The following is a 144,179-nucleotide window of genomic DNA, read 5'->3' on the forward strand; positions in this document are numbered from 1 at the left end:
TCAGTTTGTACATTGCCCAAAGACCTACGAGTCACCAGGATGTTAGGTCACACACAGAGGCGACAACAAAAGGCTACAGAGGGGGCAGATCTAGCCCTAGGCAATTTATAACGAGGTTCTAGACCTGCAACATCCCAACCTTCCCCCAACTGCTGTATTTCTGACCTGTCGAGCAGCCTTTGGTGAAGGTTGAGCATAAAGTGCAACTTCTTTTCGGGAACCTCCACTCCCATTCTCCTGGGAAAGTATGTATTTAGCTCATCTTTGAGAATTTCTAAAGCGTTAACAGTTGTTCTACTGCACAGATGTCTAAGCTGGAAGTCTGAGACCCCAGCCAAACTTCATTGTAAACCCATGATACAATGGCACAGGGTAAGCATTCCCATTCCAAAAGGGAAGGAGACTGCACTGGAGGGAAGTAGTGAAGGTAAACGAAACTCCAGCTGAGAAAACATGACGTCATACTGGACACTGAGCTGTGAGCTCCAAAAAAGCCTTGCTAATAACTGCAGTCCACGTGACAGCTCCCTTAGGCTGGCTCTGTTCACAGTTGCAGCTTCCTGGGCAGGCACTCCACATTCTGGACGTAAGTTCTTCCATTGCAGCCTTGGCTTCACTCAGTGGAGGCCTCATGCATTGCCCTCCTGCTGGGGGTGGGTGGGCACCACTTGTAGAACTCCTACCAGGCCACACAAGCCTGGCTTTCAGGCTTCCCTTCTGAAATCTCAGTGGAAGCATTCACTGAGGTCATTATCGAGTTCAAGGGCATCCTTCGCTAGGAAGGAAGACCTTGTCTTAAAGTGTGGTGGGGTAGGAAGGGAATTGGCTGGAGAGATAGTTCAGGGATTAAGAGCACTTCCTGTAAAATCGTGAGGACCAGAGTTCAGATCCCAGCAGGGCATCCTACACATGTCCATAACCCCAGTTCCGAGGAGGGGCAGGGAGAGGAGGATTTCTGGGCCTTGCTGGCTTCTAGCTTAGACATATGAATACAAACCTCAGATTCAGACAGACCCTCAAAAGAATAGGCAGAGACTGACAGAGGACATCTGACTTACCCTGGCTTCCATGTGTGCATGAGTGCAAAGCCCAACACATACGTATGCATATACTTACACACATACACACACACAAATAAATGAATAAATCTTTTTAAAAATTGGGAGACGAAACCACAAGTATATACAGTGACCCTATACTTAGTACAGAGGAGGGTGCAGAACAATGCAGAATGAACAAAGACCTGGCAAGGACATTCACAAGTTAAGACCTCGAACTTACTGAATGGCTGGTTTCAACAGCAGACACAGTGTGGCTTTGGTGAACATCTTTATCACTCGGGAAAGACAGAAGGGAGGACTGCTGGTTCAGTCTGAAGAGTTTTATTTGTATTTTGTTTGTCTGTTTTTGTTGTTGTTTTTTCGAGACAGGGTTTCTCTGTGTAGTCCAGATGCTCACTCTGTAAATCACGGTGGCCTCAAACTCAAGAGATTCACCTGCTTCTGCCTCTGCCTCCTGAGTGTTGGGAAGATGTTTTGTGAGTTTTTGTTGTTGTTGTTTTTAATTTTTATTTATTTATTTTGGCTTTTCGAGATGAGATTTCTCTGTGTAACAGTCCTAGCTGTCCTGAAACTAGCTGTTGTAGGCTGGCCTCAAACTCACAGAGATCCCTCTGCCTCCCAAGTGCTGGGATTAAAGGTGGCTGGGAGGATGTTCTATTTATTTATTTTTTGAATATTTATCTATTAATTATGTATACAGTGTTCTGTTTGTCTGCATGCTTGCTGACGAGAAGAGGGCACCTGATCTCATTACTGATGGCTGTGAGACACCGTGTGATTGTTGGGAATTGAACTCAGGACCTCTGGAAGAGCAGCAGTCAGTGCTCTTAACCTCTAAGCCATCTCTCCAGCCCTGGGAGGATGTTTTAAACAGTTGCTTCCTCCTGTGTACTTAGTCTACTACTTACATCAGGATACAGAATTCCCTTAGGATTTTCACTTCAGAAAAATAAACTCAAGTGGATAATGAGGGGTGGTGTATAAATACTACCTCAAGAAGGGAATATGGAAAATAGACAAGGACCACGGAATGGCTCAGTGACTAAAGGCCTTGGCTATACAAGCCTGATAATCCAAGCTTGCTTCTGGGAGCCTTCGAAAAGGTGGACAGAGACCAAACTCTACAAAGTTGTCCTCTGCCCCCATGCAACATTATGCACACACATAATAATAGATAAAAAATTAAAAATATATATCAGATTCTACATTAGACGAGTAATTAAAAATAATTTTTATTTTGACTTACATGATTGAAAGAGTGATGAATACAAATACCACAAAACTAAAAGCACTTCCCCAACCAAAACTAAACATGGAGGTGAATAAAAAGATGGGAAATTAATTATCCATGCAATAGTCAAAGTTTAAAATTCCAAACAAACCAAACAAAATCCCTGTAATAGCTGTGATTTGACTTCCTATAAAAGAGACATTTCAACCATTTAACAAAGACTACAGCCTATACATACTCTAACTGTACAGTTTAAAATGAAGGGTATATGCATATATATATAATATTTACAAATATACAAATATGTACAGCGAAACTTCACAGTTGAAAGAATATGTGGCCAGAAGCCTGGCAAACAACCTTCACTTTAAAATGAAAGGAACCCTTTTCAAAGTCTCACTAGAATGTATGTATTGAAACTATATCTAATTGGTATTTCATAAAACACATCCAGGATACAGTTTAAATTGCACTCACACATTTTGCTGTAATGTCTTGGCATTACCCTCCCCTTCCACACTTAGTAAGCTGCTGAATCTCCACCCTGGTTCTGAGCCATTGTTGAAACTATGGAGCAGTTTCCATCTCTCAAGGCCAGGTGCTACCCAGGCTCCTTGCCACTTCCCGTACCCCACTATTCTACCCAGTTAGGACTCATCCAAAGTCTAGGTTCCTGCCTGAAAGAACAGCACGTCTTTTTGAATCTACACTGCTGGGGTTTGTATCTGTCTTGGGGAAAAAGCACGCATGTGGAACCAGGCCTCGTGGCTTGAGTCTAAAATTCCAGCTCTGGAGGCAGAGGCTAGAGAATTGCTGCAGGTTCAAGGTCAGCCTGGTCTACACATCGAGTTCCAGGCCAGTCAGTACTGCAATAGGGAGACTCTGTCTCAAGATAAAACAAAAACCAAATAACAATTAGAAAAAAAACAAAACAAGAGTGCACTAAAGATGGCTCTTGTTAAAGAACACAAGCCTGAGCTTCAAGGCTTCTGTTTATTCCCAGTACTATAGGTACAATCTTAATGAAGCAGTACTTTTCAATTAATCTTTTAAGCCATACGGATAGATGATGTGGAATTCTCAGGATGGAAAAATGAAACGAATAGTAGGAACTATAAAAAGCTAAGATATACAACTTAGGTTCCACCTCCCCCACATGGCTTGATGTAGCCCAGGTTGTCCTGGAACTCCCTAGGTAGTTGAGGATGACTTTGAACTTCTGATCCTACGTCCTCCACAGTTTTGGAGCACCGAGCCTATGCGGTGCTGGAGATGAGCCCAGGCCCTGTGCATACCGGGCAAGCACTCTGCCAAGGGAGCTACAGCCTCAGCTCCAAACCCTAGCCTCTTAGAACCGATCATTTCGTCAGGCTCTCTAAGAAAACTTTTATCTGAAGAAATTTCTTTTTGTGCTTTGTTTACAAAGTAAAAGTAGGGAGCTCAAGGACCACTGCCCCCTGAGAACACAGCAGAAAAGGGACAAGGCATACGATACTTATCCAAAGAGCGCCTCAAGAGTTCAAGCTTACAGATGAACTTCCAAACAGGGGCAAAGATGGCTGTTTCCAAACCCCACAGTGAAGTCAGACGGACTTTGAAGTGCTGTCAGATACAACGTGATGTGGTCTGGTGAGAAACCCACAGCCCTGTTCTGTGGGCCAAGGAAAAGGAGACGGCACAGTGCAATTGGACTTAGAGGTCTCTACATCGGCAATGGTGGCAGTGCTCTGCAAGTTCCAGGTGCCCTCCGGCCACATCACAGCACCCTCGTGACAAGGGTCAGGCATCAGGACAGCAGTCACTGGTGAATTCACAGCTAACGTGAAATTTAGAAGGCCGTGGCAACTTCAGTTCCATGACGACCTCCGACTTTAACACAGTCTCGAGGGAATTTGTCTAACTGTTCATACGCCAGCCGCCCGTCTTCTCCTGGACAGGGAACAGTAAACATGATTACCGCTTTGAATTTAACCTCTTTATGCATCACACAGGATAACATGGTGGAGCTATGCTATGGCTACAGTTTTTTTCTCAGTTCCTGGGGATTGGACCCAGGGCCTCATGCATATTAGACCAAACACTTTGGCACTGAACTACAACCTCAGCCTTGTATCGATGTCTTAGCTAACTACTATGTGAAGAAAGTGTTGTTTTTTGAGTCTTAATTATGTTATAGATTTCTAAGCAATACTTAGAACAACCAAGGACTTTTCTTTAAAAATTTATTTATTCATTTATTATGTATACAGTGTTCTGTCTGTATGTGCATCTGCAGGCCAGAAGAGGGCACCAGATCTCATTACAGATGGTTGTGGGCCACCATGGGGTTGCTGGGAATTGAACTCAGGACCTCTGGAGGAACAGCCAGTGCTCTTAACCACTGAGCCATCTCTCCAGCCCCAACCAAGGACTTTTGAGTTAACATCAGAGAGCAGATGAAAGGCAAGGCACAAAACAAAGCACGAGTCCTTGCCATCTGCTGCCAATTAATTGCACATGACAGATTAATTTTTGTTTAATGCATTAGGGCTTTCAGTATGACTTATTAAGACCTCTTATCCAGTAAGACCTCAGTGTACTGAACACTACATGTAAGTTGAATACATTCTATATTGCCTTATTACATGATATTATATATACATATTATTACACATTATGTACATCTATATGACTAATGGTAAAAGTTAATTTTTAAAAGTTAGGCTTTCAAGCTTTACACTTTGGTAGTTTGAATGTAATTGTCCCCATAAGCTCATGGGGGAATGGCACTATTGGGAGGTGTGCCTTTGTTGGAGGACGTGTGTCACCGTGAAGGTGGGCTTTGAGGTCTCATATATGTTTGAGCCATACCCAGTGTCTCAATTCACTTCCTGTTGCATTTGGGCCAAGATGCAGAATTCTCAGCTCCTTTTCCAGCACCATGTCTCACCATCCTCCCAGCTGCCATGGTGATAATGGACTAAACCTTGGAAACTGTAAGCTACCCCCTCAATTAAATGTTTTCTTTATAGGAGTTGCCATGATCACGGTGTCTCTTCACAGCAGCAGAAACCCTAAAACAATCCCCTCAACACACAGCGCTCCTCTAGGCAATGGGCCATCCAGTCTTGTTTATAGCCACATCTTCTGTTTATTTACTTATTATGCATGTGGGTGCATGTATGCATGAACATGTGCACCACCATATGCATGTGGAGGTCAGGGACAACATTCTGGAGCTAGGTCTCTCCTTCCACTTTGAGACAAGGTCCCTCTCACTTCTGCTGTGCTGCATACGCCACACTAGCTGGTCTCTGAGCTTCGGAGAGAGTCTCTTGCCCCCACCTCCCCTTCTCACTGGAGGAAGGTCTTGTTATTACAGATGTGTGTCCGCCTAGCTTTTTAAATGGGTTCTGAGGACTAAGCTCATGTTGTCAGAAGGGTGCAGCTAGCATTTTACCTACTGAGCCATCTCTCTGGCCCTCATAGCAACATCCTATAGAGCTAACATTTTGAAAATAAATTTTGTTACTGTTTAAAAAACGGATTACAATATAGGAATATGAGGGCTGGGAATGAGTCAGGGATAATGTTCATGTTACAGAGGAGTCAAAAGACCGCCTTGGCCACATTGAGAGGCTGTCAGAAGAAAATAAATAAAAGTCAGGTGTGGTGGTGTAGGCCTGAAATCCTACCTACACAAGAACCCAAGGCAGGAGGATCACTACCAGTTCAAGCAACTCAATGGAATCCTGTCTCAGATTAAAATTTGTTTGTTTTGTTTTCGAGACAGGGTTTCTCTGTGTAACAGTTTTAGCTATCCTGTAACTAGCTCTTGTAGACCAGGCTGGCCTCGAACTCACAGAGATCCACCTGCTTCTGCCTCCTGAGTGCTGGGATTAAAGGCCTGCGCCACTACCGCCCAGCATCTGGGCATCAATCAAGGTCAAGGAAGAGTCACAGCACTGAGTTTGGGGGTGGGGTCTTCAACTCTACTGAATATTTTAGTCACTCAGAAGGCTTTAAAACCCCAGTGCAGGGGCCCCCTGGAGACCTCAGGGAGCAGCCTTATTGAGTGGGGCAGAGGCACAGTGACAGTAGACTTCCCTGAAGACTTGGGTATGCAGCAAGTGAAGAAACCTGAACCATGATGGTGAGGCGTGGGTGGTGTGAGCAGCATGGAAGGGTGCTGTGAGCAGCGTGGAAAGGGTGGTGTGAGCAGCGTGGAAGGGTGGTGTGAGCAGCGTGGAAAGGGTGGTGTGAGCAGCGTGGAAAGGGTGGTGTGAGCAGCGTGGAAAGGGTGGTGTGAGCAGCGTGGAAAGGGTGGTGTGAGCAGCGTGGAAAGGGTGGTGTGAGCAGTGTGGAAAGGATGGTGTGGGCAGCGTGGAAGGGTGGTGTGAGCAGCGTGGAAAGGGTGGTGTGAGCAGCGTGGAAGGGTGGTGTGAGCAGCGTGGAAAGGGTGGTGTGAGCAGCGTGGAAAGGGTGGTGTGAGCAGCGTGGAAAGGGTGGTGTGAGCAGCGTGGAAGGGTGGTGTGAGCAGCGTGGAAAGGGTGGTGTGAGCAGCGTGGAAAGGGTGGTGTGAGCAGCGTGGAAAGGGTGGTGTGAGCAGCGTGGAAGGGTGGTGTGAGCAGCGTGGAAGGGTGGTGTGGGCAGCGTGGAAAGGGTGGTGTGAGCAGTGTGGAAAGGGTGGTGTGGGCAGCGTGGAAGGGTGGTGTGGGCAGCGTGGAAAGGGTGGTGTGAGCAGCGTGGAAAGGGTGGTAGTGGAACAGAGGTGGTGATCCTTCTTGGAGACTGCTGGGAGTGCTGCTATGTGAGTCTTGGGGCAAAGGCCATGAGGTCCCCCTCCTCAGTTGACCACGGAAAGAGATACCCTGGCTGTGCTTTCCAAATATCTGGCTATTGCTTAGTTTTTCAAACCTTCATTGTTCTTTCAGAAGCCTGAGGGATAAAAGACTTTAAGTCACTAATACCCTGGGTATGTTTTAGAGAATTAAATAACTTCTATATCTAAAACAGCCATACAGAATAACTATTTTATCCTTTAAACAAACACAGGCTTGCTAAGCTTCCTCTGCAAATAATAGTGTGTTCAATGGCAGTGCCAAGTCTTATTAATCTCATACCTGTAAGAAAGAAGGTCTCAGAATAAATGGGATTTTCATGGCAGTTATAATAATCATGAGTCTTCTTCACATGACTAAGATGTATTATCAAGCCAGAGTAGCTTTTCCCCCTGGAGATATTGGCAGTATCTGGCTTAAAGACTTTTAGAGGAACAGTTTTAGACTTTAGAATATGTGACCATAGTAAAGTTTTCTATAATTCTTTGCCCTTCTCCTTCCTTTGTCCTCCTTCTCTCTGTGTGTTTATGTGTAGCTGGGGACTTTGTAGCGCACACTGGCTTGGAACTCAATATGTAGCCCAGCCTAGCCCCAAACTTGTGGCAAGCTTCCTGCCTCAACCCCTAAAATGTTTGGATTACAAGTGTGACCTACCAGCAAAGATTGCCTGTTTTATGCAGCGTTAAGAAAGGTTTTCCTGATGGCTGAGCATGGTGGCTCAGTTGGTAGCTACTGGCCTAACGTGTACAAAATCCTGGATTTGATCAGAGGCTATGTCACGGACCTATAATGCTGGCTCTTGGGAGTGGAGGCAGGAGGATCAGAAGTTCAAGACCATTTTTAGGGTACACCGTGAGTTCATAGTTACATTAATCTGGGATACATAGAACTACCTAGTCTTTAAAATAGGAGAAGCTGGGTGGTGGTGGCACACACCTTTAATCCCAGCACTGGGGAGGCAGAGACAGGCGGATCTCTGTAAATTTGAGGTCAGCCTGGTCTACAGAGCGAGTTCCAAGAGAGGCACCAAAGCTACAGAGAAACCCTGTCTTGATCCCCTCCCCCCCAATAAAGTAAATGAGAAAGAAAAAAGTCTTTGTCACTCTCATCTTCCCAAGTCTACCCAAAGGAACAAAAAAGATACAAACCCGAACAAAGTGAAGCAGGGTAGCGGGGTCGGTGGGGGCGAAGGGGGAGTATACCAGAGTGAAATGACACCAGGTGGGACGAGGACAGCAGGGTGATCAGAGGTCACTGTGAGCCTGGGGTGCCTGGGGTACACAGCATTCCCTGCAGAGTCAGGGACGCCGACTTTGGTGTATCACCCTCACACAGGCAGCCACACTAGGATTTCCAGAGTTCCCATTTGGCTTCTGCGTTCCAGGTTCTAGCAGTTTTGCTTTTATGAGACAGTCTCACTGCGTAACCTAAGCTGTCCTTGAATTTGCGGTGATTCCCCTGCCTCAGCCTCTCCAGTGCTGGGATTACAGGTGTGAGTCATCACTCTCAAAATACAGCCTTGGTTCTAAATAGGGAACGGACTGACGGAATCTTGGAGATAACAGGGAGAAAACGTCTGGTTCTTGTGCAGAGAGCAGGGGGCAGGGCAAGACGTGGACGGGATTGATGACTCCTACTCTAGGGCCAGTGAGCAAACAGCCAAGGGGAATGGGTCCAGAGCAGGGGTAAGAAATTGCCTTTCGGTTCCCAGGAGAATATCAGAAGTAAGCAAACACATAAATAAACAAACAAACTCACCAAGAGACAAGAGGGTTTCCGAGGCCACGTTTCTGATTTCTTCAGTGTCAGACTGGCACAGTGTCACCAGCATTTTAATGCTTTCGGTGGCCTGCCGGAGAAAATAGATTAGTGCCGGACACTTAGACCCCGTCTTCAGGGAGACTAAGCAGCCAGTTCTATAAGTTGTAGCCCTTTGATTCCAACACTGCCCTCATTTTAGAACCCTTGTATTGACACAACACGTTGTGTGAAATTCTTTTCATGAGTTGGGGTTGGTCTGGAAAGAGGACTTCTGTTCCCAGAAGGGAGAAAAGAAACTGAGCAGGGATGTGGTGCTCTCAGCTGGGGATATGCCCGGGCTAAAACCTAAGTCCGGTAGAACCCAACACTTTGTGTGTCTGAAATCTGTGGCAGAGACACTCAGCCATGATGAGTCACGGCACACCAGGAGGGTGCCCAAATAAATACTTAACCAATGGGGACATGTTTTGGGGAGGGGTTGGGTCACTTGAAGGGAATTTTCTGACCAAGTAACAAGGAAGGCAAACTTTCCCACAGTTGTTTTCCTTCACCGGTCATTAACTTTTCCTTTTGTGGCATTAATCCCTTGTTTTCATGTCCCCTCAGGCCTGCCCCTCGTCCCATGTGCCCACCTAAGGTTTTAGTAAGCACTAAGGTGTGGTCCTCTCATTCTTTCTCCTGGGCCCCCCTCCTAATGTTTTTGTGGCAAAGGTGGGTCACACAAGCGATCTGGCCTGTTGAAAGGCAAGGTTCCGTTGGAAGTCTGCAGTCTTGGCTTCCTTGTGTTTGCACTGAGCTCTCTCCCTGCTCACAAGTTCCTCCTCTAGCATCTTACCATCGCTCCCCAGTCAGGGGCACCCAACATGCAGCCTGCAGTCCACGTGCGGCTGAGGCTAACCGTGTAGCTTGACACAAAAATCACAGATTTATGACCATGTATGCTTTTTTTTCCTGTAACTCAACTGTGAGACCTGTAGATGATGACGTCATGTCATGATATCAAAGGCTGACATGCCGCCGGGCGGTGGTGGCGCACGCCTTTAATCCCAGCACTCGGGAGGCAGAGGCAGGCGGATCTCTGTCAGTTCTACAGACTGGTCTACAGACTGGTCTACAGAGCTAGTTCCAGGACAGGCTCCAAAACCACAGAGAAACCCTGTCTCGAAAAAGCAAAAAAAAAAAAAAAAAAAAAAAAAAAGCTGACATGCCTGCAAACTAATTTAAAGAGAAGGGGCTTGGGAACTCAGCGACGAACCGAGCTGAGACACTTCAGCGCAATCTTTATTTTTCTATGCTAATTTATATACAATAAACATTGGGGAAATCACCACATCATCTCATTTGGGGGTTCAGATACTTTTCTACCATTGATCCAGAGTCACGCTGGCTCTTGTGGTCAGTGGTCAACCGCAGTTATTCTCTACTTGGTGACTTTAACAAAACCCTCCGCAGTCATTGCTAAAGGGGAGCGAGGACCCTGATGGTGCAGCTCTGAGGATGAGAGACACTGTTACAAGGGAGGGGGGTTTGAGTATGAAAAGAACCTGTTATGTCATGTGGGGCTTGCCTCTATGCTTAACAGACGAGTTGTTTTAGGGGTGCCACCAGGGATGGGGTCTCTGAATCAGGAGAGGAGTGTGGGCCTCTGTTTGGACAGGGCTGAGTTGGACAAGGCTGATTCTGGAAGTGTGGACTGCTGGGCTATGGGGCTGCTGGGCTATGGGGCTGCTGGGCTATGGGGCTGCTGGGCTATGGGGCTGCTGGGCTATGGGACTGGGCTTTACCTCCAGGCTCTTTAGGGCCAGGCATGCTGCCTTCTGCAGCTGGAGATTGGTCTTTGTCAGTGCTTCACAGTAATAGAGCAAGGCCTGGAAATGAAGGAGAGATACTGTGAGACATTTTGAACTGTGTGTCATCCAAACAGTTTGTAAGACAGGGGAACAAAGGAGGGTAATTGGGGTGGGGAATGTCGAGACCATGTGAGGGGACCAACAGGCAGCATTGGAACTCAAGGAACACTTCTGTCAGAGCTACACCTGAGTGAGCCTTGGAGAGGCATAGCCCCAGGAGGGCTACTGTCCTGAGGGCCTCATGCTGTTATTGAGCACAGGTCTGATTGTTGCCTCCATGGGTCACCACATCCCTCCATAATCTGTGGGTTGTATGAAAACACTCAGGGGGTTTCTAGCCCCTCAATGGGCAGTGTTACTGGTATTTACAATAACGGTGACTGACTTTTTCCAAGCATTGCTGCTGGAGCAGACTAATAATTCAACCACCACCCATATAAAGAATTTAGATATGTAGAATTGTTAGTAAGGTTAGGTTACGATGTTTTGTTAATGACTTTTCGGCAGAAAAAAAATCTTGGGGATAAAAGGTTTAGATAGGCACATAGTTGAGTGAGGGACTGGATGAGGTCAAGAAACAAGAACAATGACAGCCTGGCTAGTGCTGGCTGATGTACCTTTCTTACTAACACTCCTACATATCTAAATTGTGACTCTAGCAACCTCAGTAATATAGTTCGGTGTCTCCATTCCAGACCCACTTTGGACTCTCAGCAATCCTCCTGCTTCAGCCTTCTGGGTGAGTGCCAGGACTAGAGCCCAGCTGTACGTCAACGGCAAATGCCTGTTAAGCCTGTGGCTTGCTAGGCACGATTTAGCATCTCACCTTTTCTCTGAAGTGCTCATTTTTGGAGGCTGCTGCCAAGTAGAGGGTCACAGCCTCGCTGACCTCACTGTCGCCTCTGGTGAGCAGTAGAGCCAGGGTCCTGAGCACTTCCTGTTGGGCAGGGAGGCTGCTGGGTGTGAAGTTGCTCATCGTCTGCAGCAGTTTCTCGTCTCTCAGGGACTGCAGCGTCTGAACCATGGCAACTGGAAAGGGAGGAGCCAGAGCTCACGTTCTGAGAGTGCGGTGGCATGTGTGTGGAGAACACAAGCCTTTCATTTGTGCTTTCCATAAAAACAGACGCATCACGGACCCAAGTGTACAGAAAGCCTTAGTCTATGACAAAGGTCAATAATGAAAATAATTATGATGGGATGAGGGCAAACTGTAGGAAACATGTAAAGTTGAATTTCTGCCCTAAAATGGTGGCAAAAATATACAGAATTTTTTTTTTAAAGATAGAATTTCATATAGCCTAGGCAGCCTTGAACTTTCCATGAAGAGAAAGATGAGCTGACCCTCCTGGTCCTCCTGCTTCTTACTCCCAAATGCTGTGGTTATGGGCATCCATCACCCAGTGCCATACAGACGGGTTAAACAGCCAAATGTAAAAATATACAATGAAGAAAATAAAAAGAAACATTATCTGCCACCTTCTTAATATTCACAGTAAACACTGTCTTTCACTCAAAACCATATACCAAAAATCTAATCCTAGGTGAAGGGTCAGGACTGGAAGGGGAACAATCACTTAGTTTATAGGAAGCTAGAGACAATATGATGAACTATAGGAACCTGAACCATTGGGACACACTGGCTGTATTCTTGATTATGGACTGGAGTCTAATTCCTGAGTAGATACCCAGCAAGGATATCTCTTGGTTTTTAAAACACAATGATGAGATGGTGTCTATTTAGTAACATGGGAAATACATGGAATATAGCTGGGAAAAGAAAAGCCAGGGTTCACCTCTTGTAACAGTCACACCTTTCCCATGGTGAAGAAAGGTGAGAATCATCTACACATTTTTGCTTTAATTTCCTGTTTCCTTCGCTGTGGATTTCTGTTAGTTCCACTGCTTTGTAAATAAGTATGCCAATAAAAATCCCCAAGGGAGTATTAAATAACAGCTAAACAAACAAATCACAGAAGACATTTGACTATATAAATATGCAGGATATATCCAAGTATAAGGGCAATATAAAATTAATAAAATGCTTGGAAATATTTGATTTAACAACATGAAGCATATTAAATTATAAAGAAGAGAAAATATTTTTATAAGGAACAATCACACTGGGGCATTAACTCAGAGTACTGTACTTCTCCAGTATAGGGAATCCTGGGTTTAATCCCCTAGCACTGCAAAAACAAGCAAACACACACAAATAAACCCCAGTCTTAACAAGGCACAATTTTGAAATCTAAAACCATGCATGTTCAAATGAAAGTTAAAAGTTTACAATTAGGGGCAAGAGATTTGAATATATATTTTCTATTTCCCAAACTTTCTGTAATGCAAAAACTATCCATTTTATAATGAAAGATTAAAAAAGACATTTAAAAATAAGGGAAGGGTTGGGGACATAGCCTAGTTGGTAGATCCTCACACGTACAAAGTGAATGGGTTCAATCCCAACATCACATAAACTGGGCATGGTGGCACATACCTGTAATCTTAGAACTCGGGAGATAGAGGCAGGAGGGTGAGAAGTTCAAAACCATTCTTGGCTACATAGTAAATTTGAGGCCAGTCTGGGCTAGAGACCTTCTCTAAAAACAAAAATAAAAACAAAGGGCCTGGGAGCTGACTCAGCGTTTATGAACACAAATTCCTCTTCCATCGGACCAGAGAATTTCATTCCTCAGCACAAGAGGTAGAATGGCTCCCAACCCTTTAAACCCCAGCTTTTGGGGGGTGGGTGCAGCGTCTTCTGGTCTCTATGGGCACTGCACTCACGGGCACAAACCCACTTGACACATTTACGTGTAATTTAAGATAAAAAAAATAAAAGCTTAAGCAAAACAAACCAAAGGCAAAACCAACTGCCCACCCAAACAAAACAAAAACAAAAAAACAAAAAACAACCACGAAATCTCCCAAAGGTCCAGGTCTTCTATGCTGGGCATGCCACCTGCAATGCTCCCATGCTAAGCAGAAATGTCTCCTCCTTCACGATGCCAAACAACACCCATATTGCCTCCAGATTTAACGTTTTGGAAAGAGCAGAGCTAACCTGGATGTGCTCCAGAAAAGAAGCTGCTGTGTGGCGCTGTACCAGATGCTACCCGGTCCCAGAGAACACGCTCCACTCCCTCCTGTCCCTTTAGCCTGGACCACTAAACCTCAATGGCTTTATTGAGCATAGACCTGAGAACCAGAAACAGCCCCTGACCGGTATCTTCTGCTGTCCTGTACAGTGTGGTCCTTTATTCAGATACGATATATACAATATTTGACGTGCCACGTGAAAGGATTGGACTGAGCTTGGCATACCCCTAGTCACCCCCTTCACCCTCCTTGAACGGGCAGCCTCGTTCTTCCTATCTTTTCGCATTCCCCTTCCCATTGGCTCGCTCCAGCCTTCATTTGTCCTTTCTGTCTATTCTGAGTAAGAATGCTACCACAAAAGGCATCTAAAATAGCACTGCCAATAGGCTGAGAAAGGAAGGGGAATAACAGGATGACCAATCTCCTGCCAGTTTCCCGTTTGGTGAGCCCCTGCTGGGGACCAGTGTGCTTAGTGAGATCCTGTTCCAATACCAGGAAGTTTACTCAAGTTGAAGGCCCAGAAGTCATTGGAAAGGCAAGCTCGCCCGTGGAGGCAATCATCACTAATCATCCTGACTAGAAAGACCAGAGCTGACGCCTGTCCAAGACACTATGGCAACAGGACAGGAGAACGCATCCTACCTTGCCTGGCCAGCTGGCTCAGGTAAGTCTCCAGGTCATTCACACCATGGCTGGTAAAGAAGCTGTAATACTGGAACACAGTGATGACTTCCGAGCAGAGGCTGGACGAAAGCAGAGGCTCGGAGCAGTCCAGGATTTGGGACACCAGGGTTCGAAACACTGGGAAGGAAGAGACAAAGTAGCTTAAGGAACACGACCAACTTTCATTCATTCATTCATCCATTAGTTCACTCACCCATTTCTCCATCTTTTATCTTGGTATTTCATGATGAATGAGATAACCACTATCCTACGGCAACTGTGACTATCATAGTACTTATATATTCATTTGTTCATCATGGTACTAATATTGCTTAACCTTTAATCATGGTACTTACATTCATCTTTAACGTGGAACTTGTTATTCATGCATTCGTTTAAACTACTTATTTAGTTTTTTGTGTATGTATGTCTTGCCTGCACATATGTCTGTGTTCTATGTGTGTGCTTGGTGCCCAAGTAGGCCAGGAGAGGGAATTAGATCCCCTGGGATTGGAGTTACAGACATGAGCTGTCAGGTGAGTACTGGGAATTGAACTGGGGTCCTCTGGAAGAGCAGTATGTGATTTTAGCTGCTGAGCCATTGCTCCAACCCCTCATTCACCTTTTATTATGGTACTCAGATCCATTCATTTAGTCGCTCACCTTTTATCACACCTTTCTTGTGAGATTTTCATTTATTATTATCCATATATTATTACCTTTTATCAGAGTAGTATAAAGTGCTTAAAGTGAGCTAACCGGCAGTGTACAGTCAGGTAGTGTCCCCATCTTCCATATCCATATGACGATACCAAGCAAGCCAGGATGTGAAAGATTAGCAGCTTCCCTTCAGGTATTCTGGGGGCCCTTCCTATTGACAGCCACTCAGCCTCCCCAAAAGGGAACAAGTAACCTGAATTCCATTTTTGTTTTTGTTTCTGGGCATCATGTAGCCTGCGTTGATGTCCGGTTTACCAGGCATTCGAGCCTGACTTCAGCCTCCTGATCTTCCTGCCTCCGTCTCCCAAGGGTTACAGTTACAGAAGCTCAGCATCACATCCAGTTTCCTAACCTGAGTTTTATCAATTTAAGTGAGCATTTCCTGTTCTTAACTTTCACGCCAACAGAATAGACGGCATGTACTTTCTATGTCTGGTTCATTCTAATCAACATAGTCCCTATGAGAGCCACCTGTAGAGAGACTATAGCCTGTAACAGCAATAGCATCTCCGAGAAACGCTACGGTATCATTGTGTTATAGAATCTCTATCTCCACATGGCATTTGAGTTGTCACCAAATTCTAGCTGTTGTGATGAAGGCTGTGAATCTTCTTGTGCATGTCTTACACAGACAGGAAAGCTTAGAAAAACCCATTTCTCTTCATGCATTTAAGAGTAGAATTGCTGGCTCATATTGCAGGCACAGACTAGGAGTCCATAGAAACTCCCCATTCTTCAAAAGTCATTGTGCCATAACTGACACTTTTGTACCGGATGGAGTTTTATGGAAAAAGCTTACTTTCAACCCTCTGTGCTTATGGGTCCCACATCTACGAATCTAAGCAACACACCCAGGGAAAAGCACATCTATACTGAACATGTAGAGACTTCTAAATGCAGTCATTCCCCAAGCAATGTAACTTAACAACCATTTGCTTGGGATTTGCCTGTCTAAGCGTTATAAGTCATTCGGAGTATACAGGAGGAGAGGTGGAGGTTATACACAAACCCATACTGGTATAAGCAAGGGATGCAAGCAAATACAGCCTCAGTCATGCATGGCAGGTTCCAGCGCCATTCACCCACAGACATTTGAGCAGCAATACAGACAGGGAGTATTTGTGGACTGAATGTGAAATGCCTCCCACACACTCAAGTGCTACTTGGTCCTCAGGCGGTGGTGCTATCTGGGAGGCTGTGGAAGCATTGCAACCTAGGGGTTAACTGGCTGCCATGGCCATGGGGTGAACCTGCTTCCAATCTGTTACCCGTCACATGCTCCCTTCACTTTGCACCGGCCTGCTTCTGCTGCCATGGTGTCCCTGCCAGGAGGGATGGTGACTCTTGAAATGTGACCAAAACAGACCTCTCCTTTATGAGTAGTTTCTGTCTGGTGTTTTGTCACGGCAGGAAAAAATAATCAATACAGTACTTTAAAAAAAGTCACTGCTGGCATAATGCACGTTCGCTATCTTTTTGTCGTCTAGCTGACTCATTGATCTTTTCCCTGTAGCGTGTGAATTTTTTTTTCCAGAGCTGCCCATCACCACCCAGGTTGTGGGGGAGGAGGAGGTCTTCTTCTGCCATCTGTACCTGCTTCTGCCAGTCCTGGATATTCTTTGTTGACAGTTCTGGCGAAGCTGACTTCCAGCTGCTTGATCACTCGGTCGGCAGAGCTGTGGTAGACCCCGACTGGGCTGCAGCACTTGGTCCAGAAGGACAGTAAGGACAGCTTTTTGTGGAATTCTGGTATGGCTGGAAAAGAATGGGATGTTGATGAAAAGATGAAGATGGTTTCCTGAGTGGGGCGGGCAAGGTGTCCCCAGGGACATTTTAGCATTTCTTTTGTGTTTTTTTATTTTTTAAATATTTTAATTAGGATAATATAATTAATTATCTAAGATTAGGTCTCAAGTAACCAAGTTTGTACCTCAAACAAAGGATAACCTTGAACTCCCAATCTTCTTGTCTACCCCCAGGCAACTCTTCTTTCCTTCTTTCTTTGAGCACGTGGGAGTATGTGAGCGTGCGTGCGTGTGCATGCGTGTGTATGTGTGTGTATGCGTGTGCACCACAGATGCTCTACTACTGGATTATATCTCCAGCCATCATTTTACTATTGACTGAAATAAGGTCTTCTTAGGCTATCCTTTACCTCACTCTATAGCACAGGTTGAGTCCATGCAGTTTCTCTGCCACAGCAGGGTTTGGAAGCACCTCCTCCGTACAACAGCATCTACCATGGGAGTCAGATTTACCGACTCCCACTAGTTAGAACAATCCAGATCACCTGTTCTAAGGGCAGTCTTGGCAACAGGAAATGTCAGAAGTTCTACATGGAGCTGGGTGTCATCTGTGTGTGTGTGTTGTCTGCTGTAGACAGAAAAGGTTATGTGCCTCTGGCTTGACTGAGAAGGCAGCGTCCCTGCTTTCTCAGAGAGCAGGCGCAGGTCGGCGCGCTCTGGTTCCAGGGTCGGCCTGCAGGTGGCGCGCTTACCTTCCACCACAGAGGTGATGTTCCCGAGGTTTTCGTCGCTCACTGCTGCCAGCTTCTCCATCACGAGGACCTGCCTGGATAGCTTCTCCAGGAGACTTCTTGCCACAAAGGGGGTTTTGCTGGAGAAGACGATTTGCTGACCAGACAAATAAAAGCTCTTTCAATGATGTCGAGGGCAGGGACCTTGCCGTTTGCGCCCTTCCCAAAGGGGTTTCCCAGGCTGACCCGTGCAACACTTTTGACCCAGACTGATAATGTTCCTTATTCTCTGCCAGTTCATGAAATCATACCTGTTTTCGTAACTCTTAACCCTTTTCACATATGTATAGGTTCTGAAATTCTCTCAGTGGCAGAGCTTCACGTTATTTTTAAGATATGGTCTACTGTGTGTTTCAGACTGGCCTGAAACTATTAGCTCAGGCTGTCCTCAAATTTATAATCAAAATTGTAATAATAAATACATGTTTTAGCTCCCCCAAGTTCCGGGATTACTGGTCTAAACTCCACGCTCAGCTCTACCCTTCCCTCTAGGTAAATCTCAGTTTCCTATAAGATAGCAGAAGGTTAGGCTGTGTCCTGATGGATAAACAAAAAAAGATTTGCTTTAAAAATGCTTGGGTTTTTTATTGCATGGTTCTATTTCCCTGTCTCCAAACTGAAAATGTAGTCAGAGCTATCCCAGTGTAAGCCAAGAGCACTGTCTGTGTCCCTGGTGCCACTCTGAGCTCTGCCCATGTATTAATCACACGATTTCTCACAATGGCCTAAGGAGCAGACCCCTAGTGACATCTCCATTTTGTGACAGGAAATCCTGAGTGACCGAGGCAAACCGAGGCTATATAACTGGCCTCAGACCACATACACAGGCAATGGTTTCGCTTGTGTGCAGGGCACAAGGAAAATAAGGAAGGACCTAAGTGATATGTTTGGTGACTCTGCTCCTTTGTCGCGTGGGGACCTGTCCAGGTTGCCTGGTAGGCAGAGATGGGGGGCATGGCTCATGGGTGAGGCTAACACTGCCAGGCCATGCTGTCTAGAACACTGAACCCTAAAATAAACGGTATTCTCAAACTTCAGATTCTAGCAGTGAGCCAGGTGTGCTGGTGCTGGAATGAAGAGCGAGTCAGGGTCAGCCTCAACCACACAGGGTAAGTTCAAAAGATGCCAGGACAACAAGACAAAATGAAACAAACGTCTAGCGATTAGACACTAAGGTCTTTCTTGTGAGCAAGTACAGGCCACACATCTCATTTCTACAGTAAAATTATAAAGGACCCACAGGATGCCCAGTTTTAACCCTCCCCGACTATATACCACTGCGATAAGGAAACACCCTGATCATGGAGTGATAGCAAGTGGGAAACAGGGTTTGTAATTCCCTCTCCTTCAGTCCATGTTTGTTTGGGTTTTTTTTTTGTCTTTTGAGATTATATTACATTATTTCCCCCTTCCCTTTTCTCTTTCCAAACTGTCCAAAATATAACCCTCCTTCCTCTCAATTTCATGGCCTCTTTTTTTCATCAATTGTTGCATACATATATGTATATGCATATATGTTCCTAAGTACAACCTGCTCCGCCTGTCTAATACTACATGAATGTATGTTCTCAGTCAGCTGGTGCAGTAGGAACCCCCATTGCTTTCCTAACACAGATCTGCTCCACAGAGAGTTGGATGGTCCCTCATGGCCGTGCCAGAGAGGAACGGTGCACTGACGGCTGCATGCCAATCGGCCTCTGGGAGAAGATTTTCCCCCTCCATGGAAGAGACTTCTCTTAGGTTTCATAAGAGCTACTTTGCTTCTCAAAGGCTGGCTGGTGGTTTGCCTAGTACGTTATCAGAGCCGGGAAGAGCATTATACACTCGTAAGAATTTTATTCGGGTAAATAGCAGCAGCTGGAAAACAGCGAGCAGCTAGAAGGAAACATAAATGAGATAGGCTGCCCTCAAACTTGCAGCAATCCTCCTGTCTCAGCCTCCCAAGTGCAGGCATAAGCACCACATCTGGTTCCTCCATTTACTCAGCAGGGAGAACACGGCCTCTGTGAGGCTGGCTGTCCATGATACAGCTAGGGCCTCAACACTCAACACATCTTCACACAGAGCCCAAGTCTGCCAGGAGCCGGGGGTTTGACAGCCAGCCCATTTCCCACGGCCCACATACATCACCCCTGCACTTCAGTTTCCCCAGCAGGTGGTTCTTTTCTTTGAGGCAGTGTCTTAGCTTTGTAGCCCAGGCTTGTTTTGAACTCTGGATCCTCCTGCATCCATCTCCCCAGTGCTGGGATGACAGGCATGTGCTGGTATGTTCAGAGAGTGTCTTGATTTGTAGTGGGGAATCGTATTCTTCTATGTTTTGTATAAATGAGTGACCGACACTGCTCAGCTGCCAGACTTCCCTCACGCCTCTCCCTGCTGCTTCGTTTTGGCTGGCTCAAGGACACGGCACTCTTCCTTTCCCTTCTGTGGCCTGTCTGCCTGGCTGATTTCTGCAAAGCAGTCATAACAATTGCTTCTGTGTTCTTACCCTGTCCCCCACACACCCAAGCAATCTGGGAGAAGATCAAGGCAGCGAGAGGACAAGCAGCTAGGCAAGGAGGAAATATTTCAATCCACTTTCCTCTGGGAAAGTGTCCTGTTGAGGACAGCTGAAAGCCTTCCTGCTGCAAAAGACGTTCAGAGCATTTGCTTTGGGACGGTAACACCTCAGGCCCTAAACATGTCAATTTCTATTGGCATGAGAAATGAGAAGGAAGGAGGCCCTAGTGTTTCAGAGTGAGAGCTAAGCGGTGAGGAGATGGCCTGGAGGAACGTTTCTTCCCATTGCTCCTAAGAATTACCACTCTGGGGGGCTAGAGAGATGGCTCAGTGGTTAAGAGCATTGCCTGCTCTTCCAAAGGTCCTGAGTTCAATTCCTGACAACCACATGGTGGCTCACAACCATCTGTAGAGAGGTCTGGTGCCCTCTTCTGGCCTGCAGACATACAGACAGAATATTGTATACATAATAAATAAATATAAAAAAAGAAAAAAAATAGAATTACCAGTCTGAGCCAGCCTGCAATCCCAGCACTTGAGAGATAGAGGCAGGATGATTAGGAGTTCAAGACTAGCCTTGGCTATTTGGGGAAACACGACCTGCTTCTAAATACATTGTTCTTAGCGAACTCGATGTTATTTAGTTAACACTGTTTTTTCCAACTCCGCCTGTAGATGGCACCTTTGTCTCCCACTGTCACATCCCTTTCCTTTACAAGTGGGCAGTGAACTGGATGAGAGCATTGACCATATTCTGTCTGGCACCCACTATAGTCTTCAGATCTAGGTTATATTAAAATTGAAAACCCAGGCTTAAGAAAGGGTGAATGAGGATGGTGGTGGTGCACACCTTTAATCCCAGCACTCGGGAGGCGGAGGCAGGCGGATCTCTGTGAGTTCAAGGCCAGCCTGGTCTACAGAGCTAGTTCCAGGACAGTCAAGGCTGTTACACAGAGAAACCATCTTGGACTAATACTAATACTAATACTAATACTAATACTAATACTAATACTAATACTAATACTAATACAGGTTGACAAGCCTGTCAAGTTTTTGACTTGTTCCATTCTCTTACCTCTGAACTGCCATTTCCTCGGCAAAGCTAAAACACATAACATGTGTACCTTCCCGGCATGTCAACGTCCCACTTCCCACACACCACGCACCCTACCTGGACGAGCTGGGTGCAGTACTGTAAATGTTTGACAATGGTGATGTCCAGGCTCTCGTTTCCTGTGGTCAGTGGCAGCGGGCTTCCTGCCACACTGGTCCCCACGCCTGTGTCTTCAGTCAGGGCTTCGCTAAGGTGGCCTCTGGCTTCCGAGTGCACTGACCTGTAACTGTGAAGCAGGAAAGTGGGTGAAACCCGAGCTCTTTCCTTCTGTGCACAAACCACAGGCCAAGTTTACATGGTCCCCACGGAAATCAGTTCACCCCGGTTTGCTCTTCAAAGCAGAGATCCCTTCCGAGAGCAATTTATTTCAGCAACGCTGCCAGTTTGCCAGGTATCAAAAAATGGTGCAAACATAGGCTTTCCAAGCACAACGAGGGCATTGTGACACAGTTTCTCCGGGAAGTCTTTGAACCCGGCCTTCACTCTGCACTCGCCTCACTTGCCCGCTCTGTGTTCAGGGGATCGGCCAGCTTCTCTGCAATTCAACAGTCCTGTGTTTGTGGTTTCTTATGAGTGATTCCATTAAAGAGTGATCTCCCGGGCCTTGACCTGGCCTCACGCCAAGTGCTACTTGAAGACAAGAAGAAGGAAAAACTGCCAAGGGCAGACGTGGGGCTGTGGACAGTCAGATGCTGTCCAGCAGGGGAGTCTGGCTGTGCAGTTCTCAACCCAGTCCTGTTTCTCATGCTCTCCTTAGACCCCCACATCACACTGTCTGAGATTATATCAGGCTGATTTGTGTGTTATCTACTTTTCTTCCTTCCCTTCTCCTTCTGAGACATGGTCTAACATGTGAGGCTTGTCATGTAGCTAAGGCTGGCCCTGCCTTCCTGCTTTGCTGTCTCCACCATCTAAATGCTGGAATTACAGGTGGATTTCACTCTGGCAGTTTATTCTTTTCTCAATGGACATATGTTTTTGTTTTAGTTTATGGATTTTATGTTTACTCATTTCTTTACTTTTGGTTTTTCGAGACAAGGTTTCATTATGTAGCCCTGGCTGTCCTGAATCTCATTCTGTAGACCAGGCTGGCCTCAAACTCACAGAGATTTACCTGCCTCTGCCTCCTGAGGAGGATTAAAGTGCTGAGATTAAAGGTGTGCACTACCATGCCTGGTCATATTTTATGGTTTTTAAGTTTAAAAATAAGTATTATTTTTATCTGGCTTATTTTATAATCTGAATACATAGAATTTTCTTTTTAAAAATGATTTTTTAAAAAACATAAACTTTATTACAAGAATCCTTGTAAATCAAAACCATTACACACCAAAATTAACCAGAACCAAGTCTATGCATCTCAATGAGCTTCTATACAGTTAGAATAGGCGTTCTGAAGCTGTGGACTGTTACACTTACATTACTGAATAGAGCTTTACTATTGAATATATATTTTTTATAACTTATTTATATTTATAATGTGTACAGCATTCCTTCCATGCCAGGTCTCATTATAGATGGTTGTGAGCCACCATGTGGTTACTGGGAATTGAACTCAGAACCTCTGGAAGAGCATTCAGTGCTCTTAACCACTAAACCATTTCTCCAGCCCCTATTGAATATATTTTTATGCTGTTATCCCTCACCCAGACTGAAAAATCAACGAGAGAGTTAGAACAAGAAACACCTGCTGCTTTATTTGTTATAACAAAGAATTGAAACCAAACTAGTTGTTCATCAATAGATGAATGGTTAATAAAAATTTGATGTACATATGTATCTGATATATGTATAAAGTTGGTATATATAGTATCAGATTTAAAGAAAAATATAATCACAAAATTTGCAGTAAGATGGATGGATTTAGAATGTATAATGCTAAACAGGGTCACACAATCTCAGAAAGAAAATAAACTACATGTTCTTCCTCATATGCAGGACCTAGTCAGTGATAGAGACATATATGTAAACAAATACACATGTGGGTATAGTGTAGCATGCAGAAAAGAGGAAAAGAAAGGCTAAATATTAGGGGCCAAAGAAGAACTGACCGCATGTGATGGATGTGAGTTATAAAGGAGGACACAGGACATATAGCTAACTGCTTTTCTGGTCTTGAAAGTGACTTCCTTGAATACTGCTGAAACAACCCACCATGGCTGAAGGGATGAAACTACCAAAATGTGTCTGCCTTTTCAATGTATTCAGTGTTTACTTTAAAAATATCATGATTGGGGGGCTGGAGAGATGGCTCAGAGGTTAAGAGCCTTCCCTGCTCTTCCAAAGGTCCTGAGTTCAATTCCCAGCAACCACATGGTTGCCCACAACCATCTGTAATGAAATCTGGTGCCCTCTTCTGGCCTGCAGACACACACACAGACAGAATATTGTATACATAATAAATAAATAAATATTTAAAAAATATCATGATGGTACTGTAGACATTGTAATTTACAATATGTTCTAATATTCAAAAGGGTGGAATATTTCCCATTTTAAAAAGACAGGAAAAACAAAATTTTGGGGGAAAAGGAACTCAGTTTTATACTTTAGAATCATTTAGTATGCCTCTTCTAGCAACGAATTCTGCTGAAACAAAAAACGTTACTTATTGGTCATTTTGTGTTTATGAGAGGGGGCACGTGTGCTGTGGTGCGTACTTGGAGGTCAGAGGACAACTTGTCCAGCTGGATCTGTCCATCCACGTTTCTGTGCTGGGATCCAACTCAGGTCACCCGGCTTGTGTGGCAGATATCTGGCTGGTGTCTGCTGAAGTTTTGATAGGCATCATGTGAGCCCCAGGAACACCCAGAATCTTTATAATAGCTAACTATCCTTTTCATAATTGTGTCAAAATTTAGCATTTAAATTATTGATATGTCCTGAAGTATTTTTCTGCTTTTTTTTTAAATTTAATTTCTTTAGGTTAGCGTATACAGAAACGGGTTCACCTTGGCATCTCCAAATCTCTGCACCATTGTACCTCGCTCTCATTCATTCCCTCTCCCTGCCTCCTCTCATGTCCCCTAATTTTATTTTTTATATGCTTGGGAGGGAGGGGATGATTGTATCATTTCATGCACGGAAGGCCCCAGTAGCAAGGATGCTGGTGAGAGTACCTGGGCCGTACAGGTACACAGGGGCAGAGTTTTGCTCTTCCACCTCCCACTCTGCCGTGTCCACAGCGGTAACAGAACACACAGAAGCTTAGGAGCTCTGAGTGCTTGCCTTTGTTCACATTTCCACATAAGAATCACGTTCAGTTTACACCCTGGCAGGCAAGGCATATTTAAAACATAAACACAAAGCTGGGCAGTGGGGGCACACGCCTTTAATCCCAGCACTCAGGAGGCAGAGGCAGGAAGATCTTTGTGAGTTCCAGGCCAGCCTGGTCTACAGAGTGAGTTCCAGGACAGTCAAGGACTACACAGAGAAATCCTGTCTCAAAAAAACAAAAAACAGGGGCTGGAGAGACGGCTCAGTGGTCAAGAGCATTGCCTGCTCTTCCAAAGGTCCTGAGTTCAATTCCTTGCAACCACATGGTGGCTCACAACCATCTGTAATGGGGTCTGGTGCCCTCTTCTGGCCTGCAGACATATACACAGACAGAATATTGTATGTATAATAAATAAATATTTTAAAAAAACAAAAAACAACCCCCCCAAAAACCCATAACAAAACAAAATAAACAAAAAACCAAAGTATGTATACAACTCACATATACACGTGCACATAATATAATACACATACACTCTCAGTGCATACTCAGTCACACACTACACAGGCTCGCACAGTCCCTATACACTCCCATACATATGTGCACATACATTCATGAATATACTCTAATGGATGTGCACATTCTTCTACACATATACATATACCTCTTCCTATTGCTTCTGATAACATACAGCAAGACCAATTTGATTAGACAGATTTAAAATCAATGTTCTGTAGAATGTATGAAAGAGGTGATATATTTGTTAAAAATGCTGCAGTTTAGAGCTGTACCTGACATTTTTATACAAGAACAAAAACTAACAGGGGTATAGAAAAGTTTAAGTGAAGGAATATTTTGCAAATTCAGTCAAGCCAAAGAAATTTCAAGGCAGCATGAAGAACTCTAAATTAAATATCACATTTTCCACATGTAATTTCCTTTTATTTTCAGTTTGCTCATATATATGAACAAAAACTTTATATATGTATGATCTTACTTTGGAAAAGAAAACCTCTTGGCAACAACAGAAACCAAAAGCAATAGAGGACACCATCCCTTCCTTTGTTACATGTTGGTGGACCCTTTCCTAGCAGGTAATACCATCCATTAAGTTTCTTTTGCTTAATATGAAATCACAAAGTGGGCCCAGGATCTGGTTCTAAGAACATTGGCTTGACTGTAGGAGGACACCTGACAGAGAAGGTGACACATTTTCTACCTGGGGGGACATAGATCTAATGGGGTGTCAAGCATCCATTCTTACATGATAGGGGAACTTAAGCCTGGCTTTGGGAAGCACACCAGTGATTTCAACCTCTGCAGAGATGAGCTGAAAGGAGAGACAGGATGCTGAGAAAACAGCTCAGCGAACCAAGGCATTGGAAGTCTGCGGCGCAGCAGGGATGGTGGGTCCAGGCCTGGTGCTACCGGCTTGGCTAATTCAGAATGTCCTGCATGTGGCCGTTCTATGCGTGCATGTGTAGACCCTCACCACACACCACACGTCTGTGTGCACAAATTCACATAGACACTTCCTCTGCTAAGAAATAAAAGGGGCCGTGCTCCCTATGTAACCTCCAATTGTCAGTAGAATTTAGAAGCTGCACTTGACAATCAAAAGAAATGCAGGTGTGCCCGACCTTTTGACATTCTGATACAATACCATCATCTATGAAAGTCCACGCTCAAGAACCATGCAATCTAGATACTAAGGAAAGTCACAAAATAATGCCATGATGTCCTACGTAAGTTTATGGTTTTGTGTTGGACTGCACCCAGGGCTGTCCTAGGCCACGTGTGCCTGCCTGTGGCCTGTAAGGTCAAACATGACAGCAAGGACCGTGCCATCCTGGAGCTGCGTACCGGGTTCCTTCTCACGGTAATGAAGGGTGACTGTGTCAGGTGTGATGGGAGAAACGTAAGCACTGGCTGTCTCCACACTCACCTAGGCTTCTCGGTCTCAGTGTCTGAAAACACAGAGTCTGCTCCTCCTCCGATGTGGCAGGCCTCATCCCCGTCCTCGTCCTCTTCATCAAAGTCAGAGGTGTTGAGGAAATCAAAGCTTTCTAACGCACTCTCAACTGTCAGACTTAAGCTGGAGGATCTGCTGCGGCTGCCTGCCGGCTTGCACTGCAAAGGCACAAGGTACCAAGGAGACCATCAACACACCAGGGGGACCGGCAGGACTCGTGGCACCCGTGGGAAACATGACACTTTCTTAGTTTTCCAAGCTTTTATTTTTGGCTGGCATTTAAAGTCTTCATCTTGGGAAACAGAAATACAAGCGCAGAGAAAATGGCACAACAATTGTGATTTGGTCTAAAATAACCCAGAGGGAAGTACACAGGACTGGAGGTCAATTGGTCACTGGGGGTCACTGGGGATTTCAGGGGGGGTCACTGGGTGATTGGCAGATCTACCTCTGTTTGAAGTTGTATTGCTATAATAAACACTTTAAAAAATGATAACCCGAAAGTCTTGGGAGACAGAAGTGATGTGTTCCTTTGGGTGCAGTGCTCATGACCGAATAAAACAGAAGGAGCAAGGCGGCACCACTGCATTCGCCTGAGGCCCCAGGCACTCAGGAGGCTGGCGGAGAGTACCATTTGAGCTCATGCGTTCCAGACCAGCCTAAATACAGTGAGACTGTCTCAATTTTTTTTTTTAAATCAACCCAGCAGACAAATTTTAAAAGCCACTGAGTCATTGCTGACTGTTAACCAGAACAGGCCTCTTCTGCCGAGAGACAGTGTCTGCAGGGTGCCGTGCCTGGAGCTCTGTGTCTACATTATGCTTTAAATAAATGACAAAAAGAATTCAGAAAATGAATCCATCTGCCATGGGCTGACTAGGAAGTAAGCCTTGCATTGATTCACTTGCCCAGGGCTGACTGGGGGGAAGCCCTGCATGACCATGCGCTGTTCAAAGAAGCTTTTATTTTATTTTTTATTTTCATGAGCACTAGGCACAAGGAGGAGCAAATGAGTAACTTGGGCATGATGGGGAAATAACCCTGATTTCCCTAGACATCTGCCTTGAGAGGAACAAGTACCCACACCCCTCTGGTCAGGCCCAGGGACTGTGGGGACAGGTTCCTTCTAGAGCAGGTTGCAGGACAGAAACCGAAGCCCAGCTGGCTGGCAGTGCCAGTAGCTATGGCCTGGAGACAGAAAGAAGCAGATCCACATATTTAAGAGGACTTGAGGTGGGATAAACAGGACAAGTCCTGCAAAGAAGGCGCACTAAATGTCCTCTGTCCAGCTAGGAAGATCCCCTTGCTGACTCTCAGCACAAGGTAGGGAGGGCCTTGCGGGAATCTGTCCCAGACACTTGGGATGGCACAGAAGCACTTGGGACATGTCTTTTCAGTCTTTTAAATCACGGTTGTCTCATTCACCCTCAGGGATCTCCGTCCGGGAAGCAGAATCATTGAGTCTCTGATCCTCAAGATGTTTAGCATCCTAGGAATGTGAAGGAGGAAGAAAAAGAGAGAGCTTTGTCCTGCGGAAGCCACTCGCCCCAAACCTCAGGTCCCAATGATGCTGCTGATCTCAGGGAGAAAGGGGGACTGTTGTGAACCTGGCCTGACTTTCGAGTCTTCTTTCCTAAGCCTGTGTACAAGACGTTGGCTTCAAACCTCAGTCACAGCAAAAAGACAGGTGGATGAGGGTTTCACTAGACAATACGGGAACAGTACCGGACAAGAGCAGGCTCAGCCAGAAAGGACTCTGAGATCACCAAGGTTTTATGGACAGCTAGTGAGCCTGCTGTATCCTGATGAGCTGAGGCTAATCAGTGCCTTAGACTGGGGCTGTCTCTTACCCTTCTCGCTGAAGATGAAACCCCACCACTGTCTTTCTTCAAGGCACCTTCTTTAGTGGGGTCAGTGTGCACCTCCTCTGAAACGAGCACCTCTTGTTTACAAGAGACGCAAGGTGGAGCACCTTCCAGGTGTCCCCCACTCTTGAGTTCTGAGGGTCATTTTTGAGATGAGTCCTACAGAGAGCAGATGCTACGGGCCCGTCCCTGCTTCTCAGAGGTTCTTTCTATAGTGGAACTGCAGTGAAACTGGAGGACCTGGAGTGCCACAGGAGGCCTAAGTTCTTATTCTCATTTGCTCCAGGCATACATCTTGTCTGGAGCTAGGTCGGTATGAGCAAATGGAGAGAAAGAAGATGGTCAGGAATTTTTAAGACCATAGCTCCTGATATTGCAAAGGCCACGTAAAAGCATCTTACAGAGGAACAAGGGAACCTCCTACGCACTGGCTTTCAGTTTGCTGCAGCAAATTTCAAGCTTTTTGTATTTGAGGAATCCTATGTGACCACACAATCGGAGCAGGGAAACAGAGGTTCAACAACTGACCACATAAGCTGTCTTCCTATGCTGCATTTAGAAAGAATGTCCAGCTGCATGTCAGGTGCAGACTCATTCTGATGTAGCTGTGATGCTCGATATTCTGTTTGAGGGGCTATCACCCCCTCCCTCCTGCCTTCACACCTTGTCCCTGCTTCAGCATCAGGGATGGGTGTAAGTGTCTGCTGGAATTTGTGGTTCCCTAGCTCCTAGTATATGAGCAAAGGTGTTAGTGTTACTGATACCTTCGAGATCTCAGCTGGCTGATCTGGGTCAAGTTCAGGAGGGACTACCCTCAACAAGGGACACTGTGAGAAGAGAGGATGGCTCCATACTGTGGGACTAACTTCTCCAGCGTCCCTGGTACCCCTAGAAAGAACCTAACTGGTGGCATCTTTGAGACCACGTTGAGCAAACACCAGTATTTCACATTTGGACTTGGTACACCTGTGGGGACAGTGGAGGATATGAGCACACACACATGAGGGTGTGCATATGTAGGCCAGAGGTCAGCCTCTAGGGTTGTTTTTGAGTTGCCATCTTGTTTTGAGCCAGGGTCTCTGTCACGGAGCTCACTGAGTAGTCTAGACTGGCTGGTTGGCAAAGTGCAGGGGTCCACCTGCTTCTGGGATCGCTGGGATTTCAAGCCCTGCTCAGCTGTTTCCATGTGGGTGTTGGGGATGGAACTTGGTTCCCCCATTTTCATGGCAAACTCTTCACTGTTGGGGGATAGGCGGATCCAAGACTTTCTCTGAGGCCCCGATGTATGAAGAAGAAATATAGTAGTTCCCTGTCTAAGATGAGGAATGTAGTCTGGTAAGGCAATGATGGCCTGGGGCCTGGACCTTAGGGGAACCTGTGACTTCAGATCCTGAGAACCTAACACTTCCCTGCTAAAGGGCTATGGTTATCAGTCCTGAGGCTGTGTGTGATCAGTCTGTGACAGACTTGAGCTATCCTGTGTGGAACATTGCTTGAATAGCTTCCTGTTGACTTTGTCTCATTGTATTGCCATTTTCTGCTGACTCTTGACCCATTTTTTTTCACTGAAATTCATACATGAAACACTGTACTTAATAAACTTGCTTGACATAAGACTGCCTGACCCCAACTTTTCCTGTCCTTCTTTATCCTCTCATTTCCAGGTCCGTCCTCTCATGAACCTGACTCTAAAGAATGACTTGTTGGTCCAGATCCCTTGGCCTTAGCCATTCCTAGACCTTCTTTGGAGTTCTTAAACCAATTCCTAATCATTTTAGCTAGATTATTTGTTGTCAGGAAAATAAAAATGGATAGGTGTGAGTGGAATTAAATACATCACCTCCACCTATGTCCTGGGACAGGGTAAGATTTGCTATCTTAAATACAACGTTGGTTTAGAATGACTTTTCCCAAACCGAATCAGATTTTCCAGATAGGTACTTACTTTGAGGACATCATCCAGGTGTGTGACTTCCTGGTTCAGATCCCGGAACTCTTTGTACTTCTCCTTGTGTGGGTCTAACGCGAGGAAGAGTCCATTGAAGGCATCTTCCAGGCTGCCGTCGAGAAAGGACCGGCCAGCCTCAGACTCACTACCAACAGAGCCTTCAAAGAAAAGCTTCTCCGTGGCTATGGGCCCCTCGGCTGAGGTGAGCCTCTTCACTAGTTGCTTGGTGATGTTTCCTTCAAATGTGTCCAGCTCCACGGGCTTGAGCTCAGAGGCCTCGTCTGATTCCTGCAGGAGAGCCTCGGCAACACTATTTTCCAGGAATAGGCTCTTTGCGTCGGACTCTGCGGCCACACCCGGCTTCCGGGGCTCTACCACCTCACTCTTTGCAGGGGTCTTTGGCTCATGGTCCTCACCCAGGGAATTCCTGGAAGATGAGGAGCTACTGTCCTCTGTGCCCTCATTCTGTGAGGACAGGCTGCCATGGGTGAGCTCAGCAGGGGTGATAGTAATCTCTGGATGGGTTGAGTGTGAACTGGAGGGTGAGGTGGCTGAGCTGGAGGTGAAGACACAGTCTCCGTCCTGCAGGTCACTAAAGCTGAGGGACAGTGGCCTTTTCTCCTCTGCTGCCTTTCCATTTTCAAAGATGTCATCTGGCAGATTTGACTGTGGAAAACGATACAGCATGATTCATCTCCAGACAAGAGAGGAGGTAATTAAGAAGGAAACTCTATAACATTAGCAATTTATTTGATGTGTGTGTGTGTGTGTGTGTGTACAGGCAAAGGAAAAGGAAAACAAGCCATTAAAAACTGTTTCCATTGTTGGATCTAGGTGAAAGTTCATGGTGCTATTCTTAGGTTTGACATTTTTCAAATGTACTTTGTGGGTGAGTGGGGATGTTGCTTGTTTTTATAAATCCCAGGATCTCACAGTACTCTACAGTCATCACTATGAATAGCACTACCCACCTTTCTATTTATTATTTTTGTGTATGTACAGTGTGTGTGTGTGAGAGAGAGAGAAAGAGCCAGAGAGAAAGCGAGAGAATGTGTGTGTGTGTGTGTGTGTGTGTGTGTGTGTGTGTGTGTGTGTGTGAGAGAGAGAGAGAGAGAGAGAGAGAGAGAGAGAGAGAGAGAGAGAGAGAGAGAGAGGGCACACATGTGGAGGATAAAAGACAACTCTGTGGAGTTAGTTCTCTCATTATTTCCCCAGTGACTGATCTAAGGTTGTCAGCCTTGTATGGCGAAACACTTTTACCCACGGAGCACCTCACTGGTCCTTCAGATTGGGCTTTTAAAGAGCAGCCAATCCTCTCTGTATCCATCGATTCTAAGCCTGCAGAGTCAAGCAACAGCAGATGGGAAGTATTTGGAACATGTACAGACCTTTCCTTGCCGTTACTCACTACAGTAGGATAACTCTTTCCCCATCAGTTACACTGATTTGGAGGTCATATGTTAGCTCATAAGGAGATGATTTGAAGTACAGGGGGGGTATACGGAGGGTCTATGTGATCACTCCTTTGATGTAAGGGGCTTGAGCCTCTATGGATTGGGTGTCTTATGGGGTCCTAGTATCAATTCCCTATAGATACTCAAGGATAGCTATACGTAGTCAGTGTTAAGCTAATGTCTGTTTTAATTGCATGTAAAGTCAAGAATTTGCACAGTCATGCCAGGAATGATCCCAGTGAACAAGGACAATGAGCGAACTAATATAAGCAAGATGGCGGCTGTCCTCCTCCGAGCCCGTAGAGGCAGCGGCTCCTGGACACTTCTTCTACCTCTCAAATCCGAGCTCCTCTCTCTACTTTCAAGGTCTGTTACATCCTTACATCTCTAATAAAGGGTAAAGAGAAGGTTTGTGGAACATATGGATGAAGGATCAAAGTCCTGAGTGCTGGGCCTTCTCTGAAAACCCTTTAGGCTCTTTATAAATGCTCGTGTTCTTCATGAGGGCCTGTGCAGCCTCGCCTGGACTTCTGTGCACACACCACTTAGCTGCATCAGGGTGGGAAAGGAAGCTGCTGGCTCTAGCATAGCACTCAGTAGCCAAGGGCAATCTGTACTTCTTTAAGTGGCAAATACTGAATTGTACTAAGTTCAGACGCCTGCTCTCACACACCTTCCAACAGGCACCAAGCAGGAAGGAAACCAAAGTGGAATACTATGGCCTCGGGGCTCTCAAAGTGGCAGGAGGATTTGCGTGCAGCCAAACTCTCCATATCTATCATCTACTTCATGACCTTGCAAACTACCCACACTGTGTTGAAGGAAATTCACTAGGCTATGTAACTGCAAAACTATTCCCCATGCTTCCCAAGAGTGCTCACTCCCTCAAAACAGTTTGGCTTTCATGGCACCAAACACAATTCTCGAGGTGCAGAAGATGTAGCCCTCCTTGAAGCTGGAACTACCAACAGCTACCATCTCCTAACACCTTGCACACTGGGCTCCAGGTAGCATAGTCCTCATAGACAGAGACACAGAATTCCTTCTTGGCTCTTGACTAGATTAATTTTACCTTGGTTGACAAAAGATGCATTGGGAAGAATGTTATAAGATCAACGTCCTAGCGAGGGAAAAGATGGTTCTAGAACCCAGTCATAGACTGGTGCAGCAGAGGCCAGGAGGAAGAGACACAGGAGTTCTGGAAAGAATGTGGGGCATTTGAAGAGCTGTGGAGCATGCAGAAGGGGCAGAGTGGAGAGGGAGAAATGTGTTAGATGGTGTAGTGGGCTGTGGATAGATGTAAATGGTTGCCCCAAGGAGCTTTGTATTTTCCCAAATGCTTTAGTAAGTGACCCAGTGTTTTCTAATCTTGCTTAAACTATGCTGTTCAGCTTCTACCAACTCTCATATGATGGCTGATCGTCATTGTCAACTGGAGTAAACTAGAATCACTGTTGAAACATTTCTTTGGGTATGCCTCTGAGAATGTTTCCAGAAAGGTTTAACTGAGGTGGGGATGAGCCACCCTGAATGTGGGTGGCAACATTCCATGGGACAGAATCTCAGATAGAATAAGAGGAGAGATTGAGTTGAGCATCAGTGTTTATCTGCGCCCTGACTGCTCACACAGTGCGATCAGCTGTATCACCTGCCTGCCGCCATGCCTTCTCCACCATATACCCCTTATACTGTGGGTTCAGACAAACCCTTCCTGCCTTAAGTTGCTGCTTGTCAGGTGTTTGTCACGAGTGCTAGGTAACTTCAACATTCCAGTAGCCCTCCCAGGTATATCACATGGGCATGAATATCTATCATGTCTGTTGTTATGTGTACAAGTGTATCAGCCTATTGATTTTTGGTGTTACTTTTACACATTTCCCAAATGGTCCTTCCTATTCTCCTCTGAAACTCCACGAGCATGTATATTGTCCTTTTCACCTTCATTTTTAGTTCAATGAACTAGATGTAGTTGTTGTTATTCTTATTAGCCAGAAGTCCTTTAATCTCCTCCCAGGATAATTAAATGTGACATTGATTCTTCAGACAAAGAGCAAAATATTCCTCATAGGTATGTGTACCTGTCCATACATTCTCTTAAAAATAATATGTAATTCATAAAATAGATTACCTATGAAGTTTTTATGAATTCCAGGGTTTCCTTTACTAGAGCAGGATGGAATGAACAAAGACTGCACCAACTGCAGACAGCTACACAGAAGCAGCTGTGACAGACAACTGCAGACAGCTACACAGAAGCAGCTATGACAGACAGACAACCGAAGACAGCTACACAGAAGCAGCTATGACGAAGTTGGCTTAAACCCTTTCGAGTCTTTGAGTGCCGGCTTCTGGAAGTCTGGTGCCAGTGGTAAACCAGTTACCTTTGGAAATAACAATTTTTCCCACCCTCATAGGAACTCAGCCTCTGGTACTCAATTCCTAACCTCCCTGCCTCTACTGTCTGAGTGCTGGGATTACAGGTATACCACCATACCTAGTCATGTGGTGCTGCGTTTAGAATCCCGGACTCAAGCGCTCTACGAACCGAGCTACACCGCCAGCCCCAATACAATTGTTTGTTTTTAAAAGTGAGAATCTTGTTACCATATAGAAAAATCACAGCATAAAACCAGGAATTGTTGGAAAAGAAAGGCGACAGAGTTTGCATGCACGACCATGCTTCCCACCCCAAGGACAGGACAGTTATCACCCAGCAAGCAAGACAGATAAGGCCCAAGAGTCATGCTGGGCTGCATGCACAGGCTCCCTGAAGTCAAGCACACCACTCCGGGCAGCCCACACTCACATAGAATTCTAGCAGGGCCTTGGGGTTCAGGCTGAGGGAAGGCAGGTCACCGACAGAGTGGTTGTGGTGCAGCGTGGCAAAGAAAGTGTCTCGCAAGGCACTCAAGACAGACAGCCGCAACCATCTCTTCAGAAGTCAGGGCGAGATGGGGAAGTTAGTGGAAAGAAGCAGGTTACTGGGTTTCCCTTGGTAGTTAGCAGGGCCTGATGACGTCAAGCAGGTGTCATTCGTGTACACGTGAGAAGATTAATGTCAAAGAATGCTTGGAAAAACCTACATGCCATTTCCCAGCCGAAGGGGAAGTAGAGTGAGGGAGAGACAGGCAGAGAAAATCAGCCCTGGACTTGGGGCCAGTGTGTGTCAGAATGTGGGTTCCGTGGTCACTGCGCATTAGGATGACCTGTAGGAATTACTTTCCCTCTTTCCATGTGTTTATGTGTGTGGCTGCATGCGTGTGCTGATGTATGTGCATGTTTACATGCACAGGTGAGGAGTTCCAAGGTTGCTATCAGGAATCTTTCTTGATTACGTCTCACCTTATTCCCCAAGGTGGGTTCTCTCAATCAAACCCGCTCTACGATAAGGCTGGTCTCACAAACCAGCCTGTTCTGGACATTTCCATAGCATCTTTTCCAGGCTGGAATTATAATTGGGCCATCACACCCACCCGGCATCTGTGTATGATTTGGTGATCCAAACTCTAGCCCTCACGCTTGTATAGCAAGCACTTTAACTGCTAAGGCATCTCTCCTATTCTTGAAAGTCTCTGCTGTGAGTGTTACACATTTCACATTCTACCAGAACTCCCCAACCTTATCAGCTCTACGCCAGAAATCACACTGAACTTACGAAGAAGGAGTGGTCTTTGAAGGTAGGAGTCTCTGGGGTGCCCTGGCTGTACATGGACATCCTCCGCTGGAGAGCAGCGGTCTTGTTCCCAGGGCCTGATGACGGGGTTGTGTCCTCCACATCAAAGGGACTGTAAAACAACAGGTTCTCAGGTTAGCATATCTGTTAAAATCACCTATCATCACGGGATGGTGGAAGATGGCTTCTCAACTCAGACCAGTGCGAACAGGGCTGGTCTGGATGGCTCAGACTAGGCTGTCAGAAAATACAAAAAAAACCCAGAAGGTGTAGCAGTTTGGGTGTGGCCACTGCTCCGTGCTGACACCACGGTTTACACATCCTCAGCTGTCTGCACCTGCTTTTCTAGGATGAACGTGAAAAAAGGAACTTACTACCAGGTGATTTCCAGGTTCAGCTTGATGGTACCAAGGTCATTGATGTCAACAGCCACCACCTGGGGGCGGGCTGCAAACAGCTCTTTGGTCTCACAGGTCACACTGCCTACCAGGATGTGAGTCGCCAGTCCTTTGAGTTCTGTGACCTGGTAGAGAAGATGAGAGGAGAAAAGGAGGGATAGTGTTTTCATTTTCCCGGCAGTCAATGAATTCCTTATTTCAGAAACACAGGTATCTGTAAAATGTTACTTTGTTACAGATACTTTGTCTCCTGTCTTTGAGAGATAATCAAGTCTAAGCGGCTTTGCAGTGTGGCATGGAGGGTCCCCACCCAGGGATCATCAGGAAAAACAACAAAAGGCAGAGATGCCACGGTACCTTGATGGAAATGAGCCCGACTATGAGGGGCAAGAAGACTGTTTCTTCTCCATCCCAGCTCTGTTTGCCATTCACTTCTATTTTGCCCTTCAGTTTCCACCTTTGCCGGCCATACTTCATGAAAATCTGGGGTGAAGACATTAGTTAGGCAGCCTCATGTTCCACCACGCTCCACTTTCTCTCCCAGTGGCCAAGATCCAAGGGCCAGGAAATAGGCACCTGCCCTTCATTCCTCTTCCCACCCCTAAGCCTGGGTTCTCAGTGGTGCCCATGAGGGTCTGGAGGAGGCTTAGGGTTTTCAGTGGAGCCCATGAGGGTCTTGGAGGAGGTTTAATTGATTTGTTTATATACTTGAAATAGGGTCTCACTATGTCACTCTGGTTAGCCTGGAACTCACTAAGTAGATCAGGCTCTAAATTCAGAACTCTACCTGTGTCTGACTTTTTTTTTCCTTAAACATTTATTTATTAATTATGTATACAGTGTTCTGCCTGCATGTATGCCTGCAGGCCAAAAAGGGGCACCAGATCTCATTACAGATGGTTGTGAGACACCATGTGGTTGCTGGGAATTGAACTCAGGACCTCCTGACTGTGCTCTTAGCTGCTGAGTCATCTCTCCAGCCCCTGTCTGATTCTTGAGTGGCTGGCTATTTGTTATAGGCATATCGTCAGCACATTTGGCCTAGTCAAGGAGTACATTCTGCTTCTGTAGCTGAGGGTGTGGAAGCTTCTTTAGTAAGACAGCATAGCAACAGCTGGAGAATCTACTCAGTGACTAAGGGCACTCGCTTTTCTTGCAGAGAACTGAGGTTTGGTTCCCAGCACCCACATTATGACTTATAACTACCTTAATTTCAGTTCCAGGGGATCCAACACCCTCCTCTGGTCTCTGCAGGCACCAGGCACACATGTGGTATACAGATATACATGCAGGCAAGCATTCATACACATAAAATAAAAATAAATCTACATAGGTATTTAAAAAAGAGGTCAGGTGTTGGTGGAGAATGCCTTTATTAATAGCACTTGGGAGGCAGAGGCAGGCAGATCTCTGAGTTGAAAAACCAAAAAAGGTCATAGCCCTGTGTTAGTCTGCCCACTCAATGTGAAACTTGTCTTTGTCTATCCTGCATCACCATCTCAGCCATCAGAGCTCCTTGCTGACACCAGCTCTTTTAGAGAGACAAGAACCATCTCCAATTCTATTTGCATCCAGAATGGAGAAATAGAAGTTTCTTCCGCTGAATGAGGGAGGTGACATTGGTAAAGACTGAAACCTTCTGTTCTCCAGCAGAGAAGGAAAGCTGTTGTGGACGACCTTAGAGCCTTTACAAGGAGATGACGAAAGTACTGTGTGCATGCTCTTCTGAAGAAGGAGAGGACACAAGGCCTTTCTGTTTCAAAAAGGTTTTGGTTGCTTTGTTTTTGAGACATGGTCTTATTGTGTGTCTCAGCCTCTCTCTCTTTCTCTCTTGGCTTTCAGAGATAGAGTTTCTCAGTGTAGACCTGGCTCTTCTGGAACTCTCTTTGTAGACTGGACTGGTCTAGAACTCAGAGAGATCCACCTGCCTCTATCTCCCAAGTGCTGAGATTAAAAGCATGCACCATCACCTCCTGGCAAGGTTCAGGCTATCTCAAGCTGACAATCTCTTCAGGTATGAGCTACTGTGTTGTTTATGTTTTTATAAAGAAAACTCTACAGTCAGGTATTGGTCATGTCCAACCTTTGGACACGGTCAGATGATATTGACACACACAAAGCTCACACTCAAGAACTGTGAAACTGAGTTAACAAAAGTTTCCACACACATACAAATTATCTCCTAATGTCTGATGTTTATGATTTTGTGTCAGGCCCATGTTCCTATTCTTGGCTGCAGGCAGTTCACAGGCCATGAGCTGGACATGCCTGGTAGCTGTGTCCCTTTTATAGTCCTAAAACTTTGAATCAATAATGTCCTAGATTAGATCTTGAATCAGGAAGAAAAACTGCTACAGTGTAAAATTTTGGGGCACTTGGGAAACTATGAACATAGACTATCAGATGGCATTTGCTGAAGAGGCAATGCTAAGTTTGGAGGCGTTAAGGATTGTTGGGAGAACTTAGCAATGAAGGGTCGTGGTTGCTGTGAGCAAAGTAGCATCCACATGGTAACGGGGTAAATGGAGCGGTCACGTTCTGTATGCGGGAGTTCTTAGATACCCTCCAAACCTCCTCACTGGCTCAAAGTGTTAAAGATAAATTAATCAAAAATAACTGGTAGTGTGTACCTGACATCCTAGCTGAGGCAGGAGGATTTCAAGTTCAAGGCTAGCCTGAGCAACTTTACGAAATGCTGTTTCAAAACCAAAAAGTAGGAGTGGAGAGATGGCTCAGCTATTAAGAGTACACGCTGCTTTTGCAGAGGACCTGAGCTCAGTTCATAGCACCTGCACCAGGCAGCTCACAACTGCTTGCAACTCAAGCTCTGGTCTCTGCAGGACCTGTACTCCTGTCCACACCCACACAGACAGACAGACAGACAGACACACACACACACACACACACACACAATTTAGTCAAAAAGTAAAACATTGACTGAAGATGCAGCTCAATGGGTAGAGCACTTGCTTAGCAAGCACAAGATCCTGGGTTTAGTTCCTGGTACCAAAACAGCAGAGGCAGCAGCAGCAGCAGCAACAAAAAACAAAACTATAGACAACCCTTGTCCTTCAAGCCCCTATGTCAACATGTAGACCGACATGTTACTTACTTCATATTGATCTCCAGGACAAAGGCGAGCAAAGCCAGCCAGACCTGTAAGCAAGAGATGGTGCTGTGAGTCACAGAACACACGTCCCTCCTTTAGAGGCCCAACTCGTCAATGGTGAAAAACTCAAGTAATATATGAAACTGGAGAAGATTCAGATAACAGATTTGGGACCACCTTAAGCAAACAGCCTTTGCAGGGGATCTAGAGGGACTCCATCCATCAAAGCTGGAGGGGACTTTCCTTGATAGGGTGGCTGGGGGGGATTGCTAGGACTGGAGAGGATGCTGGGTAGTTAGAATTCTGTGTACCTTGGGCAGATTTCAGGATCAGGGCAACAGGACCAGAAAGATCTATTCTTTCACAGACAAAAATATTCTCACGAAAATAAACTGGCCTCTTGTTTTCCCTTCTGTGACACTAAATACTTCCCTTTGGAGTCCTTGTCCTTTTCCCCCACACCCATAACTTGACTGAACACACTTATTGTTCTGGTTTTCTCATCCTTTTTAGACAGCATAACGATGCCACTGTTTATGGTTATGAAATTGCTAGAAATAGACTATAATGTACACAAAACTGGTGATTAAGGAAACAGACCAAGGGGCTGGAGAGATGGCTCAGTGATTGTGAGCACTGATGGCTCTTCCAGAGGACCTAGGTTCAATTCCCAGCACTTACATGGCCGGTCACAAGTGTCTCTGACTCCAGGATCTGACACGCTCACACAGATATACATGCAGGCAAAACACCAATGCACATAAAATAAAAATAAGTAAAAAAACAAACAAACAACAAACCAATCCAACCAACCAACCAATCACCAACAGCTTGCACCCTCAACAGAAGAGGTGTGTCTTAATTAGGGTTATCAATGTTGTGATAAACACCACAAGCAAAACAACCTGGGGAGGAAAGGGTTTATTGGGCTTATGCTTCCACGTCACTGAAAGAAATCAGCGCAGGAACTTGGGGTAAACAGCTGGTGCAGAGGCTCGGGGGGGGGGGTGCTGCTTACTGGCTTGCTCCCTCTGGTTGCTCAGTCTGCTTTCTTATAGCACCCAGGATGGCCCCACCACCAGCCAGGGATGGCCCCGCCCACAATAGCCTGGGCCCTCCCACATCAATCATTAAGAAAACGCTGATGGCGTGGAGGCCTTTTCTCACTCGAGGGTCCCTCCTTTCAGATGACTCTCCCTGTGTCAAGCTACACAGAACTAGCCAGCACAAGGTGGCTTTCCTTTCCCTGTGCCCTCTGTAAGTCATTTTGAAATGAATCGCGCCCCTTGAGGTCTGCTATGCAGCAGTCTGGTTCAGCAGCAAAAGCATCTTGTCAGAAGAGTTGGTCATCGTCTTGGGGCAGCTCGGGAGTCCCACAGCTTTGGTCACCCTTTTTCTTCTTTTTATAGCTATTTACCGAAAGACTACCGCAGAAGGGTGAAAATATTTATATACATTAGAATTTTCTCAGGAAAAAATTTAGGACAAAAATTCCAGTGAAAAATTTGTCACAGATGTTTTTCATTTATAACCTTTGAGCCCTGGAAGGTTATTTCCTGTATTTGAATATGCTTGTGCATGTACACAAGTGCACACGTGTGCCTGGTTATGTGGAGGCCAGAGTTTGACGCTGATACCGATACCGTTTTCGTCGATTGTTGTATCCTCCTTATTTTGTGAGACAGGATCTCTTAATGAGGTTGCTGTTTGGTTAGACTGGCTGGCCCGAAAACAAAGGGACCTATCCTACCTACCTGTCTCAACTATCTCTGCTCCCCAACACCCTAGCGCACAACACTATGCCCAGCTTTCTACGTGGATTCTGCGCTTCAGACTCAGGTCCTGATGCTCTCTCTCCATGCTGTCTTCCCTGCCCTGGGTTGTGTTTCTAGTAAACCACATTTTTACTCCTGGAACATAACAAAGATGACCCCACACTGTGTGTTTTACCTTCAATGAATGGTTCAACTAATAGGCTGTGAGAATCTGGAATGAAGGAATCTGCTTCCCCTTGACCTATGGGAGTGGTTATGAATAAGATCTGTAAGTCCAGGGAAGCCTCAAAATGGACCCACGTTTTACCACCGTTCGTCAGTAGATGGCAGCAGTTCACCAACTTGGCAAACCTTTCATTTGGCGAGCCCATTCATCTAGGACCAGCCCTCGCAAGTAATTAGAAGCTAACGAGCCACTTAGGAGGACTCGCTGTAATAAAAGCAGGATTGGAGGAAGCTATTTTCTGGAGCATTTAGCTCCCCCCCCCATTCCCTCCACAAAACGCATCTGAAAGAAAGCATTGCTGGCTGGCTCTTATGAATCCAAAGTCTGATGTGCTAATTCTAACAAAACCCAACTGATCCTTTGAAAAACCTACAGATGATTAGTTTGGAGGTAATCTGCTGCCTGTTTACGGTCGCACTGACAATAGGGGCACCGCTTAAAAGAAGCGGACCATGTACCATGCTAGAGAAGGTGAGAAGGGGCGGGGGAGTCTTTTTAACACCCCCTTCTCAAAATTACCAGCACGACTATATGAATATGAAATGTCCCGGGCTCATGTTGAAACATTCGGTCACCAGCTGGGAACTCTGTTTTGAGAGGTTCTGGAGTCTTCAAGAGTTGGGTCCTAACTGAAGGGAACCACACACTGGAGGGTGGGTCTTGAGGTTTATAGTTCTGCTTGCTTCTAGCCCCTGCATGACTTCCTGATCTACTTGGATGTACAAACCCTTGTCTCAGCTGCAAGACCCTCTAGCTACCATGGCTCCCTCTCTCACAGTGGATTGAATTCTCCCAAACTGTAAGCCACAGGGAATCCTTTCCCCTTTCAGAGAGTTTATCACAGTGGAGAAAAGTTGCCGAGTATACACCCACATAGCTATAGTGCCATGCAGCGATACAGCCACAGAACTATACAGCCACGCAGCAATACAGCCACAGAACTATGCAGCCACGCAGTTATACAGCCACATAGTTATACAGTCACATAGCTATACAGTCACAGCTATACAGCCATAGAACTATACAGCCATGCAGCGATACAGCCATGCAGTTACATAGTCACACAGCTCTACAGTCACAAAGCTATAGTGCCACGCAGCTTTACAGCCACACCCCTATACAGCCACACTCCTATACAGCCACACCCCTATACAGCCACACCCCTATACAGCCACACTCCTATACAGCCACACCCCTATACAGCCACACCCCTATACAGCCACACCCCTATACAGCCACACCCCTATACAGCCACACCCCTATACAGCCACACAGCTGTATAGCCACACAGCTACAGTTACCCACCCTTGCTCCCTGTGCCACTAACTTCCTTTGCTTTGACAAGGTTTTATCATGGAAGTCCTCCACTGTTTCCCAGTTCTGCCACGGCCTTCCAAAGAGTATTACCTCCTACTTAAGGCAAATTGCCAAGTACGTAACAGTTGCGTGTCTTAACACAGACCTTCCTGCTCTACAGGCAGGTTCCTTGTTCACCAGAGGCTGGCCTTGCCCTACAAGCCATGGTGCCTACCTGACCTCTGGACATGCGTGCTCCTGGAACTCACTTTCAGTGAGGTAATAACCGAGAAGAAACCAGTTTTCTGTAAGAGGCGGCAATTCTCAGCTTCCTTCCTGGTTCGTGGTCCTGAATCAAGTTCTCTCTCCTCAGTTGGGCATTCAGGAGTTTTCAGACTCTGGCCCTGTAGCTTCCCCACAGCAGGTCTACAGAGCATGTAGGCCACGGCACTCCCCCTGTCAGCTCTGGGCAGCTTCCCCACCTTCCGGGAGAGCTTTCAGCTTATTTGTTCTAAGTCCAAGGTTACTTTAGGAAGCTCCCTTCATCCCCAGCCCACCAAGCCTCCCCTCAGTGGAAACCTCTTTAAAAAAATTTTTTTTTTGATACTGTGTCTTACTCTGAAGCCCAGGTTTGCCCTGCCTCTGCCTCTCTCTCTTACATGCACACAAATACACACATGTACAGTCCTCTTCTCCACAAAAGAAGACCTCGCTGCTCCTAGATTACTGATTGCTGAGTGCTGAGATTACAGGCATGAACCACCAAACGTGACTTAATTTTCTTTTTTCTTTTCAGACACTTCACTATGCTGCCCAAGGTGGCTTTGTGCTCAGATCCTCCTGCCTCGGTCCTCAGCAGCACCCCCTCCCTCATGGGCTCAGGCTTCCACAGCACTCTGGCAATTTGACTGGCTCAATGGTCCATGGATGCCCACTGAGTGAGGATACGAGACTCAGAGGCCCCCTCCCCACCCCAGCAGCTGTGGAGATCAGGCCAGGGGCCACGAGGAGGCAAAGACCGGTGTGCCTATTTCAGTAGCTCTTGCCCCTGTGTCTTTATCACCATCAGCAGGACAACCACCCTTCATGTTGTAGCTAGTTGTGGGGTTGAGCAAAGGGGAAGTATGGGAGGGTGTGTCGGGAGGAAGTTAGGGGTTGCCAGATCTGAGAATGTGATGCAAGGGGCTGGTTTTGCATATGGGGGGTAGGGGCTGGGGGTGCATCGTAATCAAAGGCAAAGGACAGGAGTGGCTCATAGGAATCTAGGAGCAGTGAGGTCTTCTTTTGTGGAGGAGAAGAGCATGGTGCGTGTGTGTGTGTGTGTGTGTGTGTGCGCGAGAGAGAGAGACAGAGACAGAGATACAGATGCAGTTTCTGAGATTTTTACATTAAGAGGGTGGGAGTGAGATTAGGGCAACCAAGGAGGCAGATGAGAAAAGCGGGCAGAGAGAGAGCAGAGCAGACAGTTCCAGCATTTGCTGGCTCAGCTCAAGGCACCCAGTTCATGGCTGGTGGCCAGGATATTTCTTCCAATGGCAGAATCTCAATATCATCTCCTTACTACCTCCAGATTTAGATCACGTGGATAGTGGGTAGTCCCTTTCCCCTACCAGGCTTTTTGGTTGACTGTGTTTTAGGGTGAAGAGGATCCCTTCTCTAGGGAACAAAAAAGCAGCATTTGAGCAACGGCTGTGTCTGTTCAATTGTTAAAACTTCTTCATAATGTGGCATTAAGGTGGCCATGTACTGGCAGCTGAGATGGTTAATTTCCACGGTCAAATTGCTTGAATAAAAAAAAAATGCCTGGAAGGCTGGGTATGGTGATGGGTGACTAGAATCCTACCAATTAGTGGGTAGGGAATGGTAAGAAAATCAAGAGTTCAAGGTCAGCCTTGGATGTGTAGCAAATATTACATGAGACCCTGTCAAGCAAGCAGGAGCCTGAGAATCAGTGAAGCATAACCCTTTGGTCTATCCGTGAGGGTGTTTCCAGGGTCAGTTTATTTAGAAGGTAAGACCCACCCTGAATGTGGGTGGCCACATCCTGCAGTCTGGGGTTTGCACTGAATCACAACAACAAAAGGGAGGTGCGCTGAGCATCAGTCCTTTCTCTGCTTGCTCCTAGGAAACTGGAGGCGCCTCAGCTGCAGGCCCCACAGCCATGAGCTCTTTTACACCCTCCCTGCCATGACAAACCATAACTACGGTAAACCCTTTCTCCCCAGAGCTGCCTTTTGTCACAGAGATGAGGAAAGTAACATAGGAGCCAGGACCCAAAATTCAGTTTCAAGTCTGACATCAGTTTACTGTGTGAACTGTGTGAAGTCATCTAATGTCTCTTGGCCACCAGCCATATGAAACAGAAGAAATATCCCTCTCATCAGAAATGGAAGCATCTGATATCAGTGAATGTCAGAAACAGGACGTGGGCAGTCCTTGTGTTAACAGTGACAAAGTAACTTCACTCTGCATGCTAGTCCACAAGGAACCAGGCTGCTGACAGAATCATCTAGAAATTGAAAGACCTTTAGAACTCCATACTGCCTGTACAGATTCTGAACTGCTGAGAGGAAGGGTGGGTCCAGAGTGGTTTTGAACCACTGCCTCATTTGGAGACCCAAGTGGAAGCAAATGGGCCCACAGAGTTGGAAAGGTGCAGATGCTTGGCATGGGCAAGGTGCATGAACTCACGACATGTTTGCCTGCTGCCCTAGGAGGTCAGAAGAGGGCACCAGATCCTTTGGAACTGGAGTTACCAGTGGATGTAAGCTGTCATGTAGGCACTGGACATCAAACCCAGGTCCTCTTCAAGAACTGATGTTCTTAACTATTGTGCCATCTCTAGCCCCACCCTGAGCCCCTTTGAAAGAGTCTCCCCTCTTTACTCTCCTTTTTCCAGAAAGTAGGTAAGATTATTATCCTCATTAGCAATCTAGGGATCAAACTGTTAAACAAGCAACCACACTGAGAGAAAGGACCGCAGGGTCCCGTCCGCTCAACTGCAGTCCAATGGGCCAAAACGTGGGAGAGAAAAGGACTGGCTGGGATGGTGCTGACCCCCAGCCCTGATGGCCACTGTGGACACTGCAATGTCAGTGTGACCATATCTAGGTGGTGCTCTCTTTTCTGAAACCAGGCTTCCTCTTAATGCTGAAGATGCTGTAGTCTAAACCAATGATGCCTCTAGAGCAGAACATTCTGTACTAAACGTCACAGACTCACAGGACCCTGGGAGGGAAGGAACAAATAAAATGATTTATGTGACAGTAAGTCAGGTAGAGTGATATAGACCTATAACCCCAGTGCTGAGCAGGCTGTGGCAGGAGGATTGCCTTGGGCTTGAGACCAGTCTGAATTACGTAGAAAAGTTCTGAACAAAAAGAAATATCCTAAGTAGATAAATAAGCAGAGATGCCAACAGGCAAGTCTCGAATGTAGGACAGGGGTTTTTAGATGGGGGAATCCGTCTGATAGCTAATTATAACACATGCCTTGTGTGGGTCCTGACTGAAGCAAAGCAACCGTAGGCAGCATTTCTGAGACAGCCGGGGCCGTGTGCAAGCGAACGAGGTTAATGACAAAGGCTTGTTAATTCTGTTAGATGTGATAACGGGACAACAGGATGAGGCTCTGCGGTTACATAAGAAGATGGCCCTATTCCTTCAGATCTCGTCACTGAAGTTTACAGGGCACAGGCTGACACACTTGGGTTTCACTCCTCTGGAGTTTTCCAGCTCATCAGAGGGAAAAGAAAACGTGGCAAAGTCTTGGTGATTACCGACTCTGGGGGATGGGTTGTGAAGGTTTGCTGTTTAGCTCACTCGGTTTTTCTGCCTGTTTGACATAGTCCTACAATAAACGCCGTTTCTAAATGTGAAGGCAAGAGTCAAGAAGAGACTCATCAGAATACCACCATGAATGAGAGGGCTGAGGGTGACCTTATGTCTCTGCAAGGAAAACACAAATAGCATGCCTTCTCAGGAAGCTCTGTGGAGCCGGCACCTCTCTCTCTCTCTAAACGAGGAGAGATTACCTTTCATCTTGATGGAGAATTCTCCCAGAAGACTCTCCAGCTCCGCCTCAATGGTGCACATGTTCTGCAAAGAGCACAGGAGATGGAGTTAGATCCACCACCCTCCACGCTGCAGCTTGAAGCACAAGGCATTCCAGTAGTGACCGCATAAACTGCTACTACCGTCTCAAGAACCCAGGGCCACTAGGTTAACAACTGGAGTCACCCATGCTCAGAATGTATGGATGCAGGCAGGGATGAACACAGCTACACACGTGAAAGCACTCTGAGCCGTGCGATTGCAGGTGTGAGAAAACCGCTTGTGATTTTCACTGCTTTGAAACTGTCGTGATTATTAGGGCTGTTGTGGGATCTTGTAATTTTGGTGTGCTCAAAATGCAGGTCACAGGGCTGGAGAGATGGCTCCGTGGTTAAGAGCACAGGCTGTTCTTCCAGAGGCCCTAGAGGGGTGAAAGCCTCCCTGTTCAGTGCTTGGACCCCAGGGACCAACAGAAAGCAGGAAGACACATTTCTGTTCATGGTTCTTTATCTTGGATAAAAATTTCTTATATACATATCAACAATAAACAAACAAACAAATAATAACAAAAACAAAGCTGCAGGTAGGATGGATACGCACATCAATACCATACGTGGGCTAGACATCTTAACCTGTGTCAACTCGTCCTCCAGGGCACACTACAGCTTTGGGAAGTGGATTTAAATGACGGGATGTTAAGCATCAGGGCTTGGCTTAACAATTCCACCATTGTCTTGTTTGCTTACAGTTTTTTCTCTGCCATACTAGGGGAGGAGCTTCATGTCTGCCAGGGAAATAGATGCTCTACCACTGACCGACTTTCCCAGCCTTTACTTTTTCTTTTTTTGTCCTTTTGAGACATGGTCTCACTGAACTGCCCAGCCTGGCTTTGAACTCACTCTGTAGCCCACATTAGCCTTGAACTTGCAATTCCCCTGCCTCAGCTTCCCGAGTAGCTGGGATTACAGGCCTGTGCCTGCAGGTCTGGCTGCATTTGTGTGTATCTTCTAAAGTATGGCATGGGTTTGTGTGCTGCAGTTCACCTTTTCCTGGCAGTCACTAACAGGTCAGGCACAGTCACGGAAAGAGACGACAGGGCTTACCTCTGTGTACTCCTTGTAGCTGCGGTTGATCTCGGACAGACTCTCTCGGGCAGCCTTGCTGGCAGGGGACGCCGCAAATGCTTGCTTCATTTTGCTGGCACCATCTTGGAGGCGCCGTTGGATACAATAGGCTTCATACAGCTCGTCTACCTGCCAGAACCCAAGCAGGAAAGAGATCAATAACTGTCATGCTTGAGAGAAGTCCCACAGGCCGTTGTCATGCCCTTAAAGATACACTGTATTGCTGCTCTCAAGAAGCAGAGTCTTGCCGAGGTGATTCCTTTAGACCAGTCACTTACTTTCAGCACGGTGTGACACATTTTGTTTGTTTATTCTTTTCAAAGTAGATTTTGCTCGATCTTGTTTCTAAGTGACATAAACTGAAAAGGCCTTTTCATGTCTTTGAGGCTACCACCGGGATTGTTTACACTGACTCAGGTAGCTGGGCATAGTGGCACCTGCCTATAATCCCAGCACTTGGGAGGCTGAGGTAGGAGGTTGTGAGTTCCAGGCCATTGAGGTCCTGTCTCAAGAAAGAAAGGAAGGAAGGAAGGAAAGAAGGAAGGAAGGAAGGAAGGAGTAAAGGGAGGGATGGAGGCACAGAGAAGTGGGGATAAATTTGTAGGTCTGTGCTGGACTGTGGAGTTACACAATAAGGACAGGAGCCCTCTGCATGTGAATATGCATTGGGAGAGCTCCTGGTTTCCCACCAAAAAGAAAACTTACACTACACAAAGCAATTATCACTATAAGAAACATTGCCAACAGGTGATACCTACAATTTTGGAGTTGATAGTTTATTTGCATGCAAGTGCGCGCGTGCGTGCGTGCGTGGGTGCGTGCGTGTGCGTGTGCGTGTGTGTGTGTGTGTGTGTGTGTGTGTGCAGAAGGAGCCAGCAGATGGCAATAGTTGCTTTCTTCTATCACTCTCAACCTATTCCTTTGAGGTTGGAGAGGTCTCCTCCTGAATGTGTGTAGCTCAGGTTTTCTCACCCAAACTGAAGGCCAACAAGCCCCAGCCAGCTTCCTGTCTTTGCCCTACTTGGATCTGGGGTTACAAGCATTTTGGGCATACCTAGCTTGTGGCATGGGTGCTGGGTTCCAAACTCTGGTCCTCATGATTGAGTGATTGCATAGCAAGTACTTTCAACCACAGACCCACTTCCATAGGTTTGGAGATAGCCTTTACAAAAACAATTATTTTATTTTTAATTATGTGCCTACATACTGTGTGTATCCATGTGCGGGTATGTATACTTGAGTGCAGGTGCCCCTGGAAGCCAGAAGAGGGCATCAGATCCTCTCGAGCTGGAGTTATAGGAGGTTGTGAGCCAAGGGAAGCAGGTGTTGGGAATTGAACTCTGCAAGAGCAGAGTGTTATCTTAACCACTGAGACATCTCTCTAGCCCCATGACTAAGTATTTAAAAATTAAAAATGAAGTTATTTACTGAAGACAATTTTGTGAAGTCATGGATCAATAGCAGAGAAACTGAAATTAAGTTGCTCAGATTCATCAAAGTGCAGTCCCAACAGCAACGAACAATCGGTCTTCACATTCTTCTTTCTCCCCATCTTCCTCCCTTCCTCCCACCCTTCGTCCCTTAATTCCTCTCTTTCTTTTGGATTTTATTTATTTTATATGAATGGGTGTTTTGCTTGCATGTATGTCTGTGCACCACATTCATGCTTGGTACCCATGGAAGTCAGAAGAAGGTATTGGCTCCCCTAGGACTGGAGTTACAATTGGTTGTGAGCCACCACGTGGGAGCTGAGAACTGAACCGAGGTCCTCCGGAAGAGCAGCCAGTGCTCTGAGCCACTGAGCCAGGTCTCAGCCCCAAGGCTTTCACTTCTACGTTCAGCTGAGGCATCTATTAGGTAAAGGCTCACTGGACCCATGCTAGACTCAGGGTGGGCCTATGCCGGGCAGGAACTGCGAGCAGAAACACAGAAGCAAAGACAACTGCAGCACTGTTTACCTTACTAATGTGAAACTCCAGGCGTCGCATGTACCTTTCGATCGTTTTAATTTGCTGGAATTAAAAGGAGAAGATTGAAAAGAGCGTGAGCCATTCGCAGTGCGATTGATTAGGCTTTCGAGAGTGATTTCATTAGCACATCCTCTGCACAAGTGCCGGAAATGCAGTAACTCACTACTTCCTCTTTTCTCCCACCTTTGCCACTATTTTAGGGGTGTTCGAATGTTAATTTTGAAAATGTTTTTCAAAACACTGACTCCCATGAGAGATGAGCTTGAGCTAATCATGGTCATCCCATGTTTAATGCCAAGGTGGCCAATCCATTCGATTTCTGGTGGAGCAGTACCATTTTTTGTATGTTCTAAACTGAGGGTTTTTTTTGCATATTGAATTATGTATGAAGCGAGGTACATTTTATAATTGTTATTTGCCCATGGTGGCAGATAGCCATCGGTTTGGGTTCACAGATACAGCTGCTCATGCCAGTCCTATGAGTTATAAATACTGTTGTAACATACATTTGAGTTAACTGCCCTTTAAGATATCTTCACAGAGAGTATACATGGTTTGGCATTGAGATAAAGCTATGGATACAGAATGGCATGGAGAGTGATATTGTAAACAACTAAAAGGAAGGCACAAAAAATCTCACTACTAAAGGGCCTGAAAGAATTTTGCCAATAAGAATAAATATATATTATATGAAATATATATATATATATCACATGAAATATATATTACATGAAAAGAATAACTAGAGTTAACTGGAATAATTTTTTCTATTTTATAATATATTTTTATTTTTTAAATATTATATATGGAATATATAGTGGAATATATATATATTTGGTGGCACAAAACAATTGCAGCATTTTCCAATTAGGGAAGTCTCATAGTTGATGAAAAAGGCAGCCACTATTGAAGGCTACATGGTGAGGACCTCTAAATCCAAGTTCCAGACTCTCAGAAAGCAGAGCAAACACACAGCCTGGAGCCTGGCTTTCCTGCGAGCCGAATGCCCTTTGATTCTGCGGGCCCTGATGTTCATTCTTCCTCTTCATGGAAGAAAAAGAACAAAAAATGGATTTTCCTTCCCAACACAAGAGCATCACTCTTTGTCTGGAAGCTTACTGTCCCCCAAAGGGCCTCTTACTGATATCTGCTCAAAGTGCAGAGTTTCACTTTTCAGCCGCAACCCGGGATGGCCTACCTTGTCTAGGTCATACAGCACACCCTGAAATGAAAGGAGGAACCCTTGGTTACAACACAGCGTCCTCAGAAATGCTGTCCACTTTAATAAATGACCCTGCTCACATTTCTACATCGCCCGTGAAGGAATCACCAGCCCCACTAAATTCTACTGGATTTTTGGGGGTTTGTTCTTAATGAGTAAAACTCTGGGTTGTTTGGAGAACCCTCCAGAGTCAGCGTCGTCTGACCTCTGCCATTCTCCAGCTGCACCCAGTTCTTGTGGTCTCTCGGCAGCTTTAAGGGTTCATAAACAAAACCCAGCAAAGTCTTATCTGCCAGCCAAGTGGAAGGTAAACATTGTTCTCACACAGCTGCCAGGGTTGCCTATGCAGATTTGCCGGGGTTTGTGCTGCCTTGATGGGCTAAGGTGTGATAAATAACACTTTGGTAGGAACAAAATTAGTCCTGCCAATCCATCAGAATAGAGGACATTCACCACCCAGCCTGGATTCTAATGAGGCTCCGAGGCGCTCTCCATCGGATCTCTTAGAGACTTCTCCCCTTCCTTCCCTGCCACTGGCTGAGCTGGTTAGTTTTTGACACAAGCCAGGGCTTTCTGAGGAGAGGGAATGTCAACAGAGAAAAATACTACCAGGCTGGCATGTAGGCAAGTCTGTGGGGTGTGTTCTTAATTAATAACTGGTGTGGGAGGGGCCCGCCCATTGTGGGTGGTGCCACTCCTGAGGCCTGCCCATTGTGGGTGGTGCCACTCCTGAGGCCCGCCCATTGTGGGTGGTGCCACTCCTGAGGCCTGCCCATTGTGGGTGGTGCCACTCCTGAGGCCCGCCCATTGTGGGTGGTGCCACTTCTGGACACGTGGTCCTGAGTAAGAAAGCAGGCTGAGCAAGACTCAAGGAGGAAGACAGTAAATCAGCAGTCCCTCATGGCCTCTGCGCCCGTTCTCGCCTCTAGGTTCCTGCCCTGACATCTCTCTACGATGGAGTTTAGTTTGTGCGCTGAAATAAACTCTTCTGCAAGCTGCATTTGGCTGTGGTGTTTATCACAGCAATAAGAAGCAAACCAGGACACTGATCTATATTTACAGATTAAAGAGAAAGCAAATAAATGTTCTTATTTCTGAATTCTGAATGTATTAAGGAGATGCTTGAAAAACAGCAACATTTCATTTTGTTATATTCCTTAGAGTTTTCTTTTAAGGATTTATTTATGTATTTTATGTATATGAGTGCTTTGCCTGCGTGTTTATCTGTACACCAGAAGAGGGCACCGGATCATGAGCTGCCATGTGGGTGCTGGGAATTGAACTCAGGACCTCTAGAAGAGCAGCCAGTGCTCTTAACTGCTGAGCCATTGCTCCAGCTCCACTTAGGGAAGTTTTCAAAAATCCTCTTTATTGTCTTTATTTCATTATGAAGTATATCTACATAAACACGCAGAGGTCTCTCTATATTATAGCCCAGGCTGGCCATCTCCCCGCCTCAGCCTTCCTCTTGCTGGGTTTACAAGTGTGAGTCACCATGCTCAGCTCTTTTTCCTCCCAAAACATAAAACATATGCCCTTAAGCGTATCTGTTTTCCTTAAGCGCTCCTCTCCTCCACACCCCTCCCCACCTCTGGTAAGCAAGGAGCAGAGACTCCCACCCTCCACCCTGTGTTAGCATCCGCATGGTCAGAGGGACCTACCAGGCGAGAGTTTCTTTTCATATCTTTCAACTGAGCGGTCAACTTGTCCAGTTCCGTCTGGTGAAACTCCAGGTACTCACTGCAAAGGTAAGACATCGTGGTGAGCTCTCATTTTTGGTGAGATCTGGGCTGTTGCTGACTTTTGCCTTCTAAGAGGGGTTTAAGAATTGGAATGTCAGTCAGGTGGTGGCTCACACCTATAATCTCAATACATGGGAGGCTGAAGCAGGACTATTAGAATGTATTCTAGGCTAGCCTGGACTTCAAGTAACTCCCAGGCTAGCAAGGGTTACAGAGTGAGACCCTGCCCCTCTCTCCTCTTGAAAAAAAGGAATCAAAACTTTGCTCTGTGACTGGGGAACATTTTGGAAAGACTAGGAGTTGCAGCTGATCTTGTCTAGTTTGAAGAGAGGAGGAGGAGGAGGAGAAAGAGAGAGAGAGAGAGAGAGAGAGAGAGAGAGAGAGGAGAGAGAGGAGAGAGAGGAGAGAGAGAGAGAGAGAGAGAGAGAGAGAGAGGAGAGAGAGGAGAGAGAGGAGAGAGAGAGAGAGAGAGAGAGAGAGAGAGAGAGAGAGAGAGAGAGAGAGAGAGATGGGGGGTTGCCACTGTGAGGATGAAAATCCAGAAATGAAAAGTCAACTGTGAGGGATGAGTTAGGCAGGACTTGGGGGACACAGTTTTGTCACCCAGTAGGGGCTGCAAGTGCCTTACCAAATGCTAGGCAAGTTTTCTTCTGGTCAAACTGTCCTTATAGCACATTCAGGAAGGCTCCAGAGTGTTTGAATGTGTGTATGTTTGAGCCAGGTTGTATACTATGCCATCCAGGCTGACTTTGACCTTTAGATGATCCTCCTGAGTGAAGGGTAGAATTACAGGTGTGATCTGCCACACCAGGCTCAGAACCCTTCCGTAGCAATTTCTAGTTCAGCTATGTATGTCCATTATCATCAAAGGGAAGTCCAGCTCTGGAGGGAGTTAGCTATAAACACACCACTGCGTCAAGCCTCAAGCCTGCTTCAATGTCATGGATATGACATGCAGTCCCAACCTGTTTCCCATCTGTGAGACTTATTAAAAGCTGCCTCAATTATAGAACAAGAAGGAAACACTCCTCAAAATATGCTGGTACACTTTTCTCTCTGCAATCCCAGCACTGGACAGGTGGAGATGGGATCAGAACTGCAAGGCCGTGGTCTACATAGCAAGTTCAAGGCCAGCCTGAGGCATGAGACTCTGCCTCAAAACCAAACAAAAGAATAAAACAGTAGCAGCACACAGGGCTGTTTCCAGAACTGATTCCCTAAGACTACTAGCTTTTAGGAAGGAAAAGGGTTATTTTAGGAAGAAAAAGGTCTCCTTTCCCCACCGGGCATCGTCAGGTCCATTACTCTTACTCAAGTCCATTTTTCAGAGCCCTGTAGACCTCTTCCACCCTCTTCGGCTGAGGCTCTTTAGGAGTGTTGTTATTTTTGTGCCCTAAATTGTGCATTTTCTTCAGCTTGGCCTGAGGCTTCTTGAGAGCAGATGCATTTTCAATGAAGGAGTTACACCTAAAGCAAGAGAAAAGAGGCTGTGAGTCTGGACGTCACAAAGACCCACCAGGGAAATGTCTTTTAAATCTTTGACTTGGTCCTAGTGCCCTGAAGGAAGGTTAACACGGCCCTGGACAGCAACAGAGTCCAGCTGGCCACCTTTCATTTCTTGATGTTTGTGGACAGTTTCACTGAGAAGAGGCTCCCCTGGAGGCAGAGCCTAGCTTTGGGCTTCATGCTTTCTGAGGACGCTCTTATAGTCTAGCTCTCAGGGACCCGAGATAAATGCTTCTGGGTGGAAACAATGAACAGGTAGAAGTCATATCCAACCAAAGGGAAAACAAATCTTTGTATAATATCAGATACAAACTTATACCTCAGTAGAATGTGAATGACACCTTTTTGGGTTATGTGATAAAACATGACAAACAGCTAATTTTCCAAGGCATTAAACAAAAACACATGCAGCTTGGACTTAGGGCTCTCTTTGCAGTATGTGGGGTCTGTGAGTGTATGGAAAGGTGCTAGCGCCTATGTGTGTGCGTGTGTCTAAAAGTGGGAAGTTGACTTTTGGGTATTGTCCTTTATCATTCTTCATAATCATTTTTTTGAGTCAGAATCTGTCTTGAAACCTCCTTGGTTTTATGGGTTTGATGAGAGGAGGAGATTCCAGGGAAAGTAGGGTCCAATTTCCCAAGCCCCACCTGAATGATAGCAGCTCCGCAGAGTCCCTCTGTGAGGCAAAGTCTCCATCCACTGCATAATTTCATTCCAAGTACAGTCTCCAAAACAGGAAAGTGTGCTTGAAAGGGGGTTGGGAGTAAGGCAGTGGGAGTCTACATGCTCAGGTCCATGTTAACTGTGGCACCAGTTAGCATACCAAAGTGTGTGCTGACCCCCAGGCTCTCTCAGCATGGTAAGTACCTGTTTGAGAGTCTGTGCCTGCATCCTGCTTCCTCTCTCCCGCTCCCAGCCCTAAGCTTCCCTTCCCCCAGCTTCTGATTCTGATATAACCCTACCATTTCAGCCATGCGCTCTCCCGGTCCTCTTTTTAGCCCCTTTCTTGGTTTCCCTCCCTCATTCCTCCACCACATGCCTGCCCCACGCCCCAGTTCTGCTGGCCATGTTCACTGAACTAATTTCTCTGTAAGCTCTGGATGCTTCCAGATGCCTCTGGCTGTACTCTTCCTCATAGCTACATTAAAAACCTTCCCCTCAGCCAAAAGGGAGGACATGACCGCTCAAAATAGCTAGAATAAGCTATGTATGTGTATGTGTACATATTGATGGCTAAGCTTATCCTAAACACTGAGACATCTTTGCCCAAAGAATTCTAAAAATGATAGCACTTAATTCTGGGTGTGCTATCTTTTCCACAAAGAGGACATTACCTACCACACACATGCACGGTGTGAGACATGCACATCAGCACCTGCCTCTTTTTGCTGCTTCCCAGAAGGAGCGAGCACCCAGCACTTGCCTGGATCGCCTTTCCTGTAGGCCGCTAAAACCTGCAAAGGACTGGCTCCGGATGATGCCATTGGGCCCTCCAGGCGAGAAGGACTGGGATCCCACCAGCATGATTTCGGGGAGTCTGGTTGGCAGTCCTGTAAGACAGATGGAAGATCGTGGTGACTGTCAGGCAGGTTCACACAGAATCCCGAGCTTGTTGACATTCAGAGGTATAACAAGGTGGAGTGACTCACCAGGTCCTGGGCATGAGGGGCATGAAATGCTTCCGAGACTTCCCTATTATGTGCGTATCCACTTATACCAAAACAAATATGATCACACGAAATCATTGCCACTTAGGTTTCCTTTGGAGGGACTACGTGTATATGATGCACTTGCGTTCATGTATGTTGCATGTATATGGACATGTGTGCATATGCATGTGGGCACTTAAGGTGGATGTAGGAATCTTCCTAGGTAGTGTTCATCTTATTCATTCTCTTAGGTGAATGTAGAAATGGACCATATGGCTAGTTTACTTAGCTAGCCTGCTCCACAGATTCTATTTTCAACTTCACAGTGTTGGAATTACAGGCCAACTGCTATGCCTACCCAGAGTTTATGTGGGTTCTGACGATCGATACTTCATCTATAACCCTGCATATTTTATTCACTGAGCTATTCCCCATCTTCCCAACTGGCCTATGTTTCCTTAGGAGTGTCCACCCTTCCTTCCTTCTCTCCTTCCTTTCTTCCTCCCTCCTTCCCTCTCTCCCTTCCTCTTTTTCTTCCTCCCTCCCTTCCTCCCTCTCTCCCTCTCTCCCTCCCTCCCTTCCTTCCCCTCTCTCCCTTCCTTTTCTTCCCTTCCATCTCCTTCCCCTCACCCCACTTCTTTGTTAGGTTCGACCAAGGTTTACTAAGGATAAGAACATTTGTAATGGTTCAGTCCATTCAATTACAACAACAACACTGCACACATGAGCCAACATCAAACTTTCAGATAGTCCAACAACCTGAAATTTAAAGCATAGTCAGGGCTACAGAAGAGATTTTATTTGTAAGGCTGAAAACACGGGGTTTCTTTAAAGATGAACTTATTTAAACTCTTTCCCCCCTTCTCTCCTTATTTGGAAGATGAGACTGCGGCACTAAGTTGGCTGGACAAATAAGAAAGGGTAGGGGTGCTCACAAAGGAAGTGATAATCTGGGTCAGTTAAGAAGGCGAGAGAGGTAGGAGGCCCGCAGAGTGCTCAAACCCTTTGGATCCTTTCTTGGGTTGTTTGTTTGGCTTTGTGAAGAGTCCTTGTGACAGACCAAGGTACAGTGTCACAAACACCGCTTCAGCTGGACAGAAGCCCAAGGTTAGTCCCCCAAGGGACTGTCCTAGAACTGTGAGGTAATCCTACCCATGATCAACCAGGCAGCCTCAAAGCGTGTGCCATTGTCTCAGCAGGTGACGTCAGGCCCAGGCACGGGGTGAGCTAGCAGGACTGGGTGAGTGTCCCCACTGAAGCCTCCCAAGGTAGACACACACCAATTAGCATCACCCATTGTTCTTTAAGGAACCTAGGAGAAGGAGAAGAAGCTAAACCCTCAGAGAGCAGATGCCCTCCACACTGTCACAGGGCTTTAAAGCCACACCCCTCTGAAAATGGACCTTATTGCAGGGAAAAAGTGCTCCCTCACTGGAGGTCAGTCCTGGGATGGAGAGTAAGCTGGCTGCTCCATCGGATGGGACAAAAACTTCATAGCTGCAGAAGACAGAAGAAATTTTCTGGAATTTTAGATGCAGTGAAATAGAAATATGTGAAATTAAAGGGCGGCATAGTGACAAGGACCCTGGTTACCCCCAAAGAAGCCCAGTTTCGTGAATTCTTCAAGTTCTCACAGTCGCTCTCTGGGCCTTGGGTATCTAGTTCCAGAACAGGCTCCAAAGCTACAGAGAAACCCTGTCTCAGAAAACCAAAACAACAACAACAACAACAAAGAGCTGGAATCAGAAGCAGGGTCTCACCATGTGGTACTGACCGGCCTGGACTTTGCTGTGTGGAGAAGGTTGCCACCTTTGCTCCTGTGTGCTAGCATGGAAGTGTGCTGAAACTGGATTTTTTCTTTCTTATTCTTTGCATCAGTAGATTAAGCTACAGTGGCCTGACTCCAAGCCTTGGGCATTCTAGGATAATAAATACAGGCAATGACCTGTTTATACAGCTGTTCAGAGGCCTCTCAGGTGATTCCGATGCTGAGCAGAGTTGAGAAGACGCTGCTTTAGAAATTCCACAAGCACCATAGGCTTGAAACAAAGAGGAGAATAAGAGAGCTAAGGCAAAACTGCCATGTTGGGTAAAATCTAAAACTCAGAAGAACACTACAATTTAACAAATCCAAATGTTTCCTTAGATTTTATTCTTCATTTTATCTTTACTTTATATTCCTTTATTTTGAGGCTGGGTTTTGTTATATAACTCGGGCTGGCCGAGAACTCACTAAGGGGTCTAGGCTTGGGTCTCCTGAATGCTGGGATTATTGTCCAGCATGTCTGGCTTGTTATTCAGTCGTAAGCTCTGTCTGCAAAATTCTAGTGTCATATTGGGTGAGTGACACACTGTATTAGAAAGCCTATGTCCCAGACTGTGCGATCTGCTCATTTCTCCTCTCCGTCATGGGATGAAAGCGTCTAAGAGCAGGTGTTTGTGCAGGACTTTGGGACATACATGCTTTGGAAGATGACACAGTACACAGAAACTTTTTACTAACTTCCTGTGGGGAACAGGTGACTGTTAGGAGTGTGGCTGGGGGAGGGGTTTAACTTAACTTTATCTCTTCATTCTAGTAATGAGCATGTGACCAGCTCTTTGCTATGGTTCTTCCAGCTTCTCTAGCCTTTAGAACATGGAAGTGATCTAGCAACTCCACATCGCTGAGCATCCTTCTATCACTCCATGCCTGTTCTGGCAATTTGGATGTGAAATGTCCCCCACAGACAAACGTGTTTGGAACTTCGTCTCCAGCTAGTGGCACCACTTTGGAAGGTTGTCGAACTTTTAGGAGGTCACTGGAGGAGGTCAGTCACTGAGAGAGGGTCCGGGGATTTGATAGCATTGCTCTCCTCTTCCCTTGCTTTCTGCTTCCAGATATCAGACACAAGGGCCCTGTCACTATGCCTCTACCCTGCTGTGATGAACTGCATCTCTTTGAACTACAGATCAATAACTGCCAAACTTCTGGAAGTTGCTTTGTGTCAGTATTTGGCCACAGCAAGAAGAAAAGTGACGAATCCATCTAGTTTTTACTTCCATCTATGTTTCAATGTCCTCTGTCTTTAGACAGCTTGCTGCCTTCCTAGGAAGTGCCACGACTTTACTCATTACTGAAGTTTGCCCCACATACTCCTCTTATACCATCCAACAGAGTGTAAGGGTTTGAGCATGTATTTACCCACCACTGAGTAATTTGCATTTTGATAGCGGATGCTCCATTCTATCAAATGTCTTAAAGAAAGTACAAGTAGAATCGTAGTGCCACTGTTGGAAGGGACACGTGGTGAGTGTGTAAAACACACTCATCCTCTAGCATGTATGTCTTGAGGGACATACCTAAGGGCACAGAGAGGCACATAAGAGTCATTCATGTTTGTATGTATGTTTGTAACACTGAGGAATAGTAGCCATGATATTAGGCCTGGTGGAACGCTTGCCCATCATTCACAAGATCCTGGGTTCAATGCTCAGCACCATGCATACACACACATCATCACAAGAGTGGTTAATGCACTGTGCCTATATATATATGTATATCATTGTGAAAATAGCGATAGGCAGAGAGGCACATGCATGTCATCCCTGCACTCAGGACGCTGAGACAGGCTGAGTGAATTCAAGGCCTGTCTTGAGCTATAGAGTAAAATCCTGTCTCAAAACCCCAGTAACACAGTAAATAAGAACACTAAGCTGTCATATAATTTTCTTGAAGAAAGAACTCTAGGTCATACTGGGCACCAGAACAATGCTAGGAATGAGGATAAACCCACAGAGAACTATGCACGGGTATGTGCACGGGTGGAAGTGGATGGGAACATAGACAGTTGTCTACGGACAGGTGGGATTGAGTCGTGGTCAGCAACACTGTAGTATGTTCTGCATGGTATTCTTCCAGAGATTAATACATGTATTATTCATGGATGCAGAATTCCTTTTCTTGAGATTCTAGCCCCTTGGAGTTGGAAGCTGAGAGAAGACAGCGTATATAAGAAATGTAAGATAGCTGTTGGGGGCCAACTTTGTTTTTTCCTTAGAAGTCTTTCAGAGAAGAAATATGATTCCCAAGAAACACTGCAGTATTTACATTTCATAAATTTTGACTAGATTCAAGCAAGTCACAGTCCCCCATAATATCCTTATTTTTAATTTTGAGCTATATATTAACTTACTGGTATTCATTCAAAAAACCTGTTAGAGATTATACCAAATCTCCATTGCTACGCTTCTTCATATGAAACTACAGACTTGGTTGCTATTACTCATCTTCAGGACTGCTGGAGCTTTGCAAAAACAAAAACAACAACAACAAAAAAACCCAAAAGAGACAAAACAACAACAACAACAACAACAACTTCTGGGGCTGGAGAGATGCCTCAGGTGTGAAGAACACTGGCTACTCTTCCTGGGGACCAGGGTTTGAGCCCCAGCAACATCCACATGGGGTAGCTCACAACCTTATGGTCTTATTCCCTCTTCTGGCCCCTTTAACCTTGCAAGCATGTGGTGCAATATGCATGTATGCCTGTGGTGCCCACACATACATGCAGACAAAACACTCATACATGTAAAAAATACAAAAAAATTAAAAGACTTTGGTCTTTTTGAAAATTACAGCTGAATCAATATTCATCTTTATGCATTAAAACCCAGAAAGGGGGTTGGTTATATCTGTGGGGATATGGTTCAGTAACTAAGGGCAATTGCTTCTCTTCTAGAGGACCTTAGTGTGTTACATCCACCTGAATGTAACACAGCTCCAGGGTATCTGGTGCATTTTTTTTGGTATCAACACACATGCACGCACATACACGCGCATGCACATACACACATACAAGGATATTTTGAAATTAGAGTGATGAGATTTTGCTGAATCAGAAGGCAGGTTTAGGACAAGGGCATTGAGCCAGGAGGCAGTGCAGGAAGTCCTACTGTCTATGTGTTATTTTTATTGGTTAATGAATAAAAAAAATCTGCTTTTGGCCAATGGCTTAACAGAATATAGCCAGGCTGGAAAAGATATATAGAGAGAGTAGGTGGAGTCAGAGAGAAGCCATGTAGCCCTGCCAGAGACAGACCCTGGCTGGAACATTACCAGGTAAGCCACAGCCACGTGGCGATACACAGATGAGTAGAAATGGGTTAATTTAAGATGTAAGAGCTAACTAGAAATATGCTTAAGCTATTGGCCAACCAGTGTTTTAAATGTTATAGTTTCTATGTGATTATTTTGAGTCAGGGCAGTTGGAAAGAATGAACAGCTCTTATAACAAGGAGATGTGGAGAGGTTGAGGCAGATAGAAAGAGATTAAGGTGACTGGCTACTTCCCCCTTATCACACCAAGCCTCGCACTGTGATTGGTCCAGAAAGGACAGGTAACACAGCACTGCAAATCAGGGCTACCAGGAGAACTTAGTGATGCTGAGGAGTCAGTGATGGGAATCAGCGTTGGAAGGCTGACTGCTTGGGGACTGACTATGAAGACCGTAGCTCATTAACGCCACCAGAATTCATGATGGAATGACATCTGGGAGTTAGTCTGGGAGACAGCTCTACTTTGTGTCATGCTTTTATTAGCTGCCATCCCGGCTTAAAAAACATGCTGGGGTTCGGGGAGCTTGTGTTTACATATTTCTCCCCTCAAATGTCAACAGCTCCTCCAGGACTAGCAGGGTTAGGTGTGACAGGGGGCAGATCTCCAACAGGCTTGCTCACACCTGCTAGGCACGGATCTTCACACCGAGGAGTTCAAAGCGGAAGTGCTCAAAGGCTTTCATGAGTGACAGCAAGTAGCAAACCACCCAGGCAGCCAAAGGGAGGCTTTGCTGCCGTCACAACACTGAATGCAAGTCACGAAGGAAAGCAGGAACGGTTAGGTTTGGGCTTTTTGAAGTTTCATAAGCATCAAAACTGTTTCCAACATCAGGAAAATAGAGAAGAGCAGAAACAAGGCAGGGAAGGGACCCATGCTGTTTACACACCCACAGGACCACAGCGGAATTTACTGACATTTCAACTCTTGCCTTTCCCTGCAGAGCATCACTGTGGTACAGGCTGCACACTGACTTTTGCATGTTGCTTTTAAATATGGGATAATGTGCATTTTCTAAGACTCGCACTGGAAACACAGGATGAGTGGATGCTATGGCTGACAAATTTTAGATCAATTAAGATGACTTAAAAATCACCATCAACTTCCAGGAAAAAAAAAAGTCATTATTCCTTTTGCAAGAGCAAGATCCAAGAAATCAGGACAAGGAAAGGAAACACTGTGGTGAAATGCTCCCCCTTCTGCACTTGAGCACCAATGACCCTAGTTAGTCGCTCCTTTTCCTAGGAAGGCCAAGTCACAGGCAGCACAGGGGCCCACTGACCTCTGAGTCATTCCTTCATGCCTGACGGGTCCCTCCTTTCCCAATGGCATGCCCTTCTGTTTATGCTCCTCCACATCTCGAGCAAGACCAGAAGTATAATTTCAGTTGTCTCAATAAGCACGTGAGCCAGGTGGAAATAGCCTGCTATGCTACATGATTATTTGAGATGAGTCCTAAAAATAGATGTCTGCTTATTCTATATCTACAAGGCACCCATTACCAAGGTGACTAATCTCTTTTAAAAAGGGGGTACATTTAAGTCATTGCTTGCTTTTTTATATTTATTTTATTTTTATTATGTGTTTGGTGCTTTGCCTGAATGTGTCTGTGCACCGTGTGCATGTAGTGCTCTCGGAGGGCGGAAGGGAGCTCCGGGCACTGTGGAACTGGAGTTATGGATGGCTCTGAGAATTCCCCATGTGGGTTATGGGAATTGAACCTGGGTCATCTGAGAGAGCAGAAATCTCTCCAGCCCTGCCTGCCTACTTCCTTTATTTAAGTATTGATGCTCTAAAATAAATCAAGGCAGTGCCAATATTTACTTCTCAGATGTCAACACTGTCAAGCAAATGACAAATTCCAACTTAGATAAGTGATATAAATGGGAGGAAAAATTCTAAACGGCTTTCTATAACCTCACTTCTTAGCAAACAGACGGAGGGGCCGTGGAAGGTCCCATAGGCCTCTTATGCAAGTGCCCACTTGAACAGCTACAGATTCTGTTTATGAAACAGGGGAAACAATTCTTCTCCATTTTGTTTTATTTTCTCACATTCATTCAGTTATGTACGTGTGCACATGCACACGTGTGCAATGTCCATGACATTTATGTGGGAAGGTCAGAGGGCAAATGGGGGGAGCAGGTTCTCTCCTCCACCACATGGGTCCAGGGAATCAAGCTCAGGTCCTCAGGCTTTGCAGCAAGAGTCCATCTGAACCTTCTTGTTAGCTCACAGTCTTCACTTTAATGCAAGCATTATGGACCTTGATTGAAACATCCTCCAATCTTAAAATCAATAACAAGACTGCTTGGGTCTTTTCTAAACTGTCAGTCATCCCACAGACGGGAGAGCTTCTGTTTCAACAGAGAGAGAAGGCTGAGAGAAAGCACGGCAGCTTCAGTGCTTGAGGTGCACGCATGGGAACATGAGTTTTATTCCTGAACCCACATAAGAAGCCAGCCATGGTGGTGTTCGCACGACACACACACACCCCCAAACCTCTGTGTTCTGTATGCACGGTACACACACACACACACACACACACACACACACACCCAAACCTCTGTGTTCTGTATGCATAGTACACACACACACACACACACACCCCAAAACCTCTGTGTTCTGTATGCACGGTACACACCCCCCACCAAAACACCTCTGTGTTCTGTATGCACATACACACACTCACACACACACCCCAAAATAGAAAATGAGGACGTACTATGTGAGAGATAAAATGCCCAAGAAACACAAAGACTGTTATAATGAAGATTTGTTCTCAACCAACCTGACAAAAACAAAGTGAGAAAAAAGAAACAAATATTTAGACTCTCTGGAGGTTGATGTAGATGATTTTCTTTTATTGTTTTAGATTGGTTTTATTTCATATGTTTGAGTGTTTTCCCTGAATGCATGATGTGCCCACGGAGGCCAGAAGAGGATATTGGGATTCCTGGAACTGGAGTTATACAGAGATGGTTGTAAGCCACCATGTAGGTTCTGGGACTTGAACCCAGGTCAACAAATACTCTAAACCATTGAGCCATATCTTTCTTGTCCTCTAAGATACTGTCAATGAACACAAAATTACTGGCTGTATTTTATGTAATATACTGGCAGGGTGCTATTTATTGTCAATGACTGAGGTCTGCTTGAAAAACAATTTCATTGGAAAAGCTATTATGATTGTACCCAAGGCAGGTGGGAATCAATTTTGGAAATAATAAACAACAGGAGGAAGGTTTTAGATGTTTTTTCTCCACGCTCCCAGGGAGCATGAAGCCAGTGCTGATATCAAAGTGGACTCTGGCAGGACAAACCAGAGCTCGTTATTTCTGCAGCTTACTGTTCTAATTTACACCTGGTTACCCAGTTTCTCTGCATCCCAGTCACCTCTTTGTACAAGACACACAAATCAGAAGACGTTTGTGAGACAAAAAGAGGTAACACAAACAAGGCCTACTACGAATAGGTGCTTGGTAAAACTACTTTTCTAACAATTTAAAATAATGAGTCCTTGTAAAAGAAAGGGAGATAAACAAGACAGGAACATCCAGGCTATCTCTTTACTAAAGAAAATAAAGCATAATATTTTAAAGCCTGCCTTCAGGAGACTGTGTGTGGATAGACTACTCTACAGAAGCTCTAACTAGCCCCCAGGAAATCAGCAGCTTCCAGACAATCCGTGACCGAGGAGAACTAAGAATGCAGGTATTTAGAAACTTAGTGCAAAGTCAGTTTATTAAAGATTTGTTTTTCTTTATGAGTCTGTGTATATGTCACTGTGTGTGGATGCTACGGTGTGCAGGCACCCTCAAGAGGCCAGCAGAGGGTGTCGAATCCCTTGGAGCTAGAGTTAAAAGTGACTGTGAACTGCCTGCCGAGGGGGCTCTGGCAGAATACCGTGTGATTGGGATCTCTGAGCTATCCTGTTGTCCCCAAAAGTGAACTTAAAAAAAAATCAATTTTGAAATTGTATGATAGTTACAAAAAAGTTCCAAGAAAAGCACAAAGGATCTGGCCTGTCTTCCCCCAGACTCACCATCTGCCATGTCTGACACGATTTTCTCTGTCATTTCCCCTCCATAACACACACACACACACACACACACACACACACACACACATTTTTATGACTTTTTTCCACAGTGATTTGTATATACATAATTTCATATACCAATTTCTACTTCTTCACTGACCAGTTTGTAGTATGATACAAATTCAGCATTCAGTACTTTAAATCATATTTTCTAAGGGCACATTTATCCACTTAAGTAACCACAACCCAGAGATTAATACCAGGAAATTTAATATCAAGTCTATAATATTATCTAATCTATAAATGTTATCCAAATTCCACCAATTGTCCCATTAACAGTCTGCATATTGTCTCCCCTACCCCTTATTCTAGGAACGCAGCTGGTATTATATAGTATTTCTCCTGTTATGTGTCTTTAGTTTCTCTCAATCTGGGACAGTTTCTCAGCTGTGTTTTGTGACACTGACCTTTGAAAAGAATCCAGACCAGCTGTTTTACAGGATATTCCTACTCTGGGGTTATCGAGTATTTTCACACCCAACATAATACACTCCAAGAGTGAAGAAGAGGCATAAGGAGTCATTGATGTTATTGAATTTGATAGTTTGGCCAAGTTTTGCTGGCCAGTTGATTAAAAATGCTTCCTTACCATTTTTTGCCACTGTGTTTTGTAAGAACTTGGTAGGGAGGTGCTTTGAGGCTATGACAATGTCTCAGGAGTTTTAGCATCCACTGCTGATTATTGTCCCAATAAGTTATAATAAGTTATAAGTTCACTTTTGGGGACAACAGGGTAGCTCAGAGAGTCTTTGAACTCCATCATTCCTTGGTATGTAAGAAAGGGCTTTCCCTAATCCTTGTATTCATTAATTAATTAGTTAATTGTTAAATATGGACTAATGGATGCTTATTTTCAATGGGTATAATATATTACTATCATTTTAAAAAGAACTAGATTAGCCGGGTGGTGGTGGCGGTGGCGGCGCACACCTTTAATCCCAGCACTTGGGAGGCAGAGGCAGGCGGATCTCTGTGAGCTGGAGTTAAGTCTGGTCTACAGATCGAGTTCCAGGACAGGCCCCAAAGGAAAAAAAGCCAGTTTTTTTGTCTGTCTTTCTCTCCTTCTCTCCTCTCTCTCTCTTTCTTTCTTTAATGAGTTTTTCAGTTAGGCTCTCAGTATGTAGCCCAGGCTGGTCTTGAACTTGCAGTCCTTCTGCTTTTGATCCCAAATGTAGGAATTACAGACAGGTGCCACCATGCCTGGCTCAGCTGTTTCTTGAAGCATTTTCTGAGTGTCTCGGTCAGAAAACATCACAGTTAGGGACTTCCTTCTATAATTATTTTCTTAAGTATCTTATGTCTTGAATCAAGCCCCACCCCCTTTGAGTCATTACCAGCTGTCTTTTGAGCTATCTTTGATACTCAGTACAGGGCAAGACCAAACAAACAAATAAAAAAATCTTGACTTTGGGACCAGGTGGGCTAGTTACACTCCATTTAGTTCTGTAAGGCCTGTTTTCTTCTTGTCTTACGTTACCAAGGTTACATCAAGGAAAAAAGTGCCTGGCCTAGTGTAGGGCAAGGGTCTTTTTTATTACTTAGAATTGCAATCTGCAGAGACATCTGAGTTTCACCAATCAAGGGGACCATGCCCCTTATAAACCCATAAGCATTTCACAGCTAAGAAAATGCAGAGTGAGGAGTGGCTTGCAGCCCCCTTCCTCTCTCCCAAGTCCCCTCCCGAGGTGACAACACAGTGCGGTGTGTGGAAGCTAGTTTAAAAGTGTGAGCAAGGAAGGGACGTGCACAGCCCGTCTAGTCATTCACCCCTTGGTCGACTGTGGGGACTTCAGCCCTGGGGACAGTGAAAAATTCCGCTCCTTCTTTCCCTTCTGGTGGATTAAGTAAATGCAGGGAGTAGCAGCTGGCCTCGCGATAATTAGAAGAGAAATGATTCGGGACGCAAATGCTGCTTAAATCTCTAGAGGGGCTGGGTTGATCTTGACTAATGTTGTCATCACCCATTTTAAAATGCAAAGCCTAGAGCACTCCCAGGACTTCCCTGTGCACGCTGCACATCAAAGCAGGCTAGAAGGCAGGAGCCTTTCGCACTTAAATGAGACTCAGGCTGTTTGTAATAATAAGTAATTTTGTCTACTCTTTTTAAAAAAAAACCTGTGAGTATCAAAAGGAGAACGTGTCTGAGGAACATGGTTTTGGAGTCAGCTTGGCTGATCCTGCTGGGAGAAAAACACACTCACCATGAACCCTTATTTTTTTTGATCATCAGATTGAAAAACAACACTCTGGTGCTGAAGAAAATGGTTCCTCCCCGTGTCGCTGCAGGCAGTCTGATCAGCCCAGGACTGCTCAGCAACTCTTTTATATTTCATTATAACAACCTCCAAATGATACTGACATGTCTCTCCCATTGTATTTGACTTTAGTATTAGTATTTGGTATTTTACCATTTTATTTTTACAACTGCCTACGTTTTATGGTTCTCACCAGAACTGAGCTCCATTTTGGAAACATTAAGCAGAAACAACTGTTGGGTTCTAGGAGAACATGCCCACCAGTGTGCTGAGAAGTATAATTACATATTATGAGCTTGACGGACTGGCATCCATTAGTGGGCACAAGAGTCGGGTAGAAAATGAGTCTGGATCTTATACATAAAACTATATTCTGCATTTCATGTTAGAGAATGGACAGGAAATTATCTTAAGTAAAACCTTTTTAGAGAAGGTACATAGAATCACACCAATAGATTTTTCGTAGAGCCCATTAATTTCTCTGTGGCCATATTTTTTCATATCTTATTTTTTATGTTATGCTATGTTATCTATTTATTCTTTTAGAATTTCATATATGTATACAAATATATTGAAATCATATCCACTCCCCTAGCTATGTCACAATGGGTTCCCTCACAACTGCATTGTCCTCCTTTTTTGAAGATTTATTACTTTATTTCTGTGTGTGTGCGTATATTTGCTGGTGTCCATGGAGATCAGCAGAGGACATCAGGTCCCTTGGAGCTAGTGTTACAGGCATTTGTGAGGTACCTGACATGGGTACTCGGATCTAAACTCTGGTCCTCATGATTGAGCGGCAACTGCTCTTGATTGCTGAACCATCTCTCCATCTCCCTCCTCCTCTTCCTCTTCTTCCTTTTTGCACCCCCCGAGTGTCATTAGTGCTCCCCATCTGGGTATGAATGTGGGCCATTCACTGGAGCATGGGCGACCTACCAGTGGCCATACCTCCCTCATGCCCCAACACCAAATGACTCTCTTTCTCAGAAGCCATCAGCTGTGTCTAGCCATGTTAACACATCTTGAGTAAACCGAGTTGACCGAGGATAGACTGGCAATTCTGTGATGTAAATACAGCAGGAACTGTGGACACGGTAATAATGACTGATAATGGCCTCGGACTGAGCTAGTCTGCGATAGCAAACTCTAGCAACAGGAAGGACTGTCAGACTCTTACAACTAAAGCCGTTCCTTTCAACCCGGGGTTAATTCATCATTTTATTCCTGTTGTTATGACAACACTTCAAAAGCAGCATCTCAATGCTTAGCATTCAGCCATCTTATTATAGATTTGACAGTACTCGGCGTACATAAGCAGCCCTGCAGAGAGGGACTTAAAAACGGGCCTGGAGGGCTGGGGGGAACAGGGCTAGCGGGGAGCAGCTCCTCAGCACACTGCTTGTTTAGCCTGTGTGAGGCCCAGGCTTCAGTCCTCAGTACCTGGTGGGGGACAGGGGAGGAGAGAGGTTGTGGGGGAAAGGGGTGGGGTCTAGAGAGCAGCAACAAGAGAAGTTTAAAACCTGGATTCCCTTCTTGGCTTTGGCCACAGGATTTCCCTTTATTTTTCTACCCTCAAGAAAGTGAGGGCTTAGGGAGTGGAGGGAAGGGAAACTGTGGTTGGGATGAGAGAATAGATTTGAAAAAAAATAATAAAATAAAAAAAGAAAATGAGGGCCCACCCAGGAGAGGGAAGCCTCAAGAATTCATGTGGGAAGACACTAATTATTCTCGCCCTACTCTGGCTGTTAGTGAACAAGAAATTCTCTCAGAACCTAATTTATTTTTCTTTAAAATATAGTTTATGATTTTTTTATGTGGTCTTTATATGCAGATGCCCCTAGAGGCCAGAAAAAGGCATTGGATCCCTGGGGCTGGAGTTCCAGGCAGTTGTGAGCTGTCCGATGTGGGTGCCGGGAGCACGACTTGGATCCACAGGAGCAGACGCTCTTACTGCTCAGCCAGCTCTCGGACCTAATCCATGTTCTTGAGTACAGCAGGTAGTTTCCAGGAGTCAGAATCAGTGTATTCCGATTGATTTCAATATTATTGGAATGATCTGCTCATGTAAATCTAAATCTCTAGTAACCGAGGCTTATTGAAACTCAGAATTATGGAAGGTAACAGCCGACAGAGGGATGCTGGTGTTGGCGTGAGTGTGTACCGCAAACCATGCCCACTTGTGATCAGACTACCGTTTGATAAACACATAGAAATGCTTGCTTGCTTTGACATTTAATTTTCTCTCTTTCTTCTGAGGCGACTGTTCCTCTTTTTAGCTCAGGGATGGCCCGGAATTCACTTTGTAGTGCAGACTGACTCTAAACTCAGGACACTCCTTCTGCCTTAGTCTCCTAAATGCCTCAATGACTTGATTACAGGTGTGAGCCACCACACCCAGATCAGGCATTCCAATTTCTCTCAGTGCCACACAAATAGGATTACATCTCCGCTAAGGCTTGAGTCAGTTGAAGGTCGGCTCTTCCATTCAGCAGACATTAAGAGAAAGTAGGGATATCTGCTGCGTTCAACTAATTTTCTGTCTTGAAATAAATCTGGATGATAATCTACCTTCTTCTAAAAGCTGTAGTCTTTATTTGAAGTCATGTTAATTATTATTAAATGAAGGATAACAGACCAAAAAAAAAAAAAAAAGGGAAAAAAGATAGAGGAAAATACTAACAAACTGCTTAAATGCAGAGTAACCTAGCTTCAGAGTTAGTCCTTCTTATTTAAAGACAGGGTCTCACTATGTAGCTCTGGCTGTTCTGGAACTCACTGTGTAGACCATGCTGACCTTGAACTCACAGAGATCCACCTGCCTTTGCCTTCTGAGAGCTGGAATTAAAGGTGTGCACCTCTATGCTAGTCTGAGGCGAGGCTGTGTGTGTGGTGTGTCTGTGTGTGTGGTGTGTCTGTGTGTGTGGTGTGTCTGTGTGTGTGGTGTGTCTGTGTGTGTGGTGTGTCTGTGTGTGTGGTGTGTCTGTGTGTGTGGTGTGTCTGTGTGTGTGTGTCTGTGTGTGTGGTGTGTCTGTGCGTGTGGTGTGTCTGTGCGTGTGGTGTGTCTGTGCGTGTGGTGTGTCTGTGTGTGTGCTGTGTCTGTGCGTGTGGTGTGTCTGTGCGTGTGGTGTGTCTGTGCGTGTGGTGTGTCTGTGCGTGTGCTGTGTCTGTGCGTGTGGTGTGTCTGTGCGTGTGGTGTGTCTGTGCGTGTGGTGTGTCTGTGCGTGTGGTGTGTCTGTGCGTGTGGTGTGTCTGTGCGTGTGGTGTGTCTGTGCGTGTGGTGTGTCTGTGCGTGTGGTGTGTCTGTGCGTGTGGTGTGTCTGTGCGTGTGGTGTGTCTCTGTGTGTGGTGTGTCTGTGCGTGTGGTGTGTCTGTGCGTGTGGTGTGTCTGTGCGTGTGGTGTGTCTGTGCGTGTGGTGTGTCTGTGCGTGTGCTGTGTCTGTGCGTGTGGTGTGTCTGTGCGTGTGGTGTGTCTGTGCGTGTGGTGTGTCTGTGCGTGTGGTGTGTCTGTGCGTGTGGTGTGTCTGTGCGTGTGGTGTGTCTGTGCGTGTGGTGTGTCTGTGCGTGTGGTGTGTCTGTGCGTGTGGTGTGTCTGTGCGTGTGGTGTGTCTGTGCGTGTGGTGTGTCTGTGCGTGTGGTGTGTCTGTGCGTGTGGTGTGTCTGTGCGTGTGGTGTGTCTGTGCGTGTGGTGTGTCTGTGCGTGTGGTGTGTCTCTGTGTGTGGTGTGTCTGTGCGTGTGGTGTGTCTGTGCGTGTGGTGTGTCTCTGTGTGTGGTGTGTCTCTGTGTGTGCTGTGTCTGTGTGTGTGGTGTGTCTCTGTGTGTGGTGTGTCTCTGTGTGTGCTGTGTCTGTGTGTGTGGTGTGTCTGTGTGTGTGGTGTGTCTGTGTGTGTGTGTCTGTGTGTGTGGTGTGTCTGTGTGTGTGGTGTGTCTGTGTGTGTGGTGTGTCTGTGTGTGTGGTGTGTCTGTGTGTGTGGTGTGTCTGTGTGTGTGGTGTGTCTGTGTGTGTGGTGTGTATGTGTGTGTGTGTCTGTGTGTGTGGTGTGTCTGTGTGTGTGGTGTGTCTGTGTGTGTGCTGCCATATGCCAGCAGGTTCAAAGTTAAGTGGCTTCCCATAGGCTTGTACACATGCTCTTTGTGGTAATTTTAGCACACTAATCTGCTGTAATTGGGGTGGTTTCTGCTGGTCCTTGCTGCTGCATACCAAGAGGTGGCCGGGTGCAGAACATCTGCAGTTATTCTTGGCTGACAAAGCCAAATTATTTATCATCAGAATGCAGAGCAGCTATGTGCAAGAGCACAGATGATCCGCAAGCAGAATAATGTGCCTTCCTTTTGGACACTGAGGGTTTCCAGTGATTTCTTAGCATCCTATGTTTTGTTCAAAGGATACGAAGCTGTAGAACAGCAATAAGGCAAAAGCCCATCTCTTAAGCTTTAAGAACAGCGGAGTGTAAAGGAGGAATACAGTTTATGAACTCAGCACTGGATCTAACGACACAGGGAAAATCCTCAGCACCATAGACAAAGGAATACATGAGAGGCTAATTGGTTCACATGTGGAAGCCATATTGCTTGTAAGCGAGCTAAGAAGGCCTTGTCACACTGTCCCTCTTGAGCCCACAGAACTCCTACAGTCATGCCAGCCTGATACCTGGGCTAGAATAAGCTTCTTTCTTCCATGCTTATAACACACACACAGAGAGACAGACAGAGACAGCCTGTAACTCAGGCTGGTTAAGAACTTGCAGTGATCCTCCTTTCTCAGCCTCTCAATCACTGAGATGCTTGGGTTGCCTAGTTATTGTCTTTTGCCTAGTTACCTAGATAGGCATCACATCCACTTTATGGATTAGGAAGCTGAGAGGCTGGATGTCTTCTCCAAAGGCTTCTGGAAGTCCTACGGGCAGCTTGATTACCTCCCTATCACTGTCTTCAAATGGTGCTCTCTCCTATACCCCTGCCATTGTCACAGCATGCGCTCGGTCCACTGGACCACACAAGATCATCTGAAGGACCGTTTTCCTTTCTGGGGGTTCAGGCCTCATGCTACGATACCTGGCCTTTCTTTTCATCATGATGACAAGTTAATAAGGAGTCAGTTTTGAGATGCTTGGGGGCATTTAATACAGTTTAGATACTAGACAATAGGAAGGGTATGGGATAAGACTGGAATATCCAAAAGAAAAAAAAAATCTGTAGCTTCAAGCTGCACACTGAAGTGTGTAATCACGAGATCTGGTTTAGCTTCCACAGTCATAAAAACTAGAGATTCATGGGGTAAATATATGAAAGAAAAGAAATCTTTAATGATGGATATTTGGGGATTTGCCCTCTGCATTCTACTTATATGTATGTTTGAATAATTAATTTTACTTATTTAATTGTGTGTGTGCTCGTGTGTGTGTGGGGGGGGGTGTATGTGGGGGCCAGAGGTCTAACTCTGGGTCCCTTTAGGAGCCACCCATCTAAGATATATCTCCTCTCCACCAGACTTCTTAACCTTTATCATTCTTCTGAGTCCATCAGGGCACAGTGAGTATAAGAGCAGAGGACCAAAGATAAAGGTAATGCATGCAATCCTGTTGCACCCCCAGATGCACAGCCAATGAAGGTAAATCCACAGCGAGGGGGCTTTGTCTATTTTCTCTCGAGGAGGGAGAACTGGCTTGGCATTTTAGACTGATGGACCTACCCTATAGAACTTCAAAGTAAACAAGAAGTCACAGTGGGGGTAAAATGAGCTGACTTTAATGAGTTCCATATCTGTATAATTTTCTACTCTACGTGGGCTGACATCTGTATAAACATAGAAAGCCCAAGCTTGGGACCATTGCTCTCAGACTTGGCACAGACCAACAGAGTTGGGAAGTGCCATTAGGGAGGCCCCGATGCAGCTCCTGGGCTCCAGGAGCACGTGGGAGTTTCCTAGGACTTCAGCCACAGATAAGAGGACCCTGAGGTCTCATGTTGACAGGACTTGCAGAAACACACATACTCTGAGCAGGCTGGCTGCCTATCAGTTCTGCAAAAACCAAAATGAAGATGTATTTTCTGTGTAGGAAAGTCAGTTGTTCAGGCTATGTGATTGAGGTATGCTCTATTATATTGAATTTCTAAAGAGTCTGGGACCAAATTCTTTTAGGACTAAGCAGCCCAGTGGATATCAAAATCAACAGAAAGAATGGCTTCTGTCTTGGTGGTGACATGGCTGTTCATATCTCACACATTAGTCAAGGGTCTCAGTGATGAGCCCAGTTCTTCACCATAGCTCGTGAATGTAGCCTGATGTTCTCAAGTACTTTGGCATCACAGAGCCTGTGAATTACAAGGGATAGTTATTAGCATTCTTCCACATATAAGGAAATTGGCCTTCGGGCAATTGTCCCAAGAAGATGGATGGCAAAACAAAGCAGAAGCAGCCAGGTCCTGTTACCCTTCATCTCTACTGTTCCTTACTGAAATACACAAATTCTACAACTTTCACGTTTTTATTGTCTCTTCTCTGCCCTCCCCACCCCCTGCCAGGAAGGGTCTCCTTTAGTCCAAGCAAGTTTTGAATTTCCTATGTAGCCAAAGATGAGCTTGAACTCCCAATCTTCCTGTCTCCACTTCTGGAAAGCTGGGATTATAGCTGTGCACCATTATGCCTACCTATCTTCCTTCCTTCCTTCCTTCCTTCCTTCCTTCCTTCCTTCCTTCCTTCCTTCCTTCTTTCCTCCCTTCCTCCCTCCCTCCTTCCTTTCCTTTTCTTTTTCATTTTCTTTTTCCTTTCCTTTTTGTGTTGTTTTCTGAGACAGCGTTTCTCTGTGTATCAGCCCTAGCTGTCCTGTAACTAGCTCAGCAGACCAGGTTGGCCTCGAACTCACAGAAATCCACCTGCCTCTGCCACCCAAGTGCTAGGATTAAAGGCATGAGCCACCAATGCCTGCCCTTCTGCAGGATTGCCAGCCTACAGACATCAGTCTATACTAAACCATTGCTCTATGGCTCAGAAGACAACGTGGGTCTCATACGGTTTCCCTGAACTTTATTCCTTTATTCTCTAACCATTCCCTACCATGAGGTTGCCTATTAAGTGTGGATGGTTCAGTGCGGTTGCTAACAACATTTTAGATTCAGCAAAAATAAACAGACTAATCTCGCTGCTCAAGGGGTACCTAACAGCTTGTGGTTAAGTCCGGAAAGTCACATGCATTCTTAGGAACTCAATTACTGGGCCTACCTGTTCTAAAATAAGGACCCTATAGCTCAACCTCAGCTAAGAAAGCATCCTCCAAACCTGCTGCATGTTAGAATTCTTTGGGGAGATTCTTTTCAAAACATTGTAGTTTGACACTCATTCCCAGAAGGTCCAACTTAGGTGATCTGGATGGGGACTCGGGTGTAGATTTTTAAAATCTCTTCCTATGGCTTAGGTTTTCTTCATGTACGCAGGCGGTAGAAGGCAGAGCTACATATGATCTCTGAGTTCTTAACAATCTCTAGCCATCTGATGCCAACTTTACTGTAAGATTCTTGTAAAGAATTTGCAAGTCTTTACTAGACTTCTAGCAATTTCTGAAATGGCCCTAAACATACTTCTGCCCTTCAGTGCTACATAGGCCTGAAAAGTGATGTTCTCAGCACTCATGATCATAAAATCAAAATCCTGGTCTACTCAGAGCTACTGAAGAAGCTCTGTTTTACAGAATCCAATATTCTGCCAGTGTTTAATTCCTTATTTGACTAAACAAGCAATTCATATTCTTAGTATGCAAGTCTGTTTTCACCAAGAAATGGCAAAATACATGTTTATGAAGGGATTTCTTTCAAGATCTACTTTTTATTATTTTTAATTGTATATACTTGTGTGTGTGTGTGTGTATGTATACATGAGTGTAAGTGCCCATAACAGAGGCCAGAGATGTTAGATCGGCTGGAGCTGGAATTACAGGTGGTTGTGTCTGGCCAGATGTGGGTGCTGAGAATGGAACTAGGGTCCTCTGCAAGAGCAATATGTGCTCGTAACCACTGAGCCGTTTCTCCAGTCCCCAAAGGGATTGCATTAAAATGAAACTATGATTTATTATCAGTGAACATCTGATTTCTAGTCTTATTTTGTATACCTATATGCCTGGGGGCGCATACATCTTTCTCTGGCGAAGAGGGATTGTGAGCAGGAAAGCTTTCAGATTCCCTGTTCCCTAGTACCATTTGTCAGGTTTTCAGTGAACACCCTCAGGCAGTCGGCTGGCATGAACATTTTCTTTTTTGAAGGACGCATTCATGTTGCGTGCTTCTGAAACCTCATTCCAGACTCTGGAATTGAAAGTCCTGAAGGCGTTGAATGTAGGCGTTGAAGACAGTCAAATGGGAAGTCAAATTCAGAATGGGAACCAGGCAACTTCTTTAAAAAAAAAAATGACACACATTCTCATAAGAATGTATTTTGATCCCTAGGAGGGATAGGATTTTTCTCTGTACCAAAAATATATTATTTGGCTGGCTGGGCCTATTGTTTTCGAGTCAGCAGTGCGGGTGTTCCAGCTCTGGGAGCAGATGCTCTCCAACTGTTCAGACTTGGGTATTCAGGGCCAAGAGAGGAGAGGCCACCACTTGGACAGGTGGCTGGCCACAGCCTGTCACTGCGCCGCTCCCCCAACGGTTCTGCCACCCTCTAGAGCAGCACTGGGGATGGGGTGGGGGTGACACAATTAATATTCACAGCAGGAAAGAGCAAGTATCGCATTCGCCAACCGTGCTTTCCCTAGCAGCTCCAGAATCAGCACAAACTGTTGAAGCAGAGCATTCTTCTCAGAGTATGCAAAATCAGGTTGGCTTCACACACGTGTCCAGTCCTCTCTCTTGAGTAACCGTAGCTCTCACTGATAGAGGCCCTGAGTGCACAGACTTGGTGATATCACAGTCCGTGCCTTTAATAACAGGCAGGAAGAGGTAGGGAGTGAAAACAAGAAAGTTGCCAATCTGCAAGGCTAAGAACACACACACAGTGTGGGGGCCACCCATCTGCAGTCACACTATTGCTGTGGGTCCTTTCTTTGGAAAAGCTGCCCTCTAGTTGGCTTCCTCTGTAAGATGTTGATCGTAACATTTGTATCCTAATGTCTGAGGATTAAAGAGACATCAAACCTGCCAAGTGGAAAGCTAGGCACCAAATAGATGCTCAGATAAACCAGTGCCTGCTGTTCACATCATCACCATCACCAAAGTCCAGACTGCAGAGACAAAGGACCTTGCCTAGCAATAACTGTCTGCTTTAACACGTCTCTGTGTTTTGCTCATCAATTTGGTCTTTCCAGAACTTAAAAGTCCCAAGTGACAAATTCTGGCAGTCAGGAGACCACTGAGCAGCTGTGGCCACACAGTTCAGGCTCCCAGTGAGGGTCAACTGTCTTTAACGCCTCCTGCTAATATTTGCTGATCTCATTATGGTAAGTAATTTTTGGCTTAGGTGAAATTACATTGCTTTTTCCAAAAAAAGGGTAATTGATAGCCAAATAGAGACATTTCTTTTTCTTTTTATAATATTTTTTTCCCTTGTCATTTTTAGATCTTGGGAGAGCTTCAGGGAGAGATAGGAAAGCAAGAGTGAAGACCAGACCATTGTCTTTGGACCTTGCTCCATTGATTTCCTTCATTAAGACACTTTTACAATACATCACTAGAAAGGGTTTCCCTCCAAGGAACTGACATATACATATACACACATACACACACACACACACACACATATACATATACACATACATACATATCTCTCTCTCTCTCTCTCTCTCTCTCTCTCTCTCTCACACACACACACACACACACACACACACACATATATATATGTACACATATACTATACACACACACACCCCTTTCTGATAGCAACCACTTAAGTAATAACTTGCTATGTTGCCCTTTTTGCCTGGCTGTAAAGAAGCTCAGAGCAGATCCTGCCATCGAATCAGAGCAAGACTTTTGATCCTTATTTAATTTGGTGATGGGGATCAAGCCAGCCCCACAGTGCCCTCTATGCCAAGCTATCTCTGCAGCTTCGAGGCTCTTTGGTATCTGCTTTGGTTTATTGAGACAGAATCTCGCTTTGTATCGTTAACTGGTCAGGAACTTGCAATATAAAGGGGGCCGGCCTCAAACGCACAGCCCTTCCTCTTTCACTTCTGAGTGCTGTGATGATATGTGTGCAAGCCCCGTTTTCAGGCAGCTCTGTCCTAGCCCTGGTCTCCTCTCCATCCCAGGGATGAGTTCACGGAGGCTTTCTCAGCCTGACTCAAGTCATCAGGAAATTTCCATCTGAGTGCTTTTATGGACCCATAATTTGTTCCGGCTGCTTGTTTGAGTTTTAGATTTTGGAAGCCACTGCTTTGTGGAGGTGCTGGGGCAATGTGGGAAGCAGTTACTGATTGTAACTGGAAAGACTACATAACTCTTGATAAGGGAAATCGGCATCCATCCTACCACGTTATTCTCAGAAGAGAAATTATACTTGGGCTCGTAGGGAGCCCGCCCATGAAGACAACTTGTCTTGTGCTGATTTGAAAAATGGAAACTTCTGGAAAAGATCAAATACACATTAAATTGGTGAATCACAGCTATTGTTCTAGAAATAATATTCAAATCTAGCCAGTCTCAATCAGAGAACTCTATTTGTGATGCAAATCAAAGGGTATATACCAGAAAATACTTCTGCTTCACAAACCAATTTGATTTTGCATGTCATTTAGGTTGGTTATTATTACTTTAAATCTTTTTGGATAAAGACACAGAAGGGTAAATTGAGCGTGTATTAATCAGATTTGACAGTATTCATTTTTCTTCGACTGCAGGTAATTATCCTGTGTAATTCTCTGATGCATAAATTAAAGCCACATAAATTAACAATGGTCTTGTTTTCCTACATTCAGTAATTAAGACAAAATTGATCAAGGGATATTCTACATGAGGACATGGAGCCAATAATAAACCTTCCCACCTAAGGAAAGGAATGATTCCTTTTCTTCTTTTTTTTTTTCTCCATTCCCCCTCCTGCTCTGCGCTGGTTCAGACCTCTGAGGCTCATCTGAGAGACTGTCAGTCAGGTGCTCCAGGGTGGCATTGTTTCCCAGGTTTCCCAGGATACATTGTCAACAATGCAGTAGAGAAAGTGCCCATTTCACTCCAATGGGGGTACCTTTGCAGGCACTGAGCCCCTTGATAATGTGGAGACGCTTCTCTGTGGTTGCAATAGACTCTGGAAGAGCCAGAGAACCTCAGCCCACGTGGACAGTCTGAGATTGGAGTTGCCAAGCCAAAAGACCTGACAGCCACAACCCAGCTGAGCTACGTGGGAGAACCCTGGCTCTCTCAGCTTCCGCCTGACTGCCAGTTGCTGTGGGAACCGTAGCTCTGCTTTTGGAGGTTTTGTGTATTTATATTCCTTGCCATCGCCTGGACTTGGATCCCACCTGGCCTAGGTTTAAAACTGGGCTGCTTGCATTTTAATAGTTTTTCAAAGCCAACATTTTATCATCTATCAGGTGGTGAAAGCAATTCCTGCAGGTTTATCACGAAGACTTGATGAGTTAATACACATGTCTAGAGCATCAGAAGTGTTATTGAATGATAGCTATTATTATTGATATTATAGATGAGGTTTTTATTTAGATTGGCTGTTTCAACATGGAAGAGGATTTGTGTCAACATTCAACATGAAATATATATGCACGAAGCTGTCACTTAAGATTTGTGTTTATTGCTCCCCTCCTCCTCCTTTTATTCTCTTCCTCCTCTTCCCTCTCTCTCTCTCTTTTCTTTTTTGGGGGTGGGGTTTGCTGTGTAGCCCAATTTGACCATCAATGCTGTGGTGACCGCACTTCCCCTGTGTCCTGAGTGATTGTTTTTACTATATGGAAACTTACATGGGGACCAGAGAGATGGTGCAGCAGCTAGTGCACACTCTTCCTGAGAGGGTCTCAGCACCACCATGGGGTGGCTCGCATAGCCTGTAACTCCAGCTCCAGGGGACTGTCCACCTCTCCAAGGGCATCTGCAGTCACGTTAACAATCCTCTGCCACATATGGTGGCACACATAAATTAATACTAAAAATAGTTTTTAAAAATAAAAACGTCTATGCACGGTTTAGTCAGATTTATTTTTCCCAACTAGATCATAAAAGACTGAAGGAGGAAGCACTATCTACGCCCCCCCCCCCCATCTTTCACTTAGTATCTCCAGTTTGACAACTATGGTCACACTTAGGGAACCATCTAATGTCATCCGCTAGCTTCTTCTTGTGGCTATTTTCTTCCACCAGTAGAGATGGGCCTTTTTTTTTCTTTTGCAACAGAAAGCAAAACAAACAAACAAGAAAACATCTGGGAAACATCTCACTGTGGAGAAGCACACACCGAAGATGAAGATCCCAAAAAAGAAAGTGACCCTCAGAGGAAAAGAACATCACACGTTGTCACTGTCCTATTTTAGGGCGGAGAGCAAGACGACACGATTCAAAGGACAAACTCTTTTCTTCTTTTTTTATGTCATGGGAGCCTGAACAGGAGCAATTCCTGACCCCTCTTCCACCATTTTATAGAACACAGCACTCTGAGACCATCAGATAAAAACGGCCATCTCAGGCCCACACTGGACATTTGGCCACAGTTGAGTTTTTGAGGGGGAAAGGTGGGCAGAAAAAATCAGCTTACTCTTTGCAGCTTAGCCAGGCTCTTGCTGCCCAGGCCAGTAAGGTGGACAGGACAGGTGGAGGAGCCTCAGGGAGCAGTCAGAGTGGGTGCCCACGCATCCTTTTCTACACACAAACATTTAGATTTTGGAGCAAACCATTTACCTTTTACCTTTCTTTTGAGGCTGGGTCTCATATGCCCCAGGCTGGCCCCGAACTCCCTCCAGTCCCCTCTGTGGCTGAGGATCCCATTGCATTCCTGATCCCCTGCGTTCACTTCCTAAGTGCTGGAACTGTGGTTTGCACTTTTTTTTTTAATTTGTAAAAGCAGCAGCATTGATATTACACCACTGGGTTGTTCTATGTCGAGATGAATGATGGAAGGGACTGGGGAGATGGTTCAGTTGGTAAAGAGCTTGCTGTTCAAGAATGAGGACCTGAGTTCAAATCCCCTGCACTCACATGTGTGGTGTTCTGTGCCTGTAATCCCAGCAAGGAGGAGGTGGAGACAGGAAGATCCCTGGTCTTACAGGCCAGCCAGTTTAGCTTAGTAATGAGTGCCAGGCCAGTGCAAGACCCTGTCTCAAAAAACAAGCTGCAGAAGGGACGAGGGAGATGTCTCTGGCTGCCACAGACTTCCACATATTTGTTTGCATGTTCATACACACACACACACACACACACACACACACACACACACACACACGCCACACAAAATAAAGGAAATGGGACAATGGAGGTAAGAATTGTAAACTGTAAGACACCCAAATAAAGCAGAAAGTCTCTTCACTCAGATTATTATTGTGTACTACTCTAAACAACACTTTGGATTTAATGTCGAGCAACATCAAACTTCAGGCATCAAGGAAGCAGGCACAAACAGAAGCCATAGAAAAGGGAAAAAATCAGTGTGTCTGGTGGGGCAGTGATACCAGCCTGCGGAACCACCTCTAGGGCTAAGTCACTTCCAGTCCCTCTTTCTCCTCTTCTTTCCATCTCCTCAGAGGACCCCTAGTTTGAGGATGATCCCAAAGCCACTCTACAGGGGAAGCTGAACTTCAAGAAGTTCTCTGGAATCTACACATGTCTAGAGCATCAGAAGTGTTATTGAATGATAGCTATTATTATTGATATTATAGATGAGGTTTTTATTTAGATTGGCTGTTTCAACATGGAAGAGGATTTGTGCCATGGACTGGCCAGTTGGAAACTCCTCCTCCAGGACATATCCACCTTCCAGCTGTCCCTCCCCAGAAAACCAACCACAAAGCATACTATCTGCTCCACATGGAAAAATTCAAGAATGAAGTCCTGCATCCTGGCTCACACCTGTAATCTCAGCACTTTGGGGGCTGAGGCAGGATGATTGCTGTGAGTCTGAGACCAGTCTGGAGTCTAGGGTAAAATCTTGTCTAAGAGAGAGAGGGAGAGAGAGGAAGGGGAGGAGAGGGGGAGGGAGGGAAGGAAGGAGAGAGAGAGGGAGAGAGAGGAAGGTAAGGAGAAATAAAGAGGAAGGGAAGGAGAGAGAGGGGGAGGGAGAGAAGAAAGGAAAGAGAGAGGGAGAGAGAAAATGAAAAAGGAGAAAAAAAACGGGTTTCTTAGCCAATACTGAACTGGAGGAAAGGATGGGAATTAGAGCTGGGTTGGTTCTACCATGGACCACTGTCCTGTTATCTACCCCACTAAAGACATCTGAGAACAGCAAAAGGCTAGGGTCCTCACTGACCTCATTCTGCATTTGTTAGGACTAGGCTGGTTATTTATTGTTAGGTGACTAGTCATTCCACACACGCAGTGGCCTGAAACAACCACAATGAGTCATGAACTTCAAGACAGCTCTGGATTCAGGTCCTATCAGTCAGATGGCAGTAGGTCATGGGACATCAAGAACCAGGGCTGCTATGGCTGACTGGGACCCCATTCTCTCTTCTCAAAGTCTCAGGCCCATGTGGTCAGCTAGCTTGGGCTTCCTCACAGCAAGGTAGGCTCAGCTGAGACAGTTCACATGCTGGCTTCCAGCTTCAGCCGTTCCAAATGACAGAGTAGATACCGAATTCTCTCTTAGGGACAGGTGCTGTGCCATTGCAATCCCAGCACTCAGGAGGCTGAAACAGGAGGATCACCTCAAGTTTGAGGCCAAAATGGTGAGTGAGCTCAACGCCAGCCTGGGCTATATAGTAAGTACAAAAACAACACACAAAATTACATTTTGTGATCTGGGCTTAGAAGATACATTCTTCTTTAAAAATTTTATTTAGTTTTATTTCATGTGCATTAGTGTTTTGCCTACACGTGTGTCTGTTTGAGGGAGTCAGATCCCCTGGAACTGGAGTTAAGACAGTTGTGAGCTGCCATGTGGGTGCTGGGAATTAAACCTGAGTCCTTTGGAAGAGGAACCAGTGCTCCTAACCACAGAGCCATCTCTCCAGCTTCAGAAGGTATATTCTTAAACCAGGCATAAGAGTATATTCTTATTATTCCAACTGGTGGGTAGTTGGCAAGATGATTGTGAGGTCAAGGCCTTGCACAAGCTCTAGGATACCCTGGGGTGCTTAGTGAGACCTCAGACAACAACAACAACTAATACCAAAAAAGATCATATTCTCTATTGATCAGGAATGTTGCAATATTAAAAGCACAGACATAGACCCTCATCTCTCTTTCAGAGGAGCATCAGAGTGCTCCTTTGTAGGAACATCTTATGGGGAAGAAGATAATGCTGAGGTTATTCACACTGTGTGACTCAGGGCAGAGCTACCGCAAGACAGCACTTGGCCCTAATAACGATTTTTTTTTCAATATGCTTACTCTCTGGACAGTAACTTCTCTGGGCAGCTATTTGAAGCCTCCTTCCTCCCCACCCCCATTGTACCTTTATGACTTAGCAACATCTGTTAAACTTCCTAAAAATCTCAGGCATCCACTTGTGTTCTGCCAAATGTTACCATCCCTCACTGGAGGATGGTTATAATGCCGGACATACCCACCAATGTCACGACTTCCTGTGGCAGCTGCAGGGGTTATGCTTGGTTGGCATTCAATGTCACGTTGACCACTGCCCCCAGCCTTTAGGGTGCCTTCTTGTACTGAAGTCTGGAAACTGGAAGTACTCTTTCCCAGAATCCTCTGCAGCTAAACCCTTCCTCTGCAAGAGGAGCCTCCATTAGACTCCTGTGAACTCTGAAGGTAGATGTGAGTGGGAGGATGTGGGTGTTTCTTTTCTATGGTCATTGAAGCCAATAACCATGATACCAAAGCTAGTGGCATCAAACACCACCACACACTTATGAGCTTATAGCCCTAGATGCAAATCAAGGCACTGGCAAACCAACATTTCTTTCTGGAGCCTGTATAGGAAACTCTGTTTCTTTACCTCTCCTAGCTTCTAGGGGCTTCCTGCATTCCTGCTCTGACGCCTCCTTCCCTCAACTTCAAAGGCAATCATTTTGGATCCGACCTTCCGTCCAGAGAGCCATTTTGTCTTCTTTGCTTTTAAAGACTGAATTAATTAGACTGGGCCCAGGTGGCAATCCAGGATATGGCTGAAGCCTTGACTTGGTCGGATGGGCAAAGTCTCCTTTGCCATGTAGGGAATTGGATCTGTAGACCCCAGAGATTTGGCATGGACATCTTGAAAGAGAGAAAGTCATTATTTCACATACTGTTCCGGAGCAACCACCATACTAATCTGTTTTGTTCTGCGGTGGCTTCCTGGGAGTGACCCCACCCCTGCCCGCTATGCCAATGGCCTCTCACTCAAATCAGCTTCTTGCTACTAAATCAGACAGTAGGGACATTTATAGCCCAGTTACAGGTGTGGCTTACAGAATGTAACCTATATGTATTTCCTTGGCTTTCTTGTCCAGATAATTCTGCAAGCCATCTTGACTTTAGGATCTTTCTGCTGACTGGATTTTCCTCTCTGCAACTGAACCCTGGTGAATGCTGGATTCCCTGTGTGTTTGTCTGTTCACTGGGGTCCACCTCTCCCTTTTCCAAGCTCCAGTTGCCCCCAAGGATGAAGCATCACCAAGACAATTCTAAGTTGGACAACAGTTTATGAAGAACATGGATCATATCCACATGGCTACTGCTACCTTATGAATAAATGACTTATAAATGAACAGTATGGTATGACCCTGTCATTCAAGGCTCAGCCTTGAGCTTGTCACTCAGCAGGGCATCCAGTGTGGGAACACATTAATTGGAAGGGAAACTGTTAAGGTCAAGGTCATCCAAGAACTTCATGCATTGCAAAGACCAAAGAATTCAAATGCCACGTGAGGATTAACCTCTTGGGAATTGGTCTAGCTCCAGGACTCTGTCCTGGCTCTGGGTATTCGTCCCCAATGTTCTGCCTCCTCCTTCCCTCGCCTCCCTTCTAAAAGCCCTCCTGAAGGATGAAGCCCTGTGTAGACAAGCTGAGGACAATGTAGCTATTGTTCCTCAGGTTCCTTTTAGTACAGTCAACTTGTGAAGGAACAGAGAACTCCCAGGGCCACAAGGGAAAGCCAGTAGCATTAAGCCCAAAGGGAGGCACAAACACAAGAGTGTTAAGAGACATTGTTCGTCTATATGTAAGTTGTTCTTGCTCTGATATCGCTTTTATTAATTTCACAACTGTTCCCAGGCGGCCTTCCCTGCCAGGCCTGCCTTCTCGCTGCTCTGACCTTCACTGTCTTCTTTTAGGTTCATGCTCTTAAATTTAGGTTCCCAAGTTGGGAATTAGGAGGTGATGTCCTCCATTGGGTAGGTACAAACCACCAGGGCACAGGAACAAATCAAACATTGCCCTGGAGCCCTCAGGGAGCTCCCTGGTCTTTTAATCTGTAGTCTGTCCTTCCTGTCCATTCATCTTTCCCAGAGGCACAGCTTTCTCTGACCTACCTTAGCTCTTTGCCTAGGGTGATCAGCCTCCTCCTATCCAAACCCTAAAAGCTTCTGAGTGAAGGGGGTTGCTATCAAAAGCTATCTAGCAACATCATGTATATATTCAGGGCTATGATTTAAGTATGGTTCCTGTGTCCTTCTAGGATCCCAGAATGGCATTCCTGGGAAGTAGTGGAACTTTTGGAGGCTAGGACCTTGTGGGAGGTCCCTAGGTTAACTGGGAGCACGTTCTCTTAAGGGAGTGTGGCATTCCATACTCTCCCTGTCTCTGGTTCAAGACATCTCCATTTCTTAATACTTGCTTATCTGAGAACTATCTGCCATGAGGTGCTACTGACAAGAAGAGGTGCTCACCAGGCCCTCTATAAGGTCATCCAGACTTTTAGCCTTCTAAGTAGTGAGCTAAATAAATAAGTCTTTATTTCCTTCACAAGCACCCTGTATCTGATGTTTTGTTATTATGACAAAGAACCGACTAACTCACGGGACAAACCATGTCATATCGTCACCCAGTTGTTCTTTCTTCTTCTCTGCTGAATTGTGCTTCCTGGAAGTTATAATTGATACTTTCTGAGTTAATATTGAAGGTGAACTCTCACTCTGGCAAGATCCCAAGCTCAGGGAGCACACACATAAGCAGGAGAAAAAAAAAACAGTATTTTCCTAAATTACTTAACACTGGATTAAAAAAAAAAAATCCACGTCAGAATCAAAAGTGATTGGCAATCAATTCTTCTATGTATTTTAGGACAGTGTAAATTTTTTTTTTTTTACACTGTTTTGAGAGAGTGCGAAAGCCATTCCCTTTGTTTAAGGCTCACTTCTTGCTCTGGCTGGGAGCTCATTTTGGTCTTAGGGAAGACAACATAGAAATACTGCATCTCATTTCATTGTGAAAAAAAATTCTAATTTCCTTTTTCATTAGCGTAATGAATGTGAGAGCATTCAAAGCCGCCCCCACGCCATGCCCACCCGTGCCATGTAAACAAAGAACAATGAAACAAACTGGACGAACCTCCTCTCTTCACAGCAGCCTGGGTTTCCTCAGAAGGCGGGAAAACCCTTCAGGAGCTATAAGTAAACAGATCTTTCCTAGACAGATGCCACACTCAGAAAAACATCTATTATTTTCAGGGAATGTTTCCAACCCAAGTGGGATAAGTCTACTGTGACCAAATCAACCAAACAAAGACCGTTAGCCCAGAGAGGAAATCTGTGGCTTCAGAGGGGAGGCGCACAAGAGGGACCAGGACTCCTGGGTATTTCTGAATTAGCTCATTCAAGATATAGGATGGATTGTTCCATGGAGTCCCCACCAAGGCTCCCATGCTTATAACAATGAGGTTTTCAGAGGGAGGATGCTGTCTTGAGAAACAAAACAATTTGACAGCCGAGAGGAATGAAGCTCAAAAGCAGGGCTCCGCTGGGATACCGAGGTGTAGCTTCATAATCCTTTCCCCTTTCTGAACAAATCTTCCTAATCATCACATCGTGGGCTGTTTACACGACAACTGCCCTAAGACACCATTCTACGCTGAGGGGTGTCTTTGGGGAACCAATTACTTGCTTCTCTGTCCCTCCTAGCCCCACCCCCACCCTACTCCCTTGACCCATCCTCTGATTTCAGTTGGTTTTCTTTTCTGGTTGAATGGCCTCAAACACAAGCTGCCCCCCCCCTCCCGCCCCAAGCTTTCCCTGGTACATGAGAATAAGACTGATAAAAGATCCGTTTGCAAGCATGAAGCCCTGCTCAGGGCTAGGCAAAGGAAGCCCGGATGGAAAACTGAGTCTGCCATTGCCTGAGGAGCACCCATTGTGCAGATGAAACGACTTTGGCTCCCACCCCTAATTCCCCTCCAAGGAAAGCAAGAAACTGGTGTCAGGCTTCTTGCTTCTCTTCAGAATGAAAGTAAGAGTGCATTTGAATCTTTCCGACCCACTGAATGCATGACTGTTAAAATGAAGCACTTGTTTGCAAACCCTAGAGCCCAAAGGACCATTGTAAGGAAGCTCTGATCATTAAATGGGAAATCTGAAAGCCATGTTGTCCACTCTCCACAGCTGCCCTTCTCTGTGGCTCTCTTAACAGAGGTGGGGTGTACCCGAGCTCGAAATGTAACAGAGAGGGGCTGGAGAGATGGCCACACAGGCATGGGGACGTGCATTTGATTCCCAGGATCCATGTAAAAAGCTGGGAACGGTGGTGCATGCCTGTAACCTGCAGAGACAGGGAAAACCCTGGAGCTCTCTGGCCAGTTAACCTTGCTGAATTGGTGAGCTCCAGCTTTAGCAAGACTGCCTTAAATAATGTGAAGATTGGCGGAGGAAAACAGCTGAATGAATACACACACGCAACACATGCATGCATACACACACACACACGCACACACCACAGGTTGGAGTGAGGGGGCAGGAAGAAAGAGAATAACAAAAGTGGCTTAGTTATGTTTAGAAGGAGGTATATGGTTGAGACTGTAGGTGAGCCCTGAGTTCCATCCTGGTAGGGGTAGTTTCATGTCAGTGAAGGAAGATTTAGTTATCACACCTGTCAGGACCCCATTCCAAAGACTGAATGAAGCCTGGATGCTATTATAGGTATAGCTTCCAAGACCCAAACAATAGACATAAAGACCTCCTTCTGGCCTGTTTGGTACAGAAGGGAGCCATTTCTGGAGCCTGTGCTTGGGCAATCAGGATGTCCGGCAAGGCCTCCCGCTCACTTTGAGCTTTTCCTCTCTCTACTTGGGCATGTCTTCATATTTATACTGAGCACAAAACACACAGAGCAAAAACATCTCACATCACAGTGTCAGAGGAAGAGAGCAACAACACCCCTCAGGGGGTCTTTTGGAAAAGCAACACATGCACTATGTTTTGACTAAACAGATTCGCCAATGTTCCTTCTCAGATGGTTGGGTACAGTCAACTTTTGGACAGGCAAATGTATTAACGTCCAGGGCAAAAGTCCCCCCTGTGGCTGGATCTCCACCAGTGGGACCTCAGAAGGCTCTGATGCTGAAGGCTGGATTGAGCAGCAGAGAAAGGGGGAGGCCTCCTCCTCAAGCTGCTGTCACCCCAAGCACACACACCCCTGCACTTTATTCCCAGAGAGGGAGGGTGGCTCCAATTAATTACTGGAGGCCATTGAGGATGCTAGGTCTCTGTGGGAGTTGTGCCCTGACCTCTCCTGCTGTAAATGGCAGATAAGAGGCTCTGGTGGAGCTCAGCCTTATGAATGGGAGTCTCAGAGGCTGCTCTAAGAGAAGTAGGCTAGCCGTAATCCTGGGGTGAGGGCAAGGAGGAGGAGCTAGGCAAACCTGCCCCCCCCCAAAAAACAAAAAAGCTCCGCCAAAACACAACACAACACACACACACACACACAAACCAATCAACCAACAACGAAAACAACAAAACCAAAAAGGAAGAAATGACTGTGTCAGGAAACAATGGGCGGGTGCTCATATTTGCAAGGGGAGCCAGGAGGATAGGCAGCTGATGTGTTTATGACAACCACATTGCTTCCCTGGCTAAAGTCCTGACATTTCTTCACAGCCACTCATGCCACATTTCGGTGGCCCCCTAGACCAGAACCCCTAGACCAGGCAGAGGAGCCTACTCTGCCCCACCCCCACCCCACCGGCTATCTGAGATTTTGCCCTGTTTTCTCACTCAAGAGCTGTTACTGTCCACAGTCCTGTCACTTCCTCACACCTGAATGGCTCTGCTTAGCGAATTTCAAGCCGCCTTGCTCCCTTTTACAGAGAGAGGGGTCTGCTGCCTAGGAACCTGTGGAGGGAGCTGTGAGGTAACAGCCTGAAGCAGGAGGGCTCGTTCCATACCACAGACACCTGCTAGGGCTGGAGTGTCCCCAGGTGTGACCTCGTTCCCCAGTCTTTCCAAACACAGTTTAGCATCAAAAGCAACACATTTCTTCTGGCTTGCCCTTCTTCCCCGTTCTCGCCGCCCGGCTTCACGTGGCCAATTTGAAGCAGCTGGGTCCCAGCCAAGCTCAATTGCTCAGTCTGGAGGCACACGAAGCCCTTGGAAACTGAGATCGTTCCTCTGAGCTGGATCACCCATCTTTGTCGAGTGCCCAGAGAAGTCTTTCGATAGCCAGGGGTTCACCCACGACCCCACCCGCGGATTTTCACACTCGGGATACTATTTCCTGTCTCTTAGATCACAGTGATCCCCTGTCCCCTGACAAGCCCCAGCCCTGCGTAGCCACAGGCTTCTCAAACCTTCTCAACCAGTCCCTCCACTGTCTGGGACACCCTTCGGGTCTGCCTGTGCGTGGCTCCTCTCACTCAGCAACTTCCCTTTTCCTCCCCTCCTGCATCAGACTCGCCAGGACCGAGGAAGCCCGGACACCCAAGGGTTCTTAATACTCCAGGCTCATTCAAGCCCAGGACACCCCTCCCCAAATCCACCTCATCTGGGTGAAAGCAAGATCAGACACAGAGAATGTCTTTAAGTGGCGCATGCACCTACTTGCAGAGAACGCTCCTGGTGCGCGGAGACGCTTAGTACCGGGTGGCATGTACCACCTCGGCACCCACGCGCCGCCCCTCGCTGCCCTGCACCTCCGGCTCCGTGGACAGCCGCTGCTCGCCCGTTCCTCCAGCCGACAGGGAAAGGGCCGCGAGTGACAGTCGTGGCCCCAGCGGTCGGGCGTCGCTCCAGCTGCCGCGGCGCTGGGTGAAGTTGCGGGGCGAGCGGACGCGCGGTCGCGGAGCGTGGAGCGAGCGCGGCGGCGGAGCGGGCGGCGGGGAGGCGCGCACGCGGGGGCTGGAGCGTCACCCGCGCGGGGAGGGAAGAGGAGGAGGGCCGGGTGGAGACAGCTGCTTGATGGTCCCTTCAGCCCGACTCCTTCAGGCTGCGCTTGGGTGCTTGCCTCCAGCTGATCGTAAGCACGCCAGGCTCCGGGGCACTAGCTTGTGGTGCGGCTTCGGAGGACTCCGCCGCAGGGGAGTTGAGCGAGACCCGTGGACTTGGAGCTTTAGAGGAAATCTTAGCTGAGACAAGAGTACCTGTGCACCCAGCCCTTTGGGGATCTCAAAAGGAGCAGTGCATTACAAACGATGAGGTGGGGGAGGGTTTCGCGCAGTGCTGGGGAGTGAGTTCGAGGCTCAAGGCAGGAGTTATACTGAGAAGTCCAGCTGAAGGAAGACCTCTGCTTACAGACACTCAAGGGTTTGTTTGGACAGAGATCTCACAATGATGGGGAGAAACAAGGTTTTTGTTTGTCTTTTAAAGGCCCCTGTGTAGATCTGAATTATGCATAAAGCTTTCGGAGTGTTGGCGGGTCTGTCAGACAAAATGTTCCATGAAAAGGATCTTTTGAAGCTGAGTGCGGTGACACTCCGAGGCTGAGGCAGGAAGACTACTGCAAGCTCGATGCCAGCTGGGGCCATTTATAGTAAATCTCAGGCCAGCGTGGGTTACTAGGCTATGATATGAGACACTGAGGCTAGACTCTGCCTCCATCCTTCAGCAGGAAATCCCCACCAGGCCTCAGTTTCCTCATCTGTCAAACTACCTTATTCATAAATTGTGCAGTTATAATTCATAAAATTAAATTCTTTTTTTTTTTTTTTTGGATTTTCGAGACAGGGTTTCTCCGTAGCTTTTTGGTTCCTGTCCTGGAACTAGCTCTTGTAGACCAGGCTGGCCTCGAACTCACAGAGATCTGCTTGCCTCTGCCTTCCGAGTGCTGGGATTAAAGGCGTGCACCACCACCACCCGGCATAAAATTAAATTCTTCCACAAGTGCATTCATCACATTCCAAACTGAGATCCAGTCACTTTGTGAGGACATTAGAATAAGAAGTATAAACCTTGACCAACAAGGACCAGGGATGTAGCACCAGGAAACTGGAGTATCCTCAGGCCTGGAATACAAGCAGCCAAATCACACCCCACCTAAGGATACAGCAAGACTACAGAGATCATCCAAGGGTGAGCCCTGGTCTCATCTCTCTGCTGTGGGCCCCAAGGGGTTTTTGACAGTCTGTCCTTTCTAGCTGCATTGTCCAGTTACCCTTCTCTCAACATATTTCCCGTGAGCACTCACCCTCCCCTGTGGACATTCCTTCCCAGGAGGAAAAGGTCAACTACATGGCACAACATGCTAGCACAGAGGGCAAGTTCTCTGTACGTTTCTTTATGGGTGTTCTGCTCAGTGCAGAAGTTCCCAATGCATCAATCCTTACAAAATTAAACAACCATACAGTTTATGATGATCTTCTTATCTCCTGGCCATTGGGTTGTTTACACCTGGCTATAATCTTTCAGTATTTTGATTCCTACTTTATAGATGGGCAAACTAAGGTTAAAGAGAGTTAGCATAACGTGTCCAAAACGACCTAGTTTAATCAACTTTAGATGCAAATGCAAACTAGGTTTGGATATCTGTAAGACATGGGCTATGGGGAGGCATTCTTCATGGCACCCATTCTTCAGAGGAAACAGTGAGGCTAGGGCCGGATTCTTGATGAGTGGAATGTGGGCCAATGCTGTGTGTTCTTGTAAATGGCTATAGGTTGATGATCTGTTAGGCAGTGATAGACAACAACCTATATCTACACTGCAGAAACCATAGCCTTTAAAACTATAAACAAGGTGACCACTCTGGCTTCAAATTCTGCTTCAGTTCCCCATTTGGAATACAGAATAAAACCCGCTATCTTCATCATCACTCTTACCTAGGCAGTAAGCCCTTGGACAAGCCTGTGAAGGGTTCTCTAGATAAGTTAACTGCAGTGGAAAGACCTGCCTTAACTGTGGTTAGCACCTTCCATCCGTGGGCTGGGGGTATTTGATCATAGCAACAAGAAAGATAATCCATACGCCACTGCTGACAAGATGCTGGTGAGCCAGCCCTTGACAGACCGCCTGCTATCGCTAGACTCCCTCCAGCTCCTTAAACCTTCCCAGCCTCTCCCAAGGTCTTCACTGACCACCAGCATCTTTAGGACATCCTTGTCCTAGTGATGCTTTTCATCCCTTGTCTTCCAAAGCACGGATTGTTCTTTACCGCTTCACCTGTTTCCTGTCTTTCTGTCACTAATCTGGGAGCTCACAGAGCAGGGACCATTTCTGCCTTGCACACTGTGTCCCAGACCTATCAGACGAAAGATGGATAACCCTGCATTCTGAAGCCATGCTTGACTCTTCCATCATTTTATGTCTCTTGTCAACCTGGATACCTCCAACCAAAGAGCCTTTGCCTACCTCCAAACAGCAGCATCTATTCATTCATGCTCAGCTGAAAAGCCCCTGGCTATTATCCATCTCCCCAGGCCTCTTGTCCCTTTCCTGTCCTCTCATTTCTGAACTTCCTAAGAGTTTGATCTCAAGATGCCTAGAAACTTCTATCTTGAATAATATTGCAGGCACGGTGTGAAGCGTGATTGTTACAAACAGTGCTGCAATTCTTGTTCTCAGTGGGGATCAGGGGAGAGCCAGAGTGCTGCTTGAGGGGGCTCCCTGGGGTGCTTTCTTTAGCTTCACCTTGGAGGTGCTCAACTCCACAACCTGGGGCAGAACTGAAATGGTGAAGAAGAAGGAGGCAGGTTCAGCAAGGCGCTTCTTTGACTTGTGTCCCCAGGAAGGGAGCCAGTGTGCAGAGGATGGGGACCATGAACACAAGGGCATTTTCTTGTTTGGTCTGGGATCTATCCTGGGTGACTTTGTAGCAGCTGTAGGTCCTAGCACAGACCGTCCTCAGACAGCATCAGTTAGGGACCAGGCATCGCAGGTCCAAACAGACAGAATGAAATCCTGAAGAGATTGTGTGGTTCAAGTGCCAGGGAAATTGTGTCCAGCAGAGCAACCGAATTAAGAGCACATACCAGAAGCTAGGTATCCCAGGACCCAGTCCAAGCTCCCCAGCAGGCCTCTCCATTCACTCGCCCTGCCGAGATCTCCAGAGTCCCCATTCTTGAAGGGATGGGTTTCTCCTAGTTCCTGCTCTCTCTGATGATGCTAGTCACTGCTCAGAGCATTCCTATACCCTCAAGAGCATCCTTGTGACCTCACCCAGGGTAATAATGAAGCACAAATCTGCTCCATGGAGACAGGGACACTATGGGAACTTCACTAGCAGAAGACAGTTGCATTTCCTCATGTCAGCAGATAACAATGGTTCCCGAAGCAATTTGCTTTATGGTTCACTTTAGGATAGATAATCTGCCCCTCAATTTCTGACATTCCACTTGTCTTAACATGAAGGAATCTAGGCCACAATTCATTCTTATATCACACTCAGGTCTGCAGGATGTGACAATCTACAATGTTAAAAAACACAAAACAAACACCATCTATTTATAGAAAGTCATGGGTCTTCAATTCCAGGCCTCACGTTCAAAGTAGGAGCCTTGTTATCAATACTGTCGTCCCATTGCATTCTCGTTGGGGTCTTTTTCGATGTGTAATATCTCAGATGGAGAACTTTGAAGTCCTGAATATGTTCTTCACTCAAGTGGAGATAAAAGAAGCCCAAATAAAAGAAATGTGGGCTGACAGCATGCCTGGATTAAGCCTCAGTTCTTTCAGAAAAACGCTGTCTTGAAATGTTGACTTCTGCTTTGAAGGAGCTAAGTGACCTCAATAGGCAGCGAAAGAATGACATGCAAAATCCTTTAAATAAAAATTCGTTGACATAGAAAAAGAGAAAGGAGTGGTTCCTTAAAGGGCAGTTTGACCCCTCCCCTCCCCTCATTCTTCATTGAGAGCACTCCTAAATACCAATGGCAGCTATTACCAGTGAACGCTGAACCAGCTCAGTAGCAGGCACTGAGCCAGGGTGCAGACACAGAGGAAGGCCCAGCAGTCTCTCGGTTTGCTGGGGGTGGGAGGTCTGGAGATGAGTAAGTGAGGTGCGCCATAGGAAAGAGGAAGTACTACGGGTGCTATGGGAACGGCTTTATTTTTGGTAGCACGAAACTGTTTGAACTTTCAGCAACACCGACAAGTGCCCCCTTCCACAGCAGGGCTATGTCATTCTCCTTCTTGAGCTTTTTTTTTTTTTTTTTTTGCCGATGTTTTGGCTAACAGAATCGGCCCGGTGAGCCTGATCAGGTCTAATACACACGTGGTTCATGGGAAGAGCGAAGAAAAGCTTCCAAAGCACAGCTGATTAGATTTCCCAATTTAGACCTCCAGCTATGCAACACAGAGAGCAGCGTGTGCCTAAGGAATGCCTGGCATTGCCAAGTGATGGTGTCAGAGGCATCAGGGACTCGCCCGGAGCTACCTTCTGTGTTGAATTTCTCTGGGAACCTTGTACCTATGACACTGGTAACTTGTGGCTTCTACTCTTGGCCTAGTTGACAGATCCTGGAAAGGTGATCAGCTATGTCAGAGATCCAGTCTTCCTTTCTAATTAGGATGCCTCACGCACATAAGAAGAACAGGGTTCATGACCTCATATTGAAGTCTTTCCTCTAAGCAGGTGACCTCCCTTTAGAAGTTCATTCAACTGCCCCAGTGCATGGCTATACCACAGCTTGAAATGTTGTGGTTCTTTTTTCTTTCTTTTTTTAACTGAAATAAATTCTCACTTAAGTAGTCAGAGTTGAACTCAAGCTTCCTAGATACCCAAATATGACTGTGAACTTGTGACCTCTGGTCCTCCTGCCTCCACTTCCTGGGTGCTAGAATTACAGGGATGGGCCATTATGCAGTGCTGGGGTTGAACACAGGCTTTCATGAATGACAGGCAAGCCACATCCCCAGGGCTGCTTCTGAGATTTGTTTTGTTTTTTGGAGAAAGGGTTTCCCTGGCTGTCCTGGAACTCAGATTGGCAGATCAGGCTGGCCTTGAACTCAGAGCTCCTCCTGTGCCCCCATGCCTTACTTTGGCGCTGAGATTCTTGAATTCCTTCATCACACAGTAACTTTTGCTCATTTCTTTATTTGCCATCCTGACCAATTTTTTCCCCTTCTTCCTCATTTTTATTTCCTAACTTATGAAGTACATGTGCTTTACTCTGGGAAGGAATTTAAAGTGCACACTCTAATAGCTGGGAACTGGGTGGCACACATCTGAATCCCAGCACTTGGGAGGCTGAGAAGGAACGATTACTGTGAGTTCAAAGCCAGCTTGGCCTATACATTTGGTGAGCTATAGTGAGACTCCCATCTCAATCCCCCAGCAAAAAAAACAAACAAAATCGAAATCCCACAACATAACCAAAATCAACAGTGAAGGAGGATTTTCCGATTGTCTCCTCCCCTGTGCCATTTTAACAGTCACATGACCCACGATGGCTCTGGCATGCCCTTTAGATTGCACTTTAGGAACAGACACCTGATAACACCTCACCAGGCCTCCAGCCCGCTCCGCTCCGGACTGTGGTTTTAGGAGCCTTTGTAGCCATCACCTTCACAGTGAGGGGACAGTCTCTAGATCCTGGGCTTGAAGATGAGGGACTTTGGTTCTGTCTCAGTGCTGCTGAAGAGGGACTTGGCAAATCTCAGCCTCGGTGTCCCGTGTGTCATATGAAGGGATAGCCCAGCCAGGTCATCGCACTGCCCTTTGTCTACCGCTTTTTGCTCAAACCAAATCCACTGTCCAGAAATTCTTAGCTGATTCTATCACTTTTCCTCCTCCTACTGAGATTTATCTTTCAAATCCGCCCCTGCCCTACAAAGCCCCGTTCCAGCAGTGCCTCCATCAATACACTGGTCTTTTTTTATAGGTTCTCTGTTCCCTGAACACAGACCCACACATATTCCTGCCTTCTGGAATAGTGGGTTAGTACTCTTCTCACTATTAATAAGCTGTGTGTTGGGAGCTAGGCTTTGTGCCACATACAGTATAATAAACTCCACATTAATGTGTCTAGAGGAAGGGCAGTAATAGGCTCTGTGAGGAAGGTGAGCATGCAGTTGCCTGCTGGCTTCTGCCTCCCCCCCCCCTCTCCGCCCAAAGCCTCCTGGCCTGCATTTATTGGCACCAGAGCAGCAATAGTGAAGTGTTCACCACTTAGGGAACTGCAGGGAGCCAGATCTCCTATCCTTCATTCATGTCTGGGGCCTCTGATAAGGTTCTCAAGGGAGCAGACATCACAGGCATTTCCTTCCCATTGTCACACAAATCTGCTTTTGCAATGGGAACTTTCTTGGTCGACACTGCTGACATTTTAGTATGCCCCAGAAAGGAGTAGCTCAGAGGTACTGAAGTCAGGCCTGTGAGTTCAGGCAAGTTACCTGAAGCCCAAGCCGATCTATAGGCCTCGCCTCCGCATTGAAGGACCAGAAGGCTTCAGAGGCAGAGACGAACAGCTGGATATTCAAAGCTGATGGGGAAGAAAAGTGCTTCAAGTACAAAAATCTCCTATTCAGAAACTTTACCTTATGTTTCTCATATGTGATTATTACAAAAGAAGGTCTTTTCTGCAGTAATACAATCTAGACCAATATTCCATCCTTCTCTACTTTCTAAGACAACATTTTAATATTAAAAAAGAACACAACATAACGGTTCCAATATCATTAGCTCATCTTATGCTTTTTAAAAGCACTGAAGCCAAGCATGCGGCACACTCCATATCCAGGAGAGCAAGGCCGGGGCATTTTCATAAGTTTGAGGCCAGGATGGACTATGTACTGAGTTTCCGGCTAGCCAGGGCTATCTCAGAAAAACAAACACATAAACGGGTTATGGAGGTGCCTCGGTGAGAAAAGCACCTGCTATGCAGACATCAGGAACTGAATTTGGATCCCAGCACAGTGTGTAAAACCAGATGTGGCAGCACACATCTGTAACACCAACGCTTGGGAGATGGAGATGGGTGAACCATGGGGCCCACTGCCCAGCTAGTCTACTAAAGCACCGAGCTCCAGTTTCAGTGATAGATCCTGCCTTAAAAAAATGAGAGCAGGCGCACGCCTTTAATCCCAGCACGTGGGAGGCAGAGGCAGGCAGATTTCTGTGAGTTCGAGGCCAGCCTGGTCTACAAGAGGTAGTTCCAGGACAGGAACCAAAAAGCTACGGAGAAACCTTGTCTCGAAAATCCAAAAAAATAAAAAATGAGAGCAACAGAGGAAGAATGTTGATAACCTTTGGCCTTTACAAATGCATACTCCAGAGAGAGCACTTAACACATACTTGTGTACACCAAAACCAAACATTGAGGATCTTGGTGAACTCCTTGAAAGGACTTTGATATACCTCAAGACTCCTCAGATTGTATTTTAAGAACCAGCAATGGAGAATGAAAGAGATTCTGGTAGAATGCTAAATTTACAATTCTTTTCAGTTTGTACCGAGAGGTACAAAGGGAAGACTATACATTTAATTGCAAAGGATTAGTGCACAGCAAAATGGATATAAAAATCTTTCAAAGTGCAGGTAGAGGTAGCTGGAAACCCTTGGTATCTGTAAGCAGAATGCTGCAGATGTATGCAGGCACTTTTGTTTTTAAGATTTAAAATGATGTTTTACTTCATAATAAGTCCCTTCCTTAAAAAGCACAGTAAAAATAAAAATCACTAAGGCCCTCCAAGGTGATGTATATAGTGCTCCCAGCTGAACGCAGTCAGTTCCAGGCTGATAGTTTGTCCAGGTTCTCACTTCCTGTTTATTCTCATCTCTCACTCTCTCTTCTCTTTGGGGGCTCATCGTGGGGACTGCACAAACTACTGCCTTCAAGATAGAAATTCCAGACTCTTCTATAAGATGTGGAATCCAGACTCTTCTTTAAGATATGAATTCCAGACTTTTCCTCATAAGGTCACCCTGGGCTGGCTGTGTCCCTTTATAAAGGATGACCCCATCCCTGCAGACAGCAGCCCCTTCCCTTTGTTCCTTTGGTCCCTCTCGCTCCTCTGGCCCAGCAGTTGTTCCGCAAGGCTGTCACTGGTTCCTCTACAACTGTACCCTCTTCTGTGATTCTTCATCTCTTTGAGAACCAAACTCCCGATTACTCCAAGTTCCAGCTTTCCCTGTGGATACTCATTAAGAATTACCTACTGGGCTGCCTAGACGGCTAGCAATTGTTCCAAACGCACCAGGAACCGAGTTCAGTCCCAGGAACCCATGTAAAAGAAGTTCAGTGAGGTGGTGCACATGTAATCTCAGTGCTGGGGAGGCAGAGACAGGTGTGTGCTGCGGCCAGTCTACCAGTCTCCCTGGAGAGCCCGAGTCCCTGAAGTCTAAACCCTTCATCCACAGCCACTGCAAACAAGCGGGCGTGGGTAGCACAAGTACAGAACAGTCTGGTGGAGCTCAGAGTGGGGCTGAGCACAATGCCTGGGGTCAGCTGAAAGAGACTGCGGAGGACAAACGTGAAGTCTTCATAGAAAAGAAGAAACAGAGGGGGCAGAATTTGCCTGTCCGCCATGCATTTAGTCTAAAGCGGTATAAAGCCCCCCCCCCCCCCGCCCCAATTCTCGGGTTAATTGACATGGTAGTAGTGGGAATAACCGGTTAATCCAGTCCTTCCAGCCTCTTCGGTGTTCCTGCTGGCTCCAAGAGATTAAGGACCAAAATGATTGCTGAATGACCTTCACTGAGCAGTTTGTACCTGAGATCAATTTTAAAAAGTGTATATATTTGTAACTTTTAAAAGAGAGCTCTTTAAAGCCTCTTCTCTACTCACTTATATTGTAAACATTTCTTACTCAGGTGGTCCCTTTCTGTAGGTGGACTTTTCTTTTCCACTTCAGGTCAGGGCTGTTCCTTGTAATCTTGTTTAGTTCCTGCCTCCTTTCCCCGCCCCCAGCTTGGCAGAGATCTCCCCAAAGGCCAGGTCCTTTCTGTCTCAGGAACTTGAGCCCTCTAACTTCAGAGGTAGTGTTTTGGAGGCATGACAAGGACGGGAGCCTGATGTTGAGAACCCCACCACTGGCGGCTCATCTTCACGGGCTTCAGGGATCTAATTCAGAAGTGTGATTTCCATTTGGTCTCATGGAGGTTGAGTTACTACGACTCATATACAGCTGGAGAGAGCGAGGAGTGCCTCAAGATGGCTTAGAACACAGGGGTGTCCAGTGGGAAGCTCCCACTGAGACTATCTCTGCCTCCATTGTCTCTGAGAAGTGAAGCTGTAGCTGACGGCTCCTCTTTTCCAGCCCTTAGCTCTGAACCCAGCTGTATGCTCTTGTCCTGGAGGCTTGGAGACACTAACCATCCTAACTGGCTCCCGGCTCTAACATCTCTTTCCTTCCTAAGTCCCTTTCACAGCCCACACCTCTCCCAGCTAACACCCATTTGGTGCAAAATCAGGATGATGCTGGATATCAGATCCACCCCAAGGGCTCTGCACGGTTTTAATTTGCAGAGGTTGGAGTGGAAATCTAACCCCCTCGGAGCCTTCTTTGGTAGCAGCGGGGAGGGGGGGGGGGTGAGGAGGCCCTGGCCCAGTCTGCCTCTTCCCTTCATTACTCACACACAAGTCCCTGGTGGCTTCTCATAGGAGCTGTGACCACAGGACGGAGCATCGCTGTCCTCCGTAATTACCCAGGCAAAGGAGAGTGCCGTGGTATCAGAATGATGACAGCGGTCTCACAGCTTATAAATTATTCACGCAGCTGAAGTGCAATGGCTGTCACATTCAAAATAGGTCATTCATGCTAGAGCTGGTGGGGCTAAAAATTTCACAGCCGTGGCAATACATGTAGGGACATTGGTTTAAGCGAAATCTCCAAAGAGAATGGCTTCTGCCAAGCAATCCTGTAGCCAAGCATCTCTCGCTGAATCCCAGCTATGTTTTCATCAGGCGGCAGGGAGAGGCCCACACAGCTGTCTTCTGGCAGGACTGAAGCGGGGATGGGGGGTGGGGTGGGGGGGAAGCTGGGGGTGGGGTGGGTGGAAGGCTGTGGTTCAGCTTTTTCTTTCGTGGACCAAAGAGCTTTGAGAGGCTACTTGAGAGAGATAAATATGAGCACCTGCTTGCGCCTGCTCCCCTCACACAGACGATGCTAAGCCAGAATCAGGGTCACCCCTGAGCAGGTTCTAAATAGTTCACCTCTCAGCCTTGGATGCCGAATTTACAGAGGAATTCAACTCCCACAGCAGAAGGCCTTGTGTCCTGGGGGTTCAGTTCTGATTCTTAGACATATGGGCCTCTTTCTAAACCAGAATGTACTGGCTTCTTGTCCAGCGGGAGATATATTATTCAACTCAAGTGCTTAGTGATGGAAAAATACTGGACTGTCTATTTTAGCATTTGGGAGAGTTCCTGATATGGTAAAATGTTCTTATAAGTTTTTTTTTTTTTTGAGGCTGCGAAGAGGGAGAGGGACGTAGCTCAGGGACAAAGCGCTTGCCTAGCGTCCTCCTCAAGGTCCTGAGCTGGATCCCCAGCACTGAAAGGGTAACGTGCCCTGCCAAGGACTGTCCTACAGAAAGATTAGACTAAAGGGAAGCGATTGGACAGAGCGTGTGGGCTTTGAGCCGACAGAAGAGTGCGTACGCTGGTCGCTGGTTCTCGACTATTAAATGAAAATGTGGCGGAGGGATAGTGCCGCATCTCCTTGGGGAAGAGAAACAGGGGTGTTCCGCTTCCTTCTTTGAGGAGGAATAAACCAATAACCCCTGTCGTTCTTCCATCTGAGAGTCTGTGAAGTACAGCCTCAGACCCAAAGGGCAAGAAAGGCAAGCATTAGAACCGGGTATGGAGAGCGCCAAAGGCTGAGCGTGTGTCCAGAGGCAGTTTGTGCACACGGTTCTTCAGTTGGCATGTGTCTGACATATAGCTCCCGGAGGCTCAAAGCTCTCACCTGCCCGTGTTCCCCTCCAAGGACCTGCATGGCTGCTCTAGTCCTTTCTCCCTCACCTTTCCCTGACCCTCTCTGAGAGTTTCCTGCAGTTTGTATTGCATTGCTGACCTCCTATTCTTCTGGAACCATCTATAGAGATTTTTATAGCCTTAATTCCTACAGACTAGAGATACATCTATGGATGATTTTTGTGTTTATTTACACTGCTTTCCAGTCAACATTTCAACAGACACTTCTTGATTCTCCATTATTTTGAGTACTTAGAGGCCTTGGTAGAGCAATTCACAATTTCTATAACCTTGACTGTCTGCTTCTGACTCCTGATTCCCAGAAGGAAGGTGCTCCTTAGTCCATGCTGGCTCTCCCAGCCCACACCAGCTCCTCCAGTAGCCACCATCATCTCAAGGAACAGACAGCAGTACTATCCTTCGAGATACTCAAGCCAAACTCAGACCTTTTTTTGTGTGTTCCTTCACTGTACATTCCCTGGGTCAACTGCTGTAGAGTCTAGTAGAATTTCCATCAGTTGTCATCTGGACTACTCCAATGGTGTCCCAACTGGTTGCTTACCTTTGCATCTTACACCTTTTTTTTTTGACAGAGTCTAGTGTATTCCAAGTCCCAGGTTGACCAGCAACTTACTATGCAGCCAAGGATGACCCTGAACTTCTGATCCTCCTGCATCCATTGCCTGATTGGTGGAATTACAGACATGTACTACCGTGCCAAGTTTATTAAACACAGGGCTTCCTGCATGCTAAGGAAGAGCTCTACCACTTGAGCTACATGCTGAGTTCCTCCTTCTCACTGTCAAAGGGACAGTCAGAATGTGCCTTCCAGAAGGTAAGTCAGATCACACCATGCAGCTCAGCATGGGCCAGTGGTACCCATCTTATACAAAGTAAACACTCGAGTCTTCACAGCATCCTACAAGGCTCTGCAAGTGGTGGAGTTCCCCAAGCCCCAAGTTCTTGGATCTCATCTGCCCCTCTCTGCCTTGTTCTCACTGTGCTGCAGACACAATGGCCTCTTTGCTATTCCTGGAACATTCTTCCTTTTAGACATCCACAAGGCCAGACTTTGACTTCCTTCAGGCCTCTGGCACTTGTCAGCAAATCCCTCCTGGGCCACCATGCTTGAGTCTTCCTGCCCTGCACCTCATTTGTCAACAACACTTCTCTTCCCTCAACACCGGGCACTTCTGCGTCTTTTCCTGTCTGTGTCCCTCCTCTATAACACTGTGTGACTTCACCAGGCCTGGGACCTTATTATAGTCACTGCTGGATCTCAGGAGCCAGAATAGAACTGAGCCCAGCACATGGCAGACTTCCAATAGACAGTCTTTTAATGGTGGAAAAAGATGTTATGTCCTGGAGTTTATAAGTTCTTCAGGAGAGCACTGCTGCCAAGGGTGTCCTTCCTCTCAGGAACCTCACTGAGGGCTAATCACAAAACATTTATGCAGTGTTCCTAAGAACCATTCCCAATTAGGCAGAAATTCATAGAAAGAATCCCATTATCTAAAGCCTACACATGCTGTTCGGGTAATAGTCCTGGCAAGAGCGAAGTTATTCTAAAGAGACACCCTTGTGTCCCTCCCTTCAGCCATTGGGCTGTTGAAAAGATGGGTCCCAGGAATCCCATGCTGGAGGAAAGGAAAGGCTTAAAGTGTGATGTCAGCTACAGGAGGAACTCTTCTCTCTGGAAGAGAGTCTACACAGTTCTATCAATTTACTAAGCTACCTTGCAAAACAGACAGGATTTGAGACAAGATAGGTCAGTGATGGGCAGGACCGTATCTTGACCAGGACTGCTAAATAGCACATATGTCTTGTCTTCTGTTTATCCCCAAACTTCATGCCTGTGCCCCTGAAGATGGACTTGAGCTCAACGTCTTTGCTTCTCCTCCCAATGTGGCTACATCGAATAAATATCTTTTCTCTGCTCTTTGCTCTTACTCGTCTCTATAATTGGTATATTAGGGACTAGTGGCCAAGACTTGTTTGGTGGGGCTACCAAACACAAGATTTTTGACCCTAAACACTCTAGTATCGTTCTAAAATGGTGTTGGGTAGAATTCACCTTGATCGGTGCCAGCTCCCCTAGAATCAAATCTCTTTTGTGGAAATCTCTTTGGTTCTCTTATGTTAGAGTTATGGGGTTCAGGAGAAAAGTAGCACAGACTTCCAGGAATTTGTTATTTGATGGTGGATACATTCAGATCTAAATTTTCAAATATTGATATGTATATACATATATGTCTATATATGCGTATATAAGTAATTGTGTCAAACAACGTAACATTTAGCATCTCAGCTCAGCAGTGAAGAGCACTTGCTATTCTTTCACTACAGTTGGGGTGCTAAAGGACTTGCTGAGCATCTTACAACTGCCTGCAACTCCAGCTCCAGGGGAACTGACACCTTTGCTAGCCTCCTCCGGCACATGCACTTGGGTGCACATATCCACACATATAATTTAAGTTTTAAAAATTAACAATTTCAATGCATAGTTCAGTATGCTTGCTTTCAGTGCCCTGCAACCAATCTCCAGAGCTCTTTTGCTTTGCAAAACCAAAGCTGCACGACCTTTAAAAATAATTCACATTTTACCTCCTCCGCCAGCCCTGTGAACTATTGGCTTATTGTTTCATTGGATTTGACGACTGTAAATTTATCATATAAGTGGAATCATACAGTGTTTACCTTTGTAGAGATTGACTTACTCTCAATAATAGGATGTTTGTAAGATTTATGCGCATTGGAGCATGTATCGGGGCTTCGTTCATTTTGAAGACAGGCTAATTCCAATGTCTGCACACACTATGTCTTGCATCTTTGTTCTTTCTCAATGGATACTTGAGCTGCTTGCTCCTTTGAGGCATTGTGAATAACACTGTTATGAATGCAAACACACAAACATCTTGAGACCTTGCCTTCAATTCTTCTGGCTGTATCCAGAAGCCGGGCAGCTAGATCATATGGCAACTCTGTTTCTAATGCTTTCAAGAGCTGTTATTCTGCCGTTTACAGCTGGGGTGCCACTTTACCCTCCTGTTGATCTGGATTCTCACCAACAGAGCACAAGAGAGAGTTTCCTGTCTTTTAGTAGAGAGGTTTTCTTCCCCTGTAGCCTATGAGAACTGCCCAAAGATGTTTAATAGAACCAGACATTTCTGCTTCTTCCAGTGCTTAGCAACAGGAAGCCCGCAGCTTCCACTGTATGTGTGTGCATGTGTGTGAGTGCTTTCAGCTTTCTCTTGTCATGTCTATTTTGCAAAGACTTCCTCGTTCTCAAATTAACATGCATGTGAGCAAACACACACGCATCTCCCTCCCAGACGGGGGGCTGTGGGAGGGAACCAGCACTGTGCAAGGATGAAGACGGGGCAAACTCACGTTAATTCTCTAACAGAAAGATGCTGCGGCTTTAGTCTAGTCTCTCTGGAAGATATTGCTTAAGATCCAGCACCACTGCTCCTTGGCAAACTGGGGCATCTTAGTGTGGGAAAGTGTAGAAGAAGACAGCTTGGAGCTGTGCCTGCACACAGCCATTCATTACAAGTAGGTCCCAGGGACCCGTGAAACCAGTGTCAAGGGAAGAGAGAATTCTCAGCTGAGGAATAACCAGGAAAAGCTCAGAACCCTTCATTTGTGATATCTTCTTACAATGACTTTATTGCTGGGAAAACAGAGCACTGCTCCTCCTGGGTTCCTTCTCTTTCATGATATTGGCTGCTCTCCCCTCCCGACCCGGGACAGTCTTATTGAAGCACTCTTTTTTTTTTAAAGCATCTTTTCAAGTAGTATTGCACGCATTCCCTCTAAAAGAATATCTAATTAATCCCATGGGATAAGTCCCTCTCACAAGGGAATTTCATAGAGAGAAGACACAGATGTGGAAACTGGAGATACAGAAAGAGGTACTTAAGAAACTCTCAGTGACCAAAAGAGGCAAATGACTTGGAAGGGGCTGGAGGGACCCCTCAACAGTTAAGAGGGCTTGCTGCCCTTGCAGAGGACCTGGGTTCGGCTCTCAGATTCATCTGTAATTCCAGTTCCAGGAAATCCAGCACCTTCTAGCCTCCGAGGGCACCTGCACACCCAGTGCACACACAGACATCCAGGCCCACACACATAAATAAAAGTAAGTATAAAAAGTGACGTGGAAGTTGATGATCTACACAGACCAGGGGCCAGCAGGATTTTTCTCTATAGAGGAAGTTAGTAAATATTTTAGGCTTTGTGGGTGGAGAGGTTAAAAATGAGAAAATGCAGAAGATACAGGGTAAAAAAAATAGCAATTCATATTAGTTATTACTGACAAATTCAAAATGCAATAGTAATTGAGAATTTCTTGTTTTCTACTAACAATGTTCTCCTAAGACAAGGGTAGAATTCTCTGGGATAACATTTTACTCACTTGGGCTTGAGGTTGATGACTCTCACCATCACAGCAGCCTCAGATGCTAACCTGTGAAAGCCATTCCCTTCTAGCAGGCTGTGCAGAAGCAGGCAGTAGGGCTGCCTTTGACCAGAAGGAAAGGACCTGTCAACCCCTGCCCAGACCAAGAGCACTGATGGAGGAGGCTCATCTGTCTATGTGTTACTCTCATTGGTTAATAAAGAAACTGCCTTGGCTTTTTGATAGGGCAGGATTTAGATAGGTGGAGTAGACAGAACAGAATGCTGGGAGAAAGAAAGCATAGTAGGTCAGACGCCATGGAGCCAGCCACCAGGTCAGACATGCTGAATCTTTCCTAGTAAGCCACCACCTCGTGGTGCTACACAGATTATTAGAAATGGGTTAATCAAGATATGAGAATTAGCCAAGAAGAGGCTGAAACTAATGGGCCAGGCAGTGTTTAAATGAATACAGTTTGTGTGTTGTTATTTCGGGTGTAAAGCTAACCATGTGGGAGCCGGGTGGGATGGAAAGCAAGCCTGCTTGCCTCATCACTACAGAGCACTGTAGAAAGCCACCAATTTATTGTGAGTAGCTCTGAAACTCCCAAGGAGTCTGAAGCAGATAGCTCTGTCTTCCCATGCACATCAGCAATGTGCGGAAGGCTCACAGGTTTTCTTTCCACGTGTCTGCAAGCATGTACGAGTACTTGCATGGGTGTGAAGATATACTGAGACCAGAGGTCAGTGCGTGTCTTCCTGCATCTTATTATTATTATTTTTGATAGAGTCTCTCACTCAACCCAGAATTTACCAATTTGTCAATGTTGGCTGACCAGTGAGTCTTAAGGACCCCTGCCCCCCAACCCCGCCTCTGCCTCCCTAGTGTTAGGATTCTAAGCATGTATCACTGCACCTGGGCTTTTTGCATGGGTTCTGGGGATTAGCATTCAGGTTGTGGTGCTTGCATGGTGAGCACTAGAGCCGTCCCCCCACCTCTGTCTGCTACATTGCAATTCACACGGCCTTTTCACCCAAAGGTGATGAAGCTCACAGCCTGCCATCAACTAGCTGACTTTGCAGTAGATGGGAGAACTGCATTCATCTGGTTCTGGTCTATCTTGCTGCAGCGGGTGCCATTTCTAATGGTGCTGACCAGTTATGTGTCCTTGTCAGAAACTGTGGGTGATGCTTAGAAAATCTCTGTCAGTTCTCATCCAGAGGACGGGTACTAGCTTCGATCCACCTGCTCTATTGCCTCTTGTAGCAGTATCTCTAGACAAGCCAATGTTTGCCATCCTGAACATATTTACACATAAGTACGTGAACACAGACTGTCAAGGTTTTCTCCGGGAGCTCTTAATATTGAAAACTTTTAGAAGTTACTGGAAGTAAAAACAAAACCGAGAGGAAACGCTGTAGAGCAGTGGTTCTCAACCTGTGGGTCGAATAACCTTTTACAGGGGTCACGTCACCTAGGATAATTGGAAAACACAGGTTATTTACATTATCTTCATAAGAGTAGCAAACTTATAATTATGAAGTAGCAATGAACATAATTTTATGGTTGGGGTCACCACAACATGAGGAACTGTATTAAAGAGTCAGCATTAGGAAGGGTGAGAACCACTGCTCTAGCGGCTTTGTTGACAATCTTAATGGCTGTTCTAAAAGTCTACAACACTTATATAGACATATGTATATACATATATGTTATCAGTGTGCATTAACTTTATATCAGAGATGTTTAAACCAGCATAGAAAGCGTAGCCCTTCTCAAATGACTTTTGGAAAAGCACTGTGTTGGATGGTGATGGGAGAGGCAGTCACTGTGATATTTATCTGTTTACCCCAAGTAAATATTTAGCAAGGAAACAGGTCGAAATACTGTTAAAAATACAGTTAAAAGTGGGATTCCTCGCTGTTGGCATTTCTGAAGGAAGTAAGGGCCTCTCCACAGCATTGCTGTCATGGTGTGCATCGCTTTGGAGACCAGGTCAGTGAATGCAATAGAAAATAGAGAGGAAGTCACAAAAACTTATTCTGTGGAGACTGGATAGCAGCAGGGCTTGCAGCTTTGAGACAGAGGACGCTCCATATTCCCAGGAAACTTCTGAAGGGAGCAGTCCCAACAGTTCTGCTGGAACCAGCCCACGTCCTTCATTAAGCCAACTCTTGCTGGTATGTGACAAAGGCCAGCAGTGGAAGAGGGGAACTGAACAGACCTGGTAGGCTGGGAGAGCTGAGACTGTCAGAGATAATGAGCAACTTCCAGGTAGGAAGCCTTTAATGGTTTTCAGTTATCTCATACATCCCTTTCTTTAACCTTGGCAGTTTTTTGGATAGAAAATCATCATCACAACCATGACCATGATCATCTTCACCATCATTAATACTGCTACCACCATAATCATTACTACCACAACCACCACCACCACAACTGCCATCAACACCCCCACCACCAATACTGCCATCATCATAGCTACTGATATCATCACCATGACTACCACTACCATGAGTACCACCACCATCATTCTCACCATCACCACTATCATCATTACCATGACCACCATGGTCATTACCGCTACCACACCATCACCATTACTCTCATGACTACCACTACCACCATTAATTACTCTCCCCACCATTACCACTAAAACCACTACCGCTTTCAACTTGCCTATCACTGTAATCACTACCGACATCATTACCACCACCATCACCAGCATCAATGTCACGACTCCATAGCCATCATAACATCGTGATCACAACAGCCACCATCACCATCATTACCATCACGATCACCAAAGCCATCATCATTGCCACCGCTCTCCCACCAGTGATACCATTGTTCTCATCATCACCATCACCATCGCGATCATCAAATCATTGCCATTGGCATCAGTATCATCATCATCATCCGTACATGGAGCAGCTTACTGCTCTCTTACCTGAGTTGAAAGTCTGAATGCTAAAAAGTCCACAACCTAAGAGCAGCAATGGCATTGCTTTTGTATGAACAGCAGTGGCATTAGACTCTCTGTACGCAAGGTACTTCTGCAGCTGTGTCTGCAAAAGGTGCTTCTTCTGGGAGCCATTTACTGAGGATCGCATGACGTCAGACACTCAGAATAGCAATGTTTTCTTAAAAGGCAGCTTTGTCCTTTATGCTTTTAAACATACTAGACATAGTTAACTCAAGAAATCACACTATTTAATAAATATGTGGACTTGAGTAAATGGCTTTTTCTCGAAGAGGAGGGAGGGCTAGGCTCACATATTTCAACATTTTGGTCATACTAGCTAAATTTTTCTCCTCCTTCCTTCCTTCCTTCCTTCCTTCCTTCCTTCCTTCCTTCCTTCCTTCCTTCCTTCCTTCCTTCCCTCCTCTATTCCCCCTCCTTTGTTCTCTTTGTCTGGGTATGCACAGGGCTTTAGTTTTCAAGACAAGCTTGGCCCAAGTATATATTCCAGATTTCCTAAAATGTCCAACTTTTCTGGCTGTCACAAAATATTAAAATAAGCCATTTGGCATGCCCGGCCGGTACTATCAAGCCCCTTTTTAGCTGAGGCAGATCTAAATAGGTTAGTGTGAGGTCACTGGAGGCCATAAATCAGAGGGGTGGACCGGTGGCTGAGCCGGCCTGCATAGCTTTAGTTCAATGTGCTATTTTGGTTTGTGCCCCCGAAATGACACCATCTTGTTGGCACCAGCTGAAGAAAGCTTCCTAGACATCTGTGGGAAGAAAATGTACAGTAACCCAAGGCCGAGGTCGCACGGGCATGAATCACTGTGGGAAGGGCTGTGTCTGCTCCCGGCCCTGAGAGAGACCAAGGCAAATGATTTCCATCCAAACTGTTTATCCAGGAATCCAGGCTGGAAACGGATCCAAACAGTCTTGGCAAACGGTAAAAGCAGAGAGTAACCAATTCTTCTCACTCTGTCAAACCAGGACAGCCGCTTCCTGCCGGCTTTCCAATTCCATGGGGGTCCACTTGAGAACCCCAGATATTTTTGAGAAAGATTAAATACAGTTAAATAACAGTTGTTGTATGTTTTATATGATCTGAAATATAGAATAATCATAGAACACCCCCAACACTTTCTTATGTTTATGTTCTACTTCCTTTGCTTTATTCTGTGAGTTTCTAACCCAACCAGTCTGAGCTTCTTGCATTTATTGCTTTTCTATATAACCTTAGTTTAAACTCTTTCCCCTTTCCTTCCTCCCTTCCATTCTTCTTTCCTTCCTATGTTCCTTCCTTCTTCCCTCCTCCCTCCTGTCATGTTTTAATTTTAGAAGGGGCAAATGCATTTCACAATATAATCTCAAAATATACTAGATTACAACACACCGTGCAGTTTTTTACCTGTTCATCTTAGTTTTAAAACTAGTCTACATAAAGAGGCAATTCTCAGGCTGGCATCTTAACTATAATTCTTTGGTTGCTACATTTAGGGATCCCCTTGCTCTGAGGGGAGGTTCCTGTTAGAAGGGAAAGCATCCATACTGACTTTCATGGGAGAAAGGTGAGAAATTTTGTCCAAAAGTGAGCGAATTTGTTACAGACATCTGCTGGCCTTTTGAGTGCTACAGAAGCCAGTGCATCTCCACCTAGAGGCCTTCTTTGAGGAGACTGAAGCAAGTTCCTCCGGGACAGGAGAGGTCCACCCTGCTACCATGTACTCTACCAGCTCCAGGAACAGAAGGAACTGCTGAAGCTTCTGCAGCTGGGTGTGGCCTTAAAGTGAGCTCCTAGGAGCTATGTGAACAGGAGAGCGGGAGTGAGCGATACTTTGCACGCACACTGTGAACTCGTGGCATTTTACTGTTCTAATAAGCGCACTGGCTTGCAGCCACCGAGCAGTTCTGAAAACGGAAGCAGCCAAAGCTGGAGCTTCTAAAAAAGGAGGCGACGGCTGCTAAGGTGTAATTTTCAGGCTAACAGGCTGGCTGACCACCACCTGAGAACTGATTCTTCCCACACATAATTGATTGCGGTTCTCTTTGCCCCAGCTGAGCAGGGCCTTCTTCAGCAATGGTTGCCAACGTCATAGTTGTCACAGTTATCATTACCAAGATAATCCATACAGGAGTGTCCACCAACGTTCACCAGCCGGCTGTCAAGACAGCCTGGCAATAACACGGATAAATGCCCTTTAATTTGATAAGCATGAAACAGTAAAAGGGAAACAGCCACTAGTGCCAACTACTGGCTTTTCAATACCTTAATAATCAAATACCCACTTTCCCAAGAAAGATCACATCTGTAGTTACTGCCTTCTAATGACACAATACTGCTGTGGTTGTCTAGAAAGCACAGTTAAGATTGTGGAGGGGGGGAGGGAGGGAGAGAGAGAGGGAGATAGAGACAGAGAGAAATAGAGTTGTGGAAAAATGTTGGGTGTTATGTGTGGGTGAGTAGTCTCTCTCTCGTTCTGCTTCTTGTAGAATAACAACAAAGTGGCACACACTGCTTCTTAGTTCTGTGAACCTTAACATTTTCTCTAACCACAGAGAACAAACAGGGTCTCAGAGAGTTGGTGAACGAACACCTTGTAAAAAAAAACTACTTGCTTTTTTTCCTTTCCAGATCTTTCTGCATCTGCACAAAACCTGTAGACCTGTATTTCTCTAGGGGACAATGTTTCCTTAAAAAAAAGAAAAAAACAAAAATAAAACAACAACATCAACAAAACCCTAGTCAGCTGTTGCCCTGACAACAAGCATCCTGAGTGGTTCCCTTCTGTGTATTGGAAGGGACTCACTGTGTGGGGAGTGTTCTTCTTTCTAGGGTAGGTTAGGAAAAACAAAGCCCAGGGAGACTGGGGCTGGTCATTCATTTCAGGTAAAAGTGCCATGATTGAGAGGTTAGGTGGAAATCTGAGGTTTTTAGACATGAGGTCTCAGACAGGACAGCCCAAGTAGGGGATGAAGAAGAGAGAAGGGAAAATATGAGCAGAGTAAAATTATACATACATACATGTATGCATATATGTGTGAAAATGAAAATGAAAGCCATTATTTTGAATCCTAACTAAAATACTTTATTAACAGGAATAAAAATGAGGTCTCAGAGAATTATAACTTGTGTTTTTGATATAGAACGAGACTCAAAGAGGATAAATGACCTGTCCATGTTCCCACACCTATATACAACAGGTAACAAACAAATCCCCATGCCTTTACATGAGTATGTACTTGTAAACACGGTAGCAAGTACATGTTTGCTCACTGAGTACTAGTCTAAGTACTTCTCTGTAGTAGTATTTAATCTGCACACAGTTCTAGGAGGTCTGTGCTCCATTTCCCAAGTGGGCAAACTAGGAAACAAAGGGGTTAAACAATCTGTGTGAGGTCACAAATCAGATGAACAGACAAAACCCAGGCAGTGCCTGCACAGCATTCTTTACAGTGAGACACAACCTGGGCCAGCTTCCACATGAACTAGCGGTGAGCCATGACTCTGAAAATCAGTGAACACATACGGACTGGTGTTCTCGAAGGGTTCCCTCTAGTCTCTGTGGAGTAAGTTAAACATAATCCACTGAAGAACAAGACAAATAGTTATGATACCACGAGAAAGCTGATCGGTGTGACCAAGTAGATGCTACAGCCTCGTGTTGCTATCAAGGAGACAGAAGTTGCATTGTACAGGTGGTGCAAGGCAGAACGAGAATCAAGTCTAAACCTGGTGCGACACCCAGTCAATGAGGTTAAAATAATGAGAGCTAGTTCCAGGACAGACTCCAAAACCACAGAGAAACCCCGTCTCAAAAAACAACAAAACACAAAACAAAACAAAACAAAAATAATGACAATGGGGGATCAATGGTTAAGAGCACTGGCTAGTCTTCTAGGAGACTTGGATTTGATTCCCAGCACCCCATGACGGCTTACAACTGTCTGTAACTCCAGTTCCAGGAGACTCCTACCCCTCTTCTGGCTTCCACAGACATCAGACACACGACACACAGACATATATGCAGGCAAAAGCCACCCACGTAAAACACTAACTAGAACATTTTAAATGACCTCAACAGCCGTGAGTGCACCAGAGAAAGAGCTGCAGGTTCTTGCAGCTCTGCCCCCTGAAGGTCTTGCTAACCAACCTTCCTTCCAGGACGGGGCCATGCGCGATGTAACGGCTGTGTGCTCGCCTATAGAGGGTGCTCCTCAGCATCACAGCTGGATACAAAAAGAGAAAAAAAAAACCCTCTGGATAGGAAAATGTGGAACTGGGCATTTTGGAATGCCATCCCTGGAGGGGGCAGTGGCTGCAAAACTGCACGATTATCCATTCCAGGCGAGTCTTTCTGGTTGTAACTGTTAACCTGGTGTTTAAGTAGGTAACCACCAAGCAGAGAAGGTGAAGAACAGAGCCCAAGGCCACACCTGTAAGCACCTGCAGCTCTCAGTGCTGCAAAGGGATGGAGAGCTGGGTAACAAGTGCCACAAAAGGAAGGAGGGAAGGTGTGAGGTAGAGAGGGCAGAAGCCCTCCTGCTCCATCCATTCGGTTCCTACCCCAGCCTGGCATGCACAACACACTGTGGCCAGCCTCCCTGATGTCACACACCAGAACACAGATGAGGGACAAAGTAAAAACTTAGTTCTATTTTCTGGCCTAAGGCAAATCCTTATTTAGTTGTAATCCTCGGGACTGGAGAGATGACCCAGCAGTGAAGAGCACTGGCTGTTCTTCCAGAGGACCTGGGTTCAATCCCCGCCACCCATATGGCACCTCACAACTATCTGTAAGTCCAGTTCTAGGGGATCTAACACTCTCACACAGACATTCCTGCAGGCAAAACACCAATGCAAATAAAGCAGATAAGCATTTAGTGCAGTCCTTTAAAACTAAAACCTTTGGAGAGTCACTCAACAGCAACGCCCCTTCCCTGCCTTGTGCCCTTCCTGAGCCTGTCACCCGGACTACTTCACCGGCACCATTTCAAAGCACGCCAGAGTTTTCCCACACTGTCAAATCAAAGCAGAGCAACCTGGCTCCTGCCAGAGAAATGTTTACCTTCACCAAAAACGTCATCCTCTTCATCCACCAGAAGCTCCTCGGGGTCAAGGAACTGCATTGTGGGAGGACAGGGAGCTAGAGGCACTCAAAACCTTGGACACACCTGCAGCAGCCACTGTAGCTCTGAGCAGCCACACTGCTTGGGAGGCAATTCCTCCCCCACCCCCCCTTGTGGGTTGCCCAAGCGCTGGGGCGGGCAGCTTCCGCATCTGCCCCTGAAGAAAGCGGCTTCATTCATAGGAAAAGGCTTCTGAAACCTTTTGCGGAGTGAGTTCTAGGTGAGGTAATTCTCACTACGGAGAAGAAAGACTGGCGTGGAAGGGGGGGGGGGGGTGCAGATCCGGTTGGATCCGAGTAGATATCACTCAGGCCAAGAGTGATGAGTTCTGTTTCAAAACAGCAGCTTTCATATTTCCAAAGAGGACGGTGGGCTCTTAGCTTTCCTGCTTATGAAGTGTGACACAATGGGAGTGTTGAGAGAGGGGGCTCACATTTCTCATATCTTGCTTTTGCTTCAATGGTGATTTATCTGCAAGTAAAGCAAGCCTTGCGCTGCCCCAAAGCTGCCTTTGGAGGACACGAGCTTTTGTTTCAGGCAGCAATAGTTGCGGTTTTTGCTTTTTCTTGCAAACCTCTTATTTTTGTGGGGAACTTTAGAGTTCTAACCTTAGTTCTAACCTAGGCCGTTACCAGTTTCATTAAATCTACCATTAGTGAGCAGATAACCTGTCTGTGACAACATCCATTGCATAATATTTACTCAGCTCGATACTTAGGACTTTTATCAGTAAAGGAGAAAAAAAAAAAGGACAAAGACTATGTAGTTAAAACAAACAAACAAAAACCCCCCAAACACTGCAAAACCAACAGTCCCTCCCAAAGGGAGGAGTTACAGCTCAACTTTCACATGACCGTGGGTGGTTTGCATCACCACCTAGAGCTACCCAACAGATTCTGCCTCTGTGTGATACTACACCCTCTTGGGGCTTTCCTAGAATCAGAAGATGCAAATGGAGGTATTGGCTGAGGAGCTATTGTTGACCCCAAAGTGTTTATTTCTGGAGCCTTATTTACTGTGTGTTTTTGAAGACTTATGGTGTTACCTTTCAAGTTGAGAGTCTGTCCCTTCTGGAACTTCTTTGGAATTATGCTAGTTGTTCCCCAAGGGCAATCTTGGTAGTAGGACTTTGCAAGTCATCCAGTTAACCCAGGGGTCAAGAATCATTGAGGATGGGACAGCAGCACTGTAGAGATTCTATCTATGAACCGGTGCCTATGGGGGTTCCCCAAAGGTAGGGGACTGTCTGAGTTCTGCCGGGATCACCAGTTACCTCAACCATTGCAGGAACTTCCTGTCAGAGAGAGCTTGGAAATGCTCTAGGCGCTCGGGGTTGTGCAAGGACTAAGGATGATTTATGGTACATGCTGTCCTGCCTCTCAGGGCGGGAAACTTTCTGCAATGGATAGGACAGTGGCAGGAGGAACTGTCCTGTCCCCAAAGCCAATAGTGTTCCCTTGAAAACTAGCAATAGGCAGGCAGCAGGGCTCTCCCTTGCCCTAGATCTCCTTTGCTTCTGGCTACTCACCTCCTTACCCCAATTCCCATGGGAATAAGATTTCCAATGAGCTAACAACAGAAATTGAATTAACTAAAATAGGTCCAAATGTAGAAATCTGATTATGGATTAGAATTTCATCTTGTGCAATTAAGACAAGAGAGAGGATGTGTATTGATTCTGATCACATATTCCCTTCCTCTGCCATTGTCCTGTGCTCTTTGATTTTCAGAGCCTCATGGGGCGCGGACCACTAACCACCAGACACAGAGAGCAGTGAAGACTCTGAGGTCCTGCGTAGACAAGTAACAGACTCCAGAGTTCATCCCGTTGTCTCTTGAGTATACAGCTTTATGACATTCTCCTGGATTTGAAGAAATTCGACTATTTTCCACATCACAATCACTAAGTTAACACATTGCTATGGACATTCTTAACTTGATAGGATTTAGAATGACTTAGAAGACACGCTTCTGGGCCTGTCTGTGAGGGCATTTCCAGAGAAGCTTAACTGTGGAGAGAAGCCTGGCCCTTAAAGTGGGAAGTACCGTCCAACGGGCTGGGGTCTGGGGCTGAAGAAAATGGAGAAAGTGAGTAGGTGTGGCAGCACTCATCTCTCGGCTTCCTGATTTCAGACACAATGGACCAGCTGCCTCATCTTTCCATCACCATGTCTTCCAGCCATGATGGACTTGAACCTAAAACCCTTTGCCAAAATACCTTCTTTCCTTCAGATGTGTTTTGTCAGGTGTTTGGTCACAGTCACTAACTAGTCAATATAAGCTTTTTGGTCTATTTCCCTACCACTCAGTAAGTAAAAGTGTGTTCTTCCAAAACCAGGTATTAGAGTCCTCATGTGACCTTATTTGGGAATCGGCTTGCTAAGAATCTAACCGGTGAAGATGAGGCCATTGTTGTAATGGATTGGGGTCCTTAATCCACTACAAATAGGCTCTTAGCAAATAAGGAGATTTAGAGAAAGACACACATGGAAGAAGTGAAGACTACAGGAAGACAATGGTAGAAATCTACAAAACAGCACCAAAGACTATCAATAAACCACAGACATTAGGGAAGAGGCATGGGTGGGCTTCCTCTCCCTTCCTTTAGAAGACACCATCTCTGATGACACCTTGAGCTCAGGCTTCCAGTCTCTAGGACTATGCAGTATTTGAGCATCACTGTTGTAACCCACCTGGTTTGTGGGGTTCTGTTATGACAAGCCTAGCAAACAAATGTGTTTGCTTGTTTGACTTGTTTTGAGGATTAAACAGGATATTTCAAACAAATCAGAAACACACACAGGACACAGTAAGTTCCTGTTTTAATCATCCAACCTAATCTCCCCCACCAGGCATCTTAGAACACTTCTCTAATCAAAGTCCCAGTGCGGATGCAGAAGATATCTTTGCCATGCTGTGGTGGTTTGGATAAGAATGGCCCCCATAAAATCATATGTTTGAATGTTTGTTGGAGGAAGTGTGTCATTGGGGTGGGCTTTGAAATTTTAAAAACCCATGCCAGGCCCAGTGTCTCTCTCTTCCTGCTGCCTGTGGATCCAGATGTAGAACCTCTCCAGCACCACATTTATCTGCATTCTATCATGTTTCTCACCATAATAATTAATAATGGACTAAACCATTTGGGTGGAAGTATTGTTTTAGTTATTGACATTTTTATGTTCAAAGAGTCTGAAATGTTTGGGTAGGGCTTCACCCTAGCTCCCTGGCATCCCTTTATCCAAAGAATTTGGAATGTTTGCTGGGAAGCTTCATCCTAACCCATGACATCCATTTTGGAATGTTAGGTGGAAAGTTTCATTTCAAGCCCCCTCCTCTGGGAATTGCCTCAGTATAAACTCCACCTCTGAAAAAGCCCACCAAATGGTGACCCCTCCCCAGAGAGGGTCAAGACCACTCCCATAGGTTATTTAAACCTCCCCCCAGGGAAGGAATATGTGGTCTTTCCAATTCTCCTTTCCCCTCTCCGTGGTTTCATGGTTTTCCTCCCTGGGGGCCTGAAGGGTCACCCAGGGAGTGCTGGCATCTATTAAACCTGGCCTTTTTCTAATTTGGTTTGATTTGGTCTGATTTGGATTATTGTATCAGCAGAGAGGTTTGTTGGGCCTCAAAAACTTTACATAAACCTCTGAAACTGTAAGCAAGCCCCACTCAAAGTGCCTCCTTTTATAAGAGTTTGTCATGGTCATGGTGTCTCTTCACAGCAATAGAATGCTGTTAAGATGCATGTCCTATATGAAATTTCAGTAACTCTTAACACTGGAATCAGTTACTTTTCTTGTTGTCATAACAGAATGCCATACCAGACAAAAACACTGACAGAAACATGGTAAGGGAGGAAATTTTTGTTTTGGCTCACAGTTTGAGATGATACAGTTCAACATGGAGGAGGGAAGTCATGATGGTGGGAGTGGCTTATATTTGTGGCAGCAGATACAATGTGGCTATTTACACTCTATCAGCAGTAAGAATGCAGAAGCAGAAGCTGGTGTATACCCCACAATGTTGCCTCAGTGACCCACTTCTTCCAGTGAAGATCTACTCCCTAAAGGTCTCACAAACCCAAAAATCATACCCCAGCTGGAGAATAAGTATGAAGCATGTGAACCCGTGTGGCTATTTCACATCCCAAACCAGTATCTTTCCTCCACTCTCCTCTGCTTCAACTGAGATGTCTTAAACACAGCTACCAAGCTGAGGGCAGATGCTGTGACAACTCTCTTGAATGCAGAGATACAGAAAACATGGCCTTTGCTCTCCAGATTTCATAATCACCCAAGAGAAGCTGTGTATGTTTGATGGCTTGCTAAGGGGGAAAGTTAATGAACTCCAGATGAATGCTTTTATATGTATGAATTTAACAAAATATTATATAAACTAAAAAAACACATAAAAACATAAACAGTATGATTAAATTTATAGAAATGTCCCCAAGTGGGCAAAATGGAAAAAGTACATGTGTAAATAGCTAACATATATACAATGCTGGATATAGTTCTGAATGCTTTGGTTTACTGAATTCTTAACTATATACATGCATGATTATTGTCTTACTTCAAAGTCCAAAAAGTAAAGTGGCTCGCCCCAATCACGAGTCTGGTAAACAGTGGAGAAGCTGAGCCCACAGCCTTAAATGCCACACCATTGCTGTCTCTAATGTCTGTAAGGAACGAGCCCTTCTCAGCTGTACAAACATTTCAAGTCTTTGCTCACATGGTTCCCTCTACCCAGAAGACTCTTCTTCTCTTGTCTTGTCTTCCAACTTGGGAAATGTCTATTCATTTTTGGGGCTTAGTTTAAGGGGTATCTTTTTCAAGAACCCTGAATTACAGTTTTTCATTGCTGTGACCAAATTCCAGCTAAAAAGCAATGTCAGAGAGGAGAGGTTTATTTGGGTTCATGCTTTGTGAGGCTATCGTTCATCATGGCGGGAGGGTACAGTGATTGCTGGCTCCATGGCAGCAAGAGTATGTGGTAACTGTTTAATCATGCCTCAGTGGACCTGGAAGCAGAGAGGGAGGAAGAGGGAGAGAGTGAGAGGAGGGAGGGAAGGAGGGAGAGACTGGGACTATGGGTAGGGCTGGGCTATAAACTTCAAGGCCTACTATCTTGTGCCCATTTCTTCTACTAGGCCCCAGCTTCCAAAAGTTCCATGACTTCTCCAAAGAGCACCACCAATTGTAGACTATGTGTTTAAACACACGAGCCTGTGGGGGATTAACCTTCAAATCCCAGCAGAACTTTCTGACATCCTCAAGTAGAAATGCTGGCCTCCCTCCCTTGAGTCATTATCTGTTTTGCTCCTGTCCCCCACTCAAGGATAGAGTCCATTTCTTCATAAAAATTGACTCTCTAATTCCTGAGTGTGCCCTCTGGTCTCATGTCAACTTGACACACAAACTAGAGTTATCTGAAAGGAGGGGACATCAATTGAGAAAATGCCTCCATGACATCCAGCTGTGGGGCGTTCTCTTAATTAGTGATTGATGGGTGAGGGCCCACCTCATTGTAGGTATTTCCATCCCTGGATCCTATATGAAAACAGGTTAATCAAGCCATGATGAACAAGTCAGTAAATGGGACTCCTCCAAGGCCTCTGCATCAGCCCCTGCCTCTAGGATTCCCCTCTTTGAGTTCCTGTCCTGCCTTCCTTCAAGGATGAACAGTGCTGTGGAAGTGTAAGCTCAATAAACCCTGTCCTCCCCAGCTTGCTTTTTGGTCATGATGTTTTGTCACAGCTAACTAAGACACTGAGTATAATTCCAGGAGAATGTCTTCAGTCTCTACAAGGACATAATAACCATAAAAGCTACAGTAGCATTGGATATTAGAGGACAAGCATTCTGTCTTAGAAATTAGGCTTAGACTCTGTTTATGTTTGTAACTGAGGCCTCAAACTCAGCTGACGAAAGATGGGTTAACTAGAAAACAAGGCATTCCCATTTAAGTGATATTGCTGTGTGTCCAAAGGGTCTTCAAAGGAGAGAAGTGAAAACTCCAAGGAAGAGGTGAAGTTTGGGAGCTTACATATCATTTTAACAAAGGGCAATAAATTGTGGCGCAGTCACTCTATAAAGCAGGTGGCAGAGGGACTCCTGAAAGTGGAAGGATGGCCAGGGGATGAGTAACAGGTAAGAGCTGGGTGCAGACTCATTTCTATGCCTTCTCCAGCCATCCAGCCCTTCTCTTGCAGGAGAGGGAGGGAGGAGCCCTCACAAAGCAGGCTTTTATACTTCCCTTGTAGGCCCAAATGGGAAGGGAAGAGTATCCTTCCCACAGCTGCTGTTCCTCAGCTGCCTTCAGCTCAAAACAGTCCTCATGCTAAAGTGACCAATTTTGCAGGGCGTACGCTGGCCTCCACGTCCTCACTGAACAAGAAGAATGAACGCTAGAGAAATGGTACATAGTGAAGGGCTGGGCTGCAGAGGGGTCTGCTGTCACGGTGCAGGGCAAACTGTCTCACGCTTGTTTCTGTTGAACACCGGACAAAAGCAACTTTAAGGGAAGATGGTTATTTTACACAGGCCATCGTTTCTGGGAATCAAGGCTGGCCCTCACCGTCACAGTGAAGAGCAGAGAGAGAGGGGAAGTGCTTGCATGGTTGCTTTTGTTCAGACTCCTCTCTCTCCTTACACAGTCCAGAACCCTCAACCAAGGAATACTTGGTGGGCCTTCCCACCAAAATTAACCCAATTACAAAGAACCCTTACAGGCATGCCTGTGGAACAACCTGATCGAGATAGGCCTTCACTAAGGCTCTCTTCTCTGGCTGAATCCAGATTGTGGCAAGGTGAGAACCCAAACTGACATTACCTATTTATTTATTTGTTTGTTTTTTCCTGTGTCTCTCTGTGGTGTGGTGTGGTGGTGGTGGTGGTGTGTGTGTGTGTGTGTGTGTGTGTGTGTGTGTGTACATGATTGGAAACTTGAAGTTGATGCTAGAAATCTTTCTCAAGTGATCTTCCACCTTTTCTTTGAGACAGGGTCTCTCAGTAAAACCCAGAGCTCACTGCTATAGCTAGTCTCTCCAGCCATCTTGCTTTAGGTATCCCTTATTTTTGTCTTCCCAGGCTGGAACATGAGGCCCATTCACATTTATGTGGGTTGGGAATCTGCGCTTTGGTCTCCATGTTTGAGTTGTAAGTATTTCAGCTGCTGAGCCCCAGCCCTAGCCTCTAGTGCTAATTATTCTTCTTCTACAATATGCCTTTTATTCTATTTGACATATTACAATTATGTATTATATGGAGCACATGGTCACATTTAAATACATGTATCCAGTGTGCGGTGATCAGATTGGGGCAATTGCCATCTTTCCTCTCAGTCATTTCTTTGTGCAGAGGGAGCTGTGACTAAGAAGGAAGGGATAAATCGGAAACAAAAGCAGAGGCCCAGGATTCTCGGCGAGGCAAATAGCAGCACAATCAGCTTGAGAAGAGAACAAAGTAAAGAGAAATCCATGTGAAGATGCACCTCATCACTTGGACCGAAGGCTCGCTGGTCACACGTTGGCTTAGTCTAACCGTGGGCCATCACAAAGACATAAGCACGGGGATGGACAACATGTGGGTACTCTAACCCCTCGGGGTCCTCTTTGTGTTATAAAGTCTGATGGCAAATGTACAGGGCCTGCCTCTTGCTTTGAGAAATTGCTTTCTTCCTGAATTCATTCATTCATTCATTTATTTGGAAAATAATAATGATATTTATTACCAGCTCTTAGGTGCAGTGGGATGCACTGAGGTAAAAATATCTGTGCTTGGTGCATCTGTGTGTGTCACAGGAATATTAACATTAATATATATTAATATGGCTTTAATGATTATGGTTTTGGTATGATGAATTAGGTTGCAATAACCTCAGTCTGTAATTTATTTATATTTTGTGTATACGTGTGTGTATATGTGTGCACATGCACTTTGCCTGCATTACGTATGAGTACCATGTGTGTGCCTGGTACCTCGAGGTCAGAAGAGGCTGTCACATTCCCTAGAACTGAAGTTATGGATGGCTAAAAGTGATTGCTGGGAACCCAACTCAGGTCCTCTTCAAGAGCAGCCAGTACTCTTAACTGCTGAGTTGTCTCTCTAGCCCCTTTAACAATGTTCATTTTCAGGGGGAGGGAAATGGGAGGTGGTGGCGGGGAGGAGGCAGAAATCTTTAATAAATAAATAAATTTTAAAAAACCAATGTTCATTTTCAGATTCTAAGAATAGGGGGGAAAGAAGCTGAACCCAGGAGATGTGAGATATCCAGAAACAGAAAGAACAAATTAGGAGAGAGGAACTGAAACTGTGGAGTGGCAGGAATCAAGAGGGAAAAGTGAAAAGATTGCAAAGTCAGAAATAACCTTTTCTTCAGGTAACTTTGTTAGTAAAGATGCATGCAAAATGTGTCTAACTGCAAAATGTCATGGCCTCCAACAGTATGGTCTTCCAGCGATGCAAGGAGGAGATACCAGCCCCTCGGAAATAACCTTCTCCAGGCCTTTGCGCTTTTCGCTCATTGTTCCAACTTCAGGGCATCTGAACCTTCTACAAGATCAACTGGTTAGAACTTCAGTTACTGTGGAGAGTTTAGAATGTTGCAAGTCCAGAGTCGAATTATCTTGGGCATCTTTAGTCCTCTTGATAGCCATTTATTGCCTTGGTGAGCATGAGGAAAGTTGTTCAGAACACAAGCTCAAAGCGCTGGCTTTCCTTAGGAATGTGTTCACTGAGCATATCATTGGCTTCTACTAATCCCAAAGCTAAGAGCCATCAGGCAATAGCTGAGGCCTGGAGCTGAGACAGCCACTTGGTTGTAACCTGCCTTTCGGAGGTTCCCACCCACAGATTCGAAGTATCTTGATTTATGACTTTCTTTGTTCTGCTATTTTAAAACTCCATATTGCTTCCACGTTGTCCATAAAATTTGGGGTAACCTAAATTTCTGTTCCCAGGTCATGATAACTCATATTTTTCTCTAGAATAAATGATCTCTTATACCATTTGAAGTGAAAGTTGTGGGGTTTTTGTTGTTGCGTTTTGTTTTGTCACAGATAGGTTTTTTTTTCTGTAAGACTACAGGGTGGTTGTTCATTGATCAAATCCATTTGTTCCCTGGGAAGGAGAAGAACCCATAAAAACTCCCGTGGGAAGACTGGCATTGGATGTGGCTGGTGAAGTAAGAACTGTGGGCTCACGTTTTACTCCCTGGGAGTGGTTAGAGTCCCACTAGTGACTTTAAAAGACTTTATAAAACGGCACTAGTTCTGAGATTTGACAGGACTAGATTTCAGCTGGCTTGGCTTTTGAATCTGATCCCAGAGTCTGTAAAATGGAATAATTATCAGTGGCTGAGCCAAGGGAGAACTTGGTCTCCTCCCAAGATATTATACACTAAAACAGTCTTTATCAATAGATTGTTCTACCTGTGCAGACAGTGTCAAGATTCAATCTTGGCCTGCATGCTCTATCTCAGCCAGGATGTATTTCCAAAGGCTCTTCAGCAAAGGATCAGACAACCGCTGCTGATAGATAATACAATTGACCTTTCAAGAAAAAGATATAAAAACAAAGAAATAAATGGTAGGGGAAGTCCCTCATATTGAACAACAAGGCCCAGGACAATAACTCAAAGACATAAGAGAAAGGAGGAAATGATGGACTAGCTACATTGTAAATCCAGAAGAAAGGTGAGTGTGTTATGGGTCCTGACTCTTTTCTCCCCACTGCACTGAAAAGACAACTCATTAAACAGTTACCAGTGTGCTCTACGAACATGCAGACTCTGTGACAATAGCAGCATGTGCTAGGAAGGCTCAGAATGTGTTTGCCCCTTCAGTAAAGGCAGTACTAATCCCAGCTACACTGCTTTCAGCTAAGGCTCAGGACAGTCATTTTAAAGAAGAGGATCTTAGATTCGGTAGGAGAAATTTTAAAGTTGTGCAGGAAATATTTAATATAAAGAATTAGGTTTTGGTGATGGAGTGCTTACCTAACATAAACAAAGTCCTGGGCTCAATCCCCAGTGCCACATACACAAAAGGAATTAGATGCTGAGGCTGGAGAGATGACTCAGGATTTCAGACTCCTGACTGCTCTTCCAGAAGACCCGTGTTGGCTTCCTAGCACCAATGGCATATTTACTACAGCTGTCCAAGGAATTTTACCAGTAGCTTAAAACGATACTATATCTGAGATGTTGTTATAAAAATTAATGTAAAACTTTGTGGGGAAAATTGGACATGAAATGCAGATTCCACAAGAAGAAGGAATCATAATGTATATTTTCAAGTCTCAGAGTGTGTGCATCTATGTTTACACAAATATTATATATATATAAAATGCTGCCCTATAAATTATATCCTCTGTGACTATTAAAATTTATGATCAGTTGTAGATATGGGGCCAGTGAGAGGGCTCATCAGGAAAAGGCACTTGCCACCAAGCCCAAGTTTGGTCCTTAGGCCCCCGACGGTGGAAGGAGAGCATCAGCTCCCACAAGCTGTCCTCGGACCTCCACACATGTACAATGGCATGTGCACCACCCCAACATACATGCAATAAGTGAATATGTGTAAGAAGGAGGAACAGTTTTAGATATATAAAAAGATTTTCAAAATTTGCTTTATATTTAAGAACTAGACAGTTAGAGATATGACTATAGACCTTATACTGGACAGGAGGACACCACTGGGCTCTGAAGACCGGAAAATGACATCGGGGACCCTGGGGAACCTGAGGACACTGGGGGTCATGAGCTGAACATGGCAGATGTTGGCTTTAGTAACTTCATTTCTGCCCACAGATTGAGCACGCATAATTGAAGATCACAGATCTGAAATCTCCCCTCTCTACTGAGAAGAAGGGAAACAAGATTAAGAATTAAAAACTTGAACACAAATTTAACTTTTTTACATTTATGTATTTGTGTGGGTGGGCGGGCGGGTACCAAAGCACTTTCACGGAGGTCAGAGGAAAACTTTCAGGAGTTGGCTCTCTCCTTCCACCATGTTGGTCCTGGGGATCAAACTCAGGGCTTCATTGTTGGCAGCAAGCACTTTCGTCAGTCCAAGGAAACTTCTTCCTTGTGTGACCTTTCTTCAGCATTTGTATCTTAGTGACCTCTGGCATACTGAGAACAGAAAATGAACTCGAAGGAAGAAACCTTTCAAAGATGCCAAGGACGGGACTGGAGAGACGGCCCAGCAGTTCCAAGTGCATACTGCTCTTACAAGAGGACCCAGTTTGGTTCCCAGCATCCACACTGAGGGGCTCACCCTGTCACTCCAGCTCCAGGAGAGCTGATACATTCTTCTGGCTTCCAAAAGCACACCCCTTCCTTCATACACATAGCTTACACACACATACATGCATACATACACATGAATAAAAAATGTAAAAACATAACAATCCCTACCTCAGATTCAATGGACACAAGCAAGCAAGCAAGCAAGCAAGCAAACGATATTTCTCTTTTGAAAGCGAAATACTTCCAGATTTCATCTGTTTTTTTTCTTTCTCTCCAAAGATCTAGAAACACTTTTTAATTTGAAAGGTCCACCCTCTTACAAATCCCAGCTCTAGGTGCCTTGCTACTGCTGTAGAGGTGGAGGTGGGTGCTGAAGACAAGGCTCATCACTCTTGCCACACTCATGCGGTCACCCCTGGACTCCTGGCTCTCCTTAGATGAGCCACGAATCTGCTTCATCAGGCACCTGTCGACAGCTGAGTGGGCCGAGTCACTTCGGAATGGAGACAATGAAGCATCGCAGACTGAAAAAGCTCCATTCTCCCTTTGCACACTGACAGACTAAAGAAGGCGAAGGTGAGGGCTGGAGTGTGGCTCGGTTGGGAGAGGGCCTGTCTAGCATGCATGATGCCTTGGATGGATTCCCCAGCACACATAAGACGGGCGCTGAGGTATACCTCTGTAATCCCAGCACTCGGGAGGCAGAGGCAACAAGAGCAGAAGTACAAGGCTATCCTTAGCTACATTACAGCGTTCTAGGCTAGCCTAGACTATATGAGACCAACTTGAAATAAACCAAAGCAAAATAAGAAGAATGCAGTAGTTAAAAACTGAACATCAATCTAAACATAAAGAGAATGTCACTGTATTATGAAAGTCTTGCCCTGAGGAAAAAGGGCCTCATGACCCCCCAACTCTGGTCTCTTAATTCCCTGCCTTGCCTTAGGTTGGTAACAAGATTTAAGCTTCTATGAACCAGAGAAACAAAAGCTGGTTTCCTGCCAGAAAACTCTGCACCAGTCCCACCAGGCTGGCGTGTGGACAGTTGCTCTGCTCTCCTGTTCTTCTGGCACCAACCAGCAACCTCGAGCTGCAGCAAAGGAAGGGGTTCCTTTATTTTCCCTTTAAAAGATATTAAAAGAAAAGCTAATCACAGAAGGAGGAGGAAGAGGGAAAGGAAAAAAAAGGGAGGAGAGAGAGAGGAGGAAAAGAGAGGAGGAAAAGAAAGGAAAGGAAGAACACGGTGCCCTCGGGATCAGAACTTCTGTGCTGGGCCTTGGAGAAAGCCTTCAGGCTGGAGCTTTCTGGGCACAGCCTCCTCCTTTTGCACTCTCTCTGTCCTCAGAAGGTTAGACACAGGAGGGGCTCTATTTTCGGTCACTCCACCTATTTAGAATAAAATTCCCCCTTTTAAATGTGAGCTCAGGTTGCCACAGAAAAACTCTGCTATGATGAAACCTTTGTTTGGTGGCTGCTACCAGGGCCCCAACCCTAGCCCCGTTCCCCCTCTGTGACTGCGCTCTGATCTCTCATCAGCTGAGAGGAATCAACACAACTAATGGCGGTTTCATCTCTGCACAGCCTGGCAGCTTTCCCTCCGCAAAACAATATCTCCTTCCTAGAAGTCTATCTGGTGCGGTGATGGACTGAGAAGAGCCGCCCATCCTCCGGGAGGCCACAAACAGCTGAGAGCATTGAACCACAGCGGCTCATAAACAAGGGTGTATACCTGAGAAGGGCTGGGGCTGGGGCTGGAGCGAGAAAGCAAGAAGGAAAACCTACTGCTGTTTTCAAGTAGAAGGGGGCAGAGAGCCATAGAAACCAAAACTGCAAAGTCAAAACGTGAACGAACCAAACCATCACAAGGTGGGGTTTTCAGTCCCTGTTGCTGTATGTTCTTATTTTTGTGACATGGTCTCCTTCCTAGGATGACCTGGCACTCACTGTGTAGATTAGGAAGACATGGAATCCTCCTGCCTCAGCTTTCTGAGTACAAGGGCTACAAATGTAAGCCATCAACATATCCATATGGGTTACTGTTGGGAGCAGTGACACCCCAGATCCTGAATTTCTTGTAAACAACTTGTTTTCTCCTGATCTGAGTGCCTACAGCTGCTCTGAGCACGAGACCTTCAGGAGTTCCTGATGGCAGGAGAGTGGTTTCTGGTGGGTTTGGCTGGGGCGTACCTATCTCTATATAATCTGCCCCTGAACACAATAAAGGGGGCATTCTTGGGGAATTCAAGGATGACCCGTGTCGCTTGACACACATCTCTGTCTGTGTGTGTCTGTGTATTTTAAACTCCAGCCCCTTTCCCGAAGCTCGCGAAATGGGTGCCAGCGCACAGAGCACAGACACGGGGGCGCCGTGCGCAGCAGGTTACCGCAGAATTAAGAATCCTCCCACAACCTCGAGGTCCCTGAGGCTTTCAAACCTGGCTATAAACCCAAATCCTTGCAATGCGAGTGGGGGGGGGGGGCAGAAGGTGCTGTCTCTGCAAGGTGTGAGCTATTTCTAGATGTCCCTGCTTGGGAGGGCCTCAGTGCTTTTTAGGAAACCTTAGAGTGAGGTTTTTTTTGGAATAGATTGGGCCAGCTTTCTGAGGACTAGATTCTGCCAAGAAATAAGGAAAGGAGGAGAGAAGATGGAGCTGCCACGCAGAAAGAGGAGGTGGCATGTTTCTTCCAGTGGGGACTTGTCAGACACCAGCTGTGCATGCTCTAGCAGCATAGAGACTTGTTGCAGCGAGGATTATCACAGGGTCACAAGCATGAGCATCCCGAGGTAAAGGAGAGGAGCCTGCAGAGACTGGATGCTACTTAGCAAGTGTTCCTAAACTCTAGTGCTCTTGGGGGCAAGCTCAGGAGGTGGCACCCCATAGCCTGGAAGAGGGGCTGCTGGAGGTGAGTTAGGATGCCAGGAACATTTCCTGGGGTCACCTGGAGAGTGTTGTAAAGTGCAAAAGAGGGGAAGGCTCAAGGATCATGGAGGGTGAGAGGAGGGAGCAGCTGGGGCAGATGCGTGGCTATTCTTTGTACTCTCTGCTGCACAACCTAGGTAGGACCCAGCACCAATGCCAAGCAACCTGCTTCCGGAGGTGCTTCGTGTCTCGAGAGTTATTATTTGTAGACTAGTATAACTGCCCTTATATTATTAGAACCAGGGTGCCAAGTGCCAGTTGTTCTTGGAATGGAGCTGGAAGCTTGTCCCTCATTGGGTGGTGTCTAAAAAAGACATTGCACTAAAGTAACCTGTGGAAACATCACAGATTTAATCTGATAACAGTTCTCGTAAATTCTTGTTCTGACCAGATGACCGTGAGGGGACAGTGTTGGCAAAGCATGCCTTCGAAGGGAAATTCTTTCTGCTTGATTTTGTTTTGGTTTAAAATACAGGGTCCCATTCTGTAGTTCTGGCTGGACTAGTATTGGCTGTGTACACCCGACTAGTCTTAAATTCATAGCTATCTTCTTGCCTCGGCATCCTATGTGTTGGCAAGAACTAGATCCTGGATCCTCTTGGATACCAGGACCCATGGATACACATGTGTCTCCTATATTTTAATTACATGTAACCAACACGAACTTGTCTACAGTGTAAAGCATCTCTAAGCCACTCATAACACTTAATAAGGAAAACACTACATAAATAGTTCTTATTGTTCAGGGAAAACTAACAAGAAAAGACTCTGTACATGTTCAGTGTAGATGCAATTAGCATTTGCATTTCAAGACGTTTTCCTTTTCCCGTCTGTGTGTATTATATATGTACATGTGTATATGTGTGTTAGCATGTGGCGGGGGGGACCATGTGTATGGATGTGTGTGTGTTGTGTGTGTGTGCATGTGTGTGAAGGGCAGAGGTGGATGCAGGGAATCATTTTTGTTGGCTCCTCTACCTTACTTATTAGGGAAGGGTCTGTCAATCAAATCCAGACTCTCAGTGAAACCCAGAGTTTACGGATACGCCGACTCTTGGTAGCCAGCTTGCTCTGGGGCTCTCCTGTCTCTACCTTTGGAGGCTGAAACTGCAGGCAGGCCACCCCACCCATAGGACGTGCATACGGGTTTCTGGGGACCTGAACTCCAAACCTCACACACAGAGCTTGCTGGTAAGTGTTTAACTCCAGAGACATTTCTCCAGTCTCTCAAGTAGTATTTATTTATTTATTTAGCGTCTAAGAATCAGAGCATCGAGGACACAGTTTGTGCCACCTCAGATCATGGCAGGAGAGGGCTGACAGACATTTTCTCCTGCTAATTAATCATCCAGTTCATGAGTTTACAGGGTGTCGTCTGCCAAAAAAAGACAGGGAACCTTCAGAGTTTAGTGTCAAAGATATGACTGAAAGGATCCTTTGAAAGCTGCTTGCTAAGGAATTCTAAATACTTTTGTAGTATAATATATGTTTCTCAGCCATTTTCTTCCTCACTGTTCAGTTTGCTGGTTATTCCCCAAACCAAGCTTGGTGGTGCAAGCCTTTAATTCCAACATCTGAGAGACTGAGGCAGGGGATCTTGAATTTGAGGTGACCCTGAACTGCACAGAGAGACCCTTTTTCAAAAATCTATTTTAGCTGTGCATAGTAGCTCAAGTCTATAATTCCAACAGTCAGGAGGCTGAGGCAGGAGAATTGTCATGTGTTCAAGGATAGCCTGGGCTACATAGGGAGTTTAAGGCCAGCTTAGGATACAAAGCAAAACCTCCCTTTTAAAAAGAAACAAGAACAAAAACTGTTTAATATACATATGTGTATATATGTACATACACATAATATAGTTTTCTCTATATATGCTTTCTACATACTTACTTTTTTTTAAATGCTGGGAATTAAAATTAGGACTTCATGCATGCCAAGTGAGTGTTCTACCACTGAGCCACATTCCCAGTCTGAAACCTGTGCACTACTTAATAGACACATCCATTACAAATGGTCCAAGGAAATGCGGCCCATAAGCCCTCATACACCATTTTGGTAGGAACAATTATTTCTGGATTTCGTTTTGGCAGTTTCTGGGCATAATTTTCACTGGTCCTCTGTGTACGGTAGCCGGCGTGGAGGGCACAATCTAGTTCCCTTTTCTACACAACACTGGAAAGAGGGCGCATGGGAACGGAACTTGTGGTGAAAGCAACCTTGCCACAAAGCGACCCCGCCCTGCCTACCTTCCTCTGGATCTAGTTGTAAATATGCCACGTATGATAAATACCGATTCTGCAGAGGGCATTGCCACACCGCTATCTCGGATGGAATGAACTGGGTTGTAAAACGTGCACCTCTTTTGAAACACGATGAAGCAACGGAGTTCAGAAATAGGAAGCACACATTTGCCGGACCACGGTTCGCTCTTTTGCACAACATGTAGGAGCCAACATGAGAAAACTGCAGCAGAGGAAACGGCACAGTTGGGGGTGCAGGCCGGGCGCTCAGCAAGGTGTGGCAGGGGTGATGCCCCGCCTCGCCAGCTTCCTCTTGTTTTTATCGTTATCAGCTTCGAGTCGACCCTGAATTATCCTTTCCTGTCATCCGTGCACCCGTGCTTCCGACACTCACTGGGCACCCTGCCGTGGCAGTTGGCGACCGTACAGACTGGCATGCTCACGAAGACTGAGGTCTGGTTCTGACCAAGGGCACTGGTTTGCAGCGTGTACCGATGTTCGTAGCATCCACACTCCCTCATTGGTTCTAAGCTGGCAGAGCATAACCGAGCACAAAGCTGGGTAGGGGCACGCAGCGCCTCTACCGTTGACCTTACAATGACGATATTAATACCAGTAAAATGCACTTTTGTGTAAGAAAGAGGGGCACCCTCCTCCTACTTTTTTGTCTCCAGTGTAGTAAGTAGGGACTGATGGGTGCTGGGCCTTATTTATCATTGTTTTAAATTTGTATTTAGTTCTACATGTATAGAAGTTAATTTTCAATCATAGTTGTCCTAAGAAATGAGCTGACAATATTTCTTTAACAGTTGGTCTTTATGAATAAGTTTGGGCAGAATCCCAGCCTTGTAGGGGACAAAGATAGTGCATGGGGGGCTGCCCTTTGAGAGTTTTATGAAGACACGTGGCAGAGGTGAACAGTGGTGTCACAGGGCTGACATGGGCGTGCAGTGAGAGGAAGTGCCAAGCATGGAACTAGTTGGTTGGAGGAGGTGTCATCTTCCCATCCCCCATTCCATGACCTGGAAGTTCTAACCCCCATTTATGGTTGTATCTGGAGTGTGAAAGTAAAATTAAATGACGTCGTAAGGGCGGGGCCCCGATATAACGAAACGAGTGGCCTTGTTTCTCTAAATGCATACACCAGGTAGTAGGGCAGCAGAAAGCAAGAGGGAAGCCCTCACCAGAATCTGCTGTGATGGGTTTCAGTTCATGCAATGCCAAAATGTGGCACTGTGGCATTTAAGAAAACAGCAAATGCCCAGTCAGTAGAAGATGAGTTCTGGCTGCTAATATAGTTTGTGACAGAGATTGCCTAGCTCACGGAAGGCTCTAGGTTCAGCCCCCCGTACTAAAACAAAACCAAAGGTAACAACTAAAAAACCAAAACCAACCAAACAAACAACCCCTACAGCTTCACCAGTAGAGTTGGGAATAGTGGCTCTTGCCTGTAACTCCAGAACGCAGGAGGACGGCTTTGAGTTTGAGGCCAGTGTCAGCTACAAGTTCCCAGATCAGCCTGAGCCACAGAGCGAGCGCCTCTCTCAACAACAAGGAAGGCAAATGCAGTCTCACCTTGCCCTCATCTTTCTTGGAAACCAACATAAACCCCCATGGAGAAGTCCCTGTTTTGCACCTAGAAGGAAAGATCGTTCTTGTTTCTACAAACACACAGAGGTTCAACATGTAGATGGCCCAGCTCACACTGTAAGGCAGGCCGTTCTTATTCCATCACCTTTCTGTCCAGCTGGCCACTCTCCATCAGTCCAAAGCAAAAGCAGGCATAGGTTTCTCTGTTTCAGGAGAAAAAAAAACTTTCATCTCTGAAAACCCTGTAAGACTTTGAGTAGCACATTTTCATGTTTTTCTCTTGTTATTCTGTCTTTTTCTCAGGGGTCTCAGCCATGAACTTAATCAGGATGGGAGAGAAAAGGTATTTTCCTGACTATCTGGAACCTTGATCTTGGACTAGAACATTAAGCATTATGAATAAATAAACCTGGGCTATTTGAGTTGCCCAGGCAACAGTGTATTGTTATGATAGCCTTAGCACACACACAGAGTGCTAGCATGAAATGTCCTTGAGGAAAGATGGGCAAGTGGGACTCAAGTGCCAACTAACAGAGGAGAATGGCTGCTTTGCCAGCAAGCAGCCCCTCCCTATTCAGGCAACTTTTTTTTTTTCCTTTTTCTTCTCATCTACATGCTGTGTCTTTAGCTTCTATCATCCGGCAAAATTGTGTCCTTGGCAGACAGGGCAAAAGAGAAGTCTCAGATTAGAGGCCAGACTCAGAAACGTAGAGGAGGCAAGGGTCAGGAGAACGAAGTCGTTGCGTGCCACAGACTGAGAGCAACGTAGGCCCGGTTCTTGACGGTAAAACGGACAGAAAAAGTGGCGGTGATAACATGCTCAGTTCTCAGCGTTGATAACATTGCGGATGGAAGTGGGACAGGGGAGGTGCCCTTGAGGTTTGATAGTGGGTCCCACTTTCTGCTCACTCTTGCTTCTTGACTACAGGCACGTGACCTTCCACCTCCACAGTTACTATCCACCAAAGACATCAGTGACTTTGATAACAAGACCAAGGTCCTAGAACACCTTTGAGATGCCTTTGAGTAGCTGTGGAGACAGTTAGTTCTTCCCAGTTGGGAGCTATAGTATTTGACCAAATGATAAAATATTATTCAGTTGAGATCATTCTTATTCTGATTGGTAGGATAGGGAATGACATATACCAGACAGTGTTGGCTAAAATGTCAACAAAGGACAACTCCAGGTAAATTCTGGGAGAAGAATTTACTTTTATGTATTTGACTGAGTTAGTTGTATTCTTAATAATTCAATCTTTTTGTTGTCAAAAAAGGTAATCAATAAACAATATTGGCCAGCCGGGCAGTGGTGGCGCACACCTTTAACCCCAGCACTTGGGAGGCAGAGGCAGGCGAATCTCTGTGAGTTCGAGGCCAGCCTGGTCTACAAGAGCGAGTTCCAGGACAGGCTCCAAAGCTACAGAGAAACCCTGCCTCGAAAAACCAAAAAAAAATTAAATAAATAAATAATAATAATATTGGCCAAGTTAGTCATCGTTTTGTCAATATACCTAAGAGAATCAGCTTATAAAGAGGGAAGGGAGGGCTATTCTGGATCCTAGGTGGACAGACTCTGGTCCATGAGGAGGTAGTCCTATAGCACTTGGGTCTGTGATAATGCCAGGCATATATGGAAGCATGTTGGAAGAGCAAAACAGCTTACGAAATAACTGGGAAGCAAAAGAGGGGAAGAAGAGAAGAGATCAGGGCCTCAGAGTCTCTTCAAGGACACACACACCATGGTCTACAAGCCTACCACTAGGCCTGGGAGTGTAATTCCATGGTGAAATGCTTGTCTCATGCATTAGTGACATTTCTTATTGCTGCGTCTAAACACCTGATACAGAGCAACTTAAGGGAGCAAGGTTTTATTTTGGCTCACAGTTTGAAGAGATGCTGTCCATCAGGGAAGAAAAGGCACAGCTGCTAAAGCAGGAGGTGCATGGTCACACTGTACCCATAGTCAAGAAATGGAGTGAGCAGAAACTGGGGCCTGCTATCAAACCTCAAGGCCCATCCCCGTGACCCACTTCCATCAGCAAGTCTCTACCTCCTAAAGCTCCTAAAGCCTTCTAAAGTAGGCCCAGCAGTTAAGACCAAGTGTTGGACACATGAACATATGCGAACATTCAAATCACAGTACCTAGGGTTTGATACCCAGCATCACACATATGCATGAGTACTCACCCTCAAGGCCCCACTTATTAAAGGCTCTGCCATCTGTCAATACTGTGATTGGTGATAGGACCAAGGAATTAATACCTAGCCCTTGGGGATACTATGCAACGGTCAGCTATAACATCTGCCTAGCTGTGCTAGTCTTCTGTCTTATTGTTTTTTTTTTTTAAATTTTGTTTGTTTACTTATTTTGACTCAGAGTCTCCTTCCATAGTCCAGACTGACTTTGAACTCATAATCCTCCTGCTTTAGCCTTTGAGTACTATGATTACAAGTGTGACCGTGCCTGGCTGGTGTTTGTCAACTTTCTCAAAGTCAAGATTAAAAAGGGGGCTTACAAATCTAACCATATCTCTTCAGCCAAACAGCTTCCAATGTTATGCAGCCCTCCATGTTCTGTGTGGTGTGTCCTGTGTAGTCCTTCATCAGCCTTAGGCGAAAATTCCCTTTTCCCAGCCCTGTGCTGCTGCGTACTGGGGGCACAGGGCTCCAGTTCACACTATGAGATCAGCTCTGTTTTCAACATGCTAGGTCTTCACCTTGATCACATAAAAGAGAAAACTCTCACTAATTAGACGTTTTCATTCCTCACAACTGTTTCAAAGCCTAAGCCATTCTCTCCCTCACTTTCTATTGTAGGAAAAAAAAATAGGGCATTGGTTGGGGCTCACTTTATTCTTTTTACCTTTTAATCGAGAACAATCCTTTCTTCCCCTCTGTTTCAGATGGAAAGCTATCTTTGATCTTGTTTAAATCATACTGTTTCTTTCTTAAAAATAACAACAATAACACCAAAAACACATTTTTCTGTCATTGCTAAGAATCATATCCTTGGGAAGAATTTAGGAAACATAAAAAAATAAATAAATAAAGTCAGGTCCCACGTAACTCAGACCTGAGATGGGACCTGTGGGTGCTGTGAGCTTTTCTTTCCTCCCAGGAGGTTATACATACAGACACAATAAGCATTTTCATAATCCCAGTTATCCTGCTTATAAATCTCTTAATAGTAGCTCATGACTAGTTGTGCATGACCAAAAATATTCTCGAGCAATGAGATTTTTTTAAATATTTTAAACTTAAAAATAACTTGTTTTCCTTTTTATTTTAAAAATAGAGCATGCTTATTGCATTCCTCTACAGTTAAAAGGAAAAACCCTAAAAACGACAATCTATACTCTCACCTCTGTGGCATAAATCAGCTGGCATGTTTTTAATATACATCTATGAAACATATGCAGTTAGGTATTGTATATCATCTGTGATATGCAAGCATAATATCATTAAATCCTCAGAACATATCTCCTTTTAAATGCTAGTCTGTCTTTCTTTCTTTCTTTCTTTCTTTCTTTCTTTCTTTCTTTCTTTCTTTCTTTCTTTATGAGACAGGTTCTCTTTGTGTAGCTCAGGCTAGCCCGACATTCACTTCCTGCCTCAGCCTCCAGGGTACAGGTTGGAGCCACCACACCCACCATAAGAATCTGTATTTGCCACTGATAAAACAAGGTCCAGGGAAGTCAGGTGCCCTGTCCCAAGCTCAGTGCCAGCCACCAGGCAGCATCCTCCTGCCCCACTTCAGCTCTCAGCACCCAGAGTGCATTTCTCCATGCTGAGGAGGGAGCATCACTCTCAGAGCTGCCTCAGGGTCAGACAGTGGTGTTGCGTTCTGGTGGGTTTTGAGTTTTTTAAAAAATATTTCTTTCCTATACCTAGCTGCCTCTGGAGCTACTTTTGTTTGTGCTGTGAGCAGATTCTCACTTCAGTTTTTTTCCAAAAGGTCAATGAAAATGATCCAGATTTTGCTATTGCTTCTCTATTTATTTATTTATTTATTTATTTATTTATTTATTTATTAATTATTTATCTAGTTATCTAGGTATTTAAGGATAATTTTTGTCACTGTATTCCAGGCTGGTCTGGAATTCACGAAATAGCCCAGGCTGGCTTGCTCATGGTGATCCTCCTGCCTCAGAGTCGCCAGTGCTGATTACAGGTAAGCCACCATGCCAGGATTGTCTCTACTAATTTGAAAAGCCACCTCTACTTATTGTACTTTCTTCTTTAAAAAACATTGTTTGGAGACAGAGTCACTTGTAGTCCGTGCTGGTCCTGAACCCACGATGTTCCAGCCTCCACCTCTAAAGGGCCAGGATCATACATGAGCCACCATGAACCGCCTCAGGCCTCTGCTTATGTCTTTGTCTTCCACCTTTAGCAACTGGTCTTATTTGTTACTCACTACCTATCCCAGATCTTGGAACCCTGGGATAGCTCTGAATTATCTGTACACTTGTCTGATTAACTGATTGACCAAAATCTTCCCTAAGTGGCATTTACAGAGGAAGTAACTGTGAAGAAAATGCAAATTATCCCTTAGGACTTAGCGTCTACAAATGGACAAATGCTTGCCACACACATGGGCGCCAATTCTGTAATGCTCTAGCAGTGTTCTTTCCCAAATACCATCTCACCTGACCCTCACAGTAGCCCAGTGCCACAGGTACTTTTTTTTATCTCCAGTGCTCACATGGGCTATGAAGCCTGACACACCGCTTAGCTTTGTGGAGAGTTACTAGGCAATTCCAATTTGATGCAACAGATGCCATTTATCATAGGGGAAGCCCAGGGTTCTGCTCTTAGCAAAAGCATCTGATGAGACCATGGGAACCAGGGAGGACCTGTGGAGGAAGTGATTTCCTGATGATCCCTAAAGAATGGTCATTTGCTTTCTTCAAATGAATGTGGGGGTTAATGAAAAAAATAGTGATTAGGCTGGCACATGCAAGAGAGAGGGCAGTGTGGGGATGGATGAGGGTGGGCACAAAGATTTAAGGAGGAGGAGGAAAAGAAGGAGGAGGAGGAAGAGGAGGAGAAGGAGAAGCAGCAATATTTCAAAGGTCCAGAGAAAAGAGAAGAGATGAACATAATAGTAGACACCTGTGATCTTAGCACTTGGGATGTAGAGGAAGGAGGACCCAGAGTTCAAGGCTGACCTCAGCTGAGAAAAGTTAGAAACCAGCATGCATTACATGAGATCCTGTATCCCAAAATCAAACCAAACCAAAATCAAAACAAAAAGAAGGAAAAATTCAATAGAAAACAAATCAAACAAACAACAACAACAAAAATAGAAGCCAAGAGAAGGCTGCACCTAGAAATTGAGAAATGAAGCTTTTGAGTCCAGGGCTGGGTGGGAGGTCAACAGAAGGGTATCATGTCCAGCCTTGTGAGACACTTTAAGGAAATTTACCTGCAATCTAAATATATGAGGAGAGGTGGAACCAGTTTAATGGGAGGAGACACCCGCCAGCTGGTGGGTTAAGATGAATATCACTGGGGCAACAGAATGGACAAATCCAACGTTGGGGAGGGAGTGATGTTACCTTTCATTAGAGCAGTGCCCATGGAGTTAGGCGTGCTCTGGAGAGACTTGATCAGTGGTTGGTAAGTCTGACCTGGCTCTTGGCTTGACGAGTATTATACCAACAACCAAGACTTTGATGAGGACATCCATGGTCAGTAGCTTAGGCCTGTCATGCGTGCTGACTGCTGGCTAGTTTTATGTCAACTTGACACAAGCTAGACTCATTTCGGAAGAGGAAGCCTTACTTGAAAGGATGCCTCCACTAGATTGGTCTGTGGGTAACCTATGGTATTTTCTTAATTGATGATTATTGTAGGAAGGCCCAGCCCACTGAGGGTGGTGCCACCCCCCAATTGGCAGTCATGGCTGCTTATAAAAAGATGGGCTCAGCAACTCAAGAAGAGAAAGCCAGTAAACAACAGTCCTCCTTGGTCTCTGCATCAATTCCTGCCTCCAGTTTCTTAGCCTGCTTGATTTCCTGCCTGGACTTCCTTCGGTGATGGACTGTGATAAGACGTATAAGAAAAATAAACCCTTTCCTCCCCAAGGTGCTTATACTTAGGGTGCTTTATCGCAGTAATAAAAACCCTGACTAAGACAGAAACTGGTACAGAAGTGAGTTATTGATGTGCCGGACCTGACCATGTGTTTTGGGGAGGAAAATGGGAGGACTCGGGATAGAAAAGCCATTTGGTGCTCAGAGCTTAATGAACTATTGCGAGCACTTAGGAAGTGACGCTGAGAGCAGAACAGACGATGGAGTTGGGTGTGCGTGCAGTTTCAGAGGGAATGTTGAGCGTTCCTTAAGGACTCTAGTGGGGCAGTTTGAAACTTTGAGCTTAGGTCAGCCGAGGCTGAAGAAAGCATTGGCTGTGGTTAATGAGAAACCAGCACCATTGCAGTGGAATCTTTGCTGTGCCAGGATGATCAACACTGGTGAGCTGGGACTGAAGAGTCAGCTGTGGTTAAGAAGAGAACAGCCCAGTGAGGTAATGTCTTCCCGGAAGTGTTTCCTCAACTTCCTACATCGAAGCTGTAGTCTAGAGGTGGCCACGGGTGGTAAAGTCTTACAGTCTCCCAAGTGGCTGGTTTTGAAGGCCCAGGATTAAAGAGGCCATGAAGGGAAGTTGAGAGCCTGCACCACGTGTCAGGGTCAGGAACCCTCCTGAAGAGAGCTCAGGAGAGGCTACTGGTAAAAGTGTAGCACAATTGCAGCAGTAGACCTCAGCAGTTCAGAGATGCCAAAGCCATGGATGGACTACCAAGGATGGCAGCGGCTGTGACGGAGAGCAAGCCTGAGTCTAGGAGACAGGTCTCTGTGCTGTGGATGAAGAGCCTGAGTCTAGGAGACAGGTCTCTGTGCTGTGGATGAAGAGCCAGAGACACACAACTATCTGCGCCCTTTGGAGCCCAGACAATCACGTGAATTCCAGACATGGTATACTGTGTTATTTACACTGGTGGAACTTGGTTTTGCTTTGCTCAGATTGTGACTGCGCCCTGGTTCTGGTTCTTCCTTCCTGAACAAAGTGTTTATTTTTGATTTTATAGGAATCTAGAGTTATGAGATTTTGGATATTTTAAAGAGACTTTGGATGTTTTGAAGAGACTGAACTTTTTAAATGTTTGGATTTTTAAAGACTGGTACTTATAAAGTTTGAAATGTGTTTTATGCTGGGATACTGATATTAATATGTCATCTGTGGACAAGAAGAAAGAAAAGGTTATGGTTTAAGAGTGATGTGTTTGTGTGTCAAGTTGACAATGGGTCAGGTGCGCTTGTCATTTTGGAAGAGGGAACCTTAATTGAAAAAACGTCTCCGTTAGATTGGCCTGTGGGCAAGACTATGATGTATATTCTTAACTGGTAATTGATACGGGAGAGCCCAGCTCCTGGGGGTGGTGTCACTCCTGGGCTTCTGTTCCTGGATGCTATAAGAAAGCAGAGGGAGCAAGCCACGAGAAAGAAGCTTTGAGAAAAATAGCATTTTCTATGGCTTCGGCATCACTTCCTGCCTCCAGGCTCTTGCCTTGAGTTCCTGACCTGACTTCCTTCAATGATAGACTGGGTGTGGAAGTGTAAGCAAATGAACCTGTTGCTCCCCAAGTTTCTTATGGTCATAGTCTTCTATCACAATAGAAACTTGACTTAAGACAATTGCATGAAGTGTGCAGAGAAGAAAACATACCTTGCCTATGTTTAACCATAGCATTCCTCTCATTATACCTTCACCAGTTCCTGATCTGCCATTAAGGTGGGTCTACAAAGTTTATAAACAGGGTGGACGTTTGCAGTACTAAGTCTATTACATGGGCCAATAAGATGATTTGTCATGTAAAGAGGCTTAATACCAACCCAGATACCAATACCAGAGTTTGATCCCTTGCCCCACAGGATGGACGGAGAAGACAAACTTCCCCAAACTTGTCCCACAGCCTACACGCACATGTACACACACACACACACACGTACATGTACACACACACAAACGCACATGTACACACACACATCCCTATGTAATTAAAGTACATCACACATGCATGATTGTCTGGGACCAGGATTCTACCATAATTTTAGGATACTTTTAGTGTTCCCCCAGTAATCTCTGTGATCATCCACAGTCACCCCTCAACCTTTTTTCCCCACCTCACTTCAGCGCCAGGTCACTGGGAATCCACTTTGTTACCTTTTCATTTATCTGTTTTGTAGACTTTACAGAAATAGCGATTTCTCCTGTGTGGTGTTTCGTGACTTGCTTCTTCCACTGGCATGGTTCTAAGGCCCAGCCTGATGCTAGCATCTAACACTACTTCATTCCTTTCACTGAATAGTTCCCACTGTCTGACTGTAACACATTCTGTTTACACACTGGCCAGCTGAATTGCTTCTCCCTTTGTCTTCATAAACAATGTTGCCAGAAACACTCATGTACAATTTTTTTATGGGTTTATGTTTCCAAAAGGGCTTCATCCTTTTGCCTTCCAGCCATTTGAGCAGGCGTGAAGTGCTCTGTCATTGTAGTTTTGAGTCACATTTGTCTAGTGGCCAATGGTGTTGAATGCTGCCACTTGTCTCTTTGACACATTTGTGTATTTTGCTGCCTTTCGTCTTTAATCATTAATTGTGGCAAAATAGAGCTCTGTAGATTTGCTCAGTCTTCAGTCTTTGTATCAGGAAGACTCCATCAGAAAGTAGTCTTTAGGCTGGGGCTTCCTCCACTAAGATAATACTTGGGAGGCTTGCACCATTATTGGATGGGTGAGCATTGCCTTCTGCCTTCTTCTCACTCCTCACCGCATTTTCTGTAAGCATTCGTTAGATGATGGGCACAGTCATGCTTTCCATTTTTAGCCATCGTGAATAATGTCACTATGAACACTTGCATACAAATTTCTGTATGGACGTCTCAAAGGGCATGGTAACGGGAAGTGAAAAAACGTTTTTCACTCCTTGGGCACAGACGCAGAAACGAAACAGCCAGGGCCTGGGTGACCTGTGAGGGGCTCCCAAAGGGTTCTCTGCACTCTCTGCCAGCAGTGTGCAGTCCCCTCCTTCGCAGTTTCCTCAGCCCTGAGATCATCTGTCTGGTGGATGCAGCCATCCTGGTGGGTGTGAAGTACATCTTGTGGTTTTGATTTCTATTTCCCCTGATGACTAAGGACTCAGAACATCTTTTCATGTGCTAATTGGCTATTTAACAATTTCCTTTTGGAGAAGTTGTCAATATAGATCAAATGAATAAATGTTGATGTGCATCTTCTTCCTTCCCCCTCCTCCCTCCCTCCCTCCCTCCATCCCTATCTCCTTTCTCCTTTAGTCTTTCCTCTCTATTGATTTTTTTTTTTATTTTCTTGTTATGTCATAAGGAAGTTAAAAGAACTTACTTAGTCTCTGCCCCCGAGTAGTGGACTGAGCCCACTTACAGTCCAGGGTGAGAATTTACATGAACAGAAGTTTTCTAGAAAGAAATTCCCCTGCCTCTACCATACAATAAAGTCACTTGCAGTATCTCATGAGAACACAGGCTTTTTTCAAGGTTGAAAGAGCTTCTAGAAAAGATCAAGATCTTTCATGTAGGTCTTTCTGCAATAAACAGTTAAGTCAAGGTCAGGCTTGGTGGTACAGGCCTGTACTCCCAGCTACTCAAAAGACAAAGGCAGGAGGATGGCACATTAAAGGTCTGTCTGGGCTATGTAGTGGCATCAAGGACTTCCTTGACAATTTAGTGTGACCTGGTCTCAAAATAAAGATAAAAAGAAAAGGGTCAGAGAAACAGCTCGGCGATTGAGGACTTGCCTAGTATGTGTGAGGCTCTGGGCTGAAATCATGTTCAGTACTGTAAAAAGAACGAAACCACATGCTATACAGGTCCAGTGGGTGGGGCTTGGCCTTCTGGGGCTGTGTGCTGTGTTTCAGAGCCTTGTCTATGGAGAGTTCTTTGTTATACCGAGCTTAAATCTCCCTCTGAAGTTCCACCTCCTAGCAGTACCCCACAAGGAGTTCTCACAAACCTTTGGGGCACATAATACACGCCAGGCCTCTGGGCATTTCTGAACATCTCTATCCCATTACTCTCCTCTGAGATCACTGCTCTTCAAAGGTAAACAGCACAGTGTATCTAATGGTTCCTCAGACAGCACAGTTCCTCCATACGGCTACCAACACTGGCCTTCTCAGAGGGATCTATTCTCCTCTCTCTTCCCTCCCTCCCTCCTTTCCTCTGGTGACTCTTGAGGCAGAAGTAGGTAAGATGGGCACACCCTAAGAGCTCCAGACCGCCTCGACGCTACTCATGGTTCTCACAAACCATGTCTACCACCCCCCTCCGCCCACCTTGAACTCTGGAAATACCCAGTCTTTGTTTCTGCCTATCCCTGTAGGATTCACATGTGGGATTGTATTTCACTCTTCCAAATGTCATCTTGCAGAATTTGGTTCCAGCAAGTAAGATAATTAATGATAATAACATTCATAGTAGAATGTCTAAAGCTGCGGTTCATTCGTGTTCCACTTTGAACTTCACAGACTCCCTAAGACTTAGCGACAATTACTCTCCTTACATAAGAGCTGAAGAATTGAGACCTGCGAGGTTCATTAAGTTGCTTGGAGTCACAGCCATATTTGCTAACTTTAAAGACGTAGGCGCCCTGCCAAGAGGCATGCTCCTATGGTTCTGGAGCTGGGTGTACACAACCCCTGGGCTTTGGTGCTAACTTTAAAGACATAGGTGACCTGCCAAGTGGCATGCTCCTACGGTTCTGGAGCTGGGTGTACACAGCCCCTGGGTCCCTGGCTTTGGTTTCCAGTCTGCAGTTCTGGCGAGTGAATCCTCCGTGTTCCCTACAACACAGGAGTTTTCCAGTTACAGCGTCCTGGAGCCACCACTGCTGCCTCAGGAGACGTTTTCTTCAATGTCCCATTGCCACTCTGTCTTTATCCGAGTTCCATCCTGGTCTACTTTAATGCCACCTGGGAAGAAAAATACTGAGGCCTGAAGTAACTTTGCAAAACACCCATCCTAAACTACACATCAGCCTCCGAGCCTGTGCGCAGGTGAGCCCCTCATGGACAGATGCTCAACTAATATTCCTCACAGTGCAGTTGGCTCCTATACCCTGCAAGAATCCCCTCTCATTTGGGGGGGGGGGGCAGCTTCAATGTGCTTGTCTACAGCTGGCTGCATCAGTAACCGTCACTCTCGTCTTCCAGATTTAACCGAAGATGGAGGATGGGTGGCCCAACATTCATGAACTCAGGCTATAACTCTGGCCAGTGTCCACTGGGTGGACAGAGTCTATGCAGAAGCTGTTGCTAACTGTGGGATGGCATCCTTGCCGAAGGTCTTGTTCTCCTCTTCTAAGCCCTTCTAAACCATCCCTGTAGCAGCCCACTGTGACACTGTTGCACGGTCACAGTGACAGCGCCACCTCTGTAGCTAGCTTGCTCAGCTGTGGGTCTGTTGTAGGCATGGGTTTGCTCCTTGGGAAACCAGAACTGTCCCCTTCCCATTTCCAGGTGGGGAAATGGGCTCAGAGAGGCGTCGTTTTCCAAGGATTACCCAGGCCATGGGGCTGAGGAGTGTAGACTCCTAACTGGCACTAGAATCTCTCTTTCTTTTCCCTCCCTCTCCTTTCGTTTTCTCTTTTCTCAGTCCCTTCCCTCTCCCTCTCCATTCCTCCCTCAATCTCTCTCCTTTCTTCTCTTCCCATCTCTCTTCTCTCTTCCCCATCTCCCTGCTCTCTTTTCTTTTCTGTTCCTCCCCCTTCCCTCTCTCCCTCCTCCACTTCTCCTCTCCCTCCTTCCCTCCCTGTTCCCTTTTGCTTCCCCCACTTATTAAACATCGATATGCAGGCTATGCTTCTCCTCACTCACTGTGTTTTAGCTGCACATCCACGGGCATTTATCAGTCTCTCTCCAGTCTCAATACACTCAAGTGTTATCTGTGGAGGCCTGTAGTTGATCTACTGACTGACCTGGGGTTTCCACAGTTTCTTCAGCTTTAAGTCATATTTTTTTGAGGGGGGGGATGTATCCCAGAAGGATACAGTTCAGAGGGCTCAGGGCAGTGGACCGTGTAGGAATTTGTGTGTGAAAAGGAATACATCTATGGGTCCTCCCAGGATTAGAATCTGCCCTTGCTTTCTAAACCCAGCCCCTTCAGCCTTGTGCCATCTTGCTTGGGGAATTCAGATCCTCTGTTTCTCCTCAACAAAGCAGGGAGTTTCCTGCCCCTCCATTAAAGCTATGCTGACTTTCCTAAAGTGTTGAACAAGCCCGGTGAAACATCTGGTTTCCATGGTCACATCTGCTCCCGATGATAGTAGGACCTTGTCCCCTTGCCTCTCCTCAGAGCTCTTTCTTGCCATCTTCAGAATCCTCTTACTTGTCCTGTGGAGAACAGTTGAGCTGTGTTCTCTCCCCCAATCATCTCCAACCCATCTGTTTTATTTAACTAACACTTAATGCTGAAACTGGGAGAACAGTGCACACACACACACAGACACACACACACACACACGTGCGTACACACACGCACCCACACCCACACACCAAAACCTCCTCTCTGATGGGCTATTTTGAGAATAAAGTTAGGTTCCATATCATCGCAGCAGCAAGTAATAAAGTCTTTAATGAATTCTGTAACTTCTGCCTTTTAGATCAGTGAAGAGGATGCAATTAGAGGCCGTAAGCAGATTTCTTGGGCACAATTGTCCCATGAGTCTGTCAGGGGGCCCAAATCTGTTCCAGCTCCATGATCCTGACACACTGTGGGTTTGGGACAGGATGTCTCTAGAGTTCTGCTTCTGTCTCCCAGAGAGCACATGACTGCAGAGAGTGCTCCCGCACGCTCCATGCGGCACTCTGACAGGGTGAACAGACGTCTCAGAATCCTTGTTCTCCACTTTCTCATGGCACACAGCCTCTTCCACATGACCCTGGAAAATGAGCTTGCCTCAGTTTCCCAAGCCAGAAGAGTACCTCCCCAGCCACAGCACTGAAACCAGAGACAAGGCAGCAAGGACAGCAACGGCAGCCTGGTACGTTCTGGACACATAATTAACCCCAGCATTGGGGAGCTAAAGCAGATGGATTCCGGAAAGTTCTAGCCCAGCCTGGGCTGCAGTGCAAGGTCCGTCTCAGAAAATACCCAAACTAAACCACCAATAACACTAACACCAAACAACGTCAACACCACCACCACCAAACAACACCAATACCAACACCAAACACTACCACAACCAAACAACACCAACAACACCGACACCGAAAGAACAACTGGTTTCTAGGTTTCTGCCAAGTTTTTTCAAAGCCTTCTTCAGAGACCAAAGAGCCATCTTGTTGAGGTTTCAC

General features: G+C 45.7%; 1 protein-coding gene across 6 annotated transcripts; it reads right to left on the reverse strand.

The window, feature by feature from the left end:
- Positions 1–2,268: 2,268 nt before the first annotated feature.
- On the reverse strand, positions 2,269–112,862 carry Ripor2 (RHO family interacting cell polarization regulator 2). Of its 6 annotated transcripts, XM_075970026.1 has the most exons (23): positions 89,051–89,303; positions 55,324–55,450; positions 53,706–53,861; positions 52,314–52,392; positions 50,629–50,652; positions 49,419–49,472; positions 47,440–47,589; positions 46,318–46,381; positions 38,991–39,034; positions 36,236–36,361; positions 35,855–36,003; positions 35,463–35,592; positions 34,614–34,739; positions 30,351–31,019; positions 26,514–26,698; positions 21,409–21,577; positions 17,700–17,835; positions 16,796–16,957; positions 14,462–14,620; positions 11,550–11,752; positions 10,658–10,741; positions 8,871–8,961; positions 2,269–4,221 (listed from the first exon to the last, which is right to left on the reverse strand). In XM_075970026.1, the coding sequence occupies exons 1-23, from the start codon at positions 89,097–89,099 to the stop codon at positions 4,121–4,123; spliced, it is 3,237 nt and encodes a 1,078-aa protein (XP_075826141.1). In that variant the 5' UTR covers positions 89,100–89,303; the 3' UTR covers positions 2,269–4,120. The 6 variants fall into 6 exon arrangements, with proteins under 6 accessions (XP_075826141.1, XP_075826139.1, XP_075826140.1 ...); XM_075970024.1 differs by lacking the exons at positions 34,614–34,739; positions 89,051–89,303 and adding an exon at positions 112,721–112,862; XM_075970025.1 differs by lacking the exon at positions 34,614–34,739 and having other exon boundaries at positions 89,051–89,259.
- Positions 112,863–144,179: the final 31,317 nt, after the last annotated feature.

This window comes from Microtus pennsylvanicus, chromosome 4 (assembly GCF_037038515.1).
Source record: "Microtus pennsylvanicus isolate mMicPen1 chromosome 4, mMicPen1.hap1, whole genome shotgun sequence".
In the NCBI taxonomy this organism is placed as follows: domain Eukaryota; kingdom Metazoa; phylum Chordata; class Mammalia; order Rodentia; family Cricetidae; genus Microtus; species Microtus pennsylvanicus.

Excerpts from the sequence above, each read along its gene's own strand:
- Ripor2 (XM_075970026.1), bottom strand. The coding sequence starts at position 89,099 with ATGCCACCCGGTACTAAGCGTCTCCGCGCACCAGGAGCGTTCTCTGCA. Across the intron at positions 31,020-34,613 it reads AGGCCCTGCTAGAATTCTAT|TCAAATCTGCCAGATGACAT; the intron begins GTGAGTGTGGGC and ends CGTTTTCCACAG. Across the intron at positions 14,621-16,795 it reads TCCAGGACTGGCAGAAGCAG|TGTTTCGAACCCTGGTGTCC; the intron begins GTACAGATGGCA and ends CTTCCTTCCCAG.